General features: G+C 36.7%; 11 protein-coding genes, 1 long non-coding RNA gene and 2 other non-coding genes across 14 annotated transcripts; 6 read left to right on the forward strand and 8 right to left on the reverse strand.

Annotated features, from left to right (window-relative positions):
• Positions 1-229: 229 nt before the first annotated feature.
• LOC149030210 (agamous-like MADS-box protein MADS3) lies at positions 230-12166 on the reverse strand. Its single transcript, XM_089144736.1, has 8 exons — positions 11985-12166; positions 2153-2231; positions 1897-1958; positions 1149-1248; positions 1018-1059; positions 672-713; positions 430-575; positions 230-350 (listed from the first exon to the last, which is right to left on the reverse strand). The coding sequence occupies exons 1-8, from the start codon at positions 12164-12166 to the stop codon at positions 230-232; spliced, it is 774 nt and encodes a 257-aa protein (XP_089000862.1).
• Positions 12167-17119: 4953 nt separating this feature from the next.
• LOC149030211 (B-type cell cycle switch protein ccs52A-like) lies at positions 17120-27180 on the reverse strand. The gene is made up of 10 exons (XM_089142529.1): positions 26337-27180; positions 26126-26248; positions 25811-25915; positions 20489-20668; positions 20178-20240; positions 19752-19946; positions 18450-18551; positions 18288-18350; positions 18147-18215; positions 17120-18024 (listed from the first exon to the last, which is right to left on the reverse strand). The coding sequence occupies exons 1-10, from the start codon at positions 26892-26894 to the stop codon at positions 17971-17973; spliced, it is 1512 nt and encodes a 503-aa protein (XP_088998655.1). The 5' UTR covers positions 26895-27180; the 3' UTR covers positions 17120-17970.
• A 6076-nt stretch (positions 27181-33256) lies between these two features.
• Positions 33257-33329, reverse strand: TRNAA-AGC (transfer RNA alanine (anticodon AGC)). The gene has a single exon. It is a non-coding gene; the product is annotated as a tRNA-Ala (tRNA).
• A 1709-nt stretch (positions 33330-35038) lies between these two features.
• On the forward strand, positions 35039-35111 carry TRNAA-AGC (transfer RNA alanine (anticodon AGC)). Its single transcript has one exon. It is a non-coding gene; the product is annotated as a tRNA-Ala (tRNA).
• A 4812-nt stretch (positions 35112-39923) lies between these two features.
• Positions 39924-41146, reverse strand: LOC149030214 (uncharacterized). The gene has a single exon (XM_089152450.1). It carries the CDS (start codon positions 41026-41028, stop codon positions 40030-40032), a length of 999 nt encoding a protein of 332 aa, XP_089008576.1. The 5' UTR covers positions 41029-41146; the 3' UTR covers positions 39924-40029.
• Positions 41147-43614: 2468 nt separating this feature from the next.
• Positions 43615-45927, reverse strand: LOC149030215 (expansin-A7-like). The gene is made up of 3 exons (XM_089152463.1): positions 45732-45927; positions 45313-45628; positions 43615-44096 (listed from the first exon to the last, which is right to left on the reverse strand). Exons 1-3 carry the CDS (start codon positions 45910-45912, stop codon positions 43784-43786), a joined length of 810 nt encoding a protein of 269 aa, XP_089008589.1. The 5' UTR covers positions 45913-45927; the 3' UTR covers positions 43615-43783.
• A 5886-nt stretch (positions 45928-51813) lies between these two features.
• On the forward strand, positions 51814-62664 carry LOC149030216 (polygalacturonate 4-alpha-galacturonosyltransferase-like). The gene is given in 12 exon segments (XM_089142530.1): positions 51814-52110; positions 52233-52409; positions 54391-54425; positions 55142-55201; positions 59267-59404; positions 59518-59584; positions 59735-59781; positions 59918-60252; positions 60365-60440; positions 60442-60723; positions 60880-61467; positions 61590-62664. Coding segments are annotated over 11 exon segments (2052 nt in total). The 5' UTR covers positions 51814-52110; positions 52233-52261; the 3' UTR covers positions 61866-62664.
• An 834-nt stretch (positions 62665-63498) lies between these two features.
• On the reverse strand, positions 63499-65607 carry LOC149030217 (leucoanthocyanidin dioxygenase-like). Its single transcript, XM_089142531.1, has 2 exons — positions 64995-65607; positions 63499-64305 (listed from the first exon to the last, which is right to left on the reverse strand). Exons 1-2 carry the CDS (start codon positions 65504-65506, stop codon positions 63741-63743), a joined length of 1077 nt encoding a protein of 358 aa, XP_088998657.1. The 5' UTR covers positions 65507-65607; the 3' UTR covers positions 63499-63740.
• A 3631-nt stretch (positions 65608-69238) lies between these two features.
• Positions 69239-69820, forward strand: LOC149030218 (agamous-like MADS-box protein AGL80). The gene has a single exon (XM_089144747.1). It carries the CDS (start codon positions 69239-69241, stop codon positions 69818-69820), a length of 582 nt encoding a protein of 193 aa, XP_089000873.1.
• A 6360-nt stretch (positions 69821-76180) lies between these two features.
• Positions 76181-78204, forward strand: LOC149030219 (uncharacterized). The gene is made up of 4 exons (XR_016172897.1): positions 76181-76229; positions 76347-76425; positions 76965-77046; positions 77888-78204. It is a non-coding gene; the product is annotated as an uncharacterized LOC149030219 (long non-coding RNA).
• A 15812-nt stretch (positions 78205-94016) lies between these two features.
• Positions 94017-101415, reverse strand: LOC149030220 (putative F-box protein At5g55150). Its single transcript, XM_089152485.1, has 2 exons — positions 101090-101415; positions 94017-95288 (listed from the first exon to the last, which is right to left on the reverse strand). Exon 2 carries the CDS (start codon positions 95240-95242, stop codon positions 94085-94087), a length of 1158 nt encoding a protein of 385 aa, XP_089008611.1. The 5' UTR covers positions 95243-95288; positions 101090-101415; the 3' UTR covers positions 94017-94084.
• LOC149030221 (uncharacterized) lies at positions 96420-100433 on the forward strand. Its single transcript, XM_089144758.1, has 8 exons — positions 96420-96497; positions 96585-97092; positions 97240-97347; positions 97450-97737; positions 97870-98741; positions 99006-99098; positions 99231-99338; positions 99846-100433. The coding sequence occupies exons 1-8, from the start codon at positions 96420-96422 to the stop codon at positions 100431-100433; spliced, it is 2643 nt and encodes an 880-aa protein (XP_089000884.1).
• An 8956-nt stretch (positions 101416-110371) lies between the features above and the next one.
• LOC149030222 (putative F-box protein At5g55150) lies at positions 110372-111517 on the reverse strand. Its single transcript, XM_089144769.1, has one exon. It carries the CDS (start codon positions 111515-111517, stop codon positions 110372-110374), a length of 1146 nt encoding a protein of 381 aa, XP_089000895.1.
• A 24202-nt stretch (positions 111518-135719) lies between these two features.
• Positions 135720-137331, forward strand: LOC149030223 (leucoanthocyanidin dioxygenase-like). The gene is made up of 2 exons (XM_089142532.1): positions 135720-136308; positions 136542-137331. Exons 1-2 carry the CDS (start codon positions 135797-135799, stop codon positions 137119-137121), a joined length of 1092 nt encoding a protein of 363 aa, XP_088998658.1. The 5' UTR covers positions 135720-135796; the 3' UTR covers positions 137122-137331.
• The last annotated feature ends 2482 nt before the right edge of the window (positions 137332-139813 follow it).

Consider the following 139813-nt stretch of genomic DNA (forward strand, 5'->3'; position numbering starts at 1 on the left):
AAAGCTAGAGTTCCAAAAACTAAGTAAACCCAGTCGTTAATCGTATTCAAATCAGATCTGCCGTTTTATCCCAACACCACACCACACCCACACCCACACCCCCTCCAAAAAATAAAATAAAAAAGAAAAGGAAAAAAAAGACATCAGGTCTGCCAAACCTGAGGCAAAATACAATAATCAACAACTCTGCAAATTCCATGTGTAACCATATGGAATACAATCAACCATATCATTTGGGACTAGTGCTGAACGTAGCCAAGGCTTCAGACATCCATCCATGGATGAAGCTACTCTCCTCAGCAATTCTCTGTGGAATACTTGTTCCTTCTGGTGGCATAAAGTTGTCGTTCCTGTGCCAACAACAACAAATTGGAACTGAACATCACAGAAAACTCAGAAGAGAGAGAGAGAGAGAGAGAGAGAGTCTACCCCATTGGCAAAACAGGTTCATAGTTCATAGGGTTAGACTGGGAAGGCAGTGTACAAAGATTGTTGGTTCCAACCATTGGAGTAGTCTCCCATGAGCACTGGCTGGATCTAAGAGCACCATGTCCTTCAGTTTCAATCTGAATTAACTAATCAAATATCAGACAAAATTGATTAAGAGCACGGTAACAAACTATAGTGTAAAAGTGCTTCCTTGAGCAGTGGTCGCCATTCTTAGACAAAACCTTTTCTTTGAGCTCCTTGTTTAAATCTCCAAGTTGACGTCCCTACAAGCATAAACCACAAAGCTAAAAACTTAAAGGGAAAGAGAAGATGGAGAGACAAATTACGGCAACAAAGGAGATCCATGATCACAAGGTAGGGAGTGGAATGGCCTTCATGGATTCAAAGCATATTCAAATTTAATTATCAGGATCCAAATCAAGTAGTTTTAGCTGCTCATAGGAGATCTATGGCCATAAAATAAACTTTCAGAGAATCCAAGTATGAGAGTAAGAAAGTCCTCTTTTTGATAACCCGGTTAAAGTTGAAAAAACTTGTAAAGGGTTTCTAATTCTGATAAATTCATACCTTTCGGCGGAGTTCTTCAATTTGTTCCGTCATTATTTGTGTCTGTACCAAGAAAGTTTTAAAGGATTCATGGATCTCAACTTCATAATTACAGTGAAGTAGAGTATATTTATCAGAACACAGCTACGTACCTTCCGATGCCTGGCTTGTGACAAAGTTCTTTCGAGCTGTTTCTCAAGTGTTTGCAGTTCTTTGACGTTAAGTGAACCAAGATCTTCTCCAAGCAAATGCCTTAGAAAAATTGCCAACAAGAACAGTGTTCATAGTTTAACTAGCTTAATTGTTTGTCATGGCATATGTATATAAGAAATGTGCTGCAGTATGCTTAGCAAAAATGCTAAATGCTACACTAAAGGGTTGTATGGCGACGTTCTGTTTCGTTTCCTTGGTTTTGCATATGAAATATTTTCCCCATTTCCTTGTGTTTTTGTTGTTTCTTACTGTTTTTGGGTGCTGAATTCATGTATGGTTACATAGGAAAGAATAAAAAAAGAGAGGAAAAAAAAAAAAAAAAAAAAAAAACCAATGAAACAAAGAGGAAACTTGAACTCTTAGGGTTTCAAAATAAGTAGTTACGTTTACATGACAAAAAGACAAGAAGGCCCTCCAGATTTTCAAGAGAAGCATTTTTCCCCCTGTAAGAACACAAAGTGGGCTCAAAACTTTGCCAAAGTGTCGATTCGTTTCAGCAATGGAAACACAAGAAATGGACCAGATTAACATACACGACTTGAGCTGTTTTTGTTAAAAAAGAAGAAGAAGAAGAAACTCACTAAAAACAAGAAACAAGAACATTACCATACAACCTCTAAGTTATCATATAGAGTTTGAACAACTAACGGGGTTATCCTATAGAGTGATATTGTGATCGGCAAAAACCTTTGTGAGCGGTGAAGTGATTCACATTTTGCCTTCAACTTAGGGAGTTCCTGGTCCCAGCTCTGCAGCAAACAATGTGATAATTAATAACCCTAATCAAGCACAATTCTGAAGCTCAATTACATATATGTATGTACATCATGAAAAGTAGGTTCAGAAGGTTTATGCTTCAGGGAGAAAATGCATTAACAAGTGGAACCCCAAACAGGAGAAACAAAATAAATTAACATTAAGAGAAATTCCATCAACCAAAAACCTGAGTTTCACCAACAGGATTAGCAGTGTCTGGAGATATGTAACAATATTGTTGGTATCGCTCAAGGGTTTGGTTCATTCTGAAAATTTATCAAACAAAGGATTGTTAGAATAATCACATGATTAGATGTATAACGCAAGAGGGATGAACACCAACACAAAAGAAACAGATAAAACCATATTCTTGTACCTGTATCCATGGCGCTCCAAGCATTGTATCTCTATATAATTGCACGAGTTAAAATTCAATAGAAGTCAAATTTGTTTCTCATAATACAAGAACTATTTCTCTATTTAGTTCCATACTTCAAAAGAAAAGAAAATCTGTTACTAGATGAGAAATGAATATTCACTAGCGGATCAAAGACCATGATCTGCTCCTTGATCTGCTAGAATATGAGACATTTTGTGACTGTCTTTACCTTAACCTTAATCTTATTAATCTGTAAGTTTTTTTTCCCAGGGCTAGCTCCATGAAAATAAGTGCCATGAAGGTATGATTTAATTGTACTTCTGCTGATAACCCCTTCCCAAAACCTGATTCCCAAATCATCGTCTCTCTATCAAATCCTCATATCAACCAAACATTTTCCCTTATTCCCTCATCTCACTGCCCTGACACATAGACCAATGTCAACCAAAATTTCCTTTTTTCTGAAACACACTTCCCAACTGACCTATTCCATTCAAGAGTTAATACAATGCAACCCTAAACATCATCAGGCAATATTGACCTTGCTAAACCAGCTCCACCTATCAACCCCGATGGACCCCACCACTTCCTCATCTTCAAACCCATTTTTTGCTGCACCAATAACAACCGTGCCTCCAATTCCTAAAACATGCAGTGACAGAAAACAGAAGCATGAAAAGAACCTGCCCCAACCTTTCTAATGCTACCTGAACTTGAACCCAAACAAACCTGCAACACTGAATCATATTATCAGTCATTTCAGTCCCAACATCTTACACCCAACATTACCAAGCCGGTCATTAATGAACTTGTACCCAATCTTGAACCAGTTAACTTGGTTCTAAACCATCAAACCAAGTTGATCCACCCCTCCCTGTGATCATGCAGGGTCATCACAGAGAAATGAGTCATCCATATTTGGTCCCTGGCAAACCATCTCGTACCCACCTTTTACCATACTCCCCTCGCCTTAAACTATTTGGGAAGATTAAAAAGGCAAGACATGGAAAAACTTCACTGGAAGTTGCATCAAGTAAAGAGGAAGAAGGTACTGCTGAGAGCCAACATATTTTAGGCCTCACACCCGTGGAGACTGGGGTTCAGTCCCACAGGTCATCATGTAAATTTGAAGCTGGAACTGCAGGGGGTTGGGGAGCCCGTGTGCAGTTCGTTCTCTCGCCAATCTCTCCAAAGATGTGAAGCTTGACATTCTATTCTTAATTGAAACTAAGAGTGACCATAAAAGAATGGAAAGGTTAAGAAGGAAACTAAAATTTGAGAGCTGTTGGACAGTTGATTCAGAAGGTTCCAAAGGTGGGCTTTGTGTAATGTGGGCCAATCCCTTATTCAATTAAGATTCTTTCCTCAAGCAACAGAGTTATTGATACCTATGTAAACACTAATATGGATTCCAAGTTTCACCTAACTTGTGTCTGCAGGGATCCAAAGAAAGGAAAAAGGCAACAAGTGTGGGACTGCATTAAGAAGATAGGTGACTCAAGGAGTGAAGCTTGGGTTTGTGTGGGTGATTTTAATTCCCACTTGGTCTGGTCTGAAAAGCATGGAAGGAATAGGAGACAGTCAAGGGAAGCTGAGGCATTCCAAGATGTTCTGGACCATTGCAATCTTCTTGATCTTGGCTTCAATGGACCAGCTTTCACATGGACTAATAGGCGTAAAGGTGGAGAGAACATTAAGATTAGACTCGATAGGGCAGTTGCAAATGTAAATTGGAGTATAATGTTTGAAAATGCAGCTATGGTCATCAAATCTGCAATCAACTCAAACCACAATCCTTTAGTTCTTGACTCAAATGGTGGGAAAGTGTCTGGTAAGCTGTCCTTTCGATTTTTTGCGGCATCTGAATTGCAAACCAGTAGCTCAAGAAGGATGGAATAAGAGTATTAGTAATAATGAAGTCTGCAATCTTTCTCATAGACAAAATAATTGCAAAAAAGAGGCTGAGAAAATAGAACAAGGAAGATTTTGGGATCATACAAGAGAATATTAAACGTTTGAAACAGAAATTGGAGGCCATACAATATCGTCCAAGTTCGGAAGATAACTTGGCTGAGGAGGATGCATTATTACAACAGCTAAATGAGGATTTTGAAAGAGAAGAACTTTGGCATACAAAATCCCAAGTTTCTTGGTTACAGAGTGGAGATAAGAATTCTTCTTTCTTCCATGCTACTACCCTACAAAAAAGACATAGAAACAAGATACTACGTCTCAAGGATGGGAGTGGTAAATGGTTTGAATCAGAAAAAGAGGTTTGTGGGGGTATTAGTAGATCACTTTGAAAAAGCAGTGAAGTCAGAGGGTGATAATCTGGAAGCCATATCCAAAGCGCTGGAGGCGGTGCAACCAGTAATATCGGATGAGCTGAATAGAGACTTATGTGCAATCCCTTCTCTAGAGGAAGTACACAAAGTGATCATGAGCATGGGCCCCCTAAAAGCCCCCGGACCTGACGAATTCCCACCCATCTTCTATCAGCAGTTGTGGAAGTTGTGGTCCACAACTAAGGAAGAGTTGTACAAATGCATCGTTGAGTTCTTCACTAATAAATCCTTGCCAGTAGAGTTGAACCAAACTTATATTTGCCTAATGCCAAAAGTGAAGAATCCGGAGCTTGCTAAACAATTCAGGCCTATAAGTTTTGGAGGTGTAGCAATCAAGGCCATTGGGAAAATTATGGTGGAGAGACTGGAGACAGCTCTATCAGGTATCATCTCACCCTTCCAAGCTGCTTTTGTGCCAGAAATATTGATTTCAGATAATATTTTCATTTCACATGAAATATTTCATTGTGTCAAAAATCTGAAAAAAGGAAAAAAGAAATATGTGGCCATCAAACTAGATATGCAAAAAGCCTATGATAGGCTTAGTTGGGAATTTATCAGAGCTACTCTCACAAAGATGGGTTTTTGTAATCAGTGGGTTGACCTTATTATGAAAACTATCACTTTCCTGTTTCTTACACCTTGTTGATTAATGGAGTGGAGAAAGATTCATTTGCTCCAACAAGGGGCATTAGACAGGGGGACCTTTTGTCTCCCTTTGTTTTTATTTTATGCTCACAGGTATTAAGCAGGATGCTAGAAAAGGCCGAAGGAGAGAATCTTATTAGTGGCATTAGAGTCAAGGGGGAAAGCTCCACCTATATCCCACCTTCTATTTGCCAATAATTGCTTGCTATTCTCGAAGCTAAAACTTGAGGAAGTAAACAACCTTAAGAGTTGTGTGGACCTCTTTTGTGTAGCTAGTGGGTAGGCTATCAACAAGAAAAAATCCACTATAACTTTCAGCCCAAATACACCTCACAAATTTAGAAGGTGGTTTGCCAGGGTCTTAGTTGTCAAGCAAAGTGATGGACCAACAAAGTATCTGAGGTTGCCCACTAAAATTGGGGTGTCGAAAAAGGATGTGTTTCATGAGTTAGTATCAAGGACAAAGGCCAAGACCCAAGGATGGAAAAATATATATCTGTCACATGTCGACCGTGAAGTTTTGATCAAATCAGTTGCATCATCAATGTCTATGTACATGGGTTCAGACTTCATTATACCAATGGGAACTCATGACTCAATTCGTAAGAGTTTTAGCAATTTCTATTGGGGACAAAGAGAAGATGGGAAGAAAGTGCATTGGGTTTCGTGGAGCAGATTATGTAAATTTAAGGAGAATGGGGGGCTAGGTTTTTGAGAGCCCGTGCTCCACAATAGAGCCCTCCTAGGGAAAGTGGCATGAATGTTGATTCAAAATTCGGATTCTCTTTGAGCAAGATTCATTAAAGCTATCTACTACCCAAATACGGATTTTATGGAGGCTAAGGCAAGGAATAGGCCCTCTTGGGCATGGAGGAGTTTCTTGTTGGTAAGGAGGTATTGAAGGAGGGACTAATATTGGAGATTGGAAATGGGGAACAAGTTCACATATGGGACATCAGATGGGTTAGTGGGTAAGAAAGCTTCAAAATCTCAACTGAGAAACCGCCTCATTGCTCAATTATGAAAGTCGCAAATTTTATTCATAGGCACACTCGTCAATGGGATTTTGAGCTAATTAATCAAGTCTTTAATTGCAGGGATCAACAACCAATTAGAGATATACAATTGAGTTTCAACCAAAGGGAGGATAGGCACATATGGGGCCCAACCCGTATTGGAGTATATTCGACCAAGTCTACTTACCATTTTTTTTTTGGTAACTCAAAAGTTTATTGAGAGATAAAGCAGGGTTACACACGGCATCCTGACTACATAAATCTAGGAGCCAAGATTCAGCAAGTTGCCAAAATGTTCGGCCTGTTGAGGACAGGGCATGCTGTGCTAGGGAATTCGCAACTAGGTTTGCGACCCTACTGATATGTTTGAAGCTAATAAAGATGAATCTCTTGATATGTATCTCATTTCATCAATGATATCCTGAATTTCCAGCGGAGGAATAAGAGACAGGTCATTAATCAGATTTACTAGCTGAAGACAATCTGATTATATTTCACATTGTAGAAATCATTGTTGAACTGTAAATTTGATTCCTTCCATCAATGCTATAGCTTCTCCCATTAAAGCCGATGTAACACTGGCCTGATTAAAAATTGCAAATATGGGGATACCTCGGTGATCATGTAAGATATACCCCACTCCTCCAAATTGTGTATTGCAAGGCAGTGCTGCATCAATATTTAGCTTATAATAAGGAGACTCAGAGGTAGCCCGAATTCTGCTGATTTGAACCGAAAGTGGATTTGCTTGAGGAGAGAAACATCCTGGATTTGCGGTAGTAAAGTCAGAGAATGCCTTATGAGCTTGCTCCATAATTTCCTCTAGTTTGAGTGATCGCATCCCAAAAGTGAGATCGTTTCTAGCCAACCGAATAGACCAACAAATGAAGGAGAATAATGATAATGTTTCCTTTTTATCAGATTTCAAGGGAAATACCTTCATCGTCCAATTTGCCAATATCTGAGGAAGTTTGGGACAGTCCAAGAGCGATGTTTTTAATGACAGGTTGGAACCAAACCAAACAGCACGGGAATGTGGACAATCAAATAGAAAATTATCAGTGTTTTCCTCTGGGTGTCCACAGCGCCTGCAGCAGGGATCGATTGGGATATTACGTTTCTTCAAATTTACTCCAGTGGCAAGACCTTGGGCACAACATTTCTACATGAAGTGGTTGATCTTGGGCAATGTTTTGATATTCCATATTGATTTCCAAGTGGCCGGCTTTATCAAGTCCCAGTCATGGAGTCTAGATGAAGAAGGTTGGAGCTGCTTCTTACTATCCCGGAGATTAGAAAGGAGATGGTAGGTACTTTTAATTGTGAAGACACCCGTGCTAGTCCCATGCCATTGCTGTTTGTCTTCCCTCTCCTTACAACATAGAGCTATCTTTAGAATTTCCCTTGCTTCTGAAGCCGAGAAGAGCTATACAATGATATCTTTTTTCCAGATATGAGTCACTGGATCAATCAGATCTGCAACCTTGTTGTAAGTGTAGTTGATCGGTTTAGGACTTTGAATAGAAGAGTTCGGGAGGGTCTTTATCCACTTAGAGTCCCAGATAGGACTTGGCTTATCATTTTCTAGTTAACAAGCAGGAGAGAGAACAAGTGACTTGTACATCTTCATCACGAATTCACAAGTGGGATGAAGTTCCCAAAAAGGTATGGAAACTCATTTGGAGTGCAGCCTTGATTCTAAAATTAAATCTTTTCTGTGGAGACTATGTACTAAAGGGATGGCTACTGGAGAAAACCTCATCAAAAGACAAATTAAAATTGACCCCTCTTGTCGATGTTGTGGAGCTGAGCTAGAGACAACATATCAGATTATCTTGGGCAGCAAGTTTGCAAAGGCTGTCTGGTTTGGTAGCTCCCTTTCTTACTTGGTCCCTACATAGAATCCCCCCTCGATTATTGAATGGTTACATTCCCTTTGCTACATCGAGATCCCATCAATTGAGAAAGCCCAGAGAATGTGGGCTGAATTTTGGGCTGTTAGTAATCCTTCACCTTCTATTGATGAGACCCAATATGTATTGAGAAATCATAGTGAGGAGCAGGAAGATGCTACTACCCACCAAGCTCATAGGGTGTTCTATGATGCAGCTCTTCCTCTTGAAGCTTCTAAGGGAGCAATGGGCTTTGTGATCATGAATTAGTTGGGCCAATTACATCAAGCAATCTCAGAACCTATTGACTTTGGGGATGCACTTGTGGGGGAAGCTTTGGCAATGAGAACTGCATTGATTGAATGTCATCGACAGGGACTCCACGATATTGAAGTTATGTCGGATAACCAAACTCTTATCAAGTTGCTACTGAATCAAGAACCTCATCCCCAAATACAAATTGGTGGAATTCTCTTTGACATTAAACTCTTGTTGGAGGAATTTGAAAAATGTATCTTCTCTTTTATTTCTAGGGATTGTAATGGCTTAGCCCACTCCCTAGCCCGGAAGACACTCATCGTTTCTTCTAGGATTGAGTGGCCACTTTCCTCCCCATGGTTTCATGAGGTGTTCTCTTCCTTTGTTGGGCTCTTGCCCTCCTATAAATGAAAAACCTTTCTACCATTAATAAAAAAAAGTAAAAAAAAAAATCTTACAAAAATTACTTGCTATTTGAAATGACACTTCTTGTTATATATGTGGCCTGGTTTTGCATGACTGTAGAGAGTGGCAGTCCCCCACAGAGAAAAGAGCAAGCAAAGTTCCCTTACAAAGTGAGCTAAGACCAAGTTTACAAGCACAAAGTGAGCATTGAGCTGAAAATTATTTTAGAAGAGTCCAAATTGCATTCAAATTCATTACCAACGGTCCAAATTACCTTGAGAGATGTATAGTGTTGATTATATCTCGGACTAGGGCTTTGATATAAATATGTAAATCTTCTTTCCCTGTATTACAAAAACATTTATACATATATAGGGAACGGGATATTACATATACCATCAGAGAGAGAGTTGAACCCATGACCTCTTCTCTAAGAAGTGTAATTGGTACCAACTGAACAATCTTTATAACTGATTTTTTACAATTGAAAGTAGTGGATTGTTGGTGACTATAGTTTTCTTCCACTTGAGAGTTTTCCACATAAAAGTCTTGCATCTATTTGTATTCAATTTTTTCTCCTTTTCTTTCAATGTGTGATTGCTCCTAGGATGAGATCACAAAAATTTCCCAAGATTAATACCACAAAGGTTGAAAGCACACTAAACTTCAATTCCTGCTTAATTGAGAAATAAGAAAGTATTATAGGATAAGCCAGATCTACTACACTTCCCTGAGGGCGTCTATGTAAAGGTTGAACTTCCATATGAAGATTCTCGTGTACAAATTTGTGTTTTGGATCTGTTCCTCTAGGGTTGCCGCCTGTCTGCCTCTTTGCTACTTTTTCTAAAGAAGGTTTTCCCCTCAATCGACTTAATTTTCAAGATGTAGCCTCTCCGCCCTATGGCGTGACTCTTCTCTGCCGTGGTGGTGTGTCAATCTCCACCCTATTAGTGTGTTTTTTCCCTCTTTTTCTTCTCTTGTTTCTGGTATCACACCATTTATGTTACAGTTTTTTCTTACTCTCCTCATGGATGCTGCCTCTGAGACTGATGATTTTGACCCCAAACAGCAGCTGGTTCTTCAGAAAAATTGTTTTCAAAACCACTTGGACTGCATCCAGTGTTTTCTCCATTCCCACCAAGCTCCAAGCCCCATCTCTGCTAGGATGGGATTTGGCGCATTAGATTGGGATCTCCTTCCAGTGTCCTCGGTATTATGGATGAGAAGAAACTCGAGAGTCAGAACAAGGAAGGCATAGTCAGGATTGAAAAGGAAATACTTGAGTTAATTTTTGCACTACCGTGTGCTCGGATGGGTCTGTGCACGAGCTCCACGTTCTTTGCCTTGGAGCATACATTTTTTGGGTTTGCCTACTTGGATGGTTAATTAATGGACTACCATGCTTCTTGCTTGATTGCTGCTGAACAAGATCCAATTGCTGCAATATTTTATGCCTTAGCGACAGATTGTATTGCTACTCTTCAGATTTGGCAGGATCTTTTTCTCTTTTACCATGTCGGGGTGTTGATGATCTCTATAGTGGCCCTTGGTGTTTGCTTGTAACCAAGACACTTCTGCCAAGCTTATTGGAAGTTGAAGCGTGCGGATCGGAGATGCTGTTAGCCAGTGGTCTCTAGATTATCAATGGGTTACGCTTGTTCTAGCATTTACTTGTCAATGGAGGATACATGTTTTGTATCCCATGAACTTTTGGTTACTATTGTATTTACAATACTACTTCCAACGTTTTATTGGCATTAAACAGTACTTTAGCTTGGATGACCTTGTTTGATGTCCATAATCAGATCGTCTCTTTGTATCTCTTTCTTTCTTTCTTTTTTTTTTTTTTTTTTTTGGGGGGGGGGGGGGGGGTTCGGGTTTGAATCTTTGTATCTCTTTAAGTTTCAGTGACTGAAGTCACTTTCACCAAAAAAAGAAAGATCTGCTCCCCTGGTCACAACATGCAGTGCAGGTTTGGCTATATTATCTAATGGATCGGACTGCCTTTTGCTTCATATATAACCGAACTGGTCTTTCCTTTTCTTCATCTGCTTCGTGGGATGTGAATTGTATTCACGCTTTTTCCTTTCTTCACGGGTGAAACGATTTTCTAGTTCTCTAATGCTATGTCAGAAAAATAAAAACTTAATGCAAATCATATCAGTGAGATAGTTATTCATACGCTAATCCATATTCAAGCAACGTAAAGAAATTCTATTTAACAATGCCACAAAATTATTAGCATTTTCACTTGCATGTCTGCAACTGAAATCAGAGAGAGAGAGAGAGATTGGAAACCAGTGGGGGTGTCGATAGTATATAAAGTTGAAAAAGAAGAAAATATCTGAAGAAAATTTTCCTACAGTAAGTTTGACAAATCTGCAACCGGGCCATGCTTTATAAGGGAAGAGACGAAAGAACTTGAATGAAAAAAGGTCTTCGAAGTTTTTTGCGGAGAAGACTAGAATGAAGACCACGAAAATATACATACATCTTTAGAAATGGTAACCCAGATATCATTTTTCTAGTGAAGATCACTTCTTTAAATCCACACGATTTCATGCGTTGGGTTGAGATCAGATCTCACATTAAGTTCTTCAGATCCACAAACAGGTGCACAGAGAGACACGGAGTTAGAGAAAGAGAGTAGAAGAGCCCTAGATCTTGCTCGGAGATCTAAAGACTGTGAGTTCATGGGAAAAGCCGCGTTCTCAAGCCAGTTGCCGGGGGAAGACAGAGAGGCTTCAAAGTACAGTGAAACGTGTCGATTCCCCATTAGAAGCCCTTGCCTTCAGGACTCCAAAGAAGGAGGTGGACAGGGATTATAGGAGTGGATCAGGCAAACCATGCACCAGACAGGCAGAGAAATCATTAAACATCGATTAATCCGAGAATGAGAAAGAAGAAAAGAAAAAAAAGAAAAAAAAGAACATATGTAAAGCAGAATGAAAAAATCGCATTTAGAAGTAAAGATGCACATCTAAATCAAAACCCTAATCTTAACCAGTATCACAATGGTAAGATCAGGTAATACCTTTGACCTAAAAACGTAGGACAGAGAAAGAATAGATCTTACCCAGCGCTTGCGAAGTCAAAGAGCTTGCCGCGACTAGAGAAGACGATGAGACCAACTTCAGCATCACACAGCACAGATAACTCGTAAGCTTTCTTAAGCAAACTGTTTCTCCGCTTGGAGAAGGTTACTTGACGATTAACCTTATTCTCGATCCTCTTCATTTCTACTCTTCCCCTACCCATCTTGCACTCAATCTCCTCTATCTCGATCTATCAAGCAAGAAGAAAAAGAACAACTGCAACAACTTAAATAACGATCGACCATTGGATGGACCACAGACAAATAAAAAGAGAGAAAAGAGTACTGTTCATATGTCTGTGTCTTTCTCTTGAAGTGTCTCTTCACCCTCTTTCGCACTTCCTTTTCTTTTCTCCGTAGAATTTGTCTCAGTTATTTCTGCCTCTTCCTCTTCTGTGTATATAGTAGTAGATGGAAGAGAAGAGAATGATAAATCTAATAATTAGTCAGTCTCGGCGTAGATTTTACACGGAAGAGAGAGAGAAATTTGATCATTCTTTTCTGCTAAAAGTGGGAGATTTCACAAATAAGAGAATGTGGCCAAGAAGCTCTGCATGCTCTTGACTTGACCTAATAATACATACTACCTTTACTACCATCACTCACAGTGAGTGCTTTTTCTTATAACAAATTGGAAGTCCTCCTTATTTCCTCTTTTCTCACTCTTTGTAGCATACGTATCAGGGTCTGATACTGCTCTTTGAACTTGTGCTTTCAATTCATTCTCTCTCTCTCCACTCTTTTGCTGCTCCCAAGATTTCTGCCTTTTCCGGGTGTTCCTGTAAGTAGGGAGAGATCTTTCATCCATTGGACCAATACATTAGATTCTAGTGGTATGGCAGAAGGTGGGAGTGATGAAGAGTGAGGAAATTGTCACAACACACGCTTTGCTCCTAAAGATGGGTAAGAAATATGAGTGTGGCTCAACACCCTCCGAGAGGATAATGCTACTGTTATGTGTGACCTAAAATTCTCATACCTAACTTCAAAGATGGACGTGTATTGATATATTTTTTGGTGGGCGATCTGAATGACTCGATTCCTGAGATATAAGATGAAAATAGAGGACCTAGGTTGTTGTTGGATTAAATACATTATAGCATCATATCAGCAAAGTGATTTTAAGAGATGCATTATCTCGTATCAAGTATTGTATCGTATTGACCAATATAGTTTAGTACAATCCATTAATATATGCTCTTTAAAAAATAATAATAATAATAATAATTAGAGAGATTTCGATGTGTGTCGTATCAATTGTTTTAAATATAGATACATATCGTCTTGTAACATATGGTATAGTGTGATACTTTATACCTTGTTTGAATCTATAGATATGTACCTTAAGTTCTCTTATTAGGTCATTGCGAGACTTTAGATTTTCACTTTAGGATTTTGGGTGAGAGTTTTGTAATGTTGTCGTTGCAATTGATTGAGAGATTTTATCTATAATCTTCTTCCTTCATAGTAAAAGTTCTTCTTCTTCGCCTGTAGAGGTCAAACATTGTGTTGGTGTGTGAATGACGTTAATTCTTCTGTGTTGTTTTTGTTTTATGATTCTATTTGTGATTTTTTAGCATTCATTTTAACAACTACCCCATATGCCCTTTCACCACACATTTAGAAGAGGGATTACCTTTGAACATTGACAATGTAGACTCTTTAAATACAAATTGACAGGGTACGAAGGTAATGTTATACAACACCCACAAAGCTTGAGAAACCTAACCCATAAATTGCAAGTCCATGGCACATCAGTTCATTTGTGGGATTACAAGTAGTGGTCTCCCTCATTCCTAGACAAAAGGAATATTGGTCCATCTACACTCATTCTTAGACTGAAACTAATTGAGCCCAATTAAAATTGGAGTTGGGATCCTCTACCCTTCGATTTTGTTCCCCTCACACCTTTATCACCACATGAGTTTAGAAGGAATACCCACTTGTGATCTATGTTATTAATCCTCGTAAGTGAGCCCCTCCTAAAATACGAAAGGAACACAATCTTATACCTATTAGGAACAGAGGATACATACTCAATTATCAAATTGACAATTAGACGCCCATAGCTAGATTGCAGGGGAGGCCAGCCAAGCATTGGGTCAGCTTCTCAATTTTGGGCCATATATAGGGGTGTCAATTTGTAGCCTGAACCGTTAAAACCGAACCGCACGGCCCATTATAGCCAAACCGAACCTTAATGAGCTATGTTTGGGCTGAGAGTGGCGGAGCCCGCACCAACCCGAAACCGAACCGCAACCCGTTTTGTAATTTTACATTACATAGTATTTGAATCATTATATTACCACTAGGTAGTTGGTATAGACAATTTTAAAAATTAAGCCTGAATTCAAAGATCAAATAGTCATTTTACTACTTAATATATAGGTTCTTGATTTCTATAGGATGGATCGATTTTTTAATGAAAATTGAAATTGACCAATAGGAACTTTGCTTTCCATAGAATTTTGGCTTTTGTTGTAGGATATTCAATTATTTCTTTTTGTTCTTTTTCTTGTACACTATAAACTGTTAGTCAACCCGAGTCTAAACCGTTAGTCCAAACTGTTAGTTAGCCCAAACCCAAACTGCACCAAACAGAAACCGGCCCGAAACCGTTATTTTGTTAATGGGCCGTGTTTGGGCTAGGTGTTTTTCAGCCTGAAACTGTTAGGCCCAGCTCGAAATTGCCCCAAACCGCACCATTGACACCCCTAGCCATATATAAGCAAATGAGAAGAAAAATGAAAAATAAGAAAAAATTAGGGTATGTGTTGAGTGACATGCTAGTCATTTGTGGGTGGCCCTACCAGTCAATGTGAAACTTTACACCATCAAGTGACAACTAGAGAACCATAGACAAAGGGAGAGCAAAAAATAACTATTGGTGTCGAACCCAGATTAAGTTTCTATCAGGGAGAACAATGTGCTCCCCTGATGGTTTTGAACCTTGAGTAGGGGGAAGGACCCACATGAGGGCCACTGAAATTTTTATTTTTGATAGTTTAATCTTAATAGCTGGGTCCACCAGCTATTATGAGGTTCAAAACTATCAGGGGTGCACATTGTTCTCTCTTGACGAAAAGTAATCCATCCAAATTCGTCGACGTCGGACTCTCTCTCTCTTGTTCCAAAACCCAAAATAGTCCGTAATGCCAACCATTACTTAATTATTGATTATTGATTCCTGTAACCCAGCAACCTGCTTGAATCTTCACACGCCAATAACTCCGTTCATGACCTTCAATGTCAGCTTATCATGTTTTCATCTGTTTAATCATATCTCTATTTTGACCAAAAAAACAAAGAAACTAGAAAATCATCTCTCTACTTGCAACTTTCCAAGTTGCAGAAGTATGAACACATGTCTTAATGGGAAGACCAAATGTGGCCTCCTGCAAGCCCAAGTCATGCATATCATTGTCAATTGAAGAGGAGAAATAGGAGCTCTTTGTCATGACCTGACCTAGGGGTTAAGATGTTAACTAATTTGAGTCAGTTATAGGATTTGGTGTCGGATCACTGGTTCCGGTCTAATCAACTCGGCCAAACCGAATTCTGATTAAAAACAATATGTGGTTTTTAGCTATGCTGTCTTTGTTTGCAAAGGTGGAGTGGGCAGAAAAGGGGGTAAGAAAAAAAAAACATGTGGGTTCCATGCGTACTGAGGCGAAAGAAGAAAAAAAGGAAAGGAAGATATTTTGTAGAAAAGTGATAATTATGAGTTCCATATTTTACTTTTCCATATTTTTCCACAAAGTCCAACATATTTTGTGGGATTTTGAAAATGCTTGGGGTGAAAAAATTAGGTTGCCACCTCACCAGTGTCTCTAACTTTCTCACCCAAAGCAACCAAACAAAGTCCGGATCTACAACCCGTCGGGGAAGCACTCTGTGCCCGACAGCTTAACCACCACAAAAATGTGAGGGGCCCACAGGGATTTTTGTAAAACACAAAAATAAAAATAAAAAACATCACCAATCCCTGTGGGCCCATAAATTTTTGTAGTAGTTAAGCCGTCAGGGAAGCATAGAGATGGGTTGCAGATCCGGACTCAACCAAACAATCTACACTTTTAGGATTTAAAGGAAAAGTAAGAAAAAATTTGTTTTTTTCAAGAATTTTCCCATCCCACCTTTATTCTAGCAAACAAAAGCAGCTAAGTGTTAGGAAAGTGGAATCACCACCCTCAGAACATGGTATTTGGTATCAGGATGATATCAATAAAGTATCACAACGATGATAAGAAGCTTCTTTGGAGACAGAGACTGTGAAAATACAATGAAGGTTACTATTTCCTAGCTTAGCTTCCCCATGATTGGTGTCTCATAAGTCATAACTCTGAAGAAAAGATTTCAAAAAATTTAAAGGTATTTTAGTCATAAAAATGACAATATGTCTTTGTCTTTGATTTTTTTTTTTTTTTCTTAATATTTCAAGAGAGACAAATGTAAATGTCATTTTGTTTTGACTGCAAATGCCTTGGACCGAAACTCAGATGCCTCGGAACAAAATCAGGGGGGTAAAGGATAAGGCATTACAAGCATCAATCAACTTCTGGGGCTAGGGCATTAACCGGGTGCCATGAATTCATCATTGTTCTAACTGTATGACACAAGTACTTTTTGACAAGTTCTAACACAAAAAAATAAAGGGTAAATATCACTTACCTCCCCTCTTACCTGGACAAATAGCACTTACACCCCCTCTTAGTTGGATAATATCACTTACCTCCTCTCTTACCTAGCAAATATATCAAACACCTCCCTCCTGTTAACTTTCTCAGTTAAATTTAACTTTTACCGTTAAATATTTTTCTAAAATCTCAAACTACCCTTGGCTAAAAATAATTTTTTTATTTTAAACCTTAAATTATCTTAATTATCCTAACATTTAAAATATTAAATTACCCTTAATTAAAATAATTATTAAAAACCAAAACTAAAACCCAGATTATCTTTAATTATTAAAAGCCCAACATGCCTTTTTTTTTTTAATCAAACAATTAAAAAAACAAATACTATCAAGTAAAATTAAAAATGTAATTAAAAAAGAAAGGGTACTACTATCTTAGTTTGATAAACTAAAAAAAAAAAAAAAAAGGGTATGTTGGGCTTTTAATAACTAAAGATAATTTGGATTTTAGTTTTGATTTTGGTTTTTAATAATTGTTTTAATTGAGGGTAATTTAACTGTTAGGGTGATTACGGAAATTTAGGATTTAAAATAAAAAATATTTTTATCCAAAGGTAGTTTGGGATTTTAGAAAAATATTTAACGGTAAAAGTTAAATTTAACTGAAAATTTTGACAGAGGGGGAGGTGTCTGATATATTTGCTAGGTAAGAAAGGAGGTAAGTGATATTATCCAACTAAGAGGGGGTGTAAGTGCCATTTGTCCAGGTAAGAGGGGAGGTAAGTGATATTTACCCAAAAAGAAAAGAGTACTTTTTGACAAAAGAATTTGGGAATAACCTGTTTCATTAATGCTAAATTGCCAACTAAATCTGGAAGATCACAGGCTAGATAAATTGCTAGTGTGAGCATTTGGACAAATATGGGATCTGTACATAAATAAGAATATGCAAGAAATTTTTAATTTATTTACAGAATCACAGGTAGATCATGGTTTTCTCACCCAACCCAGTAATCCTTTGACATCTATTGTACAATAATGTAGGGGGAAAGCCAGGGAGGACTGCCAATGACACCTAATATACATTGACATATCTGAGAGGTGTGAACAAATAAAAACAATCCTGATTTGCCCAGAACCACTGGAGATGATTTCACCAGTCTCCCTTGCACTGTCAGTGCTCTTCTGCATCCCATCCATCTCTAATCATGTTGGGTTGGTCAAAACCAATCCAGTAAGATGTTTCTCTACAAAATTACAGCCAAACCTTGAAAAACGGCAATTCCGGTTGCACCAACAGCATTGCCTACTTGACATTAGGTGGCAGTAAAATCAACGGATTTGAGTTCTTCCAAAAGATGAAGCTCCAATGTCACTGTCTGTATTCTGTAATTCACAGTTTCATCAGCATAGATGCATCAAGGTAAAATAGGTGTAGTTGATGTATATGTTGTGGAAAAGAACTAGAAAGAGTTGGACCATTTGTCAGGAACGGGAAAAGTACTTGCCTGAGATTTCGGAGAAGGGAACACATTCCAAAATCGAAGTGTTTCATCTCCTGCCCCAGTGACAATTGTCTAATGACAAAGAAGTGTTAAATGTATGAAAAGAAGTAAAAGATGGCTTCAAAGAATGGAACTCTTAAGTACCTGACCATCAGGTGAGATCGCAAGATATAAAACTCTATATGTATGCCCCGTAAGCGTTGCCAACTACAGTAAACCAAAAAAAGAAAAAAAAGAGAAACCAGTTGGAATGTTGTCAAGTCTACAACTTCATTTAAAGTTTTTAGTATTTTTTTAGTCCAATACCTTTGACATAGTAGGATATCTCCACACAATTATTTGGTTCTGAGAGTAGCCATGGGTACTGACTAGTTCGTTGACATTCTTAGACCATACCAAGTTGCATACCTGAATCATGGTGTCAGTGGAGATTAGTATAGCATTATGGTAGTAAAATGAAGAACAAAGAAACTAAAGAATATGTTTTCTTGTGTGTGCAAGCCACTGAAGATTGGTTTCAACACATAAACTGCTAAATATAGATCATAGTATCCCACTTTATTTTTTTTTTCTCTTCTAATTCTTTTCCCTTGTGTTTTTTTTCCGGGGGGGGGGGTGTTGGGGGGTTATACAGTCACTAGTATCAAATCATATTTGCTTAGTTACTCAATTGTGTGTGCATGAAGGGTATCTGTATCTTGTTCTCCAGGAAAGCTGTCCCATATGTGCCCCCAAGTCACTATTCACGTCAACAAGACCAAGTGAGCAGTAACTCCAGTATTGTTAATGTGAAAAGAAAAGTAGTTTTTTCCCTATCTTTTCGTTTCTGCCTTGGTCCCTCTCTTCATTGATGCTTCTAGCCAGAGCAGCACTACCTTATGTGAAGGTCCATCGGTCCAATAAAAAGTCTTCCACATCATCAGCCAGGCTGCCTTTGACAGCTGTTGAATCCCACAACCAGACTTCCCTGAGTTTGGGGCTTCTTCCTGTGGCTACACAGACCTTCAATCTCCACCACCCACAGAACTTGACTGGGTCTTCTCTGATCTAACCAACTGATTTGCTGTACTAGTTATTCTCCTAATCAGGATTTTATTCTCAGGGGAAAGGTCTGATTTGGGCGCTGTATTGATTACTCAAATTCTGTATTACATTAATTCCCATACTTTCTACTTTTCAGTTAGGAAAATTTCCTGGGTTTCACAAAACCTGTCCTCCACAAATTTTGAGTATTCTCATCAAAAGTGCAATCGACCCCTAATGCAAGGTTCTTTTTTTGACCAGAGATTCTAGACCATAGTGCATCACTTCAAATTCGCAGTAAAAAATAACCTGTGTGTTTCATCTAACCATTATTCAGAACTTTTTTTAAAAGTTAATCCTAGAATAGTGGCAAGGAAAATAACATGGTACCATTGTAGTTGCCTGGCACCAATCAATATATTAAGCCATGTACACCAAAAAAATGAGAATCGATCTAGTTGAACCCTCACCAAAATATTTATGTACCCCAACACACATTAATATATTATTGAAAATACAGAACCACATATCAGATCAATATCTCCTCGTGAGATGAAAAAGGTACAATATGGGCAAATAAATAACCTGACTACCAGTGTCCATGCAACTCAAGTGCGAGTTAGTGGTTGTATTCCAGAAACGTATGCATCGGTCTGCTGTGCCTCCACCAGATGCTAAAAGTCCATGAATATGTGGGGACCATGCAATTGCTTTTACAGCCGCAGTGTGCTCACAGTACTTTAATATAGGTTGGGTTGAATGTTGGTTCCAAACAAAAAGCTGCAAAGAGAAAAATTTTAAGATTGAAGTATCTATCGTCCATGGAATATGAGACATAAATCAATAAATCAATGCAATTTATTCTTCCTTTTTTTTCTTCTTTTCTTTTCTTTTCTTTTCTTTCTCTTTCTTCTTCTTCTTCTTCTTTTTTTTTGGGTTGTTGGGGGGGGGGGGGGGGAAGGAGAGGAATGGGGTCTAGAGAGAAAAGATACTAGAACCAAAATCACTCACTCTATTGTCATTTCCACCAGAGGCTAGCTCACGGTTATCAAATGACCACTTCAGTCCACAGACCTGCATCAAAGCCATTTTACTTGTTCTCATTCAATAAATTAGTGAAATATTATCTAAAATAATGGACCATTAAAGATGAAAGAATCCAGGCATAAAACTTAAAGGAGAACCAAACTGCAGCTACTTAGAATGATATAAATGCATTCAGGACCAGACATAAGCTATCGCCAATGGAGTTCAAATATCAAAACTAGGGGGGGGGGGGGGGGGAAATAGAGAAGTTGCACCAAGATTCTTCATATTCTAACCTCTGACTTGTGCCCAACCAGCTTATTTACAAAATCGTCCTGAGCACGTACATCTCGTTGAAGAATAATCTTGTCCCGGCTGCCTGAAGACAACAGGGATGAACTCCATGCAAGAGCCCCAACTCGCATCCGATGGCCCTCCATAGTCCTTATCCTCCTACAGTGTGATGCATCCCAAATCTGCACAGAAGTTTTAGAAGCAATGAATTGATAGTCATGCTATTTATCATTTGATAATTTGTAATAGATCCAATAAAAAGGGAAAGTAACATAGATACAATTATTAGGCATGAAGAATGAGACACTCTTTAATAATTAATGAGCTAATAGCAACTGCTTCAGATAAAAATTACAGACTCTTCAGTCTCAAGATTGACTTCATAAAGATTCCCAACAAGTTCCATGGACTCCAGGAAAGGACAGAGAAAGAAGATTGGGGGTTTAAAGTAATAAATTCTCGATCAAGGTTTAAAGTATCGGTATCAAGTATCGTATCGGTCAGGTGATTTTAAGAGACGTATCGTCTTGTATCGAGTATTGTATCGCTCTGGCTAATGTATTTTAGTGTAATTCAATAGAGAGACGTATCGAGATGTATCCTATCGGTTGGGTAAAATATGGATACGTATCGGCTAGTATTGCATGGTATCGTGGGATACCTTAAACCTTGTTCTCGATAACTGTTGGGCTACATCAAGTGTCAACTTTAAGCCCATATCTATTTGCACTAGTAATGGATGAATTAACCAAAGACATTCAAGATGAGGTCCCCTGGTGTATGCTTTTTGTGGATGATATTGTGTTGATTGATGAGACCCAAGTGGGGATTAATACCAAATTGGAATCATGGAGAGTAGCTTTGGAATCAAAAGGCTTTAAACTTAGTAGATCGAAGACAGAATATCTAGTTTGTAACTTTAGTCATGATCGGGTAGATGATGAGGTGATAATACTTGACGATAAAGAGATTCCTCAGAGTGATTGTTTTAGGTACCTAGGTTCAATCATAAATAAAAGAGGTGATTTAGAGGATGAGGTTTCCCAAAGAATTAAAATAGGGTGGATGAAGTGGAGAGGTGCGTCCAGGGTCTTATGTGATCGGCGTATTCCATTAAAGCTTAAAGGAAAATTTTATAGGACCGTTGTTCGACCAACTATGATGTACGGTGCAGAGTGTTGGGTTGTTAAAAAGAATCATATAGATAAACTCAGTGTAGTAGAAATGAGGATGCTAAGATGGATGAGTGGCAAAACTAGGATGGATAAGATAAGAAATGATCATATTAGTCTTGGTCTGGGAGTTGCTCCCATAAGTGATAAGCTTCGAGAAAGTTGTTTGAGGTGGCACGGCCACGTTCAACGGAGACCTATAAATGCCCCTGTACGGGGAAGTGATATAATCCATATTGAAGGAACTAGAAGAGCTAGGGGTAGACCTAAGATAACCTTAGGAGAAGTGGTGAGAAAGGACATGTATAGCTTAGGCCTTGTATCTAGCATGGCCTCGAACATAACTGATTGGAGGGCAAGAATCCATGTAGCCGATCCCATTTAGTTGGGACAAGGTAAGGGTGTCAATTTGCAGCCCGAACCATTAAAATCGAACCGGACCGGCCCGTTATAGCCCGAACCGGCACAACCGATCCTTAATAGGCCGTAATTGGGCTGAGGGTGGCAGAACCCGCACCAACCCGAACCCAAACCACCACTCGTTATAACCCGTTTTACAACCCGTTATATAGTTTAACATTAAATATTATTTGAATAATCATATTACCATTAGGTAGTTGATATAGACTATCTGAAAAGTTGAGCATAAATTCAAAGATCAAATAGTCATTCTACTACTTGTAAAAGACAATTAGAAGGATTAAGTATGAATGTCCAATTGAATGTACAAAGTTTGTTTAAATTAAGTAAATATTTTTCTTGCATATCATAAATTATTAGCCCAAACCATTAGTCAACCCGAGTATAGATTGTTAGGCCAAACCGTTAGTTAGCCCGAACCCAAACCGCACCAAACCGAAACCGGCCCGAAACCGTTATTTTGCTAACGGGCCGTGTTTGGGCTGAGTGTTTTTTAGCCCGAAACCGCACCGTTGACATCCCTAGGGACAAGGCTTATTTGTTGTTGTTGTTGTTGTTAATTCCTTTATTTTCTGTAGAGCCCTTGAGTCGGATATATTGATAGTGACAGCTGCCCTTGATCTTTTTGCTGATTTATCTGGTCAGAATATTAACTTGGAGAAAAGTAGGCTCTTTTTTAGTGCCAATGTGAACAAGGAAGAAAGGAATAGGTGTAAGAATATTCTGGGCATTCCGGAGATGGACCTAACTAGCAAATACTTAGGAACCTACCTCTTTACTACCAAATCTCATATTAAGAATTTTGGGTTCATTGTAGATAAAATCTCTAGGAAACTTTCTGCTTGGAAAGCTAATAATCTCTCTTTTGTAGGAAGGGCGGTGCTGGTGAGGTCTGTCCTTTCTTCCTTACCATCCTATTATATGGGTTGTTTTGAATTACTTGTTGCTGTTTGTTCAAAAAGCTGGATTCAATTGCTGCTAAGTTTTGGAATGGGAATAAAGTTTTGACTTTTAAAAAGAATAATATTTCTAAGCCTGTTGAAGGTGGGGGCTTAGGATTTACAGAGGCAAGGACCCATAACTTAGCTCTTCTCCATAAACTGACTTGGAGACTTATTAATGACAATTCGTCAATATGAGCCCTGGTTTTGAAAGGAAAATATTTTCCGGCTGATTCCCCTTTCAATCCAAAAGTTTGGAATTAGAAAGGCTCTAGAATTTGGTCAGGAATTGCTAGAGTTTTGCCTTCTTTGAACAATATTGTCACCAGAGTCACAGGCAATGGTGAGACAACTTATTTCTGGCATGATCCCAGGATACACACCATTCCAACCAAAACTTTGCCTATTGAGTTGAAAATTAATAACTCATTTTCCTTGGTTGCGGATGCTAAAAGAGATCGGGAATGGAATTTTCCTCTCCTTAGGTGGCTCCCCTCTCATTTTGTCTCGGAAATTTCTGAGATAAGTCTTAACAACAACGTACATGAATGGACCTGCCCTTTTGTTACTGGGTTGAAGTTTTCTACCAAGTTGGTAGCTCTCAGTTGCACGACAAACATTTCAGTTCTGGATATTGAAAAAGTTAAGTTCTGGAAAGTTATTAAAAATGGAAAATGCATCCCAGATATAAAAATTTCCTTTGGAGAGCTCTAAACAATGGATTTTTAGTTAATTGTGTTACTCAGAAATGGAATTTGTCCAATGGGTGTTGTGTTATCTGTGGGGAGATAAATAATCTATTTGGCATATCATGCTTTCTTGTTCCTTTGCAAAGCACCTGTTTGCAGCTGGTCCTCTTTCTCTCAGAACTGAACATCTTAGAGCTAACTCCTTGATAGATTGTGTATTAATTTATGCTCCCAATTCAAATGGGATAAGCAGTTGATATTCTGGATTTTATTAGTTATGTCTGTAACTTTTCACTATATTTGGAAGTCCAGAAATGAAATGTTGTTTGGTACGAAGAAGCTCAGTCCAGGTAAGAGTCGTAAGACTTTGGATACAGTCATATTCTGGCCAAGTGAGTTTCATTGTTACCCTCCTGCCATTGAACAGCATTTCGAGGTAAGAAATCACTACCAAGGTCTGGGTGGGAAGAATGAGGAATTTAATTTAGAGAAGTTCAACTGGAATCTCATTTGGTGTAACACTTTAATTGTGGCAGGAACAAGAGAGCCCAACCAAGGAAGATGGAATGAAGTGTAGCGCTGGCCAACAAAGGAAGCTGTATTCACCGGTCTAATGGTCTGAAAGGATATGGAACTTGCCTAGAAGCCATACTAGATGGAATAATTAGTGGATGGAAAGTAGCAAATGATCTAGGTTTTTTGTATCAGGAAGTGTGGTGGAATTCTAATGAACTTCTTAGTCTTATTCCAGCTCATAGGGGTACTCCTTGGCCATACGAAGTTGCCCCCTTTTTGCTTTTTATAGCTAGGAATATGAAAAGCAATAGATTTGGTAGTTTACCTATTTCTAGTCAGTCTAGTTTTGAAAATCTCATGTATGTGGTTACCCTTCCTGGTTCCACATCAGGTGGGTAACTCCTTGTTTCATATTTTTAATGCATTTTGATTTATCAAAAGAAGAAAAAAGAAAAACACTTCTTGAAGAACAGAATAAAAAAAATTAAAAGAGAATTTTCCCCAAATAACACAAATTCCTAAACTCCCAGGAGATTCTAAAAACTCAAGCTTGACCCAGTTTATCTTCGTCAGGATACCTAACTAGGTTCAGGCAGGTCCAAGATAGTAGTGGCATTAATGGGTGTTAACACAAACTGGTTCATGAATTTTGTAAATTGAGAATATTGGTACCACTCGGTCAATGCCCAAAAGCATCAGCTTTGATGGTTCAATGATCCAATTATCTCATGATCATCCATCACAATTGTATGACAGTTGCCAGCAAACCACATCTCTTCAATGGGAATATGATCCAACCATTCAGTTTAACTTGATTGTCGTGTTCATCTGTTCACCATTTCTTCCACATCTGATCTACCTTCTGAAGATTGTATCATGCTGAACACCTCACCATGGAAGGTGTTATTACTATCGGCATGCTCCCTAAAACCTCTCTTCTAATAATAAAGTCATGTCTAAGTTTCAAGGATCCATCACTAATTGAAAGAGTAACTTGTACTGATCAAAACCCAGGTAGTTGATTTAAATTTACTTAAGCAAATGGGTACTGAAAGGACCCAAGTCCACGGCAGATCCCTTGTGTTGAAAAAAAAAAAAAAAAAAGATTACTATTATGGCAGTTACTTCTGCACAACTCTGCATGCTCTCCACTACTACCAAATCTAATCATTAGCAAAGGAAGGAATCAGAAGTAGGTGTTAATCCTACATAAATTTCTTCTCTGTCAGCTATGCTTTTAGTTTCCTGAAGTCTTGTGTACTTCACAAACTGTGTTTTCTGTTTGATTTTTCATAGTAAAACTTTGCTTCTGTCGCTAAGAAATTGAAGAAGACCAAAGGTATGAGAAATGTGATATCTTGAAGGCAGAATGCCTGGCCACAGGTATAAAATAAGGAGTTGGAAGCTAGTTTGCATCTCAATTTAATTTCCAACCAAGAATTTAGTAGGTTTTGATAAGAGCTTAAATATGAAATAAAAAGTTAAGTACATAGACACAAGGGACATCAATAAACTTTGTTCACGAATTGCAAAAGTGCATTTCCTCTTTCAAACAACTATGATATTAGATTATCAAGATATCCAACCTGAAGCTTTCCGTTACTAGTACCAACAGCCAGGTGTGTACCATGTTGTGCCCATCCCACGGAACAAACACTGTCATCCACTCCTAAGTCACACAACTTCGTCACCTAAATGCAGCATTCCAAGGTGGATATAATTAATCTCAAAATAGGAGGAAGAATTCAGGAATTCAATTAAAGGACTCCATAAATACAACAGCAGCATTTAAAAGGTTGAAGTGTTCATGAAAGCATTCTTAACCCTAATCAGTTAATTATCAGCAAGAGAGTCATCTACAATGAACCAAAAACAATGGGGGAAACAAACACCGGCCTTACCTTACTACTACAAGCATTCCACAGATAAACACAGTTGCCCAAACCCACAGCCAACACGTTATGTGATGACCAATCCACAAGATTCAGATAAAAATCATCTTGCAATGCAGGTGCATCCAGTACCTATTCGAACACAAAAACGAACCACGATCGAACCCAAAACGAAAATACAATAACATAAACAAAATTTCGAATTGAATAGCAAAGTTACCTTGTAAGGAGACCGAGAAAGCTTTCGTGGAGTCTTGGCCGGGCTAGAAATAACCCCAGGCGAAGTGTCATCGAAGCCAAAGGGGGAGAGAGAGTAGAGTGAGCGACGGGTTTCAGTCTTATACCTAAAAATATTCCCATTGGGAGGACTCAATGGAGAATGTCTGCCAGAGAAGCCAGCTTGCTTCTCAGGAGTGATGGGCGAGGCAACCCCCGAATCAGGGCCAAAAAGAACAGACCTCAGAAGAGTGGAATAAGTACCAGACCCATCATCACGACCATCCGACGAAGAAGAGATATCGAAGAGAGCGAAATTAGAAGCAGATCTGCTGGGAATGAAACGATCACCATAGATAGTTCTAGAAGGAGAAGGATGATACCCAATGCCCAACAGGCGATCTATATGGCTTTTAGAAGAAGACGAAGGCGATTCCAGAGTCAATGCGTCTCGCGATAAGTTGGGTGGAAGATTCAACGTTGAAGAAGACCTTGAGGACGAAGAAGATGGCATTCCCATCCCTGATCGATCTTCGATTGAAGGATTTGCTGGGTCCACCATTGCTTAATTCTTTTCTTAGATCCCAAAATCGAACTTAGGGAATCAAATCCGAAAAGGGAAATGTAAAAGAAAGTAGCGAAAGCAACACAAATTGACTAGGGTTTTCATCTCTTACGGCCTCAGCTTCTTCTCCGTTGTCACGGACGATTCATTCCTTTTCTTTACTGGGAACTCTTCTCCAGAAGATCAAGACATTCCAGGAGAGAAGAATAAATGAAAAACGTGACCGTTAATCACCTCGTTTCAGCATATTTAGGGGTCACTGTTACTTTTCCCGGGAAAACTTATCCAAGATTTGCACATTCCCGGGAAAAGTAAGAGTCAAAAGTCACTCGTGACTCTGCCAGTGTAAAATGCAAAACTCGCCGCGGCTAATCGACGGAGAAAAATAATGCTTGAAAGCGGCTCCTAGCCTCCAAGATCCACAAGGACCACATTTCCCTTGTCTCACGGGGTGTTTTCAGTTTCATTCTCAATCTTGCCCTTATCATTTTCTCTTTTTCCCTTTATAGCCACAATACTTTTGGATGGAATTTAGCCCGTTTGAGGGCATAGAGGAGAATTTACGTCTTTAGAGAAAGAGAGATGAGGGAGATTTTGTCGGATAACATAGATTTTTTTTTTTTTTTTTTTTTAACTGAGGTTCATCCGGACCAGCTTGCCACACCACGATTTACTTCATCAGGGAGGAGCTTTATATTAATGCCGTCGAGTGGGTGCGAACCCAATACCTCCCCTAGGGAAGTTGGTGTTTAATTGCTTTAACATACCACCTTTAGCCTTGACCAAAAAAAAATACCACCTTTGGCTAAGATAGAAATATATGTACGAAAAATATAATAAAGGACAAGGATAAGCCAAGTTTCCATTGCCCTAATCATAGGTGTTGATATGGAATCTTGAAGGATATTTCGGGGAAAAAACTTAAAAAGGGATTCTTATAAAGTCACAAGGAAAGAAATATCATTTTCAATCTCTTTTGTTAACGGGCTGTTAGAATATTGATATAACTTGGATTGCACCAAAGATAATTGTCGAAAAGCGTACACACCCCAAAACTATGTCAAATTGATAATCACTTATTTTTCTATTAAAATCATTAATTAGTTGAACAAAATGATGAATATATCTTTAGTTGTATTATTTTATATCTTATAATATAAAATGATAAATGAAGGAAAAATGAACTCAAAAGCGGCTGGGAATTTTTTTTAAATCAATTGACTTTAGGGCCGTGGTACAGCCGGAGATTTCAAATATCTGAGATTTCAAATCTATAGACTCAAACATGGAGTTATAATTTCTAAAATTAGTGTTTGGTTGTGGAATGAAATCTGGGAATTCATCCTAAAAATTTATTTGATCGACATGATTTTTGTGAATGTACAATTGTATAGCTTTTTTGAAATCTCTGGATTTCACCCCTCACCCATGAATCTAAAGATTCACCTTTTTACACTAAAAACGTGAATCTGGAGATTTCATGAATCTAGAGATTTTTACAACCAAACGGGTATAATTCTCAGATTCATGAATCCAGAGATTTGAAATCTCTAGATTCATGTAACCAAACAGGCCCTAAATCAACTAGAATCAAGATATTTTTATTTCTATAGGAACTTGATTGTAGAAAAAAAAGAGTGAATATGAAATGTGAAATTGGATTTCCTTTTCGTGCCATATGCACTTAGACTTTACTTCTTGCCGTTTTTTCTTCCCGGTCCAATATTTGTTCTCGAAGGTTTTCGTTTCCATATAGAGACAAACTCTCCAAATTCATTACTGACTTTTCCTTCATGTGATCTTACAACGAACAAGAGTTTTTCCATTGAAAATTCGTACAGAGAAAATAATATGTGAAAATATCTTAAGATTCATGCTCCTTTTCTCATTTTATCTTAAAAACAGAGTTGTCAACGCTACTAGAATCTCTCTGATTGGACTAGTTTTCATTCAATCCTATATTCGCACTATTTAATTTTTGAATAGCTCATGATCTAGTTATATGCTCTTCTACATCAATATTCAATTTTCGAATAGCTCTTTTTCTAAGATGAAGAAAGAAGATGAAATTCAGGTTTTAGGGTTTAGGGATTAAGGTAAAGGGTGTAGGGTTCCAATGTCTAAGGTTTTTTAGGGTTTTCGGCTTAGGGTTTAAGGTTTTCTATATAGAGTTTAGGGGTTAGGTTATAAGTCATACGGTATAGGGTTTAGGTTTTCATGGTTTAGTGTTAGGGTGTATGTTATAAGGTTTTGGGTCTAGGGTTTAGGATTTAGGAATTTAGGGTTTGGGGTTAGTGTTAGTGTTTAGGGTTTTTGGTTTAGGATTTAAGGTGTAGGGTTTAGGTTTTTAATGTCATATTCACCCAGTCGGTATCCATCCACTCGAATACCCGAGGGATTGATCCACAATCACAGATCAGTTTTACCTTAAATCACATATCACTTCACATAATAATGTAATCATGAGCAAGAAACAATAAAGTGAATCTAATGTTAAGTTAATAATATGTGTCAAGAATAATCAAAGGATCTCAAACAAAGCAGAAGTGAAGTCCATATAAACATCTAACCCAAAAATAGAAAGTTAAAGTAGAAGGATAAAGAAAGAAATGGTCTTATTTTTTTTTCCAAGGTTTCAATCTCTTCTCTAAACGCTTATACACTTCCATATGCGGATCTATATCTAATTTATAAGCCCAACACAGAATTAAGCAAGTCTTATAATTGTTGATCGGGGCTGTAAGAGTACTCTAGAGTGGCACTCGAATCGTACCACGAGTCATAATCAACTCCCATTTGATTCATTAGTTGTACATCTAAGGGTGTCAATAGGTACGGTACCAACTTTGAATACCAAAAACCAGAACCGTACCGTAGCGAATTTAAACGCTACGGTACGGTTTCGGTATTTACAAAAAGGGTCGGTTACAGTTTCGGTATTAAATTCGTATGGAAAAACCGTTTAAACACAGTATCTAGTATAGTACAGTTTTGATATGAATGAACTTATGCCACTTTTGTTATTAGTTCATTAAGATCCTAATGAAATTGTGATCAACCAATCAATAGAATTTGAAATTAACAGAGATAAAGCAAGTAAATCTAATTAATAGAAACAAAACATGTAAATCTAAGAAGATAGTGAACGATGAAACGAAAAACTGAAATAGGGAATTAGGGATAGGGTAAAGGTAAAGTGTTATAATTGTAAAATTACAATTTATATCCCTTAATTTGGTACGGTACCAATTCGGTACGGTTTCGTTACATATCGACGGTATGAGTACCTAAAACCAGAACCGTACCGAAGAAATTCGGTTTCGGTATGTACTGTACCGAATTTTGAACGGTACGGTAATGTGCAATTTTAGACGGCACGGTTCGGTACGGTTAAACGGTTTCGGCACGCAATTGACACCCTTATGTACAATATCTCTGAACTTCAAACCCTAACCAATGCAAGTCTTTATTTAGGTAGATATATGCATTAAGATACAACACTAGCCTCCTCTAGGTAGTCTCACACAAACCTCTCACGGAGTCTGACCGATCTTAAGCATCATGACCGAGGGATAGGGATAATAGTCTCTCATCAACCATGGTCTGAGATTAGGGCCACACTCTCTCACCGCAACTATTGGCATGTATACTAGCTCATATTAGGGTATTACCTAGCCCAATGCATAGTCTTCAACTTTAACATATTACTCAAGGTCCATATACATTTCCTCATGCATCTTGCCTTCTTGGTTCGGTATCCTCCAAAGGTTAGGATTGTCATATCCTAAGCCACCAACCAACCTGGATTACACACCCGTAACCCTATTGGTCTTCCAAGCATAATTGGGAGGAGAGGGGGGGGGGGAAGCTCTCGTGTCCCCTCATGCATCTCGCCTTCTTGAGCGCCTACAACCCTAACCCTATTATATGCAACCCTATCAATGAATGGCCCCAAGATGAGTAGTTTCAATGTGTAGGTAGACCTGTAAACAGATAGGATTCTGGCTCGGATACACTAATATCTGAATCCGATCCAAATCTGATTAACAAAACCGCTATCCAAATCCGAATCCAGCAGAAATTTGGAGAAGGCATCTGAATTCGAATCCAGAACTTTATCGGATATTCAATAATAATCCGATCTAATAAACTATCTAATTATTGATTGGTAATTGTCATTTTTTTTAAAAAAAATTTTTTTTATTTTCGATTTATAATTTTCGATTACCAGAATCCAAATCTGATTATCAGCCATTTTTTGTGGAAAATGTTTAATACTTTACTCTAACCGAATAATTTTTTATTTTCGATTATCTGAATATCAATTTCCGAATCCGAATATTGGTTTCCGAATCCAAATAGCATCTATTTTCAAAGAAAAAAAATGTTGAATATTTAACTTTATCCGAATAAGTTTTTATTCGAATTATTTGACCGATAAGCAATTATCCGAATCGAATCATGTTACTTAATGGACGAATACATATATATTTTTATAAAATTTTTTTTGGATACGGACACCGTTAAACAAATACGAATGCAAATTCGAAGGTGGATTTCGACTATCCATTTACAAGTCTATGTGTAGGTGTGCCTTTTAAGGTTTTAAGTGGGGTCTACACATGGAAAGAGTGTTTTAGTTTGTGGGTAAGGTTAGCAGCTTTCAAGAGGAGTATTTTGCTTCACTGAAAAAACATACTATAACTATTTCAAGTTCTACTTTTATATAGTAGTATGATATGATAGGCGTTTGATTGATAAATTAGATAACTCAAGAGATGGTTCTAAGAATTTCCCTGGAATCATCATAGATTTACATGCTTTATCTTCTTATTTGACCATGATCCTTCGAAATCAATCCACTGATGTAAGAGACAGAGCGAAATTACCCAGAGACTATCTGTGCAGATTCGACATTAGGTTTGTCCTTCCAAATCAATCCACTAATGCAAGAGACTAACTGACTCATCATGCCCTAATTACAAGTTGAAACTTCAAACCCAACTACTTAATGCCGTTAATGGTTAGAAACCAGCATTTTGATTGAATTATTTTATAAGCTGGTACTGTTTTATACTTATTTATTGATTCATGTAGAAGAGCATCAAACTCTGATCATGACTCATGAGTTCCTCCGGATGAGGCATGCAGAGCTGGGTTTCTTGTCTGCGTAAAAGTGAAGTCATGTAGGTTTCACCTTGAGTGTGTTTCCACATGCGATAAACCAGTTTGGAAGCTCAATGCTTATACGGAACCAATTTAAAAGTTGCCAAACCCTAACTCTAAAGTGAACCAGTAAAGCCAGCCTAAATCAACCCATTTAAGATCAATTTTGAATGAATCCATTGCGGTTCAGTTCTCCTCTCATTAAGAGTGGTGTTTGGTTTAAGATTGGTTTACGACCTATTGGCCCAAATGAGAAGACCAAAATCAGAATTAAACCCCATTCTTGGGGTTCAATCAAGGTCCGACATGTCGCTCCAAGTCGCCGTGTCGTCGGACCCTAGCGACACAGCGACTTGGGCGTCGAACCCCTGTTTCGAAAGGTATTTCAGGTCATTTTAACATGAAATTTGACATGTAACCTAATTTGAGGTCAATAAACACATTGGGAGTGTTATTTTGACCTAAAACATCACCTAATCTAAATTTTATAATTGGCACATGTCCGGCTATATGCGGGCAAAACTGGAAGTTTGGAAAATTCATATAAACTAATGTAAATATGCAAAGAGAACATAAATACACAATTAGTAAAGAGATGTACTAAAGTTTACAATTCATTATACAATTATGTTGAGTAGGGCTCATGCTTCACATATTGTTGCCAACGGACACGGGGTCCTGCTCCCCGGTGAGCGAGCGGGGGTCCGGGGGCCGCCCCGGAGATTTTAGAGGCCCTATGTCACTTTGGCAAAAAATGAACAAAAAATCAGGGAAAAACAAACGAAATGATGTAATATATTCAAGATGTAGCGATATATCACCGATTTTTCGACGATATATCGACTTGTCGGCGATATATCGCCGATTTTTCGACGATATATCGACTTGTCGGCGATATATCGCCGATTTTTCGACTATATATCGACTTGTCGGCGATATATCGCCGACATATGGTAACTATCGTGTCGCCCCCCAGCGACATGGCGACATATCGCCGACACAGTGAACCATGGGTTCAATACTGGCTGTCATAGGAGTCCTTCGAAAGAGACTAGGACCATGTTTGGTATATAGGTCAAGTCGTCAAGATAGGAAAAAACGAAAACAAAAGGAAAACGGTAACTAGAATAGAAAAGAAATGTTCTACCCAAAAAAAAAAAAATGTTATTCAATCAAAAATAAAATAAAAGAGATGGAGATGCGGGGTATCGATCCCCGTACCTCTCACATGCTAAGCGAGCGCTCTACCATCTGAGCTACATCCCCAATATGCTTTGTTTAGGCTGTTTTGTTAAAATTAGCCAATTTTTGCTCCTAAATGGAATTCTTTGCTATGTGCCCTATAACTTCCAAGATTGCTGCACCTGAACCTCACTATATGAGCAGCTTTTACAATGAAAAAACTTTGGTATCTGAGGTTCATCTAGGCCAACTTGTGCGCACCTCGATTACTATGTTGGAATAACTTTCCTATAACCAGAATATTCACACACATGAATTGATTATGGTAACAATATTTTTATTTATTATTATTATTATTATTATTTGATTAATACAAGAAGAAACAAAAATTACAATGTAAATGAATTTTTATTATTGTTTTGGTGTGGACTTGTCAATAGATATCATACCAAATTTGGGTTCTAAAAACAAAAGGTCTGAAAATAGTTCCACCGGTTATGGTTTGCATGAGAGGAATTGGTAAGAAATCCATAATTTGATCCTAGTTTGTCTAGATTGAATCGATAGAAATATCATACTGTTGAGCCCTCTTTATCCCATTCTTCAGCCACTTTGACAATCGCCATAGATAGTTCAACTCCAGCAGTATATGACTTGCCCCTTATATGTTATTCCCCAGCACAATCCGATCTACTTATTCATCTGATTCACAACACCTTCACAAAAGAACATTGTAAGATCAGGGAGAGGAATTGTTTGAAGAATGTGCACAGGGTCAAAGTTGTCGTGGTTTGGCATGGTGCCTAAATTAACATCATCATGCTACCCAGGTGGTTTTAGCTGGAGGTCATGGCACCATAAATTTATATATTTTAGAACCCGTATGAGTTGAGGTTGTTCATTCCTGAAAAGCATAGCATTATAAGCTTGCCAAATGCTATATCGGTTTACCAAATGTGGGAATTATAGAACAAGTCCAAACATAATTCTGAAAAGACATAATTATATCCTTATCCTTAAAAGAAAATGTTAACCTTCATGGATCTTGGGCATCATCCAATGGAGATAATATTGATGATAATGATTTTCAAGAAATAATATATCGGTTTGTTTGGATATCATGGATTGAAAGAACCGTTCTAAGAAAAATTAATAATGGACTGCTCTCTATCAAATCAGCCTAGAATACAGTTTCTAAGTAGTAATTTATTCTCTATTAGACCATATAAAAAACTCTTAGAACTCTTCTATTCGAGATCAATGTTTTTTTTGATAGGTCTACACAAAAACATTGCACCAGGTGCATTGATAATGAACCAGATTTTAAGGAAATGATACTAATAAAAAAAAAATTGCCCTAAAATGTCTAACCCTTTTATGCAAATGGTAAAAAAGAGGTTGAAGATGTGGAGTATCCATCATCGAACCTCTCGTATGCTAAGCAAGTGCTCCACCATTTAAGGTACATCCCTGTATTGAATTACCTAATTTGTTTCTTATATTTGAAAGGGGAAAACATCCTCTGTTGTGCACAATAGTGCACATGTATACCAAATGATTGGTTAATAACATTATTTTATGGATAAAGATATGCTTTATGTCTTCCCAAAAATATTCTTACCATAGTAAATTCATGTGTTTAAATATTCTTACTATAGAAAAATTATCCTAACGTTGAAGTTGATACAGTGAGATTTAGGTGCGATCTTTGAAATTATGGAGCACAAACTAAAATATTCGATTTAGCAATCAAAATGCTCTATACTTAGATAATAAGGCAAGCAACTCATTGTGGGGATGTAGCTCAGATGGTAGAGCGCTCGCTTAGCATGCGAGAGGTACGGGGATCGATACCCCGCATCTCCAAGGACAAAACATTTTAGATGTATTTTTAGAATAGATTTCTTTGAATATCATGGATTGGGTGAAACCAAGGTTGCTCCATGTCACCGACTCCGTGTCGAATGGTGGCGACACAGATACTCTAGAGACATGTCGCCCGACATTTTGGTAAAATCGTTGTCGAAAAGATGAGAATCATGAGATCATCGACGACAAAAACCCTTGTCGTTCTCCCTCTTTGTGCCTCCTATTCCTGTCGTTGGCTCTGTTTTTTACTTGGTATTTCAGGTTCTCCTTCTCTGCTGTTTTGTCAAAATGCGTGATTCACAAAACGTTGAAGATGGATCAATAGAATAGAAGTTCTGCTTTAACGATTCCAGCAACTATGTTTTGATCCTTCGGTTCCTCTTTTTTTTGAAGGGAACACTTTGATCATCTCATAAAACATCTAAAATGGTGTTCGATTGCATCAAAGGGTTCTTTCCAATGCTTTCGACTTTTCCGATGACCTCCACGGCCAGCTTCAGTGGATAAAACTTTGCCGAAGCTTGGCTTGAGAAAACCAGAGAAGTGACTTGTGGAAGACTCTCTGGAATGGCGACCAATGGATGAGTGGGAATGAGGAGGTGAACCCATGGGGCTAATCACCGGTGTTTGAATGAACAGATCCATTCGTCTTCTCTCCATCATGCAAATCTCTACTGCGCGTAATACACAGGCCGGTTCCTCGGCGGCGACCTCGTTGGAGATGATGTCGCCATACTGGTAATCTCTGAGTTGGTCTTTGCATGCATTTTTGCTGCAATCGCAAGCCAGAAGACAATCACACAGAGACCTAAAGAGAGATGATCAGATTAGACTTGAGGATTGAAACAAGCGAGAAGATCTCTTCTCTGCAACTCCAATCGACATTTTGGTAAAATCTTGACCGTCGGCGATATATCGCCGACTTTTTGTAAAATCGGTGTCGCTGGGGGGTTTCGTGTCGCCCCCCAGTGACATCACGAAAAATCTCCCTGTGTCGATGATTTAGGAACCGTGGGTGAAACCCTTTCCTTTTGACTCGAGATGTTTCTACCCAAAAGCACAACTAGCAATGGGTTGTTCTCTATTAAAGAACAGGTTTTGGTATTTTTTTATACGGATAATCACTATTGTCTACATGACTTTGTTACTAATCAAATCTCATTCTTTATAAAATTACTATTGCCCCCCTCACAATCAAATCTCATTCTTTATAAAATTACTACTGGCCCCCTCACTTCTAACGGTGTTAAGTGACTAAGTGATTGTTAACATTGAATATATATAATGTCTATTTTTCCATTCATTACAATTTAGAAATAAAAAAAATGACATTACCCTTATTTATAGAAACTATATTGAATGCCAATAATATCCTTAAAATCTTATATTTCAGATTCAATTTTAGATTTGAAATAGTACCAATTGTCTCCATTTAAAATATTATGAAGACCTATATAAAAAAAGTTTGTGAGTGAATTACATCTTGAGATCTTGCTTATTTGTTCTAACTCTATCAAAATATGCATTGTGGTGAAGACGAATCGCTTTCCAGTATAAATTTAATTTAAGGTTCAAACAATAAAAGCAATGATCTGGGAGAAAAGAAATGAATCTCTATGTATGTATTGTAATTCTTGGAATTTACACAAAATAAAAAAACAACAATGATTTCTACTGCAGTGTGATACTTGTTAATGAAGAAGGTCTTATTGTTGTACTAAAATATAAATTACATGGATTTTCAAGTAAAGTTTATTTTCAATATTAGCATTGTCCTAAAATTAATTTTTATTTTATTTTTTGACAATTTAATTCGGAGATTGGTGGGACCACATACTTATAGTTGTTGAAACTCTCAATTTAGATTTAAAATTTGCATCTATATAATAATAATAATAATAATAATAATAATAATAATAATAATAATAATAATAATAATAATAATAATAATAATAATAATAATAATAATAATAATAATAATAATAATATATTAAAATTAAAATTTTCCACAATCATAATCATGGAAGTTTTACAAACAAATTAGCAAGTAAGATGTTAATTAATAGGAAATTTTATAACATGCACAATGATTAATATATATTAGGTGATTTTCAATTTCCAACTTTGAATTAAATTTGATTTTTCCTCATCTTTAGTTTCTATTTTGAGTTTTATTCAATCACATCTTTCCTTTATTTGGTGGTTTTTTTTTAAAGAAGAAAATGAATTTAAAGTTAATTTTTTTCAATAGTTAATTAAAGATAGTATTATAATTTGACAAAAGGGTAAATAAGTAAATAGATAACTTGGGGGTTATTTTTGAAATTTTGAAAAAAATATATAAATGCCACATCATTGGTAAACTAATGGAGCCTAATGGTAGGGGAGAGCCTAATGGTAGGAGGCATTAGTAATTGTAGATAAAATTATATGTTGGATTAGTAATTTTAAAAAGCACGAGAGATAAAATAGTAATAAAGTAGTTATCTCTTTCTTATATTTGGAACATATGATAGATTCTTCTACTATAGCACCAAATAGGTCTCTTTCCTCTCTTCTGCCTCTCCGGTCTCCACCTCCCGCCTCTCTGGTCTCCACCTTCCGGTCTCTAGTCTTCGTATTTTTGCTCGGACACCCAGATCTGTAGTTGTTTGGCTTCGATCTGTTTGTTTTTCCGGCCGATCTCTCTCCCTGGTTGCAGCACTTCTTTTTCCGTTCTTCAGTTTTAAAATAACAAATAAATTCTTTGGTTGCAACGATCGTTGGTGCACACCGCAAATTAACTCCACATCTGGATCCAAGTTCTTCTACGGCAAGCTTGAACGCCTCTACGGCAGAGCCGGATGGCAGTCCGACCTTCCTCCACACTTTTGATGTTATCATTGCGACAACCAAACAACTTTTGTGTCCGCTCCTGGAGGCGTGTTGTGTGTCCGCCTTTGAGGCATGTATTTTGTCCCCCTATGTGGGTGCTTGTGCTTATTTGGTGCTGTATTTGTTGCAACTTTCTTTCTAAGGGAATACTGGGCTTGACCCTATTTGTTGGACTTGACCCATCCCTTACTCTGGAGGACCCTGTCTATTGCATGTATGACAGTTTGGTCGCATTCCGCTCCTTTGTTCGATTTGAATCTTGTGTTTTCATGCTCGTGTGTCTATATTTTTCTTTTGTTCATGTATGTACTTTTCTTTCTTTAATGAATGAAGTGTTGTTTACCCCAAAAAAAAAAATTTGATTCCACACCTGTTTTGTGTGGACAATATTTTATGGGATATAAGTACTTGGCTGGAAAATTTGTAGGTTGTAAATTTCTTTTTTCTCCAATAGAGACTAACAAAATAGTTGACTCTCTAGTTCGGAAGGTTGTCTCCTCACCGGGGAGGTTTGAGTGGCCTATTTCCACTACCTGGATTTCCAGGCTTTGTATCTCAGATATTTCTCCTGTTGTTTCTGTTGAATTGTGGTTTACCAAAAAAAAATGGTGCTACCATGGCAATGAATAAAACCGAAGCAAGACACTGGGCTAGATTCTTTTGTGTTTTGGTTTGGGTTTAGCTCGGTTTGAAATTATGGATATAGGCTGATTTTGTATAGAGATTAGGTAGTATTTTTGGGGAATGTTCTGATTGTGGTCTACTCATTTGGCAAATAGGTTTAGTGTAAATCAATTTGAAGCCAAACACCAATCTCAACGAGAATGTTTACCAAAAAAAAAAACCCCTCTCAACGAGAAGATGAAACTGAACCACAATAGTTTCAATCAAATTTTGCCTCAAATGGGTCGATTCGGGCTGGTTTTAATGGTTCAGTACAGGAATTAGCGTTTTGGGTTTAGCACCTCTAAATCGGTTTTGTATAAACACTGAGTTTCCAAACTGATTATATAGTAAGTGGAAACACAATCTTGAGAACAGATTATGAAGGTGAACCCTACATGTCTTCACTTTCACAGTTTCACGCAGACAAGAAACCCAGATCTGCAAGCCTCACTAGAAAGAACTCATGACCATACTTTTATACTCTTCTACATCATTAAATATCTACGAATTAGTACCAGATTTGTTAAATAATAAAGTAAATCAATCAAGATGCTGGTTTCTAACGATTAAGTTGGGTTTTGGAGTTTCCAATCGTGAGGGCAAGTTACAATCTGTCTCTTGCATCAGTGGATTGATTTCCAAGGATGAACCCAGTATCGAAGGTTTCTGCACTAATAGAAGTAGCGGTTGATTTCATTGTCTCTTACATTAGTGGATTGGTATCAAAGGATGAACCCAGTACTGAAGGTTTCCACACAAATAAAAGTGGGGGTTAATTTCATTGTCTCCTACATTAGTGAATTGATTTCTAAAGATCATGGTTGAATAAGAGATAAATTTAGTGAAGCAAAACTCAAATCACCTCAAACAATATAATTTGATCTTTCCAAAGCATGCAAATCTATGATCATTTTGTTGTGGATGATGTCTTTTTTTTTTTTTTTTACATAGACCAGTCTCCTTCTCCTACCTCACCTCTTTCTATTAAAATTATAAAAAGACTGGAAAATGATTCAACAGATGAGCTCCATTAAACTTGCCTTTCAAGACAAAGCATGCTTGGCCCATCATATGAACCCTTAGGAGAAAAGTTTCTAAAACTCATGGCTACCTCATTCTGTTTGGTTTGTGCAGGAAAAATAAAAAAATAAAAAACTTTCGAGAACAGAGGATGCATTGTTCACATTTCACATGAAATTAACAAAGATAGACTGAAGATGCTTTATTTCCTTAATTTAATAAGAAATTTTCTTTTAATTAACCAGAAAAATAAATGAAAGAATTGCAACAAAGAACGGTATAATCTTCATTGTTTCATTGAGCATTTGAAGATTCTCTCTTCTCTCTCAAAGATGAACTTACAGAGAAGCAACAATCATGGAGGAGCAAACCCAGTTTCTAGTGTTGGAAGGGTTCGAGTAACAGTTGCTGTAGGCGCCCTCACATGTCCAACCATTGACATCTGCAGAGCTTCCTCTTCATAAGCTCTCCTCTCCATCTCTGCAATTCTAGACCTTTTCTTCACCTTAACAACCAAAGCAATTAGAAGCAAAAACAAAAGAAACACACCCAATGCACCTCCAATTATACTCCCAACCAAAACCTTCCATCTACTTACTCTCCCCTTTGTCTTGGGCATTGTTGGTGCTATCACAAGAGCAAAATGCCCATCCCTTGTTGTAATACAAACATTTGATGAAACCTGTTCTGACAGAGACACAGTTCCATCTGAATAAAAACTAGCACACAGAGGATCCACACCTGGATCCAGCTTTACCCTTCCATCTCTATTGAAATCAATCATAATAGGCCTCTTGCCGCCGGCGAAGATCGACATTTCACTCCGATTATTAGAGTTTAGACCAGCAGCATTGTAAGCCAGAAGGCCCAGTACTGGTGAAACAAGTTGATACCCAGAAAAATTGAAACTGTTATAGTAAATTGAAGACCAATTAGCTCCTAAGTTTTGTCGAACAAGTACAACCCTCTCCATACATGGACGAACTGTAACACCAGTTGCTATATTAAATTCTTTAATCCGTGCTCCATACCTTCGAAGACTGCCGCACCTGAACCTCACAGTATCAGCTTCTATGTCGGAAAAATTTTCCGGCAGGTGTACCAGGTATAAAGAACCTGTCTTGGTATGTCTGGTGTAAGAGAGGAAAGCATGGTCTCTAACAACATGATCAAGAAGTTGTGCAGCATCAGATCCTTGACCATCTACTACATTCCAGAAGAGAAAAACCACTAAGTTTACTTGTAAAGTGAAAGAGAAGAGAGAGCCCATGGAAGGAACAGAGAGCTTGGTCTTGAAGGAGTTGGTTAGTACTATAGTATTGGTTCTGTTTCTTCTATTCTTTGACAAATACATTAGCAGGAATCAAGGTGGGTTTCTTGCTGGAAACTGTAACTGCAGGAAGGTTCTAGTAATACTTGAACATATTTGAATATTGCTTCTAGATAAGTTCTATAGATCAGAGAAGAAGGTGTTTAGGCAACCTTACTAGCAGTAATGGAGAAAAGAAGAGAAAGGAAAGTTGTGAACTTGTGATGTTGTTACCAATACTGTATGATATGATGACCAAGTTAGAAGGGAAAGAATTAAGAATAGGAATAGTTTAATATGTTTTTTTTTTTTAGGAGAAAAAGACGAGTGCAAGTTTGGGCTTTTAGCTCAATGGCTGAACCCATTTTGACGTGGAAAATGGTTTGAGCTGTGGTGTCTTTTTAATGCTACCAATCAAACAGATTACCACACACGTTCCTAACTACAAAAAGCAAAATTAGGGCAAGTTTGATCGGCCAAACCTTAAGGATTGATTAGGGTTAGGAATTGTAGGGTTGGTCCTAATTTTAGAGGTGTGACCTGAATGCTGCGCATTTAATGCACAACATCTCTTGCCAACGATTGAGATTGAATCCCATCAGTTGGCAGCACAATATTGCGTGAAACTGAAGTTGAACCCTAATTTTAGTCTTGACTTTTCTTTGACTTATCTTGTTGCTTTTTTCTTTTCTCTCATACCCGGAGGACACGAAAAAGGGAAAAGAAAATGCAAAATCAGTCAATTAAGGACCACCTTGGGTTGGGTCAAGCCAATCGAGTCTTGTATGGTGGTCTTTACCATAGATTAAGGTTCCAAATTGAACTGTCAAGATCAAAATGATCTGTACCAAATATGCATGGTCATCAATATTGAGTTAGTGGGAATCAAGTTAGGTATATTAACATGCACAATCCAAATAAAAATAACGTTCGCCAAGGCAAACAAAATTATTGCAATTTATGTAAGAAGACATTATCTAAGTTATCCACTTATCAAATCCTATAGCATCTCTCCCTTCAGTCAAATGCTTCTTTTGTATTTGTATGCATTATATATATGTGTTCATATTTATACATAGGACAACTTCTTTTCAGACTGAGGTTTGTCCGGTCCAGCTTACGTGCACGTTGAGTATATCCCAAGAGCTGTGTCCTTGGCCCTAAGAAGATTTGAATTCTTAACCTAAGATCATCGTGATCAATTTCAATCCAAATCCACTGTGACATTTTTCTTTTTCTTTTTTTTGTGATAAAAGATGCCATCTTTCATTATACACATGTTGGAGCATTGACTCTTCCTGTGGCTTTTGGGCTCATGACCAGTCTGTCTTTTGTAAGGAATTGACATTGTGGTGTTTAAATAGATGAAAATGAGTTGGGTTTGAGATTGTAGCGTTGGAAGGGAAATGATTTGAAGGTTGGAGCGTGGTGGGGGATGATGACTTTCTGCCTTTTAAAAAATAAGAGATAAAGCTGGCGTGCTTAGGATTCAGGAGAAATGGTAATGAATGAAGCCGTTTTCCTCATTCATTCTGGTGTGCTCATACAATTTCATGACATGTTCCCCACTCAACAACCTTTGTGGGTCTCATGTCAACATGCTCCTCCAATGTACTATTTGTCTTCTTCTTTTTCCTGTTTTAATTAAAAACTAATACAAATCTTTGACCTCCCTAAGTAACACTAGAAGCCTATTCAATGTAGACATCTTTTAGGTTTGGATACCAGTGGGTCCCATCTCAAGCGTGCCTAAGGTTAATCTCATATGGTCATATGGTCAATGGAGGCTCTATTTGGTGAATCCTAATTCTATACTGGTCAGTCAAGGTAAAGGTGAGAATGTCAATTGCATATCAAAACCGTTTAACTGTACCGAATCGCACTGTCAAAACTGTACCGTATCACACTGTTCAAAATTCTGTACGATACATATTGAAACTGAATTTATTTGGTAAGGTTCCGGTTTTGAGTACTTATACCGTCGGTATGTACCGAAACCGTACCGAATTGGTACTATACTAAATTAAGGAATATAAATGTAATTTTACAATTAAAACATTTTACCTTTACCCTCTTCCTAATTCCCTTTTTCAGTTTTTCATTTTGTCCTTCACTCATCTTCTTAGATTTACTTGTTTTGTCTCTGTTAATATCATATTATATCGATTGTTTGATCGCAATTTTATTAGGATCTTAATGAACTAATAACAAAAGTGTCATGGGTTTGTTCGTACTAAAATTGTACCGCACTAGATACCGTGTTTAAACCATTTTCCTGCACAGATTTAATACCGAACCATTTTTGCAAATACCGAAACCGTACCGAACCGAAACTGTACCAAATTACAGAACTCATACCGATTGACACCCTTACGTAAAGGTCTATGCTTTGTTCACATTTTTCTATCGTACATTATGAGAGGAGCTCACGAGAGACTTACTGGAGGTCTCACCTCTGATATATTTTGTTAGAATTTAGAGTTGGACCTCCTTCCTAATATGTAGTGGAAAGGTATGAAAAAAACATAGTGAAAAAAATATGAAAAGAACACATACAAATCTCTACCCTAATCCAAACTCCTAGTTCAATTACAAATTAGTGAGGTCAGTTAAAATGAATGTTGCACATAATTAATAAGTTTCATAATACAAGACTGTCAAGAAAATTCTCAGGTTTTCCCTTTCCAAAACAAAGAAGAAGAAAGAGGGGCAAAGGATAATTCTTCTCTTTTTTCGGTAAATAATGGATAATTCTTTTTTCTTTGAATAACTGATTATTCTTTTGATGTATACATATATATCAACGGAAATTCACTTTAGCTTCGTATGTCATTCCAGTGTTCCAATTGCTAGGAGCAACGTTTAAAGCAATGAGAACCTGCCGTGAGCTGCGAGAGACAACCTTGAAAGAAAGAGCTTGTCCACCTAGAGATGCAAACGCTTGGTATGATGCTCCCCAGTTATGGCTCATGCTTATCCACCTTGTGCGTGTTCCTTTCACCCACATTGCTGCTATATCTCCTGCTCCTCCTGCATTCATTGCATACACCAACAACCAGTACCCATTTCCTTGAAACTGAAATCTAATTCCTCCTTTCCTCATGCAAGGCACTCTGCACCAACCAACCAACCAAGCAATGCAATTAGTTACAGATATCAAGGAGAAACTCTATATCTCATGTATGGGCAAGAGAACGAAGTAGAAATCTTAGGCTTTGATACCATGTTAGATAAAATATTCTCTCCCTTACAGATAACCAATGCTACATCGATCCCATAGTGTCTCGACACTCGTGATCCGTGTGAGAACGAATGAGGTAGTGTTGTCAACTTTATGTTTGGGATGAAAGCACCAAATCCAAACATTAACCATTAGCAAACTTTTGGTTTTGACTTGGTTTTGCATTGGTGTAGTTTGGGTTCAGATTGGGCTAATGGTCTGGTTTCATGTTAGGTCACTTTTGAGATTATTACCACTCTATTATCAAATCGTTTTAAATAAAAAATTATATTTGAACTTTTGGGTCTTGTCTCGTGGGCTTACGACACAAATAAACCAGCTTCTTTAACCTGTTTTACAATTCTATCATAAGATTTTGGACAAATCACATGCAGACCCTTTGTATTTGAAGTCAATTATATCTACTATCTCTGGGGGAAAATCAATTACAGATGCCCCTTACTATTAAGAATTGAAAACTAAAATAGACGTCTTTGCTAAAGCAATAAATGGGGCATTTGTAATTGATTTCCCCCCCCTCACCCCAAGATAGTAGATGTAATTGATTACAAACACGTATGTAATTTGTCCTAAGATTTTAAAATATGTGATATATCACATATAGAAACATAAAAAAGCTATAACATACTGGATTTTTTCAGTGGTTTGGTTCATTCAAATTGGGCTAAGGGATTGTTAATTGGTTTGGACCAAACCAGCCCAAAAACTGATTAGTTTCTCAATTCCCAACTTATACCCTGTCCTATTAGCCTCAAGTTGGTCCAATTCAAGTCTTAACGGGCCGGTTCAGTTCGGTTTCAACGGTTTGATTCTGAATTGACACTTTTGGGATGGCAAGGATCTCACTCACAAAGTACTACTTAGGGGCTCAACCCAAACTCTTAAAAGAGTATGGATAACCCATGTGTAACTATACCTGTAAACTCAGGGTTCAACTTCAGTGTTGTGCATTAAATGTGCAGCACTGTGCTACCTAAGGTCGAGATTTTGATTTCAACCATTGGCAGCAGGTGCTGCACATTTAATACGCAACATTCAAGTCTGCCGCGTAAACTCATAGATCTCAGTAAAGGACTAATGATACATACCGGCGGTAGGCAACTGGGATAATGCCAGCGTGCCAATCTGCTATTTGCATGAATGCAGGTTTAGACATATCAAAATGTGTCCTTGGAGGGTTGCACCAGCCACCAGCATTGGAGTTCTCAGACCAATTAGGAGGGCAAAGGTTGGTGGCAGTGACGGTTGTGAAGACAACACCTTTCAAACAGTGAGGTGATTGAACACATTTTATCTGATAACAACCACCACACCCTAATCCATTCTGAAACAATGTAGAACTCAAAGCTGCTGTTTCAGTTCCATAACCACTATTATACAAGTTTCCATATCCACAAGCTCCCCCTGCAAACAAAGATTGAAAGAAGAAGATTACATAAGAGACAATCGATTTACATATATACTTAAATCAAAATAATACAGAAGTGGATGATGATCAGTCACAAACCCATTGTCTCTGAAGCTGTTTCATCACCATAGAATGTGGCATGAGCCAATTGCCATGGAGTTCCACTGTAACCACTACTATATGCTGCTGCAATGGTTGGAATGTTCATCAACGTTATACACAAGCATGGCAAAAGAAAGAAGCCAATGGTTAGTAATGGAGATGAAGAAGCAGCAGCCATGGTTGAAGCTTGCTTGCAGGCTTTGGAGATGAACACAGTTTTCAATTTGACTCTCTATATAAGAACAACCATATACATGGGTAGGCATTACCTTTTCGTGACCCTCACGAACTGGGTCAACTAGGGAGAAATTATGTTGTGTATCTGATGTGTATTATACTAAACGAGCCTTTATTCTTTTACAACCTGAATATACCAATCGTGACCATTGAAGCAGTGATGGTTGGCTGTTTGATGAGGTTTAAGGAGAAGGGTCTATTAAGGATAATGGACATGCAGTTCTTGAGGTCTTGTGAAGCTTAAATAGTAATAGACGTGCCTACCAGTACAATGGACGGTTATATAGGTTCCATGTATTCATACAATAATATCTCCTGATTTGGCAGCGCCGACCAATCAGATTAAGCTTGGGCGTATATTATTACACTATTATTAGTATTAGAAAAATTTACATTATTATCGTCTGCTCGGCTTTTATACAGTTTTCGGCACTAATTGACAATAGGCATAAACTTGAAGGTGGCTCAGTTGGTAAAAAGTTAGCGAATCTAAGTGAGAGATCAAAGTTTGAATTTCCTTGGAGTTAGGGACGTAGTCATTCTTATTATGTAAAACATCCATCCCCATTCTCCAGTTTCCAAAAAAAATTGACTATGGTTCTAGCTTACAGTGCGACGATGATGCAAACAGAGGAAAGGCAGGAGCCATCTTTGTTTAAGACATGGTGTGGCTATGTCGACCAAACATCAATATCACCTATGAAGTCCAAAGTAAACAGCTACAAATCTTTCAGCAAAACCTCATAAATCAATAGAGCCCAAATGGACCTATGATGAGGGGACTTTGCTTGTGTCCTGCGCATTTAATGTGTAGAACCGTCAAGCCAGCTATGAGATCGAAATTTCGATCATTAGAATTCAACGGTCAAGATTCAATTTCAATCGAAATTTCAGATATGACAGTCCGAAATTTTGATTTGACAGTCATGCACATGACCCAAGCAAAATTAATGATGGGGCAATTTTCATCAACGCCGAGTACAAAATCAAAGAAGACATGGAAGTTAATAAATGTAAAAAATTGTTCTTTAACACCACAAAAGTGAGACCCTGATGAATTGACACTACCTCATTTTTAAGTTTTAAAAGCATCCATCCCCTTTCGGTTAGAATGGTTAGTATTAGAGTGGAAAATATCATTGTACCCTTTAAGAAATAAAATAAAAAAATCATAATACAAACCCATATCTTTCCTTTCAAAAATTTGGTATCTGAGGTTCATGCAGGCCAGCTTGTGTGCACCTTGATTACATTCTCAAGGGGTGTGCTTTGTCATCCGCATTACGTTGCAATCAATCTCATTTGATCCACCGGTCTAAAAATTCTTCACGCACAAATGAAGAACTACTTAAAACTTTAAAAAAACAAAACAAAAACAAAGAAGAAGCCGCCTCTAGCTGAAACTAAGCTCGCACAAAAGAGAAAGAAAAAGAGGAGGGAAATAAAAAGGAAGAGACAGAGGGAGCTCGATTTTAGATTGCGCAGCATTGTGTTGTGATCGGTCGAGATCTCTATCTCAACCTCGATTTCGATTTCGACTGTCCGTTTCTGAAAAGTATGATAATAAACTTTTTGAAAATAGACGATCGAGATTGAAATTTCAGTCGAGGTTAATTGTGCAACACTCAAGCAATTTTAAGACAGAGGGTGATAAGAAGAATTTCCGATTTGACCAAAGTAATAAGATCAACATTTGACTTCTCGATTCACATCAATTGGCTTTACAATGGAATCTTTTGTTGATTTTGTTCTTACATCTTGATTTGGGAACTAAAGAGCCAAGGTTTTGGTTTTCAATAGTAGTTCTTTTTTTTTTTTTTTTTTGAAAAAACATATGGCAATTCAAGAATTTTAAAAAATGAACAGAATAGAAGGCATGAATTAGACATGCTAGAAGAGTAATGTTTTTTTCTTTATTATTTATAATAATTAATTTATATTAATTGTTTGTTTCAATTCTGATCCTGAAACTTTTTTTTTCAAATTATATAATTCTTTTGAAGCCAAGTATTAAGTTTCCTTTTACTCAGAATACATAATAAAATTTCTATAACTTTGAGCAGATTGCAGTCTTCGTTGAAACTGAAATTATTCTTTCTAAAGACGTATAACTTGTAAATGAAAAAATTAGTTTGGTCCTCCTCGTGGTGATTTTAGCAAGAGTATCTTAATGTAACAAGTCCTAAATGCTTCTTTAGGAAGAAGTAAATAAAGGAAAAAAAAATGATTATTAATGAAAATGAAAAAGAACATTTAATATGTAAATGAATAAAGAGGGAAGACTTAATAGGATCTTTCATCTTGGTATAAAGGGTGCACGTTTTTCTATAATTCATCTTTTCTATTCTAATCTTTGATTTTACTAGCCTAGTTGAAAATCCGTAATCCAATTAGAAGTGATATCTTAGAATTGTACAATAAAGCTCTAATACCAATTATTGGAATAATAATGAAAATTTTATAAAACTGTAATTAAAATTAATACAAGAAATAGAGATTATAGCCAAGGTCCGACATGTCGCTCCATGTCGCTGTGTTGGACCCCTGGCGATAAGGCGACTTAGGCGACATGTCGCCAAAAGTCGACCGATTTTTGGTACGTGTTCGATGAAAAATCGAACCCCTGTTTCAAAGGGTATTTCAGGCCATTTTAACTTGAAATTTGACATGTAACCTAATTTGAGGTCAATAAACACATTGGGAGTGTTATTTTGACTTAAAACATCACCTAACCTAAGGTTTATAATTGGCACATGTCCGGCTATATGCGGGCAAAACTGGAAGTTTGGAAAATTCATATAAACTAATGTAAATATGCAAAGAGAACACAAATACACAATTAGTAAAGAGATGTATTAAACTTTACAATTCATTATACAATTATGTTGAGTATGGCTCATGCTTCACATATTGTTGCTGACGGACACGGGGTCCCGCTCCCCGGTGAGCAGGCGGGGGTGTGGGGGTAGCGCCCCGGAGCTTTTAGAGGCCCTATGTCACTTTGGCAAAAAGTGAACGAAAAATCGACGAAAAACAAACGAAAGGTTGTTATATATTCAAGATGTAGCGATATACGCCGACACAGGGCGATATATCGCCAACATATGGTAAATATCGTGTCGCTGGGGGGAGTCGTGTCGTTGGGGGCGACACGACGATATATCGCCTTGTGTCGGCGATATACACCAACACAGTGAACCATGATAGTAGGATGGTTAGGAACCTGCTTCAACCCCGAGGGGTGGCTCAGTTGGCAAAGCCCAACGCTTCCACGTAGGAGGTTAGAGTTCGAATCCCCTCGGGGCCAGGGGCAAAGCCTCGCCTATATTAATTATATAAAAAGCGCCTTGAGGATGTAGTCGTGGTGCACGCAAGTGGCCCGGATGAACCTCATTGCCAAAAATAAAACCTGCTTCTCAGTGGAGAGGTCATGGGTTCAACTCCTATCGGCGGCATATGTAGTATCCCATCTTTGTACAAAAAAAAAAGTACGAGTGAGAGAAAATTGACCGTTTATTTTATTTTATTATCTATTTATCTTTTAGCTTGCATTAAGATTCAATAAAAGTAAATATATCTTCCAACACTAAAAAAATATTAGGCATAAAAGACTCTTGTAATAAAATAAAATTCAAGGGATACAAGCGTAATTACATACCATCCCAGGTGGTGACGTGGTGTATGTATATTTTGTTCTTTAAAGAAACATTTTCTGGGACATTCTTCTTGGATCGTTTTCCTACATTGGGGAATGGTAGCTCTTTACTCCGAAGACTTTATCCACTAAGAGCCTGAGATTTTTCTCCCTAATCGTGTCATATATAGAATACCAGATTGAACTGATCCTATTTGTATGGGTGAAGCCAGGATTGAACATTAGAGGGGCCAAATATACCTGAGCTAATGCGGGACCCATCGTGGGTCCCATCTCATAAAATTTTATTATATTTTGACGTGTAGGTCTTACATTAAAAATTTAGGTAAATAAAGCTGAAATTCTAAGCAAGATCGCTGAATTCTAACGAGATTGAAATTGCTATTAGTAGAATCAAATTTTAGGAGAAAGAAAAAACAACTAAATAAAAAAATAAAATTATACTTTATGAAATGAATACTAGAAAAATCGTGAATGTGAGAGAGAGAGGAATAATTTGAGAAGAGAGAGTGAATACTGATAATTCTGAAGAAAATTTCGAAAAATCCCAATGTTTGTTAATTATTCCAATATTCTGTGAGAAAAAAAAGAGAGAAGAAATAGGAATTAAAGAGGAGATTCATTAGAGAATAAATATGAATGAAAATATGTGAGAAAATATAGGGAGAAATTCATGGATCGTGAGTTAGTTTTTAATTAGAATGTAATTCTTTATTCCTTAAAACTAGGAGTTTAATGATAACCATTTGATTATGATTAAGAATGACATTTGTACCCATAATCTATATCTTAAATTTTTATTTTTATTTTTTTTGAGGCTAAATAATGGTATTTCACACAAAGTGAGAAAAATTAGGAAAATATGTAGACACTTTTAAATTTTCAAAAATCTGGGGGCCATGGTCCTGTCCCTATGTGGCTCCGCCATTGCCCATCTGTATTTATATTCAATACATTTACGTGTTATTTATTTATTTATTTTAGTGTTCCAAGTTTTGCTCCGATTGTTTTCCAACACTGTTCATGGGGTAGCCAATCCTTACTTCATCCACGGATGATCTCAGTTTTCTCTCCTTTTATCTTGTTCTAAAAACACATTTCCATGAAAATCCGGATCATCTTCCTTTCAAGGTAATGTTGTAGTGTGGCTTGTACGTTTTTCTCAACATCCCGCTCCACCACATGTTTGGATGCGAGACCCATTCCTGAACATATGGTGAAGAGGTATAAAGAGAGTACAATCCTCTGAATCTTGCTAGTCTCGTCCATTCTAACGTGGTGGTGCCTAGAATTGGATAGCTACCACGCGGTCTCCATTAAATCTTAACTGCATAAAAGAATGCATAAAAGAATGGTTTGGTTGAGATGAAGGTAAAACTGGTTTATTGTACTTAAAGTTAGTATAATCTCCACAAACTTTTTTATGCGGTTGAGATTTTATGAAGTCCATGCACCACCATGTCAAACACGCACCAGCCTACAAGATCCTCCCAATCCTCTACCTCGAGTAAAGGATCCCAACTTACAATATTATATGAGGTGGGACCCCTATTGTATGGCAGTAGGGTTGGGTCCTTAAAGGAATACTATTGGCCTTGTCCCTATTTAAGATTCAATGCTTACTCGTTGCGCTCAAGATGTAAAGCTACAATCGGTACCAATCGTTACTTATCTATATTGAATACAACTGATACAATACATATTGATGTTACATTGACCAATATGATTCAATACTCAATAGATTTTTTTTTTGGGGTAAATAAAAAAGGGGATGTAGTGGCGGCGACCTAACGCCCCGCTATTCAATATGAAATGCTATGTTTCTTAAAATCACCTGATTGATACGTTACTTGAAATATTGATAGGTCTTGCTGATCGTATCTCGTTTGACCTCACAGGCTCACACAAGATAAAATTCCCAGTTTTCAGTCAATGCAGGGTTGATAGAGTGGTAAGATCCATACTTCTCAGTGGAGAGGTCATGGGTTCGACCCTTGCAGATGCATGGGTTCGACCCTTGCGGATGACAAACATCCTCTTGAGGATGTAATCAAGTGAGCATAAGCTGGCCCGGATGAAACTCAGATACCACCAAAAAAAAAAAAAAAAAAATATCTCCAGTTTCCTCGACACCCTGTACACCTGTCGCATTCGTCGTCCCTCTCTTCCTTTCGATGGGATGTTTTATTTTCGTTCTCTTTCCGTTGGATTTTAGAAAACAAACCTATTGCTTTCAAACCTCCCTCTCTCTCTCTCTATATCTGATCGCGATTGAGACTCCACTCAACAGTGTATGTGTCTGGTTTTCATATACTGCTTCGTTTCCTTCGCAGTTTGTCGCTTAATTGCCGCCGAAACTGACCCTCCATTTAAACCCTCGTTACTGAACCTGTGAATTTTTTTCCTCGGCTCGGAGTCTTTTTCTAATCCCATTTCTTTCTCTTAATGAAGATTAACGATTCTGAGTGTCCGATGTCGAATTAGGTAGAGATCTTTATTGCAATTCTTCCGACATTTTACATTGTTTTTCTTTAATTAATCTTCTCCCTATAGTGCCAATTTTGCTGAATTGTTTTTTCTTTTGGTTTTCTCTTCTTCCTGGCTAGGAAGGTTGCGTTGATCTGATTGAATAGACATGCCTTTGAGACGAGGATCATTTGGTGTTGCCTTCCAGAGGAACAGAAGCGGTCGGTGTCGTATACCTGTTGTAATTCTCCTCTTCTTTGTGGTTGGGCCCTTGCTTTTCTTCGCCGGCCGGAGTATCCACGCTACCACCGTACTCGGTTGGTGACCTCTCTACTTCTGTTCTGCATTTTCCGCTTCTTGATTTGATTTAATATATCTGTAATGTGGCTAAAATCTTTATTGCTTTTCTGGATCTTATCTTGGTTAATCACCTCTAAATCTCCACAAATTCGCATAGCGGTAGACAGAATAAATATGGTAATTGAAAATAAAACCAGACATCCCAGAGAATACAAAACGAGTTATACCTCTGTTGGGCCACCTTAACTTCGTATCTTTTCCCACAGCAACTATGCAATCAAAATAAGGGTTAACCCTTTTGTGTTTTTAAATTTTCTTGAATATTTGCATTTTCTTAGTGTTCGATTTATCCAAATTGGATGTTAGATAACGCATCTTTATACTGGCCACCTTGGATCAATTGTGTGTATTGCGATGTTATTCTGCTCTATGCACGGCAATCTCTTCTGTTAAAGCATCAGTTACTAGGATTTGTATCACTTTCTGTAGCCATGTTGGCTTTGGCATTCTCTTCTTCTTCTGCCGCACGAATTATCGTTGTGCATCTGTCATACTCATCTATCTTAAGATAAATCTTCTTCAGGAGATCTCAGGGAGTTCTCAAAGAGATGATCAGGGGAATAAGGGTTTCTAACATTCATAGATATTCTTACAAATATCAACAAAATCTTAACATCTGCGAATTAATCTTAATATGGTAGCCAACAGAGAAAAGCATAGTGTCATGTATTGATATGAGGAGGACTGACATGTAGGTTTGATATTGTTTACCAATGAAGATTTGAATCACAAAGATTCCTTAAACATGTCATATTATTTATTTCTCATATATTTGCATCTTATGCTTATCTAGCATCTCACCAGTATGTCTGTGAAACTCATCTAACACTTTCTTTCTGATATGCTCCTTGATACAATACTTGCACCATGAAGAACAAACTGCTTGAAGTAACCCTTAAAAAGGGCTCAAATTTAGTAAAAATTTACATGTGCAAAACCACGTATGTGGCTATCTGCAACTTTTAGTTGAATGTGAAATTCCTAAGGAATAAACTCCATGGTTTGAAACTGAAGATGATCCACTATCATTGCCCCTTCTTTGGATTCTTTTTTTTTTTTTTTTTTTTTGGGGGGGGGGGGGGTGGTTGCTGAGATCTCTGAGATATCTCAGTCTTTCAACGGTTCAAGAGAAACAGAGGGTGAGTAAGAAAAAAATGTTGACTTGAAATCTCAATATTTTGACCAGATCTTGGAATTCTACTTCAGTTATATCTGTACTTCTAAATTATGTATAGAATAGGCCTATTGGTATGTCGTAGCCTAGCAACATAGGGTCTTGGTATTCTACTTTAGTTGTATCTCTACTTGGGCTTTTTGGTTTGCTAAGTCTGTCATGGTCAGTCCAGTTATAGTTGAATGACAGGCAGTTTGGGTTTTCAGAAATATCTGCATATTAATTAAACCTCTCACCAAGACCCCTGTATTTGGAATGAACACATATTGCCTGTTATGTTACAGGAACAGGAATCTTGTTAAAGGAGAAGTGCTGTTCTATAGCTTACACTTTGAGTTAAATATAATTGAAAATTGTTTTAAAGAAAAAGTTCTGTTCTACGGCATACACATCCAGTTCTCCAACCCTCACTTTTTTTTGGCTGTGGCCTGTGGGTGGGGGTAAAGGGTGTTTTCCTTTAAATGAATCCTAATATTTGAAGCTTTATGAAGATGGCTTTGAGTATTGTTACCTAGAAGAGTTTGAAACCCCATGTTCCTGGAATTTTGGGGTTGAATGACATTGTTTTTCTAGCTCCTTGAGTATTTACTACTGCATTAATAATCTACTGTGGCATGACTATTTTGAAAAACCTGTCAGTTCACCCATGGTATCTAAGATACTAGGAAACTAATGATTACTTTTATATATGTCATTTTGTCCCTTGCAGTTTTTTGAGTTACATACATTTGAACTTGTGAACACTGTATATATGTATTGTGCAGGTCAAAACAGAATCCAAGCTGACACTAATGCACAGGTAACTATGCTGAATATTTGTTGCCTTGTTATCTCCTAATGTTTATATTGGATTATGGGTCTCCATTGATTTTTTTTTTTGAAGTTGTGTTGCATGGCACCTAGTATTATTGGGGTGAAACTAGTGACCACCCACTATTATGCTCTAAAATACATGGCACCCATTGTCAAAATTGCAAGATACCCATAGTTAAGATTTTATGTTAAGTGATGGGTAAAATGACCTAAATGCCTTTACCCCCCCTAACTCATTTAAAATTTGAAATGCAAATTATGCAAATGCCCTTTGGACAGTAAAATGACATTATTGCCCCCAATTTAACTCACTCAATGACCTAAATGCCCTTAACCCCATTTAACTCATTCAAAATTTGTAACACAAAGGACATTTAGGTCATTTAGTGAGTTAAATTGGGGATAATAATGTCAATTTACTGTCCAAAGGGCATTTGGATAATTTGCATTTCAAATTTTAAATGAGTTCCGGGGGGGGGGAGGGTAAAGGCATTTAGGTCATTTTACCCATCCCTTGACAGAAAATCTTAACTATGGGTAACTTGTAATTTTGACAGTGGGTGCCATGTAATTTAGAGCATAATAGTGGGTGGTCACTAGTTTTACCCAAATAATAGTGGGTGCCATATAAAAAACACTTTTTTATTTTTTGGTGTTTTATGTTTTGTTTTCCAAAACTTGATTTTGGGTGAATGGTTACAGAAGGTAGATTGGAGAGAACGACTGGCAACGCACAATGCAAAATCCATTTTCTCAGAAGAGGTGTGAATTATTTCAATTCTTGACCAATAAAACAACAACAACAATAAGCCTTGTCCCAACTAAATGGGGTCGGCTACATGGATTCTTGCCCTCCAATCAGTTCTGTTTGAGGCCATGCTAGATATAAGGCCTAAGCTATACATATCCTTTCTCACCACTTCTCTTAAGGTTATCTTAGGTCTAGTTCCTTCTAGTTCTTCTAGTTCCTTCAATATGGATTATATCACTTCTCCGTACAAGGGCATTTATAGGTCTCTGTTGAACGTGGCCGTGCCACCTTAAACGACTTTCTCGAAGCTTATCACTTATGGAAGCAACTCCCAGACCAACTCTAATATGATCATTTCTTATCTTATCCATCCTAGTTTTGCCACTCATCGATCTTAGCATTCACATTTCTGCTACACTGAGTTTATCTATATGATTATTTTTAACAGCCCAACACTCTGTACCGTACATCATAGCTGGTTGAACAACGGTCCTTTAAAATTTTCCTTTAAGCTTTAATGGAATACATCGATCACATAAGACCCCGGACACACCTCTCCACTTCATGCACCCTATTTTAATTCTTTGGGAAACCTCATCCTCTAAATCACCTCTTTTACTTATGATTGAACCTAGATACCTAAAACAATCACTCTGAGGAATCTCTTTATCGTCAAGTATCACCACCTCATCATCTGCCCGATCATGACTAAAGTTACAAACTAGATATTCTGTCTTCGATCTACTAAGTTTAAAGCCTTTTGATTCCAAAGCTACTCTCCATGATTCTAATTTGGTATTAATCCCCACATGGGTCTCATCAATCAACACAATATCATCCGCAAAAAATATACACTAGGGGACCGCATCTTAAATGTCTTTGGTTAATTCATCAATTACTAATGCAAATAGATATGGGCTTAAAGTTGACCTTTGATGTAGCCCAATTGTTATCGGGAATTCATTACTTTGTCCCCCACTGTTCTAACACTAGTCAAAGAACAATCATATATATCCTTAACTATATCTACATATTTACTTGCAACACTTCTTTTCTCTAGTACTTGCCAAATTAATGCTCTAGGGACTCTATCATAAGTTTTTTCTAGGTTAATAAATACCATATGAAGGTCTTTCCTACATTCTCTATACCTTTCCATAAGTCTCCTAATTAGGTAAATAGCCTCCGTTGTAGATCTTCCCGGCATAAACCCAAATTGGTTCTCCGTAACTGTAGTTAAGTGTCTCAAACGGGTTTCAATTATTCTCTCCCATAATTTCATCGTATGGCTCATCAATTTAATGCCCCTATAGTTATTACAACTTTGAATATCTCATTTATTTTTGTAAATTGGAACCACGACGTTTCTCCTCCATTCATCAGGCATTTTCCCTGAGCTCATAATCTTATTAAACAATTTAGTCAACCAAACTAGTCCATGGGTTCCTAAGCTCTTCCATACTTCAATTGGGATTTCATCAGGACCTTGTGTTTTGCGGAGTTTCATCCTCCTTAAAGCTTCTTTTACTTCGGACATCGAAATTTTACGAATATAAGTTCGGACATTGGTGCCTTGGTTAAAGGTGTAATCGTTCGAATCATAAGTGCTTGAAGAATGCTCATTTAGTAAACTAGAGAAATAGGTTTCCCATCTTTTCTTAATGTCCTCCTCACAAACTAAAACTTTACCATCTCCATTTTTAATACATCTAACATGGTCAAGATCTCTACGCTTCTTATCCCTCATCTTAGCTATCTTATAAATAGATTTTCCCCCTTCCTTTGTGCCCAACTTATTGTATAACTCTTCATACTTCTTTTTCTTTGCTTTCTCCACAATTTTCTTAGTTTCATTTCTATCCAACCTATACCTTTGAAGATCCTCAACATCCTTAGTTCTTTGCCATGTCTTAAAACTAGTTTTTTTTATTTCTAATAGCAGCTTGAACCTCACTATCCCACCACCACGTCTCTCTATAAGAATGAAGCTTTCCTTTTGATTCACCTAGGACATCTTTAGCCACCTTCTTAATACACATAGCCATCTCATTCCACATTGCATTGGTATCCCCTTTAAAATCCCATTTTCCTTGTTTGACTACTTCATTAACGAAGGATTTCGAGCACTCTCCTTTCAAATTCCACCATCTTATTTTGGGATAGTTTATCTTGGACCTTTTATGTGTTCTTGAGACTAAGCACATATCCGAGACCATAAGTCTATGTTGTGCAGTTAAGCTTTCCCCCGGTATCACCTTGCAATCCTTGCACAACAATTTATCAGTCCTTCTAGTTAGGAAGAAATCTATTTGGCTTCTATGTTGTCCACTTTGAAGGTAATTAGATGCTCATCTCTCTTTTTGAAGTAAGTATTTATAATAGATAGATCAAAAGCAGTAGCAAAATAAAAAATTGAAATCCCCTCCTCATTCCTTTCTTTAAAACCATATACTCCATGTACACTCTCATATCCTCGTTGATCTTTTCCAATATGTCCATTTAAATCACCTCCTATGATAATCTTTTCTCCTTGACGAATTCCTTGCATTAATCCATCCATATTTTCCCAAAATTCTAGCTTTAGACTTTCATCTAATCCTACTTAAGGTGCATATGCACAAATTATATTTACAAACTCTTTCTCCATTACAAGCTTGATTACATAGCAATAATCCTATCACCCAATATTAAGGATTTTTTTGGGATAATTACTATTGCCCCCCTGTACTTTGATTTTATTACTAATGTATCCCCTTTACTTTTCAAAATTACTAATCCAACTTTTAACTTTGTCTACAATTACTAATGCCCCCTACTGTTAAGTTTCGTTAGTTTACTGATGATGTTGCATCTTTATATTTTCTCAAAAATCCCAAAATACCCTTATGCTTATCTCTTTACTTATTTACCCTTTTGTCAAATTACAGTAGTACCTTTAATTAACTGTGGAGAAAAAAGTAATCATAATCCGTTTTATTCTCAAAAACAAAAAAACCCATAAAATAAAGCAATATGATTGAATAAAACTCAAATAGAAACCGAAGAGGAAGGAAGATCAAATTCAACTCAAATTGGAATCTGAATATCATCTAAAATATTTTCAACTTAATCGTTTACTCCACTCACTTCGTTAATTTCCTTCTCTCGCAAGACTGCAACAACCTACAACGGCTAATAGGAGCAAAGCAACATCAGCGATTTACTTCACTCACTTCGGATTTTGCCCATTTCTTTAATTCAAAATAATTAGAGGAGCAAAGCAACATCAGGGATTTATTTCACTCACTTTGAATTTGCCCATTTCTTTAATTCAAAATAAATAAGTTTAGTGAAGGTGGGAAACCAAATCGGATTTGGATTTTGCCCATTTTCTTTAATTAAAAATAAATAAGTTTAGTGAAAGTGGGAAACCAAATCGGATTTGGATTTTGCCCATTTCTTTAATTCAAAATAAATAAGTTTAATAAAAGTGGGAAACCAAATCGGATTTGGATTTTGCCAATTTTCTTTAATTCAAAATAAATGAAGTTTAATGAAGGTGGGAAACCAAATCGGATTTGGATTTTGCCCATTTCTTTAATTCAAAATAAATAAGTTTAATGAAAGTGGGAAACCAAATCGGATTTGGATTTTGCCCATTTTCTTTAATTCAAAATAAATGAAGTTTAGTGAAGGTGGGAAACCAAATCGGATTTGGATTTTACCCATTTCTTTAATTGAAAATAAGTAAGTTTAGTGAAGGTGGGAAACCAAATCGGATTTGGATTTTGCCCATTTCTTTAATTCAAAATAAATGAAGTTTAGGGTAAAATTGACATTTAATTTGGTTTTTATAAATGGGGTAGCATCGTCTTTTGATTTCTTAATTTTAATTCAAACTTAACGGATGCTTAACACCGTTATAAGAAAGGGGGCAACAGTAATTTCGTAAAGAACAAGGTTTTATTAGTAATAAAATCAAACTACAGGGGGGCAACAGTAATTATCCCTTTTTTTATTTTTTATTTTTAATCCTGCACCATTAGTTATTGCTGATTTTAAATAAGGGACTGATTCTAATTAAAGAATGATGACAGGTCATTGATATCATTACATCAATCATAGATGACATGGGACCATGGAGCCTTGATCATGTAAGGAAACAACCTTTGTCTTCTTCGTGGAAAGTTTTGGGGCTAGAGAATTCTGACCAGAATAATTCTACTTCAGCAAAGGTAAATGATGATTACGCCTAGTTTTGTACTTTGGTGCTGACTGCTTAGGTCCATTCTCATTTGATAGCTAGGTCAAGTTACAGATTTTGATACTTGTATGTGTGTCTTTGAAGCTGAACCAAGTAGTTACCAGCGGAGAACAGGAAACTTCTCATTCCGAGCTGCAAAATGTAACTGCAGGTTGTTTTTTGGATCTTGGGATTCATTTGCCTTTTTCAGCTGCATTGGTGTTTCCTCTACCTGTTTTGTTCTCTCTGTTTTTTTTTTTTTTTGAGTAAACAGTTTCCTCTACCTGTTGGTTGTACTGAAAATGACTCTTCTCTGATGCAGATGATGATGCTCAGTTTTTTGATACATCCAATAAACTAGCCCGAAGGGTAGATATCTGCTCTAAAAGAGTTACTTGCTGTGGTTATTATTTTGTAAATTTGTTAGCAAAAAATGAGTTTAATAATGATGTTTTTTTCTGTAAGATTACTAGGTACGTTTTTTATTAGTTTAATCTTCATGCAGAAATTGAGAGAGAGAAGACATGGAAAACTGGCAGCTGAGTTAGTCCACCAGGATGATGAAGCAATTGTTAAACTAGAAAATACTGCCATTGAACGCTCAAAGGCTGTTGACTCTTCGGTTTTGGGGAAATATAGCATATGGAGGCGGGAAAATGAGAATGAGAACTTGGATTCAACGATACGTTTGATGCGAGATCAAATAATTCTGGCTGAGGTTTACGTAAGCATTGCAAAGATGAAAAAAAAGCTTGACCTATTCGAAGAGCTTTTGGCAAGGATCAAGGAAAGCCGACGTGCCCTTGGGGAGGCCAACGTTGATGCAGATCTGAGCCGCAGGTAATGACAATTTCAATGTGCAGTCTCTGAACATTCATATATGAATTTCTGGCGTCTACTTATTCGTTTTCTCCATTTTTATATGATGTTCTACTGTGTTCCTTATTCCTAGTGCACCTGAGAAAATTAAAGCCATGGGTCAAGTACTGTCTAAAGCAAGAGGACAGATCCATGACTGCAATTTAGTAATCCGAAAAGCTGAGAGCGATGCTTCAATCAGCTGATGAACAGGTGAGGAGCTTGAAGAAGCAGAGCACATTTCTAAGTCAATTAGTAGCGAAGACGGTTCCAAATGGGATCCACTGCCTGTCACTGCGTTTAACTATAGATTACTATCGCCTTCCACCTGAGAAGAGAAAGTTCCCAAGAACTGAAAATTTAGAAAATACACATCTTTACCATTATGCTCTGTTCTCTGATAATGTCTTGGCTGCATCAGTTGTTGTCAACTCCACCATCATGAATGCCAAGGTGAAGCAATTGACTCATTTCTTATTTCTGTCATGAAATGGCATGCATTCTGCTTCTTATTTGAAATATTTCCATAATATCACTCTATTGTTGTTATGATTTCTCTATGTGATCTTCATTTCCACTATTAAATAAATGCTTCTTGATGGATTTCAGGAACCTGAGAAGCATGTATTCCATCTGGTGACTGATAAGCTGAACTTTGGAGCCATGAGTATGTGGTTTCTGTTGAACCCACCTGGAAAAGCCACCATCTATGTGGAAAATGTTGATGACTTCAAATGGTTGAACTCATCATACTGTCCGGTTCTCCGTCAACTTGAGTCTGCTGCCATGAAAGAGTACTATTTCAAGGCTGATCATCCAACAACTCTCTCAGCTGGTTCTGCGAATATGAAGTACAGGAATCCAAAATATCTTTCAATGCTGAACCACCTTAGATTCTACCTTCCACAAGTTTATCCCAAGTTGAATAAGATACTCTTCCTTGATGATGACATTGTTGTCCAGAAAGACTTGACTGGGTTGTGGTCAGTGAACCTCAATGGCAAAGTAAATGGTGCAGTTTTAACATGTGGACAAAGTTTCCACCGGTTTGACAAATATCTCAATTTCTCAAACCCCCATATCGCTAGGAACTTTGATCCGAATGCATGTGGGTGGGCATATGGGATGAATATATTTGATCTGAAGGAATGGAAAAATAGGGATATAACTGGAATCTACCACAAGTGGCAGAACATGGTGAGTTTATCAGATCTTGCAGAGTTACATGTTTATTGGTCTCTCTTTTTTTCAATCACATATGCGTGGACACGCTCATGCATGATATTGTCTGAGAACTCTCTTTCATTTCCTTTAATCAGAATGAGAATAGGGAGCTGTGGAAGCTTGGAACATTACCTCCAGGTCTGATTACATTCTATCGGTTGACACACCCACTGAACAAATCATGGCATGTGCTCGGGTTAGGGTATAACCCAAGCATTGATAAAGGTGAGATTGATAATGCAGCAGTCGTCCACTATAATGGTAACATGAAGCCATGGCTAGCGCTTGCCATGAACAGGTACAGATCCTATTGGACAAAGTATATTATGTATGAACACCCATTCATACGCAGATGCAATCTAAGTGAATGAGGTGCATGGAGCAGGAGCCACAGGTTTACATTTTAGTAAGCACTGCAGCTGCTCACCCATCTCTTGCCCTGGTGACTGACCCGTCTGGATGCAGAATCGTGAAGAAAGCAGTTCCGGCATCTGCCTATCTCTCTCGTCCCCCACCCTCTCGAAAAAAAAAGGAAAAGAGTATTCCATGTTGCAAATATTCATTCACTTCTTCCCAAATATTGGTTAATTCTTCTAGCCTTTGATTTGCACTGATTGATTCATTGATTCTTGATTCTCCTGGTTACAAAAGATGCTGTCTTCCTCCAAAAGCAGGATCAAGCATGGAAGTGCTGTCTCCTCCTAACATGTAAGTTTCTCTTCTGTGTATCTTGTGAAGGGTGTTGGGTCAAGGTGCAGTTTTCCATTAATTCATTGGATATGCATCACTGATTTGTAGAGAGACTTCTTGACGTTGCAATTGCTTTATGTAGTTTGTGAGGGTTCTTTAGTTGGTTACTTACAAGTGCAATTTTTTTACCACTATTTCATCGATAACCTTGACATACTCTTGAAATTTAATGGTTGCTTGGTTTTAACTTCTGCGGAGTTCACGTTAGTGCCTCAATATGGACCATGGTAAACTTCAAGTGGGGAAACTGACATTGAACAATGTTATTGATCAACATTGTGGAAATCAAAATAAAAAGGAATAATTATTAATTACTATTGCCCCTCTTTAGTATAGTTAAATTATAATATTATTCTCTGTTTTTCTTTTCTTTTTCTCAAGATAACCCTGAGTGGTAGTGAGTATTGATAGTTTTTTTTTTTTGGGGAGTCCAAAGTGAGTACTGATTTAATCTTTAGTTAATTATTCTACTCATGGTAAATAACAAGTAAAAAAGTTATCTCTTGCAATTTGTTGTCAAATTGAAGTCGACATTAGAACTAATATTTCGACCATGACTCTACGGTGAGGGTAAATTGGTAATAATATAAACTTTTGAATCAATATTCGAATTTAAAGAGGGGTAAACTAATCTTTGTAAGCTGAATCCTGATGGTTATTTAATACTGTTTGGAATGAGGGAGATAATAACAATTTTATAAAGTATAGGATTTGATATATAATTTTACCATATTATAAGTTGCGTCATATGAGAATTATATAAGTTGAGTCTTCGCTTTGAAATGGATTGACATAAGCATTTTGTTTTCTGAATTTTTTTTGTTGGGGGTAAGAAAAAAATATTATTACTTTGCAAGTCGTTGAAGGACTGTGTTTGATATTGATTTTATAACCATAGCTTTTATCCTTTTCCAAATTATGGAAGTAGAAAACATAACCCGTTTTTTTAGGTAAGGAAAGGTGAACGCATTTTTTTACTGTTAGATGTCCAAATTTATTGAATAAGAGATTTTGAGTAACATGAAAATGCTTGGTATCCATGATATTCTTGGTATGCTGTTTGTGATGATTTAAATATCGAGAAGGTCGAGTTCTCGGATCCGATGGTCTGAAATTTTGCGGGACGGTCTCACGCATTAAATACGCAGGAATGAAGATTTTTTGCAATGGGAGACCCACGGAAGAACCATAATATAACCGGCAGTAGCCTGCCTAGTCCCTTTCTTATGACAGTGAAGCAGCAGAGAAATGTAGAAAATTAAGGACTCTTAACATTATTATTGAATTCATCAAAGGAAACAAATGCAGACACACTTGGTGCTGAAAACTTAGGCTTACAGGCAGCGACCCCATCATTCATCGAGCTTGATTACATGACATCAATGACTCTTCTAACTTAACCAGAAATTATACTCATAAACCCACTCCATTAAAGATCAACCACAACCAATTCAGCTAAATAAAGCTCCATATATGAATATCTGGTAGCCTAGACTTCATTTGGTGATGAGGGCTTCCTGGGTTTTTCTGAAGAGCTTATGCTGGATGTGCTGAGCGAAGGTGCGAGGTGGGAACACAGCCGGTTCTGATTCAGACACTACTTCAGGGAGAGGCTTCAAGATGATCTTTTCCTTTGGAGGTTCACAGAAGACAGCCCAAGAGATCCTAACCTTCTCCTTGTTGACGAGTCCTCTGTGGAGGATACTCTTGTATTTGCGGTTGCTGAGGATCTCTATGGTGTCTCCTATGTGCATGATGATTGAGTTTGGAACACATTTGGCTGTAACCCATTTCCCTTCATAGAAGAGCTGCAACCCTGGTACCATGTTGTGGAGGATGAATGTGAGAGCACTGATGTCTGTGTGGGCTTCCACCCCTAAAGCCAGCTCTGGCTGGGGACATTTGGGGTAGTAGTTGATCTTCATCTGCAACAACAGCTCTTCCATCCCACCAACTTCTTCTTCCAGCCTTCCTTCTTCCAACCCCAGTCCCAGGGACAACACCGATAAGATCTTGCTTGCTAGTGCCCTCAATTCCTTTGCATACTCGCTAGTAGCCTCCCTGTCATCAATGCCAAAAACAAAATTCGTTAGACATCATATCGATGGACATGAATCCAGATCACCTCTCCGTTGGGGGAAATGTATGTGTTTCGTTGACACTTCTTCACAGTACAATAGGTGAGGCTTATTTTTGGTCCCTTTCCAGATTTATTTTGTAAATATTCAAAGGTGAGTCTCACTCCCATTGTGTCTTGAAGAAGTGATAGGGGAGTAAACCTCTATCCTAACAATGAGGTGATCTAGACGTCTATGGACATGATACAAGCCCAGAGTCTAGATTACCTCTCGCTTCTGTTGTGTGCTAAAGAAGTGGTAGGGAGTAATCTTTCTCTTGACTGGGAGTTGATCTAGACTCCTACGGACATGATACAAGCCTAGAGTCCGAATTACCTCTCGCTTGGCGAGAGGTATGTACTTTTTTGACACTTCTTCAGACCCACTAGCGGGCACTTATGGACATGATACAAGCCCGGTGCCCGAATCACCTCAGCATCCAGGGAGAGGCATGTACGATACTTCTCCATTATGGACACCACGTGAGCCGCACTAATGGGTCCCACATAGTGAGAAAGTGTCCATGGTAACACATACTCACTAGAACTTAGTGTTGTTTATAAATACTAGCAAAAAAAACACCTGGTATTTCAAAATAGATACTCAGATGTACACCTGGTTGAAATTACTTACACGTAGTCACTTGGTGTCTTGGGCCAGATGGACATGTCACGCTTGTCTTCAGGAAAGATGAGGTGAAAGAAGTAGTCTTCCCATTCCAGCTGACCACTGGCATTGTTAGCAAGCTTGCTTCCATACCCAGCAATCTTGCCCGAGGCTTGATCGTTGGCATACTTCTCCTTCTCCTCCACAGGGAGATCGAAGAAGGATTTCCCTGCGGCCCTGACTCGGTCGATGAGGTCTTGAGAGATGCCATGGTTGACGACATGCATCACTCCCCAGTCCGTTGCAGCATTCTTCAGCTGATCTCTGCATCTCTGCTTCACCTCTGGGTCTTCCGAATCCAAATCTTTTAGATCAACAGTAGGAACCTGAGGCCCTTCTTCTTTCTTCTCCTCTTCGAACACGTCGTTGATGCTATTCAGCTCCTCCTGGGGTCGCACGTATTCTTTGGGAATAGACACTATGCCACTTCCGGCCAAGCTCTCCACTCTAGCCCCTTCTACAGCTATCGTGGGCGCCATGTATGCCAACTGCAATCTCTCTCTCTCTCTCTCTCTCTCTATTTCACTTTCTGGGCTGGAAGAAGAGCAGAAACAAGCAAGCAATGCAAGTCCACAACAGGTATATGAACCCATTTTATAAGCAAATTAAATGCAGCTTGAAAATCTAGTGGTTGATGGATGAGAGTCTCACCCGGTGTGGTAAGCACGCTGTGGCTACTTACCTAACCATTTGGGCTAAACAGAGAAGCACTTCTCAAGGATATATTGATTTCTTCTCACAGTGTGTTACCGGTGCTTCCTTCAGTGGGTCTTCTGTGTGTATCTGTTGAGGGAATGGGTCACGTGAGGATCTGCCAGAGAGCAGTTTGTTGGAATTATCAGTCAAACCCTTTGGATTTCCATGTTCACATGTTAAATTCAAAAGATTTCTGGATATATCTAGGAGGAAAGACTAATTGGTTTTAGTTGGTTGGTTCAGACGGTTTGGTAGGCTTAGCCATTCATAAACAAAGGGGAAGCAAAACAAAGTGGATAATAATAGTGATTAGGTGAAGATTTGGAATTATTATTAACAAAAAGAAGGGGAAGATTTGGAATTAGTGATCGTATTGGTCTGCTGGCCCTGTTTGCTCCCTTGAAATTCTCTTATGTCAAATTGTAAAAGAAGTCACTTAGTTTATTACTCATTTCTGCCTTGTAGGAACCTAATCTCCTTTGATGCTATAATTTATGATAGAAAGGGAAAGGGAAAACGTCATGGTTTTGTTCCTTTCTTTTCTTAGTTTTTTATTTTCTTTTATAAATAAAAAATTTAGTAATTAAAAGATAAAAAGAAAAGAGGAGAGGGGGAATAACAAGAATCTAAGGGTGTAGAGCCCAACCAAGCGAAAGAGTCTATTTTTAAAAGTGAGATCAAGAAGATAAGGCAAATACAATGGGTGACACTAAATTCAAATTTTTGTCGCAATGATAGCACCTTTTTATAACTCCGAATTGGAGAGAAGGGAGTAATTTCAGCGTTGGAAGAATTCCCATTACTACAACCATCAAAGAAGACTCTAGGGTTCCTATTCGGAGACACAAACCGAACCCAGACAACAGGGGAGGAGGAGGGGGAGGGGAGAGAGCAGGGAGGGAAGAGATAAGTCAGATTAGGGCTGTTGGAGCTTTGATCATTTAGTCTATAGATTTAAAATCATCACTCAAACCATTGAGAACATTAAAAATGAATTATAATGTAGTCTAATTTATAGCCTTGCCTCGCAAAAATCAGGGCCGAGGTCTTGGGAGTTGGGATTCAAGGGGTTCACATCCTCTACACACTACAAAAAAAAAAAAAGTGGGTTTTGTTTTGTGGCAGTTGTTTTGTGGCAGTTTATAAAACCGCCACCATTTGTTTTGTGGCGGTTTTATAAACCGCCACAAACCGACGCGAACCACCGGCACCATTTGTTTAGTGGCGGTATGCGCCCTTAAGGAAAGCCGGTTCCGCCCAATGTTCTAACGGCAAGGGAGATTAGTCTAATTAGTGCGGTTCTCCACCACTATGATGTTTTGTGTCGGTTAAAACCGACTTGTCTTTATTTTTTTATATATTATATATATATATATATATATATATATATATATATCCAGTAAATAGAGTTCAATCATCTTCACTCAAACTATTCGTCAGATCATCTTTCCATACTCACATGTATCTCTGATACGGACAAATCCTAGCTGACACGTCAAGCTTTATATGAGTGTCGAAGGATAGTCTAATGAACAGTTAGGTGGAAAGAATCTTCACTAAAATAATTAAGCCACATATTTTATTTTTAAAGTGGAATCTTGGGTGGTTTGGAACATCTTTTATATAATAATCCCTTCCTTGGTGTGAGTATTTGTTGGGAAATGGATGGGGTTCTACCATTAACACATGAAAATGAGCATGGATTTGTCGGTCATCACCCTTGTCTCTTGAATCTGATATGAACTCCATTCCCTCTTTTTGTTATGACTTTGAGTGGATTTACAACTCAAAGAAGCCAAACTTCTGGTGTCTCAGTTCAACGTGAAGGCTAAATTGGATTGAACTTAGGGTTTGTAACCTATTCAGCCAAATCAAAATTTGAAACCAAGTCAAGAAGGGTACCGGTTGGTTGGCCAACCAACTGCCTTGACCAACCGCTGGTCCCTCAAACAGAATTTCTACTCTGAAATTCATACCTTCAATCCCATATCTTTGTGGTGGGGGGGGGAGGGGGAATGGGGTTTGGATTTATCTTAGGCGTAAACCATGTCTCTAAACTACCATTCAAGCACCCCCAAACAAGAAAAACACTAAACCCTAATTTAATTATTAGATCTAGAAGTAGAGAATCTTTCTTTGAAATAATATACCATCAAAACAAATGCAGAACCTATTCCTCTTATATGTCCTTGAGCACTCAAAAACGTGATCAATTTAATGATCGAAAGAGAGAATCATAAGGAAACATTAGGAAATTTTGAAGGAAATTGAAAGAAGTCCGAAAGGGTGAAAATCGACTGTCAACCATTGGAAGAGAATCCTTTTCATGGCTGGTCCCGAAGTCCGGCTGTTATCATTACGTCGGAGAAGATGGACCAAGAATTTTATTCCACCTCTTGGTTTAACCTCTGACTCACGGCGCGGGGCCCCTCTTTTTTCACAGTTGAATTTAATTGTGAAGACATGATGCAAATCTTATGGTAGAATAGACATGAGGGTATTTTCGTCATAAAAATCACAATTTGTCATTAGTTGATCTTATTGGATACCTCAGGGGAGGCAAATGCAAAGTATTCATTTATTTGGACTAAAAATGACATGGATTAAACCTTAGGAGGTCTAGATGAAAATTATCCTTTATATGTTTGGTGTGAGGATTTTTTTCTTGGAAATTTCCCAAACCCGTATTTAGAATGTAAACTTTATCTATTAGGAAATAAGTGGTACAATCAATCAAACATTTAATAAGCATGGCAGCACATTCTTGGAAATTTTCCAAAGCCATATTTAGAATGTTATGATCTTGGATAGGAAATAAGTGGTACAACCAATTGAACATTTAATAAGCATGGCAGCACATTCTTGGAAATTTCCCATAGCCATATTTAGAATGTAGTGATCTTGGATAGGAAATAAGTGGTACAACCAATTGAACATTAATAACCATGGAACCATTATGGTATATAACTATCGAGGATATGACAATCATTTTCATGTAAAATCTAAATCTTAGATTTTTTTTTTTGAATAAATTTGAATTCTCTATCTGCTAAAGTAGAGATTTGTGCTCTTCTCACATATATCTCTACCACACATTAGGATAAAGATCCATCTTTTTATTTTTTTTGGGGGGGGTAAAAGAGACCGATCTCTAAGTTTTGATATAAATCAAAGTAGAACCCCTAATAAGTCCCCCTTCTAATAGAGGGTGAAGAGCTAGGGGAGCATAGACCTCTACCCTCACATTTAGAGGATCCAAACTTTCTACGTATCTAAATACCATAAGAAAAACTTAAAGGAGATCTATCAAGAAGTCTCCTAAAATCTCTCAATCCAGTTCATTGCATGTAAATCTAAAAATGTATTTTCTTGCCATAAATGTCATTCTTATCATTTCCCATTTCACATACACCATACGCTCCAACGAGTCTATATAAAGAGGCTTTCCCTTAGCTTTACCCACGCCTCATCAGCTCAAGTGCTCTGAGTTGCCATAGTAGCATTTTTTGTGAGAGATGGCAAGGAAGAAGGTTAAGCTGGCATATATTCAAAATGACTCAGCCAGGAAAATCGCCTTCAAGAAGAGGAAGAGAGGGATCATGAAGAAGGTGAGGGAGCTAAGCACACTGTGTGATGTTACGGCTTGTGCCATCGTGTATGGGCCATACGAGACAAAGCCAGAGTTTTGGCCTCCCCTTCCAGAAGCCAAACGTGTGTTGACCCATTTCAAGAGCTTGTCTAAGATGGAAAAACACAAGAAGATGGTGAACCAAGAAGATTTTCTTAAACAGAGGGTCGTGAAGCTCAAGGAAAAACTGAATAAGCAAGTCAAGGACAACAAAGAGAGAGAGAACACCAAACTCATGTTCCAGTGTTTGGCAGGTCAAAAAGATGTTAATGATCTAAGCTTCCAGAATTTGGGTGATCTTGTTTGGCTCATCGATGGCAAGATAGGGGCCATTCGAGATAGGATTCAACTTCTTAGAAGACTCCCACCTGTAGTTCTTCCTCTCGCTCCTCCTTCTGAACCCAATCTTCACTCCCAGAACACTCCTGCAACTACTGCTGCCATGGAGACTGTGCATGTAGAAGGATGACCATGGCTTGTGGATTTGAATGTTTCCTAATTGTGATTGGTCCTACTTTTGTGTTTTTGAATTTTATCAAAAATAAATATGGTTAAATAATTCGTTAGAAAAATACCAGGTAATAATTTTTGTCTTCTTTTTCAAAATTTTTTCTTCTTTTTCAAAATTTTTTGGATGGCAAAACTTTTTTTTTTTTTTTTTTTTTGGTATAAAGGCGTTTTTTACATATAGGGATAGGGAGGATATTACATATGCCGCCGGTAGGAGTTGAACCCATGACCTCTCCACTTTCTTTTCGGAGAACAAAGTGAAGGCTCCGGGAACAAATGAACAATAGACCGCAGCATATATTTTTCCCAATAAGAATTCGAATCCCAATAGTGTTCTATTTTCATAAGGACTCGGTTTCAAAATAATCCATCGATAATGTGGATCATATATGTTCCTAGGTGAGTCCGTCCTAAATGTGTGATGCAACGGCATCGAGGAAACACAATCCTCTACCTATCCAGGTAAGAATCATCTTGGTTCAACAAATAGACGTTTGGCCTACACTGTCATGATTATATGTGATAGGGGGGCGGCGGGTGCAAAGGGACGTTGTTGAAGACTTTTCACAATAACTTGTAAGACTGCTACAGTCACGAACTTTTGGAGCTGAAATTTTATTTTAGGTATTTAAACGCCTTGAATTGTGCAACACAGGTTCACAATGCATTATCACTCCCAAGATTAGTCAGTCCCTAGCCATTAGGTTGCACCCTAGAATGATTACATTCAGATGCCTTCAATATGTATTCATTACTAACAATAAAAGACAAAAGGGAGAGAGAAGGGGGAAAATTAACATTCATAAAGGAACTGGTTTCTAGGTTCCCATAGAATCCCAAAAGCTATGATGAAAAGAATGAGGTATAAGGTCACCTCCCTTTGTGAGGGCACTATTCTAGGTCGCCCCTCTGTGGGAAGGTACCTCTCCGAGTGTTCACAAGTCCAAAGTCCCAAGTCATATATGGAAATACTAATATTAATTAATATATATATATATCCATTATTCAATTGGACTAAGGTTCAAGCTAGGTTTGCATCACATTGCGTAAGCGTCATCCATAACCCAAAGGTAAATAACGTAGCTACTTTTTGATATGGGACTAAAGTTCTTGGCGATAAAAATCGTAAGAGAAAAAAAAATTGAATAAAAGTATATTTATATTAAAATAATATTACACTACCCCTTAAGTTTTAAACATTTCCAATGAGGAAACATAATTCTCTACCTTTTGAAAACATATGGTCTATTTTTAGGGTTTAGAGTATGTATATTTTATTTTCTGTTATACTTCTAGCAAAGATAATATTTATATCATATTTAATAATAACAAAAGTTTGGAAGTAAATTGTATCTATATCAAGGGGGTTGCCATTATAGTTTGAAATCTCACCCCATTTAATAACAAAGTTTAAGTTCTCTGGGAACTTGGTAACCATGAAAAATCTCAGCAATTGACTCCACCATAACACATGAAATACACATAACAAATTTTGTCGACAAGGTGTTTCATGAAAAACAATCCACTTGAAATTTAAGGAGAAACTAAATGATTATCGAGTGGATAATGTTTGTGGATTTAGCCCTATATAATCCAATGCCATTTTAGGATCAACACAATTAGGGATTCACGAGAAAAAAAAATTTAAACCCATTCAGCAATATTCCTTAGAGATAACACCTTCAAACAAAGCTATAAAATCCACTATTACTAAGTTAAATAGAGATTCATGAAAACACATTTAAATTCTTTGACAATAATCATGAAAAACAACACCTTCAAATCATATAAGGAGGGACTAACTTATCATTTGTTTGTTACTATATTACATAGAACAATAATAATCATGTAACAAATCTACAAACAACCACTCTACCTCTCTTGAGAATGACAAATCTAAATAGGAGGACAAATAATAGAAAACATATCAGGCACAACATAGTGATTATCAAACTCCTCTTTGTCAACTTGATATAATCCCATGTGTAACCACTAGTACCACTAGTACCAAAACATGTCTTCACTTTGCCACTATCATCAGTATCAGTGTAGTAGATAGTATTGCGTTCGCATCCCAAATGATTGGAGGGGCAGAGGGAGAAGGAGGAATTATCACCCACAAACATTGCATGGTTGTCTAGGCTTTCCATCTCCTTTGTCCATTCCCTGCTAACAAAATTGAACTTGTAAACTTGAAACTATCTGTCTCATGGACGTAAATCTCCCTACACTCAACTGTATTATATCCCAAAAGGAAACTTTTTACAAGCATAAACAATTCTCCTACTGACTCAACCAGATAAAATCAAGCACAAAAGTCCAGCTATTTATTGTTTCGATAAAATATGGGGGATGAACAAAAGAAAATCTAATCCCATTTAAGGGATTCCCATAAATAAAAAAGAAAAAGGAAAAGAAAAGGAACAACATAAGCCCAACCTCAACTTGTTGACCAAGATAATTATGTTACTTTTTTTTTTTTGGGTAAACATAATTACGATGGTAGAGGATTGTACTTCCTTTAGACCTTTCTACCGATTTAGTAGGACGGTCCACCTTTGAATATTAATGATTGGACTATGTACGCTAAGAGATGAATTTTCTTCTAAACATTTGATAAAAATGTGTGAAAAGAGCACAATCCAATTGGGGACAAGAACGACGCCAACCCATCATGACCAACCACAATAAGGGATAATCAGGGTATGACTGAGTTTGGCTTGATTTGTCAGGCTTGAGAAAATCAAGGCTAAAATAGAAATGGACTTAACTAAGAGGATTCAAGGCTAAGATTGAATTTAGAAAAACTTGACATAACATATACTGTTCTAGCCCTAATAGAAGGAAAAGCATTAAAGATTAATTAACTTTGTGAATTTTCCAAAAAAACACTCATCATGCTATCATTTTTTTCTCTTCTTCTTTTTAGTCCAGTAATGGTATGTTTTTTTACTGGACTAAAATACCTTTCCTCCAAAATAACATGATTTTTTCTTGTTGAACACATCCTTTCAAAGCACTCTTATGTAATATCCATTGAATTATGCCACTAACGAAATGTCCCACCTATCATTAACAGGTTCTAAGATACACCTCTTCAACACCCTTTTACTTCAAACATTATGTCTTTTTACCAACCTCCTTTATTTCTTTCTTATAAATATTATTCACAAAAAGTATAAATAATAATAAAAAAATTTCATTGTATTTCGGCGACCAACAATCTGCCCAACATTTTTCTAAAAAAATGTTTAAAATGAAAGAAAAAGAACGAGGTAGTTCCTAATCCTTCACAACATCTATTTTTATTTTAACAATAAATATAACAAGTTCTCTCTCTCTTTGTTTTTGGAAAAAAATGCTGGTGGAATAAAATTCTCTACTACAAGATGAAACTTCAAATAGGAAAAATCCTTTTGGTTAGTCTTTTTATTTATTTTTGAGTAAATTTCACCAACACTGCAAAATACAGGCCTTAAAACACTGACATCCCATTTTATGTTTGAAAATACATAGGTCCTATTCTGTTAGAATGATTAGTAGTACAATTGTAAAAACCTTTATACCCTTATGTATAATGGAGTAAAAAGACTTCATCTACCCTTAGACTTATTCTCCAATAACTTTCACCCAATTTCTGCCAACAATTAACTCCGTAACCAACACCGACATGCTTCAGATTGTAGAATTTAAATAGCTCAATGGCGCTGAAGAACATCAATGGCGCTGCTCCATGATGCAAACAAATTCCGTCAGATTACTGAGAAAAAATGGATTTTACGTCTCAACTAACATTTTATTTTTTTCTATTTAAAAAATTGTTTGGTTTGAATTTTGTACCGCATTCTATTTAAGGAGAAAAAGGAGGGAAATTGACGAAACAGCAACAGGACCGGTGAAGCAACACCTGGGTTTTGTTTCTGGGGTTCTTGTTTCAGTTTCTTCTTCGTCGGTGTTTTTCTGGTTTCTAGGGTTTTAGTGTTCTTGAACTTTTAGGTTACCTCTAACCTTCGAGGATCTGGGACGGGAAGAAATGGCGTTTACGGAAAAGGAAAGATTGTTCGTAGACCTTCTGAAGGAAGCTGGAGACAAACTTGTTCATCCTCCTTCTAACGTGGATGAAATCCTCTCTCTTCTTGACGTAGTTGAGTGTTGCCTATTACGGATAAGCGAACCGCCATCAAAATCATTTGAAAATGCACTTGGCCCCTTGACGATGGCACTCCTTGCTGAAGATCTTATGAGGCATTCAGACAATGATGTCAAAGTTTCACTTGCATCTTGCATTAGTGAGCTCACAAGATTATCAGCACCAGGAATTCCTTATGATGATGAACAGCTGACAAGGGCATTTCGGTTGATTGTTGATGCATTGGATGGATTATCTGATACTTCTAGTCGTTCTTATTCTAAGAGAGTCTCGATTCTTGAATCCATGGCAAAGGTTCCATCGTATGTTGTTTTGCTGGGTCATAGATATCGTGACATGATTCTTGAGATGTTCCAACATTTCTTGAAATCCAAAAGGGTTTATCACCCGGACCATGTCTTCTCTGCCATGGAGACAATTATGACCCTTGTGTTAACGGAAAGTGATGCTGTACCTGGTGATCTTTTTTTACTCCTCTTAGATATTACTGAAAAGGATTTTCTTGAGGATGTTCTGCCAATTGGGCGAAACCTTGCCGGGAATGTAATTAGAAACTATAATGCTATAAAGAAGAGCAAATCTTTGGAGAAGGCTGGTGCAGATAGAATACCCCTGGAGGCCAATAAAGTCCCATTGGAAGTGCCTGGTTCTGGGTTGGTGGATCTTGCACTGGGTAGGTCTTACAAGTCAGTGGTGACCCATGATGATACTCAAACTGGTGATTCTTTAACATATCCGAGTTTCCCCCAAAAGAAGCCCCAGTGCACCGATCGTAATACTGATGAAGCCAAAACTACTGATACAGTAGAGAAGATCGAACCTGATAATTTGGAATCCAAGATGGTGGTCAAACCAGAAACAGAACCAGGTCAAGCTATGAAGAAAACAAGGGGTAGGTGATTTATTTCTTTGATTATCTCCACAGAAAGTTCAATTGGACATATTGTTCTATTGTGTATAGAGATCTTCCAGTTATACTTTTTATTGTTTGTTCAGATTCTTTCACTAATCTTTCATTGCCATAAATATTTAATTTCCTTGTAATAGGATACTTGATGTAGTTCATAAGCCCGTATGCCCCTGCAGTAACAATTCACAAAATCAGCCTAGTTTAATGTTGTTTGAAGTTTTGTTGGTTCAATGGAGTATCACATAAGGTGGCCCTGCTCTGAATAGAGGCATTAAGGGACTAAAAAGAGAGACAAAACTATGTCACAACCAACATATGCCGTGTCTGGGAACACTTTCTAAATCTTGCTGGCTCATCAAGTAGACAAAGATTCTATCTTGACTCTGCTACTGTTTAGTTTCCATTTTCAGTTTTCGAATGTGTATTTTTAATTCAATTAGGTAGCTCCTACTTTCAGTTTTGTTGAGGTAATACTGCATGGGAAAATTGCTTGGTCAGGCTTTGCTTGTGTGGAAGCCTTTCGCACTGGGGTCACCCATTTTTGGGTTGCTCTTGTTTGTTACTATTTTAGAACTTCTATTTTAGTTGGTCAGGTTTATTTAGTAATTTCTATTTTCTTCAATTTTTACCTTTGGCCAAACTATAGATAGGCTGTTTTCTTTGTAATAAAAAATTAGAATGGAAGAAATTGATTGTATCCTAGTTCCTAGTGCCCTCTGTTTTGGAGTAAAATCCATGTTTAACATCTGTTTATTCCCACTTTGCCATATCTGGAAACTGAGTTTATAGGTTTTCGAATCCGTTTGATTGTCTGACATTGAATAAACAGTTTACTAGAAGCATTTTAGGCAGTTTGGATGATCTGTGAATCAATACTCATTTCGTGCAGTTATTAATAAAGCAACAAACATTAAGCTGTAACTGCTAATTAGAAAAGATAAAATAATTAAAACTTTCTAGGCACTCTTACTTGGCATTTGAACCATCAGCATTCCCTTCCCAAAATCTTAGGCAACACAATTGGAGGCTAATATGTTTGTGCATCAAAATCAAACAGAACTCCCCTTAATCATTGTCATTTTCAACTCTCTTTTTCCCCCCCCTCTTTTCTTTCTTTGTCACCAGCTGTCTCAGTCAATCTAAATGATCATGATAATTTAGTTTCTATCATCTTGCTCCAATTCTTCATGGTCTAATCATTTGATATTTCTTTAGGATGATATCGTTATTGTCTAATCATTTGATATTTCTCCACAACAGAGGTCCAAAATCTACCGGAGAGAAGTTTTGACAACTCCGATAACAGAGGTACTTGTTGAATTAAAACTTTTGCCTGACAAGAGTGGATATACAATCAAGAATATAGACCATATACAATCCAGACCATAGACTAACTTGTTCCTTTTATGTGTTCCTTATAATTAGATGCTGCTCTAGAAGCTGAGCACAGATTTACTTTGATTGAACCATGCGAACGAAGGGAAAAGACAATAGCAACATACAAGTAAGACAATTTGAGCTTCTCCTAAGGGATTTCTTCATCTGAGTTAGCACATCTATTTGATGAGGTTGCTTTGACTTCTAATACTGAGTTTCACCCTAGTGTTGTGATTGCTGATTCTGTCATGGGAATGTTATCTGGAGCCAAGACAATCACAACATATAACTAGTTCTCATGCTTTATTTATAGACATTTTCAGCTACATTTTAACGCCCTCGCCAAACTATTTTAAAGTACTTAAATATTTTAGACTCTCAAATTTTACCTATAGTTTTCATTTTTCTGTTTGACAACTGGCAATGATGCCCTTAATCTTCTTTACTGATTTACTTCAATGATCAAAGCATCTAAGGTAGCAAAGCATTGATCAACTATGATAATTTTATTTAATATGCTCAAGTTTTACCTGTCAACTGATTGAACTGACTTGATGTTGGGAATAAAGATAATTGACTTAAAAATCAGGTTTAAAAATTTGAACTTTCTGTTTTTAGCATTTTGAAATTCTGTTGTGGTAGTTACTAATCTACTTCTATTAACAGGGCTGACAAAAATCTGTATGCCGTTGAATCATGGGAGAATAGCAAGAAAGCAGCTTTGGAAGCTAAGCTGAAAAAGATTGAGGTAAACAAGTTTCCATTTCTTGAGTTTTGTGCAATGAATGAAATGAACCCCTTATGCCTGCCATGCTTGTGCAAACATGGTATGAACCTTATATGCTATCGATGGTCTCCACCTGGACACTGGGTTCGAGTCTGAACAGTGCTTCAGCAAAAGCATTGGTGAGGCTGAGTAAATTACGACCATTCCCTGAACCCACAGTGGTGGGAACCTAGTGCACTGGGAACACATTTTGCCTTGTTAAGTCCCAAAGCCTACCCAGCCTATGTGCTCCTTCCCTTACAGGGCATCGTCAGTCAGCATATCACATACCATTTAACAAGTGCCTTCTTTCTTAAGAATCAGTTGGAAAAGCCAATCAATATTAAAGTAAATTAGATCATTTGATTGAAGTTGTTTCCCTATGTTTCCCAAGGCTTTTACCCTTTAAAGCCGTTCATTTGTATAGCAACACTTGTACCCATATATGTCTAACATATGTAGACGTAATGCACATAACATATTCTATGTCTGACTTGGTAAAGCAATAAGCTTACCATGTTTTCTCATGCTTTTCCTGAAGAAGTTTAAACAACACTAGAAAAGTAGGAATTCTGAAGATTTGTAGAATGCCACAGGTCAGTTGAGGAGGATGATTCGGTTTGATTACCTATTCGACCTACAGGTTTTCCTACTGACTAATTGTAGAATGCTTTTTTTAATGGTCCTCTAAATTTCAAAAACTGCTTTTTTTCTTTCAATCATACCCAAGAACTTTTCTCAACATTTTTCAAATAATACATACACAAGTTATAGTATTAAAGGTGTTATGAATCATTTTGACTGAGTTCATATTGCAATACAGGATCCAATGGAAAGAAAGAAGGTGGAGTACATGGAGGAAAAGAAAAACGAGGTGGCTTTAATCCACAACGAAGCTGAAGAAAAGAGTGCAATGATCGAAACTGCTGGAAAGAATCGAGTATCTGGGTTTGAAAAGAGGGCAATGAGAATCATTATACCAATTATTTTGTGTGTGGCGGTAGGTGCATATCTACTGTTCTTATTTTTTTTAATGGTGTTGTGGAATCATTATTCCAATTAATGGTTTCTAACCCATTGTAACCTGTAAGCAGGAAAAGATACTGGTGATTGGATTTGTGAAATGAAAATATAGTTTGAAACGGGGTTTCTTTTCATTCATTGCATATTTCAAAAGGGCTTGGTGATTCAGACCTGGTCAAACCTATCAGACCCAATCAGGGTTTTCTCCTTTATTGAAGTATTTCTTCAATCTTAAGAGTAAACTTGAGAGAACACCCTTACTCTCGAGTCAGAGAGTAGAAAATTTGAACTTAAAAATTGAATTTAGCAAATGTTGCTTAGAGTAGAAGTTCCACCGACTTCTCTCTTTATTGGATTTGACAAAGTGCTCTCCATCAGGGGAGATGATCAGACGGATAGTTGAAATTTGAACTCATTTCGGATTCGTATCTGTTTAAGAACATTCGAATTCGGATAACATCTGAATTTAATTAGATATTTGATGGATACTATCCGTATCCGATTAAAGTTTAATTTTAAAGAATACATCAACTCTTTTATAGAAATTCATTAATAGTAACTAATTACATTAAACTACCAATAATTATTATAATGGAATGTCGAATATTCTATATATATATATATATATATATATATATATATATATATATATATATCATGTATTCTTCTTTTTTCGCAAATCTTTTTCTGTCCTTTTTTATCCTTATGTTTTTTTCTAAATATCAATAATGTTGTACTATTGTAGTTGAAATGCATTAAACACAATCTTTGTAATGAGGAGTCCGTCATTCGAGTTATAAGTTAATAACTGTATAGTTAAAATAGAAGATTAAGGTCCCTTTTTGTATGTATTAGGCTTTGGAACGCATTATCTTTTCTGGTATAAAACGTTTAAGCCATCAATGCCTATACTTAATTAGTAATATTTCTATCATCCTCTTTTATGGTCATCATCCAATTATTAGAAAATTAAAATGGCTCCATCCATTTTTATTTTTTTTTCCTTTTCTTTTTGTTAGTAAAATCCATCCATGCATTTTAGGCATGGCAGTCGACACCCCACCCGCCACATTAAATTCCATTGTAGCTAAGAAGTTGCTAATTGATGTAAATGTTGTGATATTCATTGGGGTTCCCCTTTTGGATTGCAACTCCTACCCAAATTTTAAAGCATGCTTTTGGGTTTGTTAAACAGATGTTTCTTGATTGGGTTTTGGAAAACAGATCAATGTGTCTTGGGTTTATTTTTTTCAATTTAGAATTTCATGATGGTTGCATGATTAACCTTTTGAGGTCATTGTGTTTGTTGAAAATCCTCTTGATCAATAGGCTATCTGATAATTTTATCTTTTCACAACTTTTTGTTGAAGAATGTAACGGATAAAGATCGAGCAAATAATTGATAAACTCTTTTATGAGTCCAGATGACCTCACTGTAACCATGAATATTTAACATGCTTATAACTTTTATGATATTTATTAATTATACATTTGAGATCATTTTTCTTTTCTTATACTCAGTTAAAAAGTAAAAGTAAAAATAAGTAAAACAATTCCTTTTCAAAATGCCTGTCTTAAGGGCTTGTGAGGAATTCTTCAAAATGCCAGCCATTAAAACAATTCTTCTTCAAAATTATATATATATATATTTGACCATCAAATGATGAAGTAACAATGATTGAAAGGCTACTTACAATCACTTGTTCAAAATAAAACACCTTTGGACCGTCCATCTCTGCTGTTGGGCATGTAAGCATTTTGAAATTGAAACATCTTGGGTTAGGAAATATATCCCCCAATAAGGATTTTAGAAAGAAACATCATGGCAATTTTGGTTAGGACATACAAAGTCTGGTAACCATCTTTCTCTTATTTCTTGGGAGAAATGTTGTATCCCAAAATTGCAAAGTGGTCTAAGTTTAAAAAAAATGGAAAACATGAATAAGGCCTTGTTAATAAAGCAGGGTCAGAGGATTTTGACTGAGGCTGACTCTATATGGGTTAGATGCTTAAAGCCAAATACTTTCCCAGGTCTATTATTTTTGACCCAAAAGTCTATGGTAGATCTGGGTCTCATACTTGGAATAGTCTAAGAAAGGTGTTCCCTTTTTTGGCCCAAATGGTGATTAAAAAAAGCGGGGAATGGAGTTGAAACTTGTTTTTGGTTTGACCCTTGGTTCCATAAAGCCATGTGGAATGGCTTAGGAGGGAATATGCCCTAAGGCGGTTGACAACTGATCTTCTCTAGAATATAGTTTGATTAATGTGGTTTCTGACATTGCCTTGGATATCAATAAATTGAACCTTAATTACTCACTATAATGAGTGGAAGTCCAAACTCTCTACAACTGGTCACCTCACTATTTTAGCCTACAAAGAGCTAACTCATGTTATTTCTCAGTCCTTTAACAATTTAAATGTTGCATGGTGGAAATTCTTTTGGAAGATGCGAAAATACACCCAAAATTTACAACGTTTTTTTTTGGCGTCTTGTGCATGCAAGGACCCTATATTGGCTCAATAGATAGGGGATGACTCTGTGTGTACTCTGTGTGGCCAATGCAGGGAATCTGTTTAGCACCTATTTATTGATTATGATTGGGTTCGGCGAGTTTGGGGCATAGGACACCTAGGCCTACAAGTGGATAGGCTACCTTTTTGCAATTTGATAGAAATTTGCATTTATTTTCATTCCCAACTTGATAAACCTTTGTTGAATTGGTTTATGTTCATTTGGATAATAACTTGCTATGGTATTTGGAAGGTCAAAAATGAAGTGGTGTTTAAAAAAATACAACCCAATCCTATGCTAGTTCTAGACTATGTTAATTAGTGGATGCAAGATTTACATCTTTGTCCTCTCAAAACCAAAGAAACCCATAGCCCTAACTATAAACATCATACCAATATGGATTGTATTTGCATAATATCAAAAAACTTAAGAATCAATAGTAATACGATTCTTATGTGTGCAGGAAGCTTTTCTCCTACGACAAAACAAACTAGGTGCAGCTAGGGTCTGATAGATACAAGTATGTGTGGAAAGGGTGGAAAGGGGCAGTTGCAATAATCAACAATGAGGAGGATGCAAACAGAGGCATAATTGTTGGGTTACTGGAGGGAATGCGAACAGCACAGGCCAAAGGAATACAGGTTACAACCATTTGGAGCAATTGTCAACATCTAGCGAAATGGATCCCTATCGCAAAGACAAGATGGCCTATAACAATAACAACGACTGTACTCCTACAATTAGGGGCCATCTTAGGGCATATCAATATCAAACCTTTTGACTGTGGTACAACACTATCTTGGCTTATCAAATTGTGTCAAAATACATTCATTGCTAACCACACCATAGAATGGATGTATCTTACCCATTTGGACAACTGTACTTATTAGGTTATTGTATTTGTGATCCACCAAAAAAAAAAAACAAAAAAAGATTAATGTAGATTTTTCCCCCCTAGTCTAGTGTTTGGTTGAGTAGAAAACCTACCAATGATGAGAAGTGAAATTATAATTTTGGAAAAGAGCAAACATTATGATTATTCATATCATTGAGTCTTTGTGTCAACTTATGCTTTGTTTTTTATCCCACATAACCTTGATACTTAAGTCATTTTACTTATTTAGAGATTTTTTTTTTCCTTTTTCTTTTTAACTTAGTAGTGTTTGTGATTTTGCTTGAAATGCTAGAACTTGTTTGATTTTCATTTGAGGTGAAATTCATTGTGACATAATATTAGGGAGATGATTTAAGCCATCTTTGGACTGTTTGAGCCTTTCTAGCAGCTATGTATTGAGTATCTAGTACATACCCCCTTTGAGTTGAATTTAGCATTTTTCTTTGTTTTGCACTTAATTTTTATATCGTAGCTTTTCTGATAATTTTCCTCATCTTTTTACCTTTATTCATAGCATATGCTTGTTCCACAAAAAAGAAAAACGAAAAATGCATAGCATATGCCTGTCGAACTATTATTGTGAATTAGATGATGGAAAAATTATAATGAAAGTGAAAAGATGGTGAGATTGAGCATAAAAAGCACTCATTTATCTAGAAGGTAGGAAAAAAAAAAAAAAGTGAATGAAAGAAAATTTTGGCAAGATGGAGCATATAATGCACTCGGCCATAAAAAATTAAAAAAATAATAAAAAAATAAAAAAGAAAGAAAGAAAGAAGAAAAGAAAATTGGCAAAGTCAATAATAAGTTTGGGGAACGTATGAAAAAATGCTAGAAAACTCGCAAATATGTGAAGATTGAACTCAATTGTATATGCTATAGATGTTTTGAGCCTTAAATTTATATTTTATCATACCTTGACCTTAGCCTTACATTACAAGTTTAATAAGAACTTTAATCTTTGATGTTGTATTGTTTACATTAGTGGAAAGTGACATGAAAAGCAAGCCTATGGAGTTCTTTAATGCCTTATCTAGAGATCATGGTTATTACTTGTTTTATAAATTGATCTGGATGACATTTGATTAAGTATGTAAGGCTATTCACAAACACACTCAAGAGTCCGAAGTGAAATATGGTTGATACTTTGATTTACAGGATGAATTTTATATGTGTTTAAAGTTTTGCTTGGTTTATGGTTTGATAGAAATTTCTGAAGTAGATAGTTAGTGTACTTACTTATCACTAGATGTTTTATTGGTTAGTTTAATTTGGTTTTTGTTTTCTTTTGCTTGGGACTAGTAAAATGTTAAATTTGGGGATCTTTGATGAGTAGTAGTTTTTTTTTTTTTGGGTAGAATGATGAGTATATTTTATATCTATTAATTGATTTTATTTCTATAATTTTGATGATTTTATATATTTTCTAACAGATTTTAATTAAGATTTATAATTTGTGCTTGTAGGAAATCAACCAAATCTATAAGGGTACTATTGGAAAATTTTGTAAAAAGAACCTTAAATAACCAAGCCGGATGTTATTCCACTCAAAAAAGGAAAGTCTTTTTCATCAAGCTAGAGTAGACTCTAGAAGCTTCCTCAAGTAAAAAATGTGGAGAATGATTCTTTGCATGCTTTAGGGTTTTATTTCCTATTTGGGACTAGATCAAAGAAGGAAGAGGGGAAAATCTTGTTTTTTAGTGTCTATGTCCAGTTTTGATCAAGTTCCTCATCGGATGGTCATCTAGTGTCCGATCAAGTTAATTTTTAGGTGGGAGCTTCATAACTTCTTACTCTTAAAATCTAATGGTGAAATTGTGCATTGAGCTCTCTAAGTTAGTCCAATTTATACGCCAAATACTTCGCCAAATACTTCTTTAGTTGAGTCAAATTAGGAAATTAGAATTGTACCGAATTGAAAGATGATTAAAGAAAGAAAAAAAAAACAACAACTACTAGCTTGAGGACGTTTTGAGAAATGTAAAGGATGAATTTTGGAGACATTGGTTGGCTTTGGAGACTTGGAAAAAAGACTTGGTGCTTGAGAATAAGTTTTCCTTTATCTTTTTCCAATGTTCTCGAACACTTCTGTGATGTTTTTAATTTCTAGAATGAACTAAGCCTAACTTTGAATTTCTATTCTTGAAGTTCATCATTATAATTCTGAATATTGTTTTTATTGATGGAGTTTTACTTATGTTCTTAATGCTTTGATTAATTGGCCACTAATCAACTAATTCCTTAATTATAATGAATTGTTAGGGGATTTATGTGTTTAGTTCCTTGGAGTAAATGCCATGAATTAAATTTATGATAGAAATATACTTGCATGGTTTGTGTAGTTGTTATATGTGAATCCACAAAATTAATGATCTCTTAGTTGTGTATAGTGGATTAACAATTGAGAGAATTTTTATTAGTACTCAAGAGAGACTAGTAGATAGGGAAGCCTAGTTGTCTGAAGAAGGCTTACGCAGTGAAAAAAGTAGTAACAAGTAAGAAGGGTTCTATGGCAGAAGAATTCAAGAAGGTAGATGCAACTTTAGAGAAAATATCTATAGTGAATAAGAGTCTCTCATTGGGAGGGAATAGTACTGCTATGTAACTGTTGCTATGAAGCTTTTCTTTTGGAATATTTGCGCATTAATAATGCATTTGGGAGGAGGGCTTTTAAACTTTTGTTAGTGACTCATCAACCAGATTTTTTTTTTTTTTTTTGTCTGCTGAACCAAAAGTGGAAGTCATGGCAGATTTTTTGGCAACTTCAGCAGCTAGGACGGGAACTTCTGAAATTAACATTCCTTGGTCAACTTCTATCCTTAAAGATCTTGATTTAGATGCATCTAGACGTCCTAGATATCGTTTCTGATGGGTTAGTTGTTGTCAATTATGAGTAGGAACCAATGAGGAAGGCTGTATTGGGCGCAACTGTTTTTGCAGGTGAGCAAGGTAGGTACTAATTGTTGTATTTCTTTTCTTTTTCTTCTTTTCGTTATAAAATGACCCTTTTAGCGGAAAAAAAAAAGTTAGGGAAGGAATTTTGACTATCAATCATAAATAAATATTTCAGATTATAAATATGGATCAAAGAGTGGGAATGATTAGTTATGGTGAAATCTGACCCTAGAGTTTTTGCTATTAACAAATCTCAATTTAATTTTCAATTTGCAATGTAGTCTAGAATAATTCTCTTTCTTATTATTTGTTCAAATAAATTTGGTATAATTAGTTTACTACTTAATCTATAGTGAGGGAACAATTTTTTTTTAATCATTATATTACTTGTTACGATAACATTCTAAAACAATATACTAAGACTATCTATGATGATCTAAACATCAAACAAGGTCATTGGAATAGAATTATAATAAATCACATAATAGGCTTGATCCATGGATTTGCACGGAAAGACTAGAATGAATGGGGTTTCATTCTAAAGATAAGAAAACAATAGATCATCATAGAAAACAACTTAGGAATATATCTAATATAGACTAGAATCAAATAACTCTAGTAAGAATAGATCATGGTTTTCAAGCTAGGTTAAACACCGAAATCACTCCGTATTGTCTACAGAAAGAATAAAGTGAATGAGAATTCACTCTAATATAAGGTGGTTTTTCTTATGTTTATTGTTATGTTGGCTCTATGATCGCATGAGATTCTCTTTCATAAATTATGCGATTAAGAGGACTGAGATTGTCTACTTGGGAAGAGCCTGTGGTTGATATCTAAAAGCTATCTCTTCCTATTGTGCTTTAGATGGCATTATAAATTCTTTGGGATGGACTTATTGGGGTGATGCATCAAGGAGAAGGTAATAACACATTATTTTCCCTTGAAACAAACTCACTATATGATTTTTCACTCATCATGTAAAGTTTATGTGCTAATATGGTTGCCATTAGAAACAATATTGTGTCTGGTAACTGCGATGAGATTATTGCTACCGAAACCTTTAAAGAAATAGAGATGCATTATCTTTTAATCCATCTTTGGTTTTATTGGCAGGGTTTGGAAATCATTCTGATCAAGCTTACTTCTTTGAAATTATAGAAATCCTAATCAAATTAGCACATAAAGTTCTGTCAGACTGTTGACAAATGGAACCTAGCATGTTTGACAGTTTTCTTATCATGAACACTTTTAATAAATGCAACTCTATAAAACCCCCTCTATATTTATTAAGATTTTAAACTTTTTGTTTCCTTCTATACTAACTACACCTAATGTCATTTGCATGTCTAGTTCTCACTACAATATATTGGATATGACAAAATAAGATTAAAAATAGATTAAAAAAAAAAAAAAAAAAAAAAAAAAAAGAAAAGAAAAGAAAAGAAGAAGAAGAAGAAGAAAAGAAGCATGAAGCATGCCTATTCCTAAGATTCCAAGCAATTTCTCTTTATTCACACTGCCAGGGCGTCAACATCCTTTATTAAATCAAAAGAAATGTGGGCAAACGTGTAAGCCATTACAAGGAGTCTGCTTCAAGAGCCAACTACCTGGGGTTGCAATGTACCTTCAATGAAGGATAATTAGGTCACCCTGGGGTTTAGTATTTATACTTGTCATAGCATTTATGTTCTTACATTCTATCTATTACATCTACCATGACTACTGATGAGAGAACTGGAGCTGAAATCGTTCGCGGAAAGAAAACCTGTGATATATATTATACAGAGTTGATAAAGAAGCTTGGGTTTCCTAGTGGTGTTCTTCCCATGGAAGAGCTAGAAGAATTTGGAAGGGTGAAATCCACTGGGTTCGTTTGGTGGAAATGCAAAACTCCCCATGAATACTTCAATGCAGCCACTAACACTAATTACAGTTATGATGCTGAGATCACTGCTTATGTTCAAAAGGGAAAGATGAAGAAGATGACCGGATGCAAGGCCAGCTCCCCGCCTGACGATGACCGGGTTGAGATGGTGGAGATGTCCGTCCACGGCAGCAAGATGTCCTTCAAGTCGCCCATGGGAGTCTGTAAATCCTTTCCTCTCGTTTCTTTTATGAACGAAGAAGAAAAAAAGACTCATCTCCAAGAAAAGAAAGCCAATCGTTACCTTAGCATATCCCAAGTGGGAAATACATTGGCTTCAATATTTTTGGCCTTTGCAACGGCTTTGGGGAGTTGAATAGAAGATATCATCCACTTCAGTTCTCAATTTTAGAGATATTCTACATTTTCATACTTCGTTACCTTTCTGTGTAAAGCAATTAATCTAACTCACTCACCACCTATTTGATTACTGGAGAATTCCTGTTATATGGGTGATATTGGCTTTGTATATTGTCTTTCCTCATCGTCTCTGGTCTCTTCATATGAGAAAATATAGGGTGCAATCTTATAGATTCATTGTAAATACATACCACACTCTCCCTAGACAGAAAAAGTTTTTTATAGGTCAATGCAGGGTTGGTAGAATGGTATAGAGTAGTAAGATTCATACTTCTCAGTAGAGAGGTTATGGGTTCGACTCTTGCAGGCTACAAAGCTACCTGAGGATGTAATCGAGGTGCATGCAAGCTGCCCGAATGAACCTCAGGATGTAATCGAGATGCATGCAAGCTGGCCCGAATGAACCTCAGACAAAAAAAAAGAGAGTTTTTGAATCGAAGTTTGATATTGTATTTGTACCATTTGAAACCATTACACTCTTTCATCTATGTTTTTTCACCAGATGTACTAAGTCTTTGTTTGTTTCAATTGAAAAATTTTCTGTTACAATTTCTTCTAAAATATTGAAAAAATTTCCAACGCATTTATTTTTAATATAAAACAAATGATGAGACATTTTCTAACAAGCAAAAATTTAAATGTTCTACTTTTTCAAACTAGAGATGTAAATGGATAATCAAAATCTACTTTAAACTTGTATTTACATTTAAGTAGGCAAATTCTAGTCTGTTCAACAACTAACATCATGCATATGTGGTAATATTTATTTACTATCATTTAATTTATTAATTTTTTAATTAAATAAATTTATTTTGGGTGAATATATAAATTCAATTATTTGTGGTGCAATTAGAGTACCTGGTTGAATTTTTTTTTATTTTATTAACTTTTTATTTAAAATAATATAATTATTTAGATTAAAGTAAATATAAAAGAAGATAACAATAAAAGAGAAGACCATCGAAAGAATAGATGAAAAACCAAATGTCAACCCAATTAAACACGACGGAGGAAGAACCAAGGATTAAAGCGGGAAGAATTTGAACAGATATCTATGTCATCAAGCGAAAAGAGTCTAAATGATTATGTATATCCGACCATTTATATAATGGTCCGGGATTTAACATGACTTTTATTAAGAAGAACGGGAACCCCAGAGGCATGACATATATTAATGATATTCAAAGTCAAATTTGTACACATACAAATTTTAAAACCTAATCAATCATATCAAAGATAGAAGTTTTTAAATAAATTCAATTATTTGTGGTGCAATTAGAGTACCTGGTTGAATTTTTTTTTTTATTTTATTAACTTTTTATTTAAAATAATATAATTATTTTAGATTAAAGTAAATATAAAAGAAGATTAACAATAAAAGATGTAAGACCATCGAAAGAATAGATAAAAAATTCTCAAATGTCAACCCTAATTAATCACTACCAGACGTGTTAGGTAATTGAACCAAGTGATTTGAAGCGTTGGATATGAATTTGAACATGATATCTTATGTCATTCAAGCTTGAAAATATGAGTCTAAATTGATTATTCTATTATCCGACCACTTTATATTAATGGTCCCAGTGTGATTTAATCATGACTTTTTATTAAGAAGTTACGGTGAACCTCTCATAAGAGGCATGACATATATTAATGATATTCAAAGTCAAATTTGTACATATACAAATTTTAAAACCTAATCAATCATATCAAATATAGAAGTCTTATGTTCTACAAAAGACGCGTTAGTTACATCATTCACCCCAAACTATTAATTAGGTCAATATTACAATCAGGGTTTAGTTGGACTGGGGGCTCAACCATTTATCAATCCTAACCCACCTTTAAGGTTCAGAAAATTAGTTCAAACTCTGTTCAACCCGAGTTAATTTAGGTAATTTGAACCAATGTACACCTTTAATTAATGTATCTCCAAGAAAATAAATCCAAATTTATGGGTTGATGAATTTGGAGTTGCATAGGAGATAAATTGGCATCCTTATTTTGGCTTGTGCATTTTGTTTTGGGGAGTTGAATTGACCATATTAGCTATTTCACACTACAAGAAAAAGTGTCAAGTGTCAGTTGTAACAGAACTTTTCTTCTTATTATTATTAATTTCTAGTTTAAAATATTGTAATCATTTTAGACTTAAGCAAGTATAAAAGAAAGAACAGTAGTAAAAAATGTAAAGAACACCAAAGAATAGAAAAAGGAAAATTAATTTTTAAATTCTCTAATCTCAACCCTAATTAATCACCATCGTGTTAGGTAATTGAAGCAAGCGATTTGAAGTGTTGGATATGAATTCTAACATATAACTTAGCTTGAAATATGAGTTCAATCGATTATTTTATTGTTCATTTTATACCTTATATTAAATTTTTTATAGAATTATTTTAGAGGATTGAACTGATGTAGTCTGGCTTATTGGTAGAGAAACTACAAAAATCTTGCATAATAATAAAACTTGGTCCAGTGTGATTTAATAATTTGTAAGTAAGGGTTTTTATTTTAACTTCCTTCTTATCTAAGGGCTTTTTGGTATCCATTCTTCTCTATTTTGTCTATTTATAAGAAATGAATTTAAGAATTCATTTTTGGTCAAAATAAAAAATGGTTTGGTGATTTTTGTCTAGAATAAATTATTGAATGAAAAATATGTTTGAAACATTAAATTGAAAATTTGATAAAAATGATAATAAAAATTGAGAACAAATCAATAGGGATTGAGAATGAGAAAAGGAAAATAATAAGGTTTTCAAAAAAAAAAAAAAAAATTAAATAATATTATTATTATACCTCAACATGCTTTTGAAGTGAATTGTGCCAAAATGAATAAAATGTGTTTTTGACTCAGAATCCAGAATAGATAAAAAGTCTATTATGATTTTGGGAGTTTTTCTGTTTTTAAACGAAAATAATAAGATTAAAAATAGATTAAAAAAATTAAATAAAAAATAAAAAAAAAAGAAGAAGAAAAAAGAAGAAGAAGAAGAAGAAAAGAAAAAATAAGAAAATGAGAATGGAAATTGTTATATCTCGGATTGCAGATCGGGCTCTACACGATCGATGCTAGTTTGACCAAAAACCAACTAGATAGCTAAACCTTTGTACCTCTTGATTGTGAGAAGCCAAGATACATGTGGGTCAACGAAGACACCTCATATACACCCTCTTTCCCACATTGAAAGCCCCGTTGGCAACCGGCTGCACATATAGGTCTTGGAAGTACTTGCATCGAATATGGAGTTTTCCAACGAGACCAACTTGGAGTATAACTGTATAAGATATTCAACGGTTTGTATTGGTTGCTGCCCTAAAGCATCCGACGATAATGAGTTACACAAGTAATACTATAAATACCCTTGGCATTAATTAGGTAAAAGACAATGGATATTTTCTATTATTTCAGAAGACGGTAATCGGTCTTCTCTCTTAGTTGAATTAATTGCTGACTAGATGGTCGGAAGCAGTCTTGACCTGAACTAGGTCAGCCTGTTCTACTTGCAAGCGATTCGTGTCAGAACTGGTAACAACATAAATTGATATTAAAAAGGCCCTAAATATCTTGATATAGAAGTATTAGTTTATTGCATGAGATTTATTCGAAGACTATAAAATCAACATGAATGGCAAGTTTATTTGAATTAGGAGCCTTTTTTCCCCCGGTCAAGGATCTTGATGCCTCCATTTCAACTAGTATCATTGAATTACATTAGGGCCTGTTTGGTTACATGAGTTTGGAGATTTCAAATATATAGAGATTTCAAATCTATGGAGTCATAATTTATAAAATTAAATATTTGGTTGTGGAATGAAATTTGTGGATTCATCATAAAAAACTATTTGATCGACGTGAATTTTGTGAATGTGCAAATGTATAGTTTTTTTGAAATCTCTAGATTTCACCCCTTACCCATAAATCTACAGATTCACGTTTTTAGTGTAAAAAATGAATCTCTGGATTTCATGAATCTAGAGATTTTTACAACCAAACGGGTATAATTCTCAGATTCATGAATCCAGAAATCTCTGGATTCATGTAACCAAACAGGCCCTTAAGAAAGGACAAATTCTATTAATTCTATAATAGAGATAGCTAGCAAATATGATAATAATCCAATAGTTTATCATATGATCACGTTATCTTTTTCTAGAAGGAGAACTATTTGAATGAGGAAATTGTTAATTGAGTAATTGACCAGTAACAAGCACTTGTTCAAACAAATTTAAATACCCAATAAATAAATCTTCATGTGGCGGAGAATGTTGACTTTTATGACAAATTTAAGATAACTTGCTTAGACCGATGACTCTCAAGTTTTAACAAATAACAATAAGAAAATAAAAAGGTGTTACAGTCTTACAGATCAATGCCCTGATGAAACATCATGTTCATGAACCCATGTTAACCTTATTACAGAGTTGTCGTTAGCTTTCCTGTTTGACAATAAATGCTCACTTCATCTTTCAGCCAAGCAAGCATGACTTGTAAAGCACAACATATTTGAACCTGACCGTTCCTCCTTGAAAAAGGAAATGAACCTCCATTAATGGAGTTTTGGCTCATAGGGATTCTCTATAAATACTCAGCCATTGCATGCTCAGGCTTCACATCAGTCTTCTAACATCACTGTGCAGTTGAAGAGAGTTCTTCTATTGATCTTTTTCGTTCTAAGCCTGTTTCTTCTTTGGTGAACGTTGTCATGGCTACTGAGGCGAGAGCTGGAGCTGAAATCGTCCGTGGAAAGGAAGCCTGTGAACAATTTTCAGCGGATCTGTGGAAGGAGCTTGGATTCCCCAGTGGTGTCTTTCCCATGGGAGAGCTGGAAGAATGTGGAAGGGTGAGATCGACGGGCTTCGTTTGGTGGAAACGCGTAGCTGCCTTTGAGCAGGCTCATCCGGGAACCAATGGCAAGCATAGCTATGCTGCAGAGACCACTGCCTATGTGGAAAAGGGGAAGATGAAGAAGATGACCGGATTCAAGGCCAAGACTCCATTGATGTGGGTTTCTATAACAGAGACGCTCATCGATGGCGACAAGATCACCATGAAGTCATCCACGGGAATGGGCAAGTCCTTCCCCATCACCTCTTTCATGAACGAAGAAGAAAAGAAGGCTTGTCTCTCCAACAAGTAGATGATTCCGTCAGCAAGTTTAAACCATAATCTGCCCTCCTTCAGTAGATGAATTAGTCCCTGAAGGTCCTTCTCATTCCGATATCTATATGTAGTTAGGTCCTTTTTATGTCGTGTATCCCAGCATTCTCACTTCATGATTCAGTAAAACCTGTTGGAAGTGTAATAAATAAATTTCAGGCTTAGGCTTCATGTTTGTTCATCATTCGATTTCACTAATGAAGATGTGCTTTTTGTGGCAAATACACTCTCAACATGCTGATGAAAATTAAAGATCCTCATTAAAAAAAAAAAAAAAAAATTCACAAACATACAAGTGTGACATTTAACGAATGTCCATCTAGATTACCAGTGAAATTCAAAATTTTATTGGTAAGAAATTTATCTATTTATTTAATGATAGAAAGGGTTTCTAGAGAAAGAAGAGATTTTTTTTTTTTTGGGGGGGGGGGGGGGGGATTTCGGAGGTGTCATTGAGGAGAGAGAAGTTCTGGGGAATTCGGAGGTGCCTAGGGAGTCTGTGTTCTTTCGTTTGAAGCCTCCGGAAGAGGCTGCTATTGGAGATCGTGTCAGAGAGGGAGGAGAAAACCATATGCAGGTGTGATGGAGAATTCAAAAATGCTTGAAATTGACTCCCTTCCATCCGATGTTGCAGGGTCATATCGTTGGATTGTGATCCTGCAACAAGAGTATGAAGATCAATGTAGTAAGTTTCATTTCTCCTTGATTGGATGGGCAAAGTTTCATTTAACGACCATGGATGAATAGTGAGATCTTGCAAGGAAGTCATGGAAGTTGAGTCAGGAGGTGATTTTACACTCTCTTGGTAAAGGGTTTATCATATTTCAGTTCCATTGTGGGGCAGATATGACGAGGTTTGTGGAACATTGGCAAGCAATACATTCATTTTCAGAGATGGTGGCCGGACATCAATGTTCATTCTCCACAATCAGCGGCCAAGCTCGTCTGGGTTCGTTTCCCAAAATTACCTCTTGAGTACTAGCATGAGAAAGTTCTTCTTTCCATTGCAAAAACAGTAGGAAAATATGTCTCGCTTTCTAGAAGAACTTGACAAGGTTCCATTTTTTAAACCGTTTTTTAAAATATCGTTCATACCGTACCGTATAAATTTGGTACGGTACGATTTTAGTATGAGGTTATCAAATTTAGTATAGTACCATATTCATTTACCAGTACTGTACCGAATTGACACATTTACTGAACGTAAATTTATAAAGTCGAACCACTATAAATTTTTTGTGTTGTGACTGATTGCAATAGTTTAATTTCATTTGAATTTAAAATTAATCTTATATTTTCAATTAGACCAAAAAATTAGACAAATTCACTAGTTGCAACCTCTTCACCCCACCCCCCTCTAGGTTGCATTAACAGGAAATAATTTATTAAACAATTATCATGTCAATCAACATTAGTAACTCATAAATGTTTAAAAAATTTTAAAACATAAAAGAAAAAGGGATAATTTAACCATGATCATTAATTTGTTCTCCTTCCTGAAAGAAAAATTTTATATATTTAAATTTTAAATAATTAAAAAACAAAAACTATGTGCATATACATGTGAAATTACCTTCATAGTATTTAAAGGGAAAAGATTGTACAAGAGATACGACTAAAAAGATGCGAAACAAGCATATTTTCCATACTAATGGAATGGAGTAAATCCCACCTTCTAAAATAAGAGGGATGCCATTATAGTTTGAAGTGTCACCCCATACCAACCGATCATGTTACATTCTATCATACGGGTATTTTAACATATACATCCCAGTAGCAACTACTCTACATAACACATGAATACACACACATGATAGAGACAAGGAAAGAGTATATTTGGATCTCCATTTAAAATTTTATAGATTCATTTTCTGAGTAACATGTCCCTGTGCAGCGGTAGCCTTTAAATCAACACCATCTTGAGATCAACACGAATAGATATTCACAAATAAAACAATTTAAACCCATTCCGCAATACTCCTGAACGATAACACTTTACCGAACAAAGCTCTATAAGCCTATTACTAAGTTAAAGAGAGATTCATGAAAACAAATATTGAAATTCTCCAATTGTATCTAGTCGATACCGCAAGAGATCCATGAAACAAAATAATTTAAAATTTTCGACACTATTCATGCAAAACAACACCTTCAAAATAATTTAAAATCTTCAACTTGTTATTAGTTTATTACTATGTTACATAGAGCAATTATAATCATGTAACAAATCCAAAAACAACCAATTTACCTCTCCTGAGAAGGACAAATCCAAATAGGAGGACAAATAATAGAAAACATGTCAGGCCCAACATAGTGATTATCGAACTCCTCTTTGTCAACTCGATACAATCCCATGTCACCACCAGCACCAAAAGCTTTCCTCTTTTTACCACTATCATCGGTATCAGTGTAGTAGATGGTATTGGGTTCGCATCCCAAATGATTGGAGGGGGAGAGGGAGAAGGAGGAATTATGACCCACAAACATTGCATGGTTGTCTAGGCTCTCCATCTCCTCTGTCCACTCCTTGCTAACAAAATTGAACCTGTAAACTTCAAAACCATCTGTTTCATAGACGTAAGTCCCCGTATACTCGGTTGTATCACCGCCAAAAAAAAAATTCTTTGCAACCATAAACAATTCTCCTACTGACTCAACAAGATAAAATTGAGCACAAATGTCTATACCCTTTGGTGCTTCAGCAATTTTTATCATCTTTGGATCATCGGTAGAAATGTCAACAATCAACAATTCTGCATGATAATTGGTGGTGTAGAATTGACCATTGAAGTAAATCACGTCAACGATGGCTTTACTATTGTGAATAGGAGTCCAAGCTTCCTCTCCCAGTCTCAAGAAGGCTAATTTCCTGAATTCACAACATATTGCCATAACCACGCACCTTGCATCATCTTCTTCCTCACAAGGGATGGTAGTAATAGTTGAACAAGTTGGCTTTGAGGATAATATCACCTTCCCCATGAAAAACTGACAGATACCTAGTGGATCACGGGGAACTTTATATTGTCCAGGGAGTGTTGGCTGAGGTGGAAGCCGAATTTGATCCCGAGAACGAGAGAAGGGATTCAACAAGTGAAACTCCAAATCAAGCCCCAAAGTTATCAACCAGCCATTGGAGGACCAACACTTCCTGTCACGAGCCTCAGGCAACTTCAAATGGTAAACCTTTTTTGTGGAGAGACTGTAGAACCCACGGATGTCACTGTCTTTCTTCTCTGCAAGCATCAGCCAAGGAGCAGCAATACATAAACGCCATTTCTCGACTACAACTGACCGCCATGGCTGGCAAACTGCACCAAAATTCGAGATATCTTCAATTGCTGTAAACCGATCCACAATCAGTTCTAGAATGTCACTACAAAGTTCGGACCAGCTCCCCATTCTCTTGTACAATGCAAATAGCAAAGTGACAAATTCACAGTTCGATCTATAGAACCATAAAAGAATAGTACGAGCAAAGTTAGACACAAGACTAAAGCAAATCTTTATTACGGAAAATAAAACAAAAATGGAGAAATGAAAACCTACATAAACTTCCCAACCAAATACCATTCCAAAAGTTACAACTTCCGAATACACTTTTGTTAAGCCAAGAAACGGAAACAATCATAAAGATAACATGGCCAAAACATTTTTTATAAATTGCAACCCATAAATAAGAAGCTTAAAAGCCATGCAACTCCCAAAAAGATTGGGGTTTCGTCTTCCCTCAGAGAAATAGCGATTGGGGTTTTGTCTTCCCTGCCATTGGGGTTTCGTCTTCCCTGCGATTGAGGTTTCCAAGCTCTCGATTCTGGGATTTCTTTCTTTTGGCTTTGTGCTAATGAATGTTGAGCCTTTTCTAGGGTTCACTGTTTTTACCTCCATCTCTGCTGTGAGGTTCTTTGTTTCCTACAAGAGGATTTGGTTCTTTTTTTGTTTCTTGTTGTTTAGGTTTTTTTGTTACTCGATGGTGCTTCTTTGGGATTGCTAACTAACGGTAAGTTTGTATGGTGCAATCAGTGAGTGTCGTTCTTCACACTTTCACTATCTTAGAGATTGTAAGTGATCTTTGGTATCTTCGTTTAATTACTTTGTTTCTTGTCCAACTCTGAATAGTTCAATTTCAATCTTTTATTTTGATATTCTGTTCTCGCCCTTCTTTGGTCTGTTTTTTTCTTTTTCTTTCTGATTTTGTACAATGAAAGGATTTGCTGCTATTGTTTTGGTATGATTTTGGTTTTCCATTTCCTATGATCTTTGGTCATCTACGTCTCATATTGTAATTTTGGTTTTTTGGTGTGAATGCTTGTCCATCAATTTGTATGATTGTTTTTACTTTATGTTTAAGGCTGTAAAACGGATAATAGGTTAAATATTGCTTTGATGTGTTAGTGTTTCGTGTGGTATTTCAGCAACTTGCAGGAACAATTTTTTGTTTTGTTTCATCATGAAGCTATTAATGTGGAATTGCCAGGGCTGTGGTCAATCTCTGACGGTTACTTATTTGTGCCAATTATGTAGACGCTCTAGGCCAAGTTTACTTCTACTCTTGGAAACAAAACAATCTGCCAAATACATGGAAATGCTCAAAATCAAATTGGGTTTTTCGGATATGTTACTTGTTGATCCACAGGGGAAATCTGGTGGCATTTCGGTGATGTGGAACACGAATTGTTCTGTTTTCCCCTTCTCTCTTTCTTCTTATATTGTAGATTTAATGGTTTCTTGGAATGTTGTGTAGGCAGATGTTCGGGTGACTTTATTATATGGTGCATCTACGCATACTAGACGTGGAAGGATTTGGCAAGAATTGCGACAACTGGGTAGTTCTATTCAAGGTGCTTGGTTGGTCTTAGGGGACTTCAATGAAGTTCTAACTCATCAGGATAAAAGGGGTGGTCGAAAGAAACCTCAGTCTCATCTAGATGATTTGAACTATACTCTTGCAAGTTGTGGTTTAATAGCATTACCTAGTTATGGTAGTCGATTTTCTTGGTCCAATAAACGGAAAGGGAATGCTAACATTCAGGAGGATATTGACTTGGTATTTTATAATTCAGAATTGTTACATATATTTCCTGATCTTCATGCTTTCAAACATGTTCGACTTGGCTCAGATCATACTCCAATGGAAGTCGACCTTCTCAAAGGCGAAAAGAAACCACAAAGGTTTTATTATGAAGTCAAATGGGAGGAGTATCCGGAGCTCAGGGATAACATTTTAAAGGGTTGGACCACACCAAAACAAGGTTCAGATGCTTACAGACTTCAACATAAGATCTATAATTGTGCAAAGACCTTACGTTTATGGAGCAAGGAAAATACTAGAGTGGCCTCCAGAGAGATTCTTAAAGTTTAACAACAATTGGCTAAATTACAATCCTCAAATTTGATAGAAGATATAATAGTACAGGAGGCTGAGTTGTCAAGGAAATTGGCTTCATTGATGCGAGAAGAAGAGAGATTTTGGCAGCAATGGGCGAAGATACAGTGGTTGAAGGCAGGTGATTACAATACTTCTTTTTTCCATCAAGTTACCTCGCAGAAACGGCAGCGAAATCATATTTCCAAGTTAAGATCTCATACTGGGCATTGGCTGACTGCAGAGTCAGATATCATGTCAGAGATTTGGAACTATTTTAGTAATCTCTTCACCACTTCTCAACCCCAATCCCCTTTATATTTCTTGTCAAGCTTTGCACATTGTGTGTCCTATGATGATAACGTTAGATTATGTAGGGATTTTTCTAGCGAAGAGATCAAATTTGCTTTGTTTCAAATGAAAGGGAAAAAGTCACCAGGGATGGATGGATTTCCAGCTCGATTCTATCAGAAAAACTGGGATATTCTAGGGGAGGACTTTGTTAAGGGCATTCAACATTTTTTTAATAGAGGTTTTTTATTAAGAAGTTTGAACAATACCATCATTTCTCTTATTCCCAAGAGAAAATACCCTCAAGAGGTTGGCCATCTACGGCCAATTAGTCTTTGTACCGTTCCTTATTGAGTTATTGCTAAATGTTTAGCTAATCGCTTGAAAGTCCTCTTGCCTAACATTATTAGTGAAACTCAGAGTGCCTTTGTGGCTGGACGGTCCATTTCAGACAATGTGTATTTGGCTCATGAATGTCTTCACTTTATGAAGAAATCAACATCTAAGCATGGTTATTTGGCTCTTAAGCTAGATCTGTGTAAAGCATATGACAAGTTAGAATGGAATTTTATTGAGGAATGCTTAAAGTTTTTGGGGTTTCAGGCAAGGTGGGTGCGGTGGATCATGCAATGCATCACCACCGTTACTTTTCAAATTAAAGTTAATGGTCAATTGTCGGAGAAGGTGGTTCCAACTAGGGATATTAGACAAGGATGCCCACTTAGTCCATACATTTTTATTCTTTGTCATGAGGCTTTGTCTAGGAGACTAAGTGCAAGTATTGGTATCCCTAGGTTGCCAGGTTTGCGAATATCTCGATATAGTCCTGCTATTAACCACCTTTTCTTTGCTGATGATTGTATGATTTTTTGTCCTGCAAGTGAGTCAAATGCTCATCATATAAATTTTATTCTTCAGGAATATATGCATGTTTCTGGTCAGCATATAAATTTGGCTAAATCCTCTGTGGTGTTTAGTAAAGGTACAGTTTTGCCGGTTCGGAGAGCTATAACTTCTATTCTTCAGCTTGGTGAGGTAAGTTCCCATGGTACATATCTGGGTTTACCATCTACTTTTGGAAAATCTAAAAGTCAACTGTTTGTTTCTTTTCGTGAAAGAATGGCCAAAAAATTGGCTTGTTGGAAGGGTAAATTATTATCAAGTGCTGGCAAAGAAATACTCATTAAAGCAGTTGCTCAGGCTCTCCCAACTTATGCAATGTCAAACTTCTTATTACCAAAACAGGTAACAAATGGGTTATCCCAACAAATTAGACTATTTTGGTGGGGCAGGGGCTCTCAGAAGGGTATTTCCTGGGTATCATGGGAGAAGCTGTGTAAATCAAAAAAGCATGGTGGTTTAGGATTTCGTGATTTATATCTTTTTAACAGAGCACTTTTAGCCAAACAAGCTTGGCGATTACTTCAAAATCCTAATTCCTTGTGGGCCAGAGTTATTAAATCCAAATATTTTCCAAATACTGATTTTCTTGATGCTAGATGTTCGCAGGGATGCTCTTGGGGTTGGCGAAGTTTACATGCTGGTAAAGAAGTTCTTAAAAAGGGTCTGATTCGAAGTATAGGTAATGGTCGTCAAACTAAGGTATTTTCTGACCCTTGGATCCCTGATTTACCTTTAAATCGTATTTGGAGAGATTCCCCTTCCGGCAGTCCTTTATGGGTTGGTGAATTAATTCACTGGCCTTCACGATCCTAGGACTTTTCTAAACTGCAGTGCTGGTTTTCAGTTTCTGAGATAAATGCAATTCTTAAGATTCCTATTTCATCTGAGGCCTTGCAGGATAGATGGATGTGGAAACATACTCGGACAGGTAATTTTACGGTTAGATCTGCTTATTTTGTGGAGTTAAACAGCTATTTGGGCTCATATTCTCAAGGCACCGCTTCTGCCTCTATGACTTTTTGGAATACAATTTGGAAAGTAAAGACGTTGCCTAAGATTAAGATGTTTCTTTGGAAAGTAGGACATAATGCTCTTCCTACAAATTTAAATTTGTTTCAAAGAGGTGTTTGCTATACTCCTTTATGTCTTTATTGCAAATGTGCCCATGAATCGATTGTTCATATTTTATTTCATCGTTCTTTTGCAAAACTTTGTTGGAAAGTCTCTCCACTTCGGTTGGATACCGATTTTTTCCATGGCCATCACATGGAGGATTGGTGGAATTTTATTGAATCATTTTTTCGGCCTACTGGTAATTTAGATTGGGTGCATACTATTTGGAGTGTAGTAGTTTGGTTAATTTAGAAAGCAATGAATGTTTATCTGTTTGAAGGAATTGAGCCTAGCTTAAATACTTTTCTTTGGTGCTTCAATGGTTTATTGCAGGATATCAATGGTCTTTATTTTGAAGTTGTTTCTACTTCAGTCACATCTGGAATGGTTGGATCTAATATGTTGATTGTTTCATCAGAAGTTGATGATACCTCTTTTTTTCATGTTTTCTCAGATGGGTCATGGGATCCAGCAACTTCTCGTAGTGGTCGTGGAGGGGTTATCAAGACATCCTCTGGGTCTTTTATCGCTGCTCCCATGAAAGCAGGATGGGCTCTATCTGCATCACAGGCGGAGTTGGAAGCGATGTCTGACATCCTTCAAGTTGCTCTTACTTTAGGACTAAAGAAGATCAAGCTCTTCTCTGATTGTAAGGCAGTGATTTCTAGTTTACATGGTGATCCCACTGCTCTGGATTGGCATTGTTCTAACTTAATTCAGTTTATCAAGAACCTTTTGTTGGGGTTTGATACTTGCATTGTATTTCATATTTCTCGAGCAGACAATGTTTCTGCCGATTTGTTAGCTAGAGGGGCCCGTTGTTTGGGTATGTCTAAAGTTTGGTGGATGCAGCCCCCAAGTGGGCTAGCAGATTTGTTCAGTGTATCTGTTGGGAGGATATCCCCAGACTTGTTTATTTGAATGAAGTTTAATGTGTTTGGCAAAAAAAATGTAAACTCAATTCTTGGAAATCAAAAACATAACATAGGATTACATCATTCTACATTATCATCAGAGGAAGTTCTCATGAATGGCGGTGTAAGTCATGCATGTAAGAGGGCACAAGTTTCAAGGCTCAAATACAAGTCTATCTTTTCTAAATCATGTAAGAAAGCAGTGGAACATCACCGAGGAACTGTGGAATATGATCACCCAGTTTTGAATGGAACTGATGAGGGAAAAAAAAAGGACTTTTGGATCTTCTCTCTGTCCTTCCTTTGTTTAAATTAAAAGTTCAAATTGAGAGTTAAAAAAACAAACAAGAAACAGTGATTCATAAACAGCAGCAGGATCCCAAGTTTTGGAGTTTTTTTTTCCCCTAATGTTGAAAACCCAAGACTAGTTCGGGTGTTAGGTCAGTCCCTGGACGACAACTTGCAGTCCAGAATGGCCAGAACTCTTAAAACTGTATTTCTGAAACTAATGCAGATGAAAAACCAGGGGAGCCGCAACTCGCAAGACTTAAAATCATAGAATAGTAAAGCTGTTAATTAAGATCGAAAGGAAGGGGATTGTCTAAGTACGAAGAGAGAAACCAGCAGTCCTAACTCCTAATTGGGATTTTATCTTTCTTTTACCTTTTCGTGGTGCCGCCGTGTAAATTGCTTAACCAACCGCCGGCGCCGATGTCGCTTGCTCCCGATCTAGAGTTATACGTCACTGCTTCTCACGGACATCACATAAAGAGGGAGACGAAGGACTGCACTGGGTCTTCCGCTCTTGCGATGGGATCCTTTTAGTCGGGAAACGATTCTTAAAAACTCCGCGAACGATGCAACACTATATATATTGATATTGTTTCCCATTATGATTCGAATTCCATGGTTTCCTATTTTTACAAGGATTTGGACTCTGAAATAACCCGAGTGTCCCAAGGGTTCCGTGCTCTTTATTTTTTGGGTTTTTTCCCAATCTTCCTCACAATTCTCACCCCAACCTTGAGATCTATAAAGAGGAAATGCTACAAAAAGAAGATACTGTGATCATTCAAATCTTTCAACAAAAAAAAATAAAAATAAAAATTAAGTGATCATTCAAATCAATTTGTTTTTTGGTAATATCATTCAAATCAAATTAACATGCGAAAGTATCTCAACTAAACCTATCTGTTCGGAATACTATGTCATCTTCTGGCTCGAGGATTTTGCGTATTTTGTTATTAATGCTGTCTCCTTAACCAATTCATAAAAATTAACTATCAAAAAAGAGTGTGGATCATGAATCCGGATCTTCTCCCCGGGGGAGCACTCCATGGCTTCCTGACCATAAAAACCAGTGGGTCCTGGTGTTGAAAAAGTTTTATTTTTTATTTTTTCCAAAAAATGTTTTTCACCGTGGGCCCCACTGATATATGTGGTTAGGAAGGGTCGCGGAGCACAAAGTGCTCCCCGTCGAGGTCGGTGATCCGGACTCGTGGATCATCTCCCCATACGAGGAGAGTGCTCCTCTGACCGCACTACAATCACAAATCATGTAAGACCCATAAGTAAAAAATAATAAAATAAAATCCATCCCCTAACTCTATGGGCCTCCTGTAATCTGTGGTCAATAGACGTCGGGGGAGCACAAACCCATTGGGGTAGACGATCCCGACTCATCCAAAAAAAGGGCAAATTTACATTTGCTTAAAACAGTTCCCATATAGCTATTTTACGTTTTTGAGAATGCACGAATCCTTTGATTACATTGCGACGAAAATCCGATTGTTGTGAATAATGCATGAAAGACACTCCATCCATTTGATCATAATTAGACTATTGGAAGTATTGGTATTTGTGTAAGCATCATTTTCAGTAAAAATAATTCTACATTTAGTGTTGTCGAATGAATAGAATCCTCTAATGATTCTTCCCAATCCATCTCTTTGGTCAAAATCCTCAATTAATCTTATGACCATCAAGAATCCTTTTACAGATTTCTTTTATTCCATTAGATTTTTTGTTCTGTCTTTCTTTTCTTGGAATTTTTGGATCAAGAGAATAAACAAAAAAAGAGAAAAAAATGGTGTTCATGAGCACTACTCTATTTTCCTTTTTTGTGGGCGGTCGTTTTCGAGGATGGTAGGTAATTTACAACGAGGTGAAAGAAGAAGATTGGTGAAGGTAGAAGGTGTTCTAAAGTAGATTGGTGAAGATAGAAGGTGCTCTAAGGTACCCCATATAGTTTTTTTATTTTTTAAAATAAGATTTGGGGTAAAATTATAATTTTAAATTTAACATTATAAGTAAAAGTTAAACTAAGAGGCATTTAAATCATTTTAACACATAAGAAGGAATTTGTTCCTACTATGAATTTAATTTGAGCCCAAACATAATATGTCTCACAACAAGGACCCAACCCAAGTTTTGATCCAGTACTCCAAAGATTTTTTGTTTTTGTTTTTTTTTTTTTTAGTTGAGTAAATGGCCGTCGGTAACTAGACCTGTAAACGGATCAGATTCAGCTCGGATAGTGGTGTATCCGAATTCGAATCCAATAAGGAAATCCAATATCCAAATTCGATCCGATATCCGACATATATTTTTTAAGGTTATCCGAATTTGAATCCGTGACTCCGTCGGATATCCGATTATTATTCGATCCGCAAAACTATCCGATTATTGGTTGCCATTTTCTAAGTTCCGATGACTACGATCTGAAGAACTTGAGTTTTGGTGAAGTGGTGAATGATCGTCCGCTTTGAGGGTTGACCCATCAAGCACAGCCAAAGCACCATCGGCCATTTAAGATGAATTCAAAGACAGACAAAGCAACATTCTTACGGGCGCAGTATGAAGCACAAGAGCCCATGAAACGCGAGAATAGTAAGAGTTTGATGAGGAATCACCAACATGTACCTGAAGATGCAAAGCCATGTTCTTACTTACCACCGCCCATAAGCTGGTTGCTATTACTTGCCGGCTGCTGCTGGTCGACGGGAAGGGTTGAAACTTGAAATTTCGTTGTCTTTGGGTGGAATGTGACTCAGTTGTAGTTGTATTTTTGGTGCAATAGCAATGCATTCCATGTTGTGTTCTTCAAAGATGAAGAGGTTTTGAGGCATTCTTGAACTTAACCCAGTGGAAAATCTCTAAATGCTACAGAGAGATGAACATTGCAGCTAATTTTTTGGCTGGCTCAGCAGCAAGGCTAGAAGTTTCTAATATTAATTCACCTTGGTTAGTCATGATTCAGAGTGAATTAGATTGGGATTCCTCTGGGTGTCCTCGATATCGTTTTAAATAATGAATGAGCACATGTTAAAATCTTGAGGTTCTTGTGAGATTGGGTGTATTTGGGGCAACTTTGTTACGAGATTGAGTGTTTGAGGTTCCTCTCAACCTTGTATTATTGTATGGCTATACTTCTTTTTTCCTGCCTTTAATATAAATGACATTTTAACAAAAAAAAGAAAGGGTTTTTGGAGGCAACTTGGTGCAACACAAATTCTCAAGCCCATAACTTACCATCTGCCAACTATTAGCCAGCAATATGGACACCGCCTATGCAAGGAACCATTAAACTCAATTGTGACATTGCATACCACAAGGAAGGGAATAAGGCAGGCTTAGGTTTCTTGGCAAGAAACAATCATGGTCATGTTCTATTTGCAGTGTTTATCCAAAGCAAGTTCCATTTGGTTATAATGGCGGAAAGCCTTAGCTATATGGACAACAATGTTGCAAGGGTTGGCAGAGGCTTTTAGAAGTGTGGGTTTGGAATTTGATTGTAAAAGTGTTATTGACTTCATCTTTGAGTCCAACACATCCCCTTCCCCACTTAAAGTCCAGCCCATCCAAGCTGATATGCTTGGGCCTTATTTTGCTAGTTGCTCTTTTGAATATGTACTTAGGACGTCAAACTCTGCAGTGCACGTCGAAGCTCCGAAAGCCCAGTTGATTGAAGACTCAACTGTTTGGCCAATTTCTACTCCTTGACTGTGGGATGTTGTTTCCACAGACTTGGCCTAGTCTTCTTTTCTTATAAATGTATCTTACCAAAAAAAGAGTCAGTGAAAAAGCAATTTCTCTTTATTAATCAATTATTAAGAAAAACTGTTAGGCAACGTATAAAGAATTAATTAAGAATGAAGACTTGTTCCCTAGTGGAAGTTTTGTTCGCCATAAACGTTGACTGGTTATAAGAGGACTCAGTCCACACAGACACGAGAGACCTCGTGAGTGAACACCCAGTAAGGTGTAGTATTTATAGATATCCATATGCATGCACAGACTTCACACCAAAGCAAATAGCAGAGCTTCTATTAAATTGAGCATTAAGCAGTTGAAGGGCTAGAGTTCTTATCTTCCATTGATCTTTCTACATTTGATCTCTTACTTGGATTATGGCTACTGATGACAAAGCTGGGGCTGAAATCATCTGTGGAAAGGAAGCTTGTGACCATTTTCCGATGCCATATCAACTATATGTATTGAATTCTTCATTTCTATTCCATGCATCCGTGAAATGAATGACCTAATTTTTCTTATTTTTTGGGGCAAGGATTTATTTACTTAACTACATTACAAAGACTCCCAATGACGTTAGGTATCCTGATCCCATACCACTCTCCATCTAATTTTGGAGCTAAAGTTTATTCGACTCCCTAGCAATTCAAGTTCAATTATATCACTAACTTCGTGGACCCTCCCCTCCTTGTGGGAGTGAAGACTACGTCATAGGTCATCCTGGAAAGCATATTTTGTAACAAGGTCTTGGAAAGGCTGTTATAAGTAAGTTAGGTAGTTGTTGTTTACTTGTAAAATAGGGCATCAAAATGGTCTTGAATTGAACTTTTTCTCAACCAAAATGACAATCGATTTCTATATGTTCAGTTTGCTCGTGTGAAACAAAGATTTAGAGCAATGCAAAATAGAACTTGGTTATTGCAAAATAATTTATTGCAATCTCGGAAGTATTGACACCTGGTTCTTCTAATTAACAGTAACTTTTACCAAACTAATTTATTTCCAACTAATGCCATGGCCCTTTGTCCTTCTTTAGCACTTGTCCCTACCACTATTTTTTTTATTTTAATTATTGCAGATAAAAAAGCATGGTGAGTAATTTTGTCAAACTTGATCAAAGCAAATCTTATTTTTTTTCACTAAAAAAAAAATTAAGTATGTTCAAAGACATTAGGATTTCTTATTATTTTTAAAATATAGATTTACATTTATTACTGTTCAGTTGCTAAATAATTTTTTTTTGAAGTGTTTAGGAAGGTTAAACTCGTCAAGTTTATTTTGACTTGGTATGACTTATATCCCATCATTTATTTTTTTTCCGTTCAAATTGGGCAACTGATTCCCTTTTAAAACCCGATTTTCTATCGATGTACTAGCCTGATATTCAATTTACATTTCAAAACACATCTAATGCCACATCTACCATACACAACAGGCCTCACACACTGTTCTTGTGAAAACTCAAATAACTTGAATTTAAAGATACATCAAATAAGAAAATTGGCGAAGTATACAAAATGTTAGCAGTCCTAAAGAATAATGCTTGTGTAATTTCTCATTTTAATATTAGTAAGTTTTATATTTCCACGGTTAATGGTCAAAATATAATTTATACAATTTCAAAGTTTCTCTGAGACATTATACCATTGAACTATTGGCATTGCAACAAACAAAGTCACAGGCCAAGCAAAATGAACAAACACACCCAACCTTTACTATTGAGTTGTTAATTCAACTCCCATATTTCCATCAACAAAAACGCATTATCATATGTACATATTCTTCTAATATATATTTCTTATCATCAAAAACAAATAAATTAATCATATGAAGACATCAATGGTTAGTAATAAAAATACTAATGGAGTCGGATTGAATTCCATTTTGGTTTGCTACTCAACAAGCCCAGTCAATGAGATAAAATATTAAGAACGAACACGAGTTCCGTCTGTCACTGAAAAACTAACAAAGATTCCGTCAACCCTCACCAACTGTGACTAACAAATAAATAAAAAGCCGGCTTGTGGGACTCGGTCCACTCGTGGACGAAGACCCAGTGTTTTTGTGTCAGCGAGTCACCTTCAGGTTTTGTATATAAATATCCATCGATCTGATGAGCAGACTTCACACCCACAGCAAGCATACCTCTTCTAAATAGTTGCAGAGAGTTATTCAATTTTAATCTTCTTACGTTCTATCTGTTACCTAGTTGGTCCTATTCTTCATGGCAACTGATGAGAGAGCTGGGGCTGAAATCATCCGTGGAAAGGAAGCTTGTGACCTATTTTCGGCAGAATTGTTGAAGGAACTTGGATTTCCCAGTGGTGTTCTTCCCACGGGAGAACTGGTAGAATGCGGGAGGGTTAGATCCACGGGCTTTGTGTGGTGGAAATGCAAAGCACCCTATGAGCACTTCAATGCAGCGACCAACACTAAGAACAGCTATGCTGCTGAGACCACTGCGTATGTAGAGAAGGGGAGGATGAAAAAGATGACCGGCTGCAAGGCCAAAACACCGCTGATGTGGGTTTCCATAACAGAGATGTGCATCGACGGCACCAAGATTTCTTTCAAATCGTCCATGGGAGTCGGCAAGTCCTTTCCCCCTCACTTCTTTCATGAATGAAGAAGAAAAGAAAGCTTATCTCTCCAACAATTAATACCTACTGTACTCTCCTTCGGTTGATGATCATTTGTTAGCTATACGTCCTATTTGTATTAAGTTCTTGATTTATGTCCCTTTGTATCCCTTCATGATCTAATAATACTTTGAGAATATTGATTCCTTCATCTCATAACTTCACTAGTGTTTGATGTCAATGTGTGTCTCTGGGACACAATGAACACCAAAAGGAACTCAGCCAAAACAGACTATATACAAGTTTATATCATAAACGTTATAACAGAATGTTCCTCCACAGAATAAGTGAGATGTGCTACACTAGCCCACAGTTAGTTTTAGTGAAAATATGGTGCTATTGATCATCATAAGCACTTACTCCGAAAAGAAATGAGAAATTCGTTACCTTTTTCCTAACCATGTAGAAGGTCTAGTAGATTGTTACAAGAGAAGTACTATTAATTACGTGATACCAATGGAGAACATATATTATACTATATCGATTGGACCTACAATTTTATATTTTTCTACAATAAAAGATCAATAAACCCACAACAATAGCCTATAGCTGCAGAATACCTGGCTTTTTAGCTACAAATGTTCCTGTAGCTATCCCTATGGATGTTGACTATAAGTTGCAAATAATTCTGTAGCTATCAATATTGGGATTATGGATGTTTCTATGGCTATCATATAGCTGCAAAAAATATATCTACGGATATTTCCACAACTATCCTACAATTACGAAAAATATAATTGCAGATTTCTCTGTAGATTAAGGATGTTTCTGTAACTAAAAGTTAAATTACTAATCATGATTTATGTTTACTATACAAAATTGTAAGAAATGTAAGCCTAGACTTCTTAAGATTGGGTGCTGGACTATTAGAAGGAGATATTTTGGAAAACTTTACTATTGAAGTGGTAATACAAGGAACAAGTGTGACTTTAAGGGAGGCACAAATGCATATGTAAAGAAGGGGAAGATGAAAAGATGATCGGATGCAAGGCCAAGACACCGTTGATGTGGGTTTCCAAAATAGAAATCTCCATCAATGGCAACAAGATCTCCTTCAAGTCATCCATTGGAGTTGGCAAGTCCTTCCCCATCACCTCTTTCATGAACGAAGATGAAAAGAAGGCTTATCTCTCCAATAATTAGATGATCTGGCTGACATATATAAACCAAATTCTACCCTCCTTTAGTAGTAATTGAATTTTTATCATTCCGATACCTTATCAGCTATATGTATAGGTATTGAATTCTTCATTTGTATCTTTTTGTATTCCATCCATATACGAAATAAATTCCCTCGTTTGTCTTATGTTCTAGAGTGAGGACTTATTTACTTAACTAGATTACGAGAGTGTCCAATTACAATTGGTATTCTAATCCCTATACAACTCTCTATCTAATCTTTTATTGGCTGAAGTTTATCCGATTGCCTAGCAATTCTAAGTTTGGTTCTGTTAACAACTTTGCAAACCCTTCCCCTCCTAGTAGGACTGAAGAATATGTCAGTAGTCAACTTAGAAATCATATCTTAAAATACCCTCATGGAAAGTGCTTTCGTAAACATGTCAAATAGATGTTCTTCGCCTTTCATTTTGTTTATTGGGTTCCAATTGTCATAACTCACAAGCTTGGTGGTAGATTGTATTTTTATATCTCTAATTCTCTATTAATGGTTATTCGGCAGAGCTTTCTTAGGTAGGTAATTTGGTGGATTTTAGGCTCTTGGGCAATGCGTCACTTAACAAAGTTGATTCTACGTTGGCATACATTTGTACTTGTACCCAATTGATGCAGATAAGTAATAAGTTCTCCCTACTCTCCACAAAATAACTTTGCAAGAGGTAGGAAGCAAGCCTCTACCTTAGCCTACGGTTTCCTTGAATGGAACTGTTTTTGATTGATTGGACCAGTTTCAAATTGTTTAGGACAGGTTGATCAGGTCTGGTGTTCTCTAGTTCACCCAAAATAAATCTTTTTTTCTTTTTTTTTTTATGATACCCAAAACAAATCTATGATTAGAATAATGGGTTTCATATTGATTTCATACTGTAACCAAACTGCATTGTAAATCGAACCGTGTCTTTTTTTAAACCGTTTTTTTAAATATCGTTTTCATACCATAACATATAAATTTGGTAAGGTATGATTTCAGCATGAGGTTTTCAAATTTAGTATAGTATCATACTGATTTACCAGTACTGTACCGAATTGACATCCTTACTGAACGTAGATTTATAAAGTTGAACCACTATAAAATTTTTTTGTTGTGGTTGATTGCAATAGTTTAATTTCATTTAAATTTACAATTAATCTTATATTTTCAATTAGACCAAAAAATTAGATAAATTCATTAGTTGCAACCTATTCACCCCCCCCCCTCTAGGTTGCATTAACAAGAAATAATTTATTAAATAATTATCATGTCAATCAACATTAGTAACTCATAAACGTTTAAAAAATTTTAAAATAAAAGAGAAAGGGATAATTTAACCTTAATCATATAATTTAACCTTAATCATTAATTTGTTCTCCTTCCTAAAAGAAAATGTTTATATATTTAAATAATTAAAAAACTAAAATTATGTGCGTATGCATGTGAAATTACATTCGTACTATTTAAAGGGAAAATATCGTACAAGAGAGGACTATAAAGACGCGAGACAAGCATATTTTCCATACTAATGGAATGGAGTAAATCCCACCCTCTTATATAAGGGGGATGCCATTATAATTTAAAGTGTCACCCCATACTAAACGGTCATGTTACATTCTGTCATACAGGTATTTTAACATGTACATTATAGTAGCGACTACTCCACACAACACATGAATACACACACATGATAGAGACAAGGAAGGAGTATGTTTGGAGTTCCATTTGAAATTTTATAGATAATTCATTTTCTAAGTAACATATCCTGGGTAGCGGTAGCCTTTAAATCAACACCATCTTGAGATCAACACAAATAGAAATTCACGAATAAAACAATTTAAACCCATTCTGCAATACTCCTGAATGATAACACTTCTCCGAACAAAGCTCTATAAGCCTATTACTAAGTTAAAGAGAGATTCACGAAAACCAATATTGAAATTCTTCAATTGTATCTAGTCGATACGACAAGAGATCTATGAAACAAAATAATTTAAATTCTTTGACACTATTCATGGAAAACAACACCTTCAAATAATATAAGGAGAAACTAACTTGTTATTAGTTTATTACTATGTTACATAGAGCAATTATAATCATGTAACAGATCCAAAAACAACTACTTTACCTTTCCTGAGAAGGACAAATCCAAATAGGAGGACAAATAATAGAAAACATGTCAGGCCCAACATAGTGATTATCTAACTCCTTTTTGTCAACTCGATACAATCCCATGTCACCACCAGTACCAAAAGCTTTCCTCTTTTTACCCCTATCATCTGTATCAGTGTAGTAGATGGTATTGGGTTCGCATCCCAAATGATTGGATGGGGAGAGGGAGAAGGAGGAATTATGACCCACAAACATTGCATGGTTGTCTAGGCTCTCCATCTCCTTCGTCCACTCCTTGCTAACAAAATTGAACCTGTAAACTTCAAAACCATTTGTTTCATAGACGTAAGTCCTCCGATACTCGGATGTGATTACACGTTTTGCAAGCAAAAACAATTCTCCTACTGACTCGACCAGATAATATCGAGCAAGAAAGTGTATACCCTTTAGTGCTTCAGCAATTTGTATCATCCTTGGATCATCAGTAGAAATGTCAACAATGAACAATTCCTTAAAATAATTGACGGCATAGAATTGACCATTGAAGTAAATCACATCAGCAATTAATCTACTATTGTGAATTGGAGTCCAAGCTTCCTCTCCCAGTCTCAAGAAGGCTAATTTCCTGGATTCACAACATATTGCCATAACCACACACCTTTCATCATCTTCTTCCTCACAAGGGATGGTAGTAATAGCTGAACAAGTTGGCCTTGAAGATAATATCACCTTCCCCATGGAAAACTGACAGATACCTAGTGGATCACGGGGAACTCTGCATTGTCCAGGGATTGTTGGCTGAGGTGGAAGCCGAATTTCATCCCGAGAACGAGAGAAGGGATTCAACAAGTGAAACTCCAAATCAAGCCCCAAAGTTATCAACCAGCCGTTGGAGGACCAACACTTCCTGTCACGAGCCTCAGGCAACTTCAAGTGGTAAACCTTTTTGGTGGAGAGACTATAGAACCCACGGATGTCACTGTCTTTCTTCTCTGCAAGCATCAGCCAAGGGGCAGCAATACATAAAAGCCATTTCTCAACTACAACTGACTGCCATGGCTGGCAAACTGCACCAAAATTCGAGATATCTTCAATTGCTGTAAACCGATCCACAATCAGTCCTAGAATGTCACTACAAAGTTCGAACCAGCTCCCCATTCTCTTGTACCATGCAAATAGCAAAGTGACAAATTCACAGTTCAATCTATAGAACCATAAAAGAACCGTACGAGCAAAGTTAGACACAAGACTAAAGCAAATCTTTATTCCGGAAATTAAAACAAAAATGGAGAAATGAAAACCTACATAAACTTCCCAACCAAATACCATTCCAAAAGTTACAACTTCCGAATACACTTTTGTTAAGCCATGAAACGGAAACAATCATAAAGATAACATGGCCAAAACATTTTTTATAAATTGCAAGTTGCAACCCATAAATAAGAAGCTTAAAAGCCATGCAACTCCCAAAAAGATTTATCAATTTAAACTCAATTCTTGGAAATCAAAAACATAACATAGGTACATCATTCTACATTATCATCAGAGGAAGTTCTCATGAATGGCGGTGTAAGTCATGCATGTAAGAGGGCACAAGTTTCAAGGCTAAAATACAAGTCTATCTTTTCTAAATCATGTAAGAAAGCAGTGGAACATCACCGAGGAACTGTGGAATATGATCACCCAGTTTTGAATGGAACTGATGAGGGAAAAAAAAAAGGACTTTTGGATCTTCCCTCTGTCCTTCCTTTGTTTAAATTAAAAGTTCAAATTGAGAGTTAAAAAAACAAACAAGAAACAGTGATTCATAAACAGCAGCAGGATCCCAAGTTTTGGAGTTTTTTTTTCCCCTAATGTTGAAAACCCAAGACTAGTTCGGGTGTTAGGTCAGTCCCTGGACAACTTGCAGTCCAGAATGGCCAGAACTCTTAAAACTGTATTTCTGAAACTAATGCAGATGAAAAACCAGGGGAGCCGCAACTCGCAAGACTTAAAATCATAGAATAGTAAAGCTGTTAATTAAGATCGAAAGGAAGGAGATTGTCTCAGTACGAAGAGAGAAACCAACAGTCCTAATTGGGATTTTATCTTTCTTTTACCTTTTCGTGGTGCCGCCGTGTAAATTGCTTAACCAACCGCCGGCGCCGATGTCGCTTGCTCCCGATCTAGAGTTGTACGCCACTGCTTCTCACGGACATCACATAAAGAGGGAGACGAAGGACTGCACTAGGTCTTCCTCTCTTGCGAAGGGATCCTTTTAGTCGGGAAACGATTCTTAAAATTTCGTTTGACAAAGAATTCTTCCACACTCAGATTAGTGAGTGGAAGATGTATATTAATATTATATGAATTACAATTCAAATATTTGAGTTTGAACTACAACTTGTTTACAATCAAAATCTACAACTTGTTGATCGGTTGCAGATAAGATCAATTGAGGATAACTACGATTTGAATTTGAATTTGAATTTGAATTTGAATTAGAGACTTATCCTTTACACCCCTCGCAAGGTCATTGGTTGAAAACAAACAGTGAGCTTGGACTTTAAATATTATCGCAGTATAGAGTTGATGCAGAAGTGACAACCCCAAGTTGTTTCCCATTACGATTCAAATTTCATGATTTCCTACTTTTACAAGGATTTGGACTCTGAAATAACCTGACTGTCCCAAGGATTCCATTCTCTTACTTTTTTTTTTCCAATCTTTCTCACAAATTCTCACCCCAACCTTGAGATCTATAAAGAGGAAATGCTACAAAAACAGAAGATAAAAAAAAAAAAAAAAAGTGATCAACTAAACCTGTCTGTTTCGAAATCTCACCAAAATATGCCGTAAGACCTTATTGTAAAGAGATGTTCGGGAATACTATGGTCATCTTCTAGGTTGAGGATTTTGCATATTTTGTTATTAATGTATCTCCTTATCCAATTCAAAAAAAATTAACCTCATTTTTTTGGAGATTTAAAAAAGGGGTTTTTTTTTGTTTCTCTTCTATCCAAAAAGAGTGTGGATCATCTACCCGACCGCACTACAACCACAAATCATGTAAGACTCACAAGTAAAAAATAATAAAATAAAATAAAACCCATCGAGGGAGCACAACCCATTGGGGTAGACAATCCGGACTCATCCATAAAACCGAGGGAGCACAACACATTGGGGTAGACAATCCGGACTCATCCATAAAACGGCAAATTTACATTTGCTTGAAATAGTTCCCATATTGCTATTTTACGTTTTTGAGAATGCTCGAATCCTTTGATTACATTGCGACGAAAATCCGATTATTGTGAATAATGCATGAAAGACACTCCATCCATTTGATCATAATTTAGACTATTAGAAGTATTAGTATTTGTGTAAGCATCATTTTCAGTAAAAATAATTCTACATTAGTTTTGTCGAATGAATAGAATCCTCTAGTGATTCTTCCCAATCCATCTCTTGGTCAAAATCCTCAATTAATTTTATGACCATCAAGAATCCTTTTACAGATTTCTTTTATTCCATTAGTTTTTTTTTTTTTTTTTCTGTGGTGGTAGGTATATTTAATAATCCCATCCCCAATTTATATAAATCATCAGTTCCAAAATAAGATACCATCAAAACTGTTGTGAACCCATTTTTTTTGGGGCCAAGAGAAGAGGAATTTCAGAGGGGGTTGGGAGTAGAAATCAAAAGATTTGGGGATTGGGGAAGAAAAAGAAACCCAGAGTAGAGAGACTTGATTGCTGCAACTATATTACTTTCTTTAATTTCTAGTCTAGGATTAGTGATCGTACTAAACCAAACATGCCCTTACAAATACCCCTACCATTGACCATACTAACCCAACCTTCCTTACAATCACCTCCTCTCTCATAGACCCTATTAACCAGGATCATAACAAAAATGCTTTCAATGGACTAATAATTGGTATGATTGTCCACCAAAGTTAACATTCACAGATGATAATTTGGTAAAATGTAAGCAGAATCCACTGGAGAGGGATGAAGCAGGCCATTTTAGAAAATCACTCCCACCCCCCCAGAAAAATTAGAATCACAACCATAGTGTGCACTTAACAAGTCACAAGATGAACACCTTTCCAGTGAAGTTACTAACTAGACGATTAGGATTTCAGATGCTTAGCTAATGCACCATCTTATGCAATCTTATTCATGTTGGAGGGTATACCCAGTGCATGAGGCTTGCAGCACTGCAGGGTCTATAAACAGTCATCTCTTACCCTGTGCTTTCACAAAGAAGATGTTTCTAAACTCAAACACCCCTGACCAATGAACCAACCAAACCATTGCATCAAGGTCCCGTCCTCAAAACATGGTAACAACTAACAAATACTATGTCGGACACAATTCATAAATTAGATACCGTTCTACTAAGCTGATCTCATTACAAAGATAAGAATCAATTTTAGCATATCAGCAGCATAAATGTTTTTTATTAGAAAGAAAAAAAAAAGGGAAAAAGTTATGGCAAGGTAAACAGAAAACTAAGCATAGGCCCCATAAATATAAAAATCAAAACTAAAATTTTGAGCATCAAGCAATCAGTAGTAAACAATCCATCACAATGAAAAGATGTTCATTTCCAATACAAATTTCCAAAAAGTTGCTGTTATTCTGGTAAAGTACTGTTCAAGTGGACTTTTCAAAGGCCAATAAGAGCACCTTGTTTTCAAGTCTCTCCAATTTTTTTGGGAGGTTGTTCTAAAACCTAATAGTTCAGGCCTTTAGTTCATCCAGCCATGTCAATCTTAGAAGCTGACAAGATAGCCAACTCTGTGTCAGCTTCAAAGCAATTCAACAGTCAGCTAAAATGTGATTTTGTTTGTCTGAGTTGGGTGGGGAATTGGTAGGAGGATGCTCATCTGCTGGGTTGCCAAGCTTTTTTTCTCACCCTATGCCTTAAACTCTCACCCATCTTAGTGGAACTTTGTGGGAAATGAAAAGAAACTTGTTTTTTCAATTGTGATTCACTTTTTTTAACTTTTCCCTTACTTTGCTCCCCCCTTTCCGTTCTATCCCCTCACCCCATCATACATCGCTCCACATCCTTCACCATCAATAGAGGGTCTCTAAAAATTCTACCCTTACTCTAACTTGAAACAACTCACTAACTGAAACAGACTCATAATAGACTTAATACAGATCCTTCACTTCTAGGAACAAGTAAAATCAAAACTGAAGTCCCCCAGGAATGGGAAGTTCAATTAACCATACTACAACTAAAATAGGGACTCTGGAGCTGTTGACTTAAATTGGACCCAAAAAACACAAACCAAGATGAACCCTTGTTCGATTAAAATAAAATAGAATCACAGGAAGCCAAGTATAAGCTGTTTCAGTAGGCAGCTTTCGGACTCCTGATTTGGAGCCCTAAACGTGGGCCACTACCACTTAGACCTATGGGATTAAAGGCCCATAACCTATGTATGCTAACCCTGGGCATATTTAGGTATAGTAAGCTCTCAGTGGTGGTAGATGTGCATGCCACCCCCAGCCGGATCCGGCATACCCGATACCCGGGGGCACGCAAGATCAGGTAGGACAACCAACAATACATGATAAAGTAAATTTAAATGGACCAGAGATAAATCAGTTCAAGTATTTAATAATCAAAAATGAAAAGAAAGGATACAATATTCAAAACCTTAACACAGAGTTATACGAAAAGAAAGAAATATAATGTGGGGAAATAATCAAAGAATAAGGAAAGACTCTCCAAGAGGCGGGGAAAGGGAAGAGCAGAGCCCCACCGCCCAATTCACGCGGGAACCACCGAAAGGGATCCAACGAAAAAGGGGTCCACAGACGAGAACGCAAAGAAATAACAAAATAAAGGAATGAGTAAGAACCGGGAGGAACACAAACACAATCCAACAATCCAATTTCAACATTCATAAGACAAACATGTATTAATAATAAAATAAACAAAGAAAGTAATGATATGAGATTCCTAACCTATAATGTAGTCTCTAAAGAGACAGCATTAAGTCAAACACCGCTCTGGGGCCATCACCCCCCACGGCGGGGCCCGCGGTGTGGGAAGTCTCATCGAGCCATGGTTGGGGATTAAGTCACCACCTCTCACATCACCATGGCATAAGACGGCGCGGCGGGACAAACCAAGCCCGGGCGGGGCAACGACCGACACAATGGCCGGATATCTCCCCTCACGCTAGTGCCGTTGGTTCAATACCTCCCACCATGAATGTAACCCAACGGGAGGAGTGGATTACATCCAACCGGATCATCCACAATAAGGGAGAAGCCTCCAGGGGACCGGTCTGAGTGCCCATGAGCCCATCGATAGAACCCTACCTCTCAATGATGATAGTGGGCCTCGGGACCCCACTACCACAGGGAACGAAACCCCGGGAAGAGTAGTAGTACCAAGAGGTCACCAGCCCAACACCAGACAGCCAAATATGCCAACCGGAGTTAGGGAAAGGCAAGGGACCAAGGAATGCGCCCATACCGCTCGGTAGAAAAAAAGGCACCACAACAAACAAGAAAAAAAGGAGAACAAAAAAAGAAAACAAGGAGAAGAAAAAAAACAAAAAAAAAAAAAAAAAAAAGAGGAAAAAAGAAAAGAAAAAAAAGACAAAAACAAAAGAAAAAAAAAAAAAAAAAAAGGGGGACAAGAAAAAAAGGAAAAAAGGAAACAAAGAAAAGGAAAAAAAAAAAAAGAAAAGGAGAAAAAGAAAAAAGAAAACCAAAAGAAAGGAAAAAAAACAAAAGAAAGAAGAAGGAAAGAAAAAAGAAAAAAAGAAAAAAGAGAAAAGGAAAAAAAGAAAAAAAAAAAAAAAGAAAGAAAAAGGGAAAAAAAAAAAAGAAAAAAGAAAAAGAAAAAGAAACAAAAGAAAAAAGAAGGAGAGAAAAAAAAAAGAGAAGAAGGAAAAAAAAAAGAAGAAGAGAAGGAAGAAAAAGGAAAAGGAAAAAAGAAAAAAAAAAAGGGAAAAGAAAACAAAAGAAAAAGGGGGGGGACCAGGAAAAAGACCAAGAGATGGAAAGGAAACAAAAGGACAAAAGAAAACAAAAAAAGGGGGAGAAAGGGACCGGGGGGGGCCCGGGAAGGGGTAGAAATTACAGTTCTCCCCATCTTGAAGGAGTTCGTCCTCAAATCTGATGGTGACATAGGGGAAACATCCCAAGGGTTGCGACTTGACAGTGCTCAAAGTGCAGGTTGCTTGTAGGCCTGAGTGATATAGTCCAGTTGCAGGGCTCTCTCTTCCACAAACCAAAATGGCATGACAAAACTCTGTGGACTTAACTTCAAAACCAGAAGTCATTCCCATAGGGCTTCCTCATGTCTCTAGCTAGTACTACTGCTCTAGTGATACCTTCATGAACCTTAGTAATACTAGCCCCAGCTTTTAGTGAACTCTTGTTGAAGACCTGATGTGTGCTTTTTATCTCTGCAAGAACAAAATCTTGACTGAAAACAACATCTTCCGGAGTGTGATTGCTCACCACTTGGTCTTCCACTGTTTCAGCTGCTAAAACCGTGTTGAGAATGTGGATTTCATGGTAGTGCTCCTCAATCAGCTTCTTCACATGTAACTTCCTCATTGGAATCATCCAATGGTTCAAGGATGAGTGCTAGTCTTCTTCCTTCTCTTTGCCCCCCACTTTGATCTCTGGCATATTATGGCAGTCTTTGACATAGTCCCTTCTCCTCACAAAGAAGACACTTGTCTTCGTCAGTGCTGCTTATTGGAGCTTTTCCTATGTAGTCAGATCTTGGTGGCCCTTGATTTGGTTGATGGGCTATGAAGGTAGACCCAGGGGTATTTGGTGGTTGGTGTGGTGTTACTGTAAGCAGTAGTCAGACTACCAAACCTTTTATTAGTAGATGAGACACTAAAATAATCTCTGGTGTCATATACATCAGTGACACCAATGGCCTAGTTCATCTCATGCCTCAACCCCAGGTCCCCAACAGGAGTCTAGACAGTACCAGTAGTTCATCATCCTTGATGCCATTTCAAGATGCTAGGACTTCATACTTGAGAGCATTAAATTGGTCTTAGTTAGGCTTTGAAATTCCTGGGTAAGCATTTGTTACCCGGCCAAGTTTCATCTCTGCCGAATTGATTGCTGCATTACCAATGAATTGCATGTCGTCACACTCTGATGTTGTTCATCACTCCCGGCCAGTTTGAATGGAAGAAGCCTTTGGCACCAGTTTGCCCTTTTCCATTTTTACTTTCTAGCTGGTTTATTCAGTCCACCCATGAAGTCCTATTCCATTCTGCTTCATTCCCATTAGCATTATCCATTCTTCAGGATGATGCCAAAGGAAAGAAGTATTATCGTTTGTAATATGTATTTTTAAATTATTAATAAGAAGCTACATTTCTCCAAGAAAAAAAATCTATTTATTAGTTTCTCTTTACACTCCCATGATAGGGGCTGGTTGCAGGGTGTGACTAGCTTACGCCTTACAAACTCTTAAGGAATTACTAGAAGTCCTAACTTCACCCTTAACTGGAAACCACTCCCTGACATACTCATACTAGTTTTGAAGCAGAAACCTAACTTTCAAGAACAAATAAAATCAAAATTGAAGTCCTCCATGCGTGGAGGCTTCAACTTAAAAAAGGAAAGTAGTCTTGAGGCTTGACTTAAAATTGATTTTTAACAAAACACTGTCTAGTGAACACCCCAAATGGAGCACATATTAGGTACAGATCACTCCTAACAGTGTACTTAACATCTAATCCACATACACAAGACACAAATCCCAATACTTCAACACAACTTATAAAAAAATTATACTCAAGTTGGCATGCATTGCCCTGGCACATAACATTACTTAAAGAGACTGTGGAACTTGGAAGGAGTTATAAGAACAAAAATAAGATCATTTACACATTACCAATCTAATCAGGTATGGATTAAAAGGTCCAAACATAGGATCAGTCATTCCAGTGTGCAGAATGCTGATACTGTGACAGGATCAAGGAAATCCTGACATAGATAAAGATCACATGATCTAAATGATATGATGATGAACTTCAAAACTGAGAAATATAGGTAAAGCACTAGGGGGAATCACACATTAATAAATTTTACAATTGCAATAGACAACTGAAAGCATTATCAACTATTTCATAAGAGAACATATTCATTTTTAAGGTCATCTTTCCATATTGACGATTGTGTATGGATCATCACATCCACCCACACACTAGCCATGGGAAAGATGTTGAATAACCTTCTGATTTCAGGAGTCATAGCCCTTTTTTCCTTATACTTTCTCTTTCTTTTTCATTTTTTTTTTTTTAATTAAAGAAAATTATGGTTGTCACTAGATACTGATGTAAGACTAGATTAGGCTAACCCAGCAGCAAGACTACCTACAACACAGAATCAGAAGAAAAAGCCAGAATTAGGTGGTATAAGGACTTATTCCAAAACCATCCTGTTGAATAAATCTCATTCAGATCGAGTCAGGATGATGAAGGGAACCTATGTTCCAAAATTCAGCCAAGTGTGAAGACTAGACTCTCAAATACAAGAGAAATGAAAATTAGGATGTTAGGGTGCAACTAGCAAACCAGCACTGAAATTAGACTCCCAAACCATGTGAATGCTTTGTTTGGATGAATGCCTTCTCTGACTTTGGACTAGTTCTGATTACAAAATGATCCTTTAACTTTTCCAATGAAAAGTCATCTTACATATAGAAACCAACAATTGATTAATCACACTCGGCAGAACCATCTGACACTTAATGGAGGAAAGTAAGGGATTGTTTCAACAGGGAAAGCAAAGCGAGGGGGTGGGGTATCATATCAGCTCTGACCAAGAAATCAATCAGATTGATTTAAAACAACTAATGCCTGATTCTATGCCTACTTTTGTTAAGAAGAACTGGAGTTTGGATGTTCTCATAATAGATTCTCTGTTCGACCCACTTTTGGGGGCTTTGAGATACCTCCAATAAGTAGTAAGTCATCCGTAATACTCCAAACTCTGAAATGTGCTTTTCCCTAACTTTGGGATTGACTGATGTTTTTTTTTTTTTTTTTTTTTTTTTTTTTTTTTAATCTGGGGGAATGTTATTAGTTGATGCTCAAGATTTACTTATTTCTTTTGGATTCAACTTGATGCTTTTGGATATACTATTCTGTTTATCGATCTACTTATTAGTCTTATCATTTAGATTATAAGCAAAACAAAGAAAAATAAATTAAAGTTTTACTTTCTTAACAAAGCAAGCAAGAGATAGATCCTATCTAAATGCTGCCCAATCTTCAATTGCCCAACAGCCCAAGTATTATCCAACAATGGTGCACTGGGAGTACAAGTCGTTCCAATGTAAAAATATTGTAAATAAGCAACACTATTCAGCCATAGCTCCTGGAGTACTCTAGTTCTGTGATAGATTTACCAAGACAAGACCAATGACACCACCTCGGATGAAGAAAGAGATGTCACTTCGTTTGACAAAGCATGAGAGATTGATAAGTGCGTTTGACCCAGATGAGAGAGAGAAGGACATGCAGTTGAGGAGCTCTAAAAATTTCAAGCTCTCTTTCATAAATACATCAGCCACAGGGACCTACCATGTGTTCATGGGATTGTTCATATCAATAGGAGTTTCCTAAATGCTCTGTTTATGCTGGGAAGGAGTCGTAGACATTGCTGAACCCAAGACGATGTGAGGATTTGTGATCTGGGTTTGGAATACAAATTAGAAAAATTGGAACCAGTACATTGAGATTTCTGACTTGAATGCTTGGAGGGAAGCAGAGAATGCTTCCTATTGGTGGCGTTGTTGATTATCCAGCTTTGAAGATAGCCTGTAAGAAGTTAAGAGCAAGGTAAGAGAAGCATCAGAGTGAGAACTTGGAATTGGAACGATTTGGGTCAAGCTTATATCATTTGGGCTTTCATTATTAGTTTTCCATTCAACATTTAGACCTCCTTCATTTTACAGTGTTTTATCAAAGTTCAAGAAGATCCAATGAGTTCAGACTATACGGTTTATGAGCCAAATGATAGCAATTCTGGTTCTGCCTCTTGGGCTTACTGTGAATCTGATGCAGAAATTTTCATTCAGAAGCTTCAAATACCAAAGATTTATAAATATCTTTGTTATTTTGGATTTTGACCAATTTTGGTCTCAATGGATTTGAAACAGATGAAAAACAATCCATGTTTGATTCATTGAACCAAGAGATTCAGACGATTAGAGAGAGTTGGAAGTCTAAACATGTATTGACTGATGATTCAGATGATAGATGGCAGAAGATATAGATGAACTGGAAGTACTTAATCTTTTCTGATCTCTTGATAAGGTCTACAAGTTTATCCAAAACCAAGTCAGAGAATCAGGATAAATAAATAAAAAAGAACAATAATGTACGAATCCCAGTGGAATCGAACCACCATCCCCTGGTTTTTCTCCAGGTGCTCTTCCATATTGAGCTAAGGACTCAGTATCAGCAATATAAAAAAAAAAAAAAAAAAAAAAAAAAAAAAAAAAACTCCACAAAATACCATTGTCAATCTTTACATTTGAATCAAGTTGTACAATATAGGTTTGACAAACATTTCATCAATCAGTTTGTAGAATATGCATCCTTTGGAGACAGATTGTGGAGAATACTACTTACTGATTTAGGAAGCTTGGTTTTCTCCATCTTGTCATCATAATCAGTCATTGTCGCCATCGTGGTCATATTCATTCGCCGGAGTCTTTGTCAACTCCGGTGGACAAAGACGAGAGTCCTAGATCATTTCGATCCAAACTGCAATTTTTGTTTTTGTGCATATATACGGTTTGTGTTTTGGTTGAATAAACCATACCTGGTTAGTTTAAAACCAAATTCACCATAACTGGTTTAAAGAGAAATTCATTTGAAAGATAACACTGGTCATGATTTTAAAATGTACATGTGCACATCCAACGGCTGTTGGATGACCGCCCAAAAATTGCACTACAAAGGATTTCATCCCAACAAAATTTACATAACATGCTTCTAGCATAGACACCAAGAAACAACAAAAGAAAAGCCCATAGTCTTTTTCTTTCCATGGTGGTTGGTAAGATCAGTTGAGATCAAGGCATCAAAACAGCCTTCCACAAAAAATTGTGGGGGTAAGACGGCGTAGGAAGCTGCCATTGGCCTTTGCCTGTGTGGAAGCCTTTGGCACCAGGTTCGCACCCTTTTATGCAAAACCCTAGTAAATAGAAGTAATACCTCAATGGCTAACAACATAGAAAGACTATGATAGCACCATGACACTGCCAACTAATCTAACATGCTTCCAATGCATAAAAAGTTAAAGATGAATAAAAAATAAAATATCCCATCGCTAATTCATAAATGACTGAGCTATTTAAATGAAGCACAAGCATGAAGTTTTAGCTTTAAATCTATGGAGAATACACTAGCTAGCCAACAACAATGAATAGGAAATATAAACAAATGTTATATAAACGCTTTTCCTAGGACTCAAAGGGATGCAAGTTAAGTGAAGTGACAACTTACAATACATTAAAAAGATAACTGGAAAACTTACAAACGGAACCCAAAAATTAATAATAATAAAATCAACAAGAAGAATCACTAGAATACTATAGTATTTTCATTTGCTTCGAACAACACAGTTTGACCAAGTTTACCATCTCTAAGAATGAAAAAAGGTGAGTGAAAAATAAAGCTACAATGTCACAACATTATTTAGTAAAAAAAAGAAATAGACAATCTAGATCACCTCCTGCAAGTTGGGGAATAATGCTAACATCTTCCATGATTCCCATTGTCAGTACAGTTTCTACATCTCCTCTCCCTTGAAGCAAGCTATATTCCTACAAACTGAGAACATAAGCATAAAAATATATATTGATTCAGATTTATTTTGGATGAATAAATAATCATTACCAAAAGCCCCAAAGGAGAAGAGATGAAGAGAGAATATACAAAGGGGAGATGGAAAGGGGCGAGACCAGCCATAATCCCTCAATGAATAAGCTTTTGTTCTATTGCTATTTAGCAAGGACCTCATTGATTCGAACAGGCTTACTCGGTAATACCTTGTCATTCTATTCCAAGCTCTTAAGAAGTCATCATCGAGATAAACTTTGAAAAGAAAAAAAAAAAACTCAACAGATTTACTAAGTTCTCATTGATTTCAATCAAATTAGTATTGATATCTTCGACAAGTAGAGAGAATATACAAAGGGGAGACGGAAAGGGGCAAGACCAACCATAATCCCTAAATGAATAAGCTTTTGTTCTATTGCTATTAGCAAGGAACTCACTGATTCGAACAGGCTTACTCGGTAATACCTTGTCATTCTATTCCAAGCTCTTAAGAAATCATCATCGAGATAAAGTTTGGGAAAATTTGAAAAAAAAAAAAAAAAAAAAAAAGGAAAAAAGAAAAAGAAACTCAGATCTACTAAGCTCTCACTGATTTCAATCAGAGACCAGCCATCCAAAACTTCATTGTGTTAGGAACTGGATCGGGCTTGGCTTTGTTAATTAAAGCTGGTTCATATTCTACATAACATGTAGTCAGGCTCTGTGCTAAATCCAGGGAAGCTGGAAAAAGAAAAGAAAAGAAAAAAAAGATTGCTTCTCTCCCATTGTTCTCATCTAAGAATGGGTTTAGCAGAGTGAGCTTTGCAATATATAAGGGTTTCTGAGTTCCCTTTTCCCATTGCACCATTGCATCGAACAATTCTATTGCTAAACAGTAGCCAACAACATTAGAAGATACAAATGTATCTCTTTAATTTGTTTTGGATTAAGCAGCAAAATAATTGAATGTGAAGATCAAGAATGAACAACAAACAGCAAACTAACAGTACACTTAATATCAAAGAAAGCAGGTTCAATATGTTTAATGAAAAAGGAAGCAAAAGAGTCATTAGAAAACAAAAGAAGAAAATGATACCTGCCGAATTTGCAATAGCTATCTGGCTCTGCGTGTAGTGAGCGCAATGAAGAAGAAGAAAAGGAAGGGGTGGATGGGTTGGAACAACCTTAACCAGCAAAGAAAAAATTGGAAACGTAAAATGCTTACCATCTATCAATATTTGACTGATTGAAATCTTCGACAAGTTTTAAACCCTCTATTTGTTTATCCTGCAATTCCGGTATAATCTTGGTCGATCAGCAGTTGAGTCTACTATTTCGGAGAAAGAAGGTCCGATCGGTGTTTCTTCAGATCTTCTTCTGAAACCAGGGTAGAAGACGAAATCAAGTATGAGCATCATTCACCTTCCACTGGTTCTTCACGAACAGGGATTTCACTAGTTCGGTGACGCAAACCTTCTCTAGAGCTTCTTCTTCCCCAGCGACTTCTTCTGAAATTAGGTTACGAGACGAAATCAGGATTTGCCCGCCCCTTTTAGTTTTGTGTTTTTTCAAACAATTTTGAAAATCATATTATTTTGGTTCGTCTAGTCTAGTGGTCCAGTGTGGTTTATGGAGAAAACCGAAACGGTTTGTTCGCTTAACCCTTCCAACTACGATCAATGGCTAAGATTGATTAGAGTGCATCCGACGGCCCGCTTAACCATCCAACGCATTAAATGCGCTGGACTAAAGCAAAATCGTTCCTTTTGACAAAAATCCACAGAACATTGCTCTGATACCATATTAAATTTATCACAAACATTCACATGCAAGAATCCAAAAATTAATGTGGTTCGACATTCATTGTGAAGCCTATATCCACGATAACCCCAGCTTATCATGGATATAGGCTTCACAATGAATGCCGAACCATGTTAATTATTGGATTTTTGTATAATAATGTTTATGATAAATTTAATATGTTATCAGAGCAACATTCGGTGGATCTTTGCCGAAAGGAAATGATACGTGCCAGAAGAACAAGGAAGGCTTCGACGGATTGCTCGAAGTTTGATCACCTCCCATGATTCGAGGATCTTGTGTGAATTAGTCAGCCGTATATCACACAAGTGACATTTGAATACTACATGTTCATGATCCTGAATATGAATTTCGAACTCATTTACTGAAACAGATATACAAGTTGCAAACCGAACAGACGACGTAGTTTTCAAGATGAGTATCTATCACATATAAGCACAATACTATGAACTCCGACCCGCACAAGCAAGGGAAGCGACTTCTCATCTTCAGCATTTCACAAGTGGTGCTTTCCTTGCTCAAGGTACTCAAATGAAGAAAACAAGGCTGAGACAGACTGATTTTTTTTCTTTTTTATTTTATATGGGGAATGTTATTAGTTGATGCTCAAGATTTATTTATTTCTTTTGGATTCAACTTGATGCTTTTGGATATACTATTATGTTTATCGATCTACAATCTGTTATGTATCTAAATAGGATAAAAATATAGAAAAAATATCAGGTAAATGGTAAGTCAAACCAAAGGCCAAAATCACAGGTTTTAGTAGCTGAATAGAGCTATTCTGGGATACATGCAATTGTAAACAAATTGGAAAACATATCTAGTTTGAGGCAAAAATAAATAAAATAAAGCAAGAAATCAGACATGCAGTCACGCTTGTGTCGAATGTAGTTCTTCGAATTGGCGAGGCGAATGTCACACAAGTGACATTTGAAAACTACATGTTCATGCTCCTGAATATGAATTTCAAATTCATTTGCAAAAGCAGAGACCAAGTTGCAAACGGGACATATAACGTAGCTTTTAGGATGGGTATCCATAAGATGTTTACACAGTAACTCGCTCTACATCCATTTGGCGTTCCATGTTTTTTCTACGTGAGTTTCACGTTAATTATTGGATTCTTGTGTTTAAATGTTTATAAAAAGTTTAATATAGTATCAGAGCAAGGTTTGGTGGATATTCACCTAAAGGAAATGATTAATGTCAAAATAATCTGTACTCATCCTGAAAGCATTGAATCTGTACTCGCTCTACATCAATTTGTTGTTCCATATTTTTTCTACGTGAATTTCACGTTAATTATTGGATTCTTGTGTGTGAATGTTTATGATAAATTTAACATAGTATCAAAGCAAGGTTCGGTGGATATTCACCTAAAGGAAATGATTAATGCCAAAATATATATTCTACTTTTTGTCTTTTCCCCAACCAAATTTTTTTTTTTCAACTTTGAAATTTAATCATTAAATCACACTAAAAGACAAAAAGAAATTAAGGGAAAGAAAGAACATCAAAATATACAGTAAAATTCCAACGTAGACTTTTTTTTTTCCAGCAACAACGAATCCGAGTAAAAGTTCCAACATTGATTTTTTTTTTGCGGCAACAGCCATCCGAACTCGGATCATACATTTTTTTTTTATTACCACACAATACAAACTGATCGTAGACAAATAACTTTATATATATATCACCTAGAACTTTAATGAGATGGGGGGGAGAGGAGGGGGCGCCTGCTCTCCTGCAAGCTCACGAAAGAAATCGTCTTTTTGCCTTTTGACGATATTTGATAGGGGGGGCGGGCTTTCGGGCGGGGGGCTTTTGCTACTAAAGAAGTATCCACCCCGGATCCACCGAGACACTCTGAAAAGTCCTTCCCTGTTCTCTTGACACCAATTCTTTCCATGTTAACATTGCTTGATCATGTTAAATTTATCACAAAAATTCACACACAAAAATCCAAGAATTAATGTGATTCGACATTCATTGTGAACCCCGTTAATTCTTGAATTCTTACGTGTGAATGTTTATGATAAATTTAACATGGTATCAGAGCAAGGTTCGGTAGATCTTTGCCGAAAGGAAAATATACGTGCTAGAAGAAAAATGAAGGCTTTGATGGATTGATCGAAGTTTGATCACCGCCCATGACTCGAGGATTTTGTGTGAAATGGTCAGGCTTATATCACACAAGTGACATTTGAATACTACATGTTCATGGTCTTGAATATGAATTTCAAACTCATTTACTTAAACAGATACCAAGTTGCAAACCGAACAGACGACGTAGTTTTCAGGATGTGTATCTATCACATGGAGGCACAGTACTAGGAACTCCGACCCGCACAAGCAGGGGAAGCGACTTTTCATCCTCAACATTTTCACGAGTGCTGCTTCCCTTGCCCAAGGTACTCATGAAGAAAACGAGGCTAAGACAAACAAGATTAAAGGAAGAACAAATGGCTGAGAGATAGAAAAATTAAACGAAGAATAAATGGGTGAGAAAGAAATATTTAATGAAGAATATACGGAAAAACATGGTATCAGAGCGAATTTATACTCTCTCTACATCCATTTGGCGTTCCATGCTTCTTCTACGTGAGTTTTACGTTAATTATTGGATTCTTGTGTGTGAATGTTTATGATAAATTTAACATGGTATCAGAGCAAGGTTCGAGCATGTTGCACTTGTGCTCGATATAGTTCTCAGAGTTGGAAAGACGTATATGATAGAGGCAACATCTAAACACCACATGTTCGTGTTACTGAGGTGAATCTCAAAAGCATTGCAGATTCAGATACTACTTCACAAACTATGCAGATGACATATAAACCACGATGAGCATCCCTCACATGGTGGCATTACGCCTTCATTGAGGCACAGGACCCTTCACAGCAATAGGGAAAGGGACCTCTTTCCTTTCTCTCAAGATCATGTATAGTGCTTCTCTTACCCATCAAGAAAATGACTACTGAGAAAGAGACGAAGAGAAAACCAAAGTAGAGAAAGCAAGACAATGCTATAAACGATGATAAAGCAAAGCAGAAAAAATTGCAAGACGACCAAATGAAGAGAAGATTTTTAATCATGAGAATCAAACGTCCCCTCCTTACAAATATACCTTTTACATGCATTTTACATTTCATACTTTTCATACATTTCAACATATAGGCTCTTTACATTCCACCACTGCACCGTCCTTGGAGGGGTAAAATTGTCATAAGGACCCATTAAAGTGCAGTTTTGGCGAGTGTTATAAACAAAAAATATGAAATAATTTATTTCCGTTGACTAATACGTCAATCTTGTAAACATAAACTCAATGATGGCTAGTCAAGAGAATCCCTTCACCCACCTACATGAAGAGGTATTTAGTCAAAACTAAAATGTGTATTTTAGTAATTTTTTTCTCTTTAAATGTTGTGGGTGGGTATTTTTGTCATTTAAGGTTATGATTTAATTGGACACTAACCCCAACTTTTAAGTTGTGATTCATTGGTAATTTATCCCACATAATTGAGTCAACAAGGGTTTATTTTGAAGTTTCTATGATTTGGTTTAGAAAGTTTCATTATTTGATTGTGCTTCTCTCATTTTTAATTTATTTTAAATGTATGTTTTTATATTAGATGTAGCATGATTGAATTGGATAATAATACTAGCGTTAATTTAATTTTATTTTTTTCCCAGATTTTTTTTATTTATAAAAATACAGATTTTTGGAAGTTTTGTTTAGTTGTGCTGGTGCATCATTTCAATTTAACTGATATAATTTTTTTCAATTTAAGGGATCAAATCAAGGTTAGGGCTAGGGTTACAGTCAAGTTCAACTCATCTTGACTTAGCCTAATTAGGGACAACCACAGCAAGATTGGGCATGGTTTGGTGCATCAAGTTCAAGGTCAAGGATAAGTTTTTTGAACCCTAAGTTAGGCTGTGTTTGTTTGCTAGAATAAAGGTGGAGTGGGAAAAAGGGGTGGGAAAATTCTTGAAAAAAGCAAACTTTTTCTAGTTTTCTTAAAAGTATATATTGTTTGGTTACTTGGGGTGGGAAAAATAAGAGACAAGCTTTTTTGAATTATGAAAACTTGTCTGTGAGGGTGGCAACCCAATTTGCCCACCCCAAGGCTTATTAAACCCCACAATTTTTTTGGGATTTTGTGGAAAAGTTTGGAAAAGTAAAAAGTGGGACCTACCACTATCACTTTTTCACAAAACAATTTCCTATTCTTTTCCTTTTCCCTCATTCCACTACACATGGGACCCATATGTTTTCTTTTCCTACCCTACCTTTGCAAACAAACGTAACCTTAGGGTTAGTGGGGGATTGGACTTCATTAGGATTTTTTTTCTTTATTTCTAGTATCAATAACTTAGTCACAAGGACTTGGTCGATAAGCCCATCGGATGAGAATGGGAGAAAAAAGATGTGAATGAACCGAAGATCAAATCTAAGATCTAGTTATTTTTTCTTGTATCTAATAAGAAGCTTTCACCACTATGCCAGAAATAATCGACTATATATAGTTAAATTAGTGTCAATAAGACTTAGGTTCAGGGTCTATAAAAATGACTCCATGCACAATTTTATTTTATTTTATTTTTTAATAAAAATGAACTTCAAAGAAAGAAGAAAAAAAACCGTCTGTGCAAATGATCAGCTAACCTTTCATTTTAGTTTATTTGAATTTCAATCTGGTGTAATGCTTGAAGCTTAAAACTCAAAGAAAAGAGATGGAGGCAAAAGGAATGAGATGGCAGGTGCTAAAATACTGCAAAAGGAGACAATTTTGGTTCACGTTTGATGTAACACGTTTTATATGGTTTGAAAGCACTGGGTATTAGCTAAATCAGATCTTTCTTTTGGAGATTCTTTTGTGATGATAATGAGTCCTTCAAAGGTAGTGTACTCCATTTTGATCACTCCTAGCCTTCAAATCCATTTGTCCCCTGTTGATATGGAATCTCGCTCGCCCCCCCCCCCCACCTGGGGCGGGCGCCCGACGAACAAGCGCCAAAAGATCCAACACCAAGAGAACAAGAAGACACAGAAGAGAAACCGCCAGGACGAGGCAAGGGGGAAGAGAACGAAAACCCCGAGATGAGGAGAGTAACATGAAGAGTCCTTACCTAACCCCCCGTGGGGGGGGGCCCGGGCCACCCGCATCGGATGGATTTTTAGTGGGCGGCCTCCGAACCCCCCGGGCGGCGGCGGCCGGCGGTCTGCCCCCCGCCGGGTTAGTGCCATTTTCTTAACATCCCCAAAGTGTAAGCCATGCTTGGATATTGTAGAGGCCATTGGCAAGGCATAGTCTATCACACGAATTCACCTCCTAGATACCCACATTTCTAACCATTTAGCTTGGAAGTTTTTATTTGGACATTGAAGTTTCATAGTGCGGATGTACATGTTATTTTAAATTTAGTTGAGATATTTTTATATTAAATGCAACTCAAATAGTCGATAATACTAGCTTGAAAAAAAAAATTTTTTTTTTTTTTTTTGTTGCCAACCCCGGTTTTCAAGGCTTTGCCTGACTAATCCGGTGTTTGACCCGGGTCACACACCTGGCTGTGGTGGGTGAGTCTCCCAGCGGGGATTTTTTACATCCACAAGGTTTCGATACCGATATTGGAACCTTGCTTAAGCGGACCAAGCTGCTTACCACTTGGACCAACCCCTGTTGGTAAAATTCTTTTACTTTTAAACAAAAATTTATTACTTCAAGTTTGAAAGTTTTGTTCAATTGTGTATCTTATTTGTAATTTAATGAGATAAATTTTTTTTTTTATATCAGATCTACTAAGATAAAGGATAAAGTCAAAGTTAGAGCTAGGGTTAGGGTCAAGGGCTACTTGTGTTGACCGAGCCCAATTAGGAATAATCAGGACAAGGTTGGGCATGGCTTAAGGTTCAAGGTTGGGAAAGGTTTTTTAGAGCCTAAGTTGACAGCAGGACTAAGTTTTGTTAAGTAGCATTCAAGGCTAAAATAGGAAGAAAAAAAAAAAAAAAAAAAAAAGAAGCCTATTTAAACTTGTTCCCGACTAAGGTTTTGTTTGGCATATTTTCATTTTTTATTTTTATCATTTAAAAAAAATTAAAAAAAACTCATTTTGGGTTAAAATACAAAAATCATTTGGTAACCACTAAGCAAAACATATTTTCCCTTTGAAAATATGTTTGGCATTACTTTTCTAGAAAATGATTTTTTGTTACTTCTAAAACTTGCGCTCAAAATGAAAATTATGTAAATCCTCATTTACAATGAATAGAAGATCTTTCATAATAGTCTTTCATAAACTTTGATGCTAAGCAAGACATATAATACTAATTACAAGTCCATCAATCATATCATATACCAAGTAATAAGAAGAAACTAATTAATACATATTATGGTCTCTTACAATATAGCTGATCAAAATCTACAGTCGATAACTGGGTTTGGATGCATAATTGTAGTCTCTTAGTATGCATTTGGTAATGTTTTCCATTTCAAGGGGACCAGTTCTTATGTAAAACCATTTTTACATGTTTCTAGACTTAAAAGAACAATTTTTTATTTGAAAATAGGTGTTTGAAAAATTTTATAACATCTTTCTGGTAAAAAAAAACTGAACGCTCGTGAATTCAGGACATGCATGCAAAGTGCATTTATTGGTAATTCCAACCCGCACAAATTGGAAAAGCGAGTTTCGTGTAGTGTTTCTCTTGCTCATACGAATAAACTGGGTTCTCAGATGAAGAAAACAAAGAACAAATAGATACTGAGACATAAAAATGAACAAAAAAGACACGAAAACGATGAAGAAAGAAATAGGTGAAAGATCAAGACCAATGCTCCAACGACAAAAAAGGCAAATAGAGGACAACAGAAAAATATCGAATTAAGAGAAACTGTACAAATTCCCATACAGATATTCTCTCTACATCCATTTCACCTTCCATGCCTGCAAGTTCTGCATTAGTTTTAGAAGTACAGGTTATATTTGAAACATTATTTGTTAAAAAAGAAGTGTGAATAGTAATAGCTCCTAACTCTATGAATATTTTTTTGACAATTTTACCTTTGTTCGTCAACTTATAATTCCTATCCATTCATATCCTTGCACTGTCCTTATCGCCCAATTCACAAACCCTGATAAGCAAACCAAATAAAGCAAACCCAGCTTCACAATTCTGGAGTTGGTGTTACCATTAAATTTCTACGCTTGCATTTGAATAAAAGGAAAATAGTTAGAATTGATTGAACCCTGACCTAATTTTCTTGAGTTATGGTACCAGCCACGGCAAAAGACACAGGGAGACGAAAAAAGAATTGAAGTGGTGGTTATGGTTCTATTGGTAGAATTTTCACTGGTCAAGTCATTTTTGCAGTAACTGGTGGAAGTCCTACTGCAAATGTTTTGAGGATGGAATTAGAGGCAATAAGTTGTGGGTTAGCACATGCTCACCCACATGGTGCTACTAAAATTCAAGTGCGGTCTGATTCCCAACTTGCAGTCCACATTGTTATTGGCAGGTTAAGTGCCCCTTGGGCAGTTCTGGAACTCGTGGAAGATATTGCCATTGCCAACCTTCGATTGACGTTCCAACATTGTGTTGTCCTTCACCATTTGCGTGAAACAAACCATTGTGCTGACTTCCTCACCAACTTTGCAAGGTTCTCTCCTGAGATAAGCCTGAGCCCTACCGCCCTCCCCCATAGGCTAGCTGAACTTATTCAGTCTGACGCCAAAGGGAAACGATATCTCGAAATGTAATATTTCCCCTTTTTTCTCTCTTTTGTCCAGTTTAATATAAAGCACCCTTTACCAAAAAAAAAAAAATTTGAAGCCAAGTTATTGTTGTTGGTGGTGCTTGGTGACCGCGTTGCCGGTGGTGACAGATTGGTGAAGCACTGGAGAAAATGATTAGTGTTAGGTTGCATACAAAAAAATCCGGAAGACGGAAAAATAAACAATAAAATAAAGAAAGCTTATAAAAGATTACGAATTTATCTTTTTAATCTTACTTGTAAAGGTTAAAACTTAAAAGCACATGCTTTTTAAATACCCACAAAAATAAATGAAAATTTTTTGGTACAAAGGCATTTTTAAATGAAAGTTGTTTTTATAGAAAAATTGAAAACTTAAGGTTTTGTATTTTTTCAACCATTTGAAATAGAAATAGCCTTATAAATTGTATCAAAAGCTATTATTTATATTTATTTAGGTAAAAATAAAAAATAAAAATCATACAAAAAACTGCCTAACCCATCAAATAACAACAAATGATGGACCTTTTCCTGAAAGATAGATATTGTTTTTAGATATAATTTTTTTTATGAATACTATTCCTCTTGAGGATGTTACCTTCAAAAAATCAAACTGCCCACACTCTCAGATACATCTTTTGTAACATGGAAGATGAAATCGACTGACACCTGTTTTTTAAATGCTCTAGCTATGGTTTAGTGCTACTGTCTGTGGAAAGCCATGAATGCCATCTTATTTCTGAAAACAAACAATCACCTTTGTCTGTTATTAGTCAACTACTATATGGGATTGCAATGCTAGAACTTGCAAGCACTACAAAAAAAAAAAACCATTTTTGAAAGATCAATAACAGCTGAAGGCAACCACTTTTGACTTTCTAATAGCATTAGAATGCATTTTCCTAAGGAAATTTGTGAATTTAGATGTTCAAACAAATTGTAAGGAACTAGCCATACACCTTCCTACCAAATCTAAACCACTGCCACTTGATCTATTAGCTAAGTATTTAGAGTATCTAACATGGGTGTGGTTCAGGTAGATAATGACTCTATTGGTATGTAGAATATAGCAGCCTCTAGCTGGCTGCTATGGGGAATATATTTTTGTTCGCGGCTGCGCGGTTATTCTCCGCGCATCTGTGTGAGAGCGATATGTGTTCTTAGATACATTAGACGGTTTAAGTGTATTCATTTTTTAAATATTACAACATTCTACCCTTGGGATTTTTCAAATTTACAAAATAAACCTTTATTTCTCCCAATTAGAAAAAAATCTAAACATATAAGAGGCTATTCGGTGAAATAGAAAACAAAGTTTTGATTGTCATGGAAGCAGGTTTAGGGTTTTGTTTTATATTTTATATTTCTATTAACCAAAAAGACACCTCAGACCACTGCGAACTTGACCCTGGGGCTTTTTCTCTTAGATTTGTTGAGAGAATGTCATAACCTCTAGCTTGGCGTTACTTGGAACCCCAATAGGGTTTCTGATTGAAAAAAAAAAAACCTTCTTAACCTTAAGCAGGTTTTTCCGTGTTGGTAGGTTTTCTACCACAGATATGATATCTTCTCACCACTGCTGAGCCCGCTAGGTCGTCAACCACCGTTTTTGAGGTTTGAAATGATATTTAAATTTTCTGTCACAGATCTTAATATTTTTTCCTTGAGATTTTTTAAGAAAAATCATTAATCCAGCTCGAAAGAGAACTCCCTAACCTGGAACACCCCAACAGAGGTTCTTTTAGATGGGAGAAAAAAAGTTAATTTTTGTAAATTTAAAAAATCTTAGGTATGAGAGTTCTAAATATTCGAAACTTTGTAAATATAAAAACAAGTAAAACACACTATGACGTTCAGATGTTTTTAGAGACATACGTCACCTTCTCACGGCTAAAACACACTATGACGTTCAGATGTTTTTAGAGACACACGCTGCCAACAAAAATCCCATCTAGATGTGCTAAACCTAGATAAAAAGAAGAAGTTAAATGCCTACTCCTCTAGATTTTCTTGGCACCCAAATCATTGAGACCTTTGGCAAAAAAAAAAAAAAAAAAAACCCTCAATCGACCTCAAATCTAAAATTTGGCCCATTCCCTCAAGTTCACCTCCAAGACATCAACATTTCTAACAATTTAGTTTGGAAGTTTTATCTATTTTGAATTTTGAAGGGTTTTTTTGAAGGCTTGTTTACGACAACCAAAAGTTTTTTCATTACTTGAAAATAGAATGTTTGAAAAGCCGAAAAGAATAGATTGACGGATCCACAATAAAAAGAACCCACCAAACCCTGGTAAGCTTCAACTGTAAGCATCGCAAAGCCAAAAAATCTAGTATAGAATTCTCTATCTTACTAAAATATTTTGAAAGTTTCATTGTTTATTAGTGATACATCTCATTTTAAATTTAATTAGATAATAATATTTTTGGTCTTTGTATAAATTAATCACAGTATAGATAAGCCTATGGGATAGAAACGGAGGAAGGGAGGTGTAAAAAAAAAATACAAACTCAAGACTTCAGATTTCATTCATTTTATTATTTCTATGTGGGGACTACTCTGCCAGAAGCATCCAAATGATTGAATTAATCTCATTGACGTACACGCAGCATGGGATGGGGTCTCTTGGATGACGTTACGCACCTTCTGGAATGTAATAAACCAGACACGACCAAAAAAAATGAAAGGCCACAACTAGTACGGACGAGAGACAGAGACGCCCCTACTACAGAGGATCATAGAAGTGTTAGCTGACACGTGCAGGATCTAGTTGTAACTGGTTGTTGGCGACACTTCCACGTGCTTCAGACTTTCAACGGTTCAACCTTACAGTCTTTGATCACGTGAGCAACAAACCCTCTCGCTCTCTTCTGCTTGTGCCTGCTGCGACCTAAAATGGCTACTCTCTCTTATTCACTTATCATCCTTAACGGGTCTATAAAAAAGAGCTTTATAGAGACTAATTAGATACAAGAAGTTTGGCAAGAGTGTTAATTTGCAGAGGAAAGATTAGCTCAACAAGAGTATAATGGCAGCCGAAGTTGCAGTTGCAGGGTCTAGAGTAGAAAGCTTGGCCAGCAGCGGAATCCTATCCATTCCAAAAGAATATGTGCGTCCCCAGGACGAACTGACCAGCATTAACGACGTCTTCGAAGAGGAGAAGAAGGACGAGGGGCCTCAAGTTCCCACCGTTGATTTAAAGGATTTGGATTCTGAAGAGCCATTGGTGAGGGAGAGATGCAGAGAAGAGCTGAACAGAGCTGCAACTGACTGGGGAGTGATGCATCTAGTCAACCATGGTATCTCCCAAGACCTCATCAACCGAGTCAGGGCTGCTGGAAAAGCCTTCTTCGATCTCCCTGTGGAGGAGAAGGAGAAGTATGCCAATGATCAAGCCTCTGGCAAGATTGCTGGGTATGGAAGCAAGCTTGCTAACAATGCAAGTGGTCAGCTTGAATGGGAAGACTACTTCTTTCACCTCATCTTCCCTGAAGACAAACGTGACATGGCAATCTGGCCCAAGACACCCAGTGACTACACGTAAGTAATTTCAATTATGAGCTCATGATTGTAACTTGTAAGAGGTTCTGTAGTCCATCCAATGGTTGGACAAATTGGACTCATGGAGGGCCGGACGCGGAAGATCTGTGTTCATCACACATGTTTAATCTCAAAACCTAGGAAATTTTGAAAATTTTACAGATTCATCTAACTATGTAATTTATAAATTTTTTCTCTCTAAATGGTAAATTCCATCACTTGGGTTTCTACAGGGAGGCGACAAGTGAATACGCGAAGCAGTTGAGGATGCTAGCAAGCAAGATCTTGGGGGTGTTGTCCCTAGGACTGGGGTTGGAAGAAGGAAGGCTGGAAGAAGAAGTTGGTGGGATGGAAGAGCTGTTGTTGCAGATGAAGATCAACTACTACCCCAAATGTCCACAGCCAGAGCTGGCTTTAGGCGTGGAAGCCCACACAGACATCAGTGCTCTCACATTCATCCTCCACAACATGGTACCAGGGTTGCAGCTCTTCTATGAAGGGAAATGGGTTACAGCCAAATGTGTTCCAAACTCAATCATCATGCACATAGGAGACACCATTGAGATCCTCAGCAACCGCAAATACAAGAGTATCCTCCACAGAGGACTCGTCAACAAGGAGAAGGTTAGGATCTCTTGGGCTGTCTTCTGTGAACCTCCAAAGGAAAAGATCATCTTGAAGCCTCTCCCTGAAGTAGTCTCTGAGTCAGAACCGGCTGTGTTCCCACCTCGCACCTTCGCTCAGCACATCCAGCATAAGCTCTTCAGGAAAACTCAGGAAGCTCTCCTTGCCAAGGAAGTTCCTTCTAATTAGAGATTATGTGGGATGGTTGTCACTAAGTATTCATAGCTACGGGAGTTCATTTTCCTCATCATGATCCGGTTGTGCTTTGTGAAATGCTTTTACTTTTATCTATGCTTTGTCATCTTCTTTAATTTTTTTCTTCTTCTGTAAGTGTCATTTTCAAGTCTAAATTTTACGTCCTCATAAATAAAAGACAGAGAAAGGAGTAAATGGATTCAATCTTGCTCCTCTTCATTATTGGAATTTGGAAACAAAATCCTACTGCCTAGTTTGATCTTCTATGCTCTCCATGAATACATTACTATGTCAAGGAATCATCTAAGAAATTTAATGTAGTTCACATCAACACGATTTATAACCTGTAACATTAAAAAGAAAAAAAAATTACTATATGGGAAAAAAAATTACGATAAAAATCTCTTAAAAGAACATTATACAATAATCAGCTAAATCCTGAGATAAAAAATTCCAAATCTTATAAATATTTATATATTACATTCTTAACATCTAAAAGTTTTTTTTCCCTTTGGACGAAAATCATCCAAAAGTTTACAAAGGTGATTTTTTTTTTCTTCTTTTTTTTAAGCTGAGGTTCATTCATGTTAATTTGCGTGCACCTCAACTATATCTTTCGGGGGGAGATGTCTCGATGAGAGTCAAATCTATAACATCTTCACTAAGAGGCATGGGTCCTACAACTAGAGTAACTCTGCGTTAGTAGAGATTTTTTTTCATGTTTTTTGGTTTCTATTTCTATACTTAAGTATTTAAGTATGTAGTAGGGTAAAAAATAATGGATAAATAAATAAAAAAAAAAAGAAAAAATAGTGTTATTTCATTTTTTTTTTTAATGATCAAAGGTTAGTTTACTTGTTAATAATTAACATCATATCTCCTATGGAGAGGTCAGTGTTCGATTATTTCTAAAGGTATAAATAATAGTCCCCGCCCCCTTTTCCATTAAGTTAAAAAACATCCTTTAAAAAAAATGAATACAACAATTAAGTGAGAAAAAGTGTCACATTATCCTACCATATAAGTCTGAAAAGTGACTGTTCGGTGCTTGGTTGAAAAAGAATTGAAATTTTGAATTCATTTTCTCAACCATGAGTCTAGCTCTTTATTGACATTAAGTTGTTTGATAATAAACAAAGGTGAAACAAAATTCAACCTTGAAGGGGAACAATAACTTCTCCACCCATTATCCTTATCCTTAGAAAGATTTGGAGGGAGGTGGAGGGAACACGACCCCCCTTTGACCCTAAGGCAACCCTGCTCCCTGATGTTATGAATAAAAAGACAACAAATTATGCATACAGTCCTGAGTACGTTTATAAACTATTATATTTACACCTTTTGAAAAAAATATTTCCATTACAAATATCCCTATGTGCTCAACACCATTAGTTTCAACATAGAAAATGACATACTTTCCCTTGCTGAATCTTTTAATAAGCTATGATTTTTTTTTGAAAATTACCTAAAAAAATCATGTAACCCATCATTAGAAGATGGAATACTTTTACTCGCTTCGATCTTCTTTTTTTTCCACCTGAAAATCATGAAACTAGTTTGAAGTTAGAGGAGGACAATAAAGAAATTTGAAAAATAGTATATAATTAATACTGAGTCATCACATAATGTAATTGTGATATATATAATTTGAGACAGAAAATGTATGAAGTCAATTTTAACCTAAGGTTTTATATGTGACAGATCCAAAACTTTCGTATGTCTATTTGATATTCAAGCATCCTTGACCCACAAAAAAAAAATTCAAGTATCCACATCACCATGTCACTAGGTTCAAATGATAAAGCATATCAAAATTGGAGTCTTACCAAAAAAGAAAAAAAAATTAGAGTGAAAAATTAAAATAAAGCTCAAAAGCTATATAAAGATATTAACTCCTACTTTTTTGTTTTTTTCCCCTTTCCTAGTAGCATTAAAAGAACGGTCCCATTTTCTTCAAAACGAATTAGCATATTCATATGAGACACTAAATAAGTGACAAAGCAAGCTAACGGCTGAGGTTTGTGACACTTTTACATTAGAACTTATGAAAAAAAAAAACTACAAAACACTCCATTAGAAGGGACAGATGAATCTGGATCCTCACCCCGTCAGGGTAGCACAGAGTGCTCCCCGACGGGTTTCAACCACACAAAACAGTGGGGCCCACGGATGAAATTTTAAATTTTTTTTTATTTTTTTCAAAAAGTATTTTTCACCGTGGGCCCCACTGTTTTGTGTGGTCTGGGGAGCTGATCCGGACTCTTCTAGATATGCCAGACTTGCATCATAGATGGGTACACACTACACACCGGTCATTTTCTTTTTAGAACTGAAGTTTATACGGGTCAATTTACATGTATCTTGCCAATATCTTTAAGGATTTTTTTAACATATGACTTCAAAAATACAAGGTGGAGTTTGTTCATGGTTTCCAAGAAATCTAAACTCTTGACATCATATCATGAGACATTAGTATTTTACCAAATACTAACACCTTTGATTTTCTTATCATTTGCTTCAAAATAAGGATTTTTGAATCGTTTTATTAGGGTTTATATTAATATTTCTCTTATTATTATATTTATTTTTCAATACACTATGGTAGTCTGATTGTAATAATGCAAGTTGTGCTACTTGTTCATGACAAGTTTAAGGGGGTGGGTTGGGGGTAAATATAATTACTTTT

Source organism: Hakea prostrata, chromosome 1 (genome assembly GCF_041222555.1).
Source record: "Hakea prostrata isolate BN-2017 chromosome 1, UWA_Hpros_2, whole genome shotgun sequence".
Lineage (NCBI taxonomy): Eukaryota > Viridiplantae > Streptophyta > Magnoliopsida > Proteales > Proteaceae > Hakea > Hakea prostrata.

What these genes read in the sequence shown, in the direction of transcription:
- LOC149030210 (XM_089144736.1), bottom strand. Translation starts at nt 12,166, where the DNA reads ATGGGTAGGGGAAGAGTAGAAATGAAGAGGATCGAGAATAAGGTTAAT. An exon ending in CACAAGCCAGGCATCGGAAG is followed by an intron (nt 1,060 to 1,148) that starts GTACGTAGCTGT and finishes TTCTTGGTACAG; the next exon opens with ACACAAATAATGACGGAACA. An exon ending in ACAAGGAGCTCAAAGAAAAG is followed by an intron (nt 576 to 671) that starts GTTTTGTCTAAG and finishes ATATTTGATTAG; the next exon opens with TTAATTCAGATTGAAACTGA.
- LOC149030211 (XM_089142529.1), bottom strand. Translation starts at nt 26,894, where the DNA reads ATGGTGGACCCAGCAAATCCTTCAATCGAAGATCGATCAGGGATGGGA. An exon ending in CGATCTCACCTGATGGTCAG is followed by an intron (nt 18,216 to 18,287) that starts GTACTTAAGAGT and finishes CTTTGTCATTAG; the next exon opens with ACAATTGTCACTGGGGCAGG. An exon ending in TCCCTTCTCCGAAATCTCAG is followed by an intron (nt 18,025 to 18,146) that starts GCAAGTACTTTT and finishes TGTGAATTACAG; the next exon opens with AATACAGACAGTGACATTGG.
- LOC149030214 (XM_089152450.1), bottom strand. Translation starts at nt 41,028, where the DNA reads ATGTATTTGTCAAAGAATAGAAGAAACAGAACCAATACTATAGTACTA.
- LOC149030215 (XM_089152463.1), bottom strand. Translation starts at nt 45,912, where the DNA reads ATGGCTGCTGCTTCTTCATCTCCATTACTAACCATTGGCTTCTTTCTT. An exon ending in AACAGCTTCAGAGACAATGG is followed by an intron (nt 45,629 to 45,731) that starts GTTTGTGACTGA and finishes CTTTGTTTGCAG; the next exon opens with GGGGAGCTTGTGGATATGGA. An exon ending in ATCCCAGTTGCCTACCGCCG is followed by an intron (nt 44,097 to 45,312) that starts GTATGTATCATT and finishes TGGTTGGTGCAG; the next exon opens with AGTGCCTTGCATGAGGAAAG.
- LOC149030217 (XM_089142531.1), bottom strand. Translation starts at nt 65,506, where the DNA reads ATGGCGCCCACGATAGCTGTAGAAGGGGCTAGAGTGGAGAGCTTGGCC. An exon ending in AAGACACCAAGTGACTACGT is followed by an intron (nt 64,306 to 64,994) that starts GTAAGTAATTTC and finishes CATTGATGACAG; the next exon opens with GGAGGCTACTAGCGAGTATG.
- LOC149030218 (XM_089144747.1), top strand. Translation starts at nt 69,239, where the DNA reads ATGGCAAGGAAGAAGGTTAAGCTGGCATATATTCAAAATGACTCAGCC.
- LOC149030220 (XM_089152485.1), bottom strand. Translation starts at nt 95,242, where the DNA reads ATGGGGAGCTGGTCCGAACTTTGTAGTGACATTCTAGAACTGATTGTG.
- LOC149030221 (XM_089144758.1), top strand. Translation starts at nt 96,420, where the DNA reads ATGGAAATGCTCAAAATCAAATTGGGTTTTTCGGATATGTTACTTGTT. An exon ending in GATACAGTGGTTGAAGGCAG is followed by an intron (nt 97,348 to 97,449) that starts GTGATTACAATA and finishes GGCTGACTGCAG; the next exon opens with AGTCAGATATCATGTCAGAG. An exon ending in GTAATGGTCGTCAAACTAAG is followed by an intron (nt 99,099 to 99,230) that starts GTATTTTCTGAC and finishes TCTAAACTGCAG; the next exon opens with TGCTGGTTTTCAGTTTCTGA.
- LOC149030222 (XM_089144769.1), bottom strand. Translation starts at nt 111,517, where the DNA reads ATGGGGAGCTGGTTCGAACTTTGTAGTGACATTCTAGGACTGATTGTG.
- LOC149030223 (XM_089142532.1), top strand. Translation starts at nt 135,797, where the DNA reads ATGGCAGCCGAAGTTGCAGTTGCAGGGTCTAGAGTAGAAAGCTTGGCC. An exon ending in AAGACACCCAGTGACTACAC is followed by an intron (nt 136,309 to 136,541) that starts GTAAGTAATTTC and finishes GGGTTTCTACAG; the next exon opens with GGAGGCGACAAGTGAATACG.